We start from the raw sequence: 143,296 nt of genomic DNA, 5'->3' as shown, positions 1-143,296 counted from the left end.
CTCAGGCTCTCAGCCATGACCTCGAGCTCTGCTATCCCTGCTGGCTTCCTTATCAGTTTCACTCGGACCCCACATCTTGTCTTCCATCCTTCCCACTGCATTTTTTTAAAAGAATTATTCATTTATTTTATGTATATGAGTGCACTGTCGCTGTCTTCAGACACACCGAAGAGGGCATCAGATCTCTTTACAGATGGTTGTGAGCCACCACGTGGTTGCTAGGAATTGACCTCAGGACCTCTGGAAGAGCAGTCAGTGCTCTTAACTGCTGAGCCATCTCTCCAGCCCTGAAAGTCCCTTTGCCCTCCCATTTCTCAGCACTCGTCTAAGCCCTCTTCTGGCTCTTCCTGTATCCATCCACAGAGGCAGCCTGCCTTCTGTGTAGTTCAATAGTAGACTGCGTGCCTAGCAGGGGCTCACATTTGACTCCTGCCACCGTAAAAGAAACAAAAGTATTTAAACATGCCCTAGGATTGGGGCTTCTTCAAATAATAATTTCCAGATTTAGTTTTACAACACATGGATCTCACCATAATGAAAACCACTTGAGGAGATGTATTTATCCTGAATTAAACAGTACACAATGCATAGGTGAACTGAAACATGACAGACCACTGATCAAAGCAATAAATACCCAGTTCCTTTAAGTTACTAGCAAGAGCTCACCCACAAAGAACAAAACAAAACCCTGCAGGTAACACATGGTAATAGTGAAGGGATTCTCAGTTTTTCTTGAAGGAAGTAGAAAGAATGATGATGCCTATGTAACATTTAAGTTTTGTCTTTTAGAGAATAAGGGGATGATTGTTTGACACACTGCAAGAAGAGTAGTGTACTCACATACATAAAATAAAACAATATGCTGACAGAAATATGTTAAAAACGGTATGTTAATACATAGAATTTTTGTGGTATGTGTACCAGTTAAAAACTATATTTAAAGGGGCAGGAGACTAGGTGTGTTTGCTCGCCTGGTAATCCCCCATCGCTCAGGAGGTGAAGGCAGGAGGATCAGAAATTCAAGGTCATCCCCAACTACACAGTAAGTTCAAGGCCAGCCTGAGCTACCAGAGACCTTGTCTAAAAGCAGAAGCATTGGGTGGGGAGTAGACTGGAGATATGGCTCAGAGGTAGAACTTTGGTTTGTCTAGTATGTATGAAACCCTGGGTTTGAAAGCAGAATGAATACATACATACATGCATACCACAGTCAGAGTCAGCCTATGGTGGATTGAATGAAAATGGCCCCCATAGGCTCATATGTTTGAGTACCCAGTCACCTTGTTGGAGGAGGTATGTCAGTGGTAGTGGGCTTTGAGGTTTCAGAAGATTTATGCCATTCCCAGTATTCTCTCTCTTTCTCCCTCCCTCTGTCTCTGTCTGTCTCTCTACCTTGTAAGATGTAAGGTCTCCAATGTTCCTGCCACCGTGACTTTATTCTGCCAGCATGGACTCTGACCCTCTGAAATGGATGGCCCTAAATTAAACATTGTTCTTCTCCATGTTGCCTCCATTGTGATATATTGTCACAGTCATAGAAAAGGTGACCGAGACGATGCCCTGGACTGACAGCTCCGTTTCCACTTGCACGAGACTGTCTTACTTTCTTGTGTGCAGGCTCTCTAGAGATTTATACTAAGGCCACAGTACAGGGCACTGAACATGTACTGCTCTTTCAAAGCACTGGAATTCGGTTCCCAGCATTAATGTTGGGCATCTCAAAATTGCCTGTCACTCAAGATCCAAGGGAGTTGAGACTCCTCTGGCCTCTGAAGGCACCTACATGCACATGCATGTACACATACACAGACACATACGCACACTCTTTTAAAAATTGCTATCAGAGACAGAATGACTCTTCTGGCAACATGACTTCATTCCCACTAGTAGTCTATTTAATGGAATAGCTTTTTAAAGTGCAGCAACTAGAAATCTCCCATGTACTGAGTACAAAACACTTTTGACTTACTTGAACTCAAATGGGCTACTATTTATAAACAAGAGGGTTTCTACAGGATGCTAAGAAAGAAGACAGAATTTACATGAAATGGTCTAAAGCAGAAGTCAACAAAAACAGTAGAGGGAGGGAAGGAGGAAATGGGGGAGGGAAGAGAGGCAGACAGACAGAAAAAGAAAAACAGAGATAGACAACTCACCTAGAGATGCTAAATACACTTCTGAATCATGCAAGGGAGCCCACGGCTTTCCAGCTGGCTGGACAGCAGAGTCTGGGGCTGCTGTATGGCCTTCCCCTGCAGGATGGGAGTCCATGAAGGAGTCCGAGAAGGCATTGTCGGAAACATCTTCTTGGGCAGGACTTGGCAGACAAGAACAAATTTCAGCCCAGAGATCCCTGCCAGACTTTGCAGCCGAAGAGTCAAGGCTCTCAAACATTTTCATCTGGAGCTGGAAAATGAAACTCAAGTGAGTAAAGCCAAGTTCAACACTGAACCATGCTGGGTGCAGTACCATGCTGGGTGCGGTGGTGAACACCTTTAAACCCGAATCTTGGGAGGCAAAAGCAGGCAGATCGCTGTGAGTTCCAGACCAGTCAGGAATATACAGTGAGACTTTGTCTCAAAATAAATACATAAAGAATAAATGAAAGAAAGAGAAAAGAATGCAGTATAGTAGATGGAGAGATGACTCAGAGGTTAACAGCATTTATTGCTCTTGGAGAGGGTGAGAGTTTGGTTCTCAGCACCCACATAGCAGCTCACAACCATCTTTGACAAAAGTTCCAGGGCATTCAGTGCCCTGTGGACACTAGGCACGCATGTGGTGCATAAACATTCATGCAGGAGAAACACACATAAAATAAAAATAAGTAAGTCTTTATACATATAGTGGAGACAGCTGTGGTGGTACACACCTTTAATCCCAGCGCCGCAGAGGCAAAGCAAAGGCAAGAGGATATCTGTGAATTTGAGGCTAGCCTAGACTACGTAAGTGTCAGGTCAGGGCTACATAATGAGACTCTATCTCAAAAAAAAAAAAAATATATATATATATATACACACACACACACACACACACACAGGAAACATGAATACATAAAGCAGTTTGAGATGTCCATAAAGGAGCCCAGGACTTTACCATTGGGTGGACAGTGGAGTCTGCTAACTCACAACAGCCTTCACCTACAGGATGAGACTCCACAAATGAATCTGAGAAGCTACAGCCCCAGCCCTTGCATTTTACATATTCAATGAACACAAGACTCTCTATGTTCCCATGGTGCATCAGTGGCTAACTACTGTGCTGTCTGCAGACCTCCCTCATACAGCTGTTCTATCATGGTCAGTTAGGGCGTCTTCAGTGGGACACAGACTGACAGTCTTACATTGTCCCTCACATGTGAAAACAGCAAAAATGGTGCTTGGTGAAAAGTCATCATAGGGCAAGGGTAAGTGTGTATTACGGTAGCAGCAGGGCTGTGTACTTCAAGTTCCCCCACACCCCTATTCATACTTTTTTCCACTTTATTTTTTTATTATTACTATTTTAATTGCCCATATTTTTGCTGTAAAGTGCGATAATTGAATAAGCGTATGCAATGTGTATTCAACCAGATAATTAGCACTGAATGCAAATAATGAAAGAGAGGCATTGTCATCATTTTAGAGACACAGTTAGGGATGGTGGAGCACATCTGTACTCCTGCACTAAGGAGTCTGAGGCAGAAAGAGCATGAATTCCAGGAGCTGGTGAGGAAGAAGGAAGTGGAGCCGGAAAAGGGCGAGGAAGAAGCAGGAAGAGGAAATAACAAGATCAAATGAGCAGTTTGCTCAAAGCTGCATTGCTGGTATGTGATGTTTTGCTTCCAGATCCTTATTTTCACCCAGCACCGACACTATGCCTGCTTGGGAAACACACTGAAAGTCGCCCACGCCGAGATGGGAGAAGGGCTATGCATAGAGTCTAGGGCTTCCATAACCATCTAGGTTTATGGACTCGGTCGACGCCTTCTTTTAAGAGGGCTTTTAAAGATCAGGAAAGCTGACAAGGGCAAAGTCTGAATTCCAGCCAAGTTCAGCCAGCGCGAGGGCCCAAAGTAAGAAGGTCAGATATGTCACGAAGTCCTTAGAATCTCCGTGGAAGTCCTCTACACACCCAAACCCCAAGTCTGCACTCACTCGGGGTGTGGGGGGATGAGGCATGTCCCTGACCCCGGGAACCTTCAGAACGGTAGAGGAAAACGTGTGTCCAGATCCCAGGCCTCAATCACCCCGGCCTAAACAAATCACTGGCCTTGATGATCCGGTCCCTGATACCCTCAGTTGTGTTTCGGGGTCAGGTCATAGTAGGAGATGCTAAACATGAGACACCGCGGCCCCTCACCTACCACAATCACCTTCCCAGCAGTTTCCAAACGCCCGGCTCAGGTTTGTCGCTGGCAGTCAGGAAGAATCGGGGGAGGGGCGGAGTCTCTGAGTGACGGAGCTGAGGAGCCCTCCAATTGATGTCTGATTTTCTGTCGTTCTATGAGTTGATTGGTAAAATAGTTAATGACGCCCAAAGGCGGGCAATCGGTGGGCGGAACTAGTGGTTGCCAGGAAACGATGGAATCGCTTATCCAGAGTTTAGTACCTTAACTCTCCAGGATTGGATTGATTCTTTGCAGGCTCCAGAGTTCCAGCTTTTCACCACCCATCCCAGACTCGGCTAGGGAAGCAGTTTTCTAGACTTTTCTTGGTCCCCAGAGATCTTGATTTCTAAAGTCCTTCTGAAATAAGGTCCCTGCTTATTTTACAAAACTAGATGGTCCTCAAAGCCCCAAGGCTCTAGGCGCATCCCCTTCCAACTGCCCTTGCTTGGATTGTTTTCAGTGTGTATCCCAAAATTAGGTGAAAATACAGATTTGGTGTCAGTAAATCGTGTATCAATTATCTCCCAAACAATTCTCTGAATATTTGTGTTACCTTTACCTCTTGACTATCTCGTTAGAGCACGTCAGTGTCTTAGGATATCGGGGCCTCGATTCACTGAATCCTGAGACTTCATTTAGTTGAAAAAAATATACTAAGCTCCTACTCTGCTATAGGTATTGTGAGTGTGAATTCAGAACATAGAAGACTTGTTAGGGGGGCTGGAGAGATGGCTCAGTGGTTAAGAGCACTGAATGCTCTTTCATTGGTCCTGAGTTCAATTCTGAGCAACCACATGGTGACTCACAATCATCTGTAATGGGGTCCAATGTCCTCTTCTGGTGTCTGAAGACAGCTACAGTGTACTCATATACATAAAATAAATATATATTTTAAAAAAAGACGTCTTATGGGCCCCAGCTTAGTGAAGGAGGAGGTCCACCAGACAGACAGACAAATGTACAAAGGGCACCAAAGACTTATGGAAGATGATGGTAGTGTGGGAAGGGAGAGAGAGAGAGAGAGAGAGAGAGTTTATAACACCTTCAATAGCCAGATGTAGTAGTGCCTGTAACCCTAGCATTCTAAAGCTGAGAGCATGAGGCTGTGGAGTTCCAGGTCAATCCGAACTGCAAGTGAAGATCCTATCTAAAATTAAAACTCTCTTACACAGCCTCCAATGATTGTCAACATGTTTCATTGGTTATTCCTTGTTCCCAATGATTAAAAAAAAATGTTGGGGTAACTTAAAAAAAAAAAACTTATATGTATGTCTTCCATTTGGTGATTTGGTGTCTGTAGAAGGTTGTGAGACTCTTGGTGTGGGTGCTGGGAACTGAATCTGGTCCTTTGGAAGAGCAGCAAGCACTCTTAACACCTGAGCCCCATGATTCCCAGTTTCTAGAGCTGTTACTCCGTCACAAAGAAAGCTGTGATGAAAGATATCAGCCAATCACCCGTACCAGTAACTCAGCTGAGTAGATGTGTTCAAGTTCCATCAGTGTGGCAAAGGTTGTAGCAAACCCACTGTCACAGGCAAGTGTCACCGCAGAATGCTCTGCTGCTCACAGCTATAAGCATTCTTAGACCATGAATTGAAAGGAGTGGAAAGCAGAGAGACTAGAGAACAACAAAAATAACAGCAAGGTTGCAGCAATGCTTACTCGTAGGATAAAAGAAAGACGTTCAGTGTTACCTGGCTCACAGAGTGGAGCGTGGGAATGAGGGTCCCAATGTTTCAGGAAGGTGCACCAAGGCTTTCTGTGTCACATACACTCTTTATACTCGTTTTTTCGAGACAAGATTTCTCTGTGTATTCCTGGCTGTCTCGGAACTCACTCTGAAGACTACGCTGGCCTCAAACTCAGAAATTCACCTGCCTCTGCCTCCCAATGACTGGGATTAAAGGTGTGCGCCACCACTGACCTGCTCACATCCTTGATTTCTAATTTAGTCTCTCAGATATCTGGATACCACAAGAAGATGCCTTTAAACTGTAGCTGTGAATGACCCAGTTGCTGAAGAAGTACACTTTCTTACATTTAAAATCATAAATTAACAACTTGGAACACTACCAGTTAATTTAAGTCCTCCAAATCCGATCCAAGTGCTGGAGTCTGGTGTCCATCCATGGTGGTTCAGGCTTTACTCTTTCTGCTTTTATTCCATCTTGAGTGGGTGTGTCTTTCCCTCTCAGTTTCTGTACCACATATCAACCTCCCTCCCAGAAATGCTCAGGAGCGTGCTAGATGAATACACACTGATCTCCTGGCTGTCTCTCAATCTCATGAGGTTTCTGTCAGAACAAACCATCAGAACCAGTTTGTGGTTTTCACTTCTTGAAGGCAATAATGCAGTGTCAGACGTTCTCTACTCAAAGGAAGGAGACAGGATCTGGGGCTATAGCTTAGTGGGAGAGCATTTGCCCAGTATGTGCAAGGCCCTGGGTTTGACCTCCAATACCACAAAAACTCAATGATATTTTAAATTTTTAAATGTGTTCAGAAGATGCTTGATGCCCACAGAGTACACAGTAAAGGTGTATGTTAGTGCTTCTCAAGCCTGGCAGACAAACCACTGACAACCTGGCCGGAGAGCAAACCAAACTTCCATTCAAAAGTCAAGAAGAGTCGGGAAATAAGATTTTTGACTTGTTTTTACACCCAGCAACTTTACTAAGCACTATAATTAATTAATTGAGTTAATTTATTAATTGTATCAACTCTGTTCCAGAACAGTCCGTGGGAAAAACGGGCTCGGGTCACATGAAGAGAGAAAGAGGCAGAAAGACCTCAGATTGTATACAGTGCAACTTATTAGGAACTTGGGGGTGCAAGTGTGGTCCTTTCTGGAAATAAGGCCATGGATACCTGTAATTTCAGCCAGAAAAAAGAAAATGTATATTCTGGTACACAGCAAAAGTGCGCAGGTGGAAAATACCTGGTTTACCTAACTCAGTATCAATGTCATCTGACATTGACTGCACTGGGATTAGTTACAAAGCCCCACATATGGCCTAGTCTACGTACAGTTACTAGGAAACTATGTGGTGAAAATCAACTGAAGTTACTCAGGGGCAATCGTGGCTATGACTCATGGTGTCTGTGATTAGGTCAAGCTGAGTTTGTACAAACTCTATGAAGCAGAAACCCTGCTGATGTATAATTTTCTCTGCATAAAATGCTACCCTCGTTGTAAGTTTCTTCTTTTTCTCTCCCTGACTTTGTCTCTATTTGTCTTTCTGTCTGTCTCTGTGTGTCTCTGTCTCTGAGTCTCTCTCTCTCTCTCTCTCTCTCTCTCTCTCTCTCTCTCTCTCTCTCTCTCTCTCTCTCATATCTCCAGTTAAAAGGTGCAAACCACCACGACCAGCCCTCAATGTAAATTTCTTAATATGGCAATTTGCTCAAGAGATAGTGTTTTCTTTTTTAAGCACTTCTGCTCTATGGTATCCACGACCAGTGTAAAATCCAACCTCTTTTTTTTAAAGTAGGTAATTAGAATCTGGCATTCAGCATAAAGATTTCTACAGCTTCAGATATCTCAGTCTGATCTGTAGTAAAACCACAAGGACATCTTCTGTCCTTCACTTCATTTGGTGAGACTTTTGTTTATAACTTTGAACTCACTGTTTAGTCAAAGATGACCTAACAATTATGATCCTCCTATGTCCACCTCCCTTTGTGGGACTTTTGATATATAGAAGCATTTAGATAAAAATCATCTCTTGATCTTCTCCAGAAGGCTAATGCATAAGAATAGTTTAAGCCAACATTAACATTTTGTATAATAAATGCCCATGGGAAAGTTCATGCTCACATTCTTGAACTGGACTAGACACTTGTCCTGTTTTTAGACACTAGCAATCAAATATCTACATTTTTGGAGAAATCCCACTGTGAGGAATAATGGGATTATTGACTATTATCAGGCAGTCTGTAAAATAAAGACAGACTTAGTCCCTCTTAGCAGGATGGCTCCCTTGTAGAATTCCAGATCTTGAGATAGGATCACAAAGAGGCTGATATATTTAGTGATTTTCAAGGGACAGAGGGTTGTGGGGGCAAAGAGTAATTGGCACAACAGCAAGTCTCACAGTGGCAGCATCCCAAGTGGGGTTCTTCTCCAGCAACAGCTAGTTTTCAGAGGCCTTGCTTGCCTTGATTTGGTCTCTTTACTGAGTCTATACTTCAACTCTTTTATGAATCCTATGAAGTACTAACATCCTCCCAGTAATCCCCTCTCTGATGAAGTTAGCCAGTGCGGTTTTCAGCATTTTGCATTTAAGAACCCTAGCAGACTAGGGAGATAAAGGAAAGGCTAGGCTCAGTTGGTAAAGCGCTTGTCATGCAACACAGACCTCAGTTCGATCCCCAGAACCGACATTAAAAAGGTGGGCATTGCAGTACATGTTTGTGAGAGACCCTGTCTCATTAAACAAAATGGACGGCACCAGAGAAAGGTCATCTGAGGTTGACCTCTCACCTTTACACACACTCACACATCTAAGTGCATGCAACTGGCACACACATACACACAGAAGACCTTGGCAATACATTTTTGATCCATTTGAAGTTCTAATGTGCAAGTGGTTCTGGATAAGAGTTCATGGAAGTCAAATAGGCAGTCTCTAGTTCTTTTCATGCTGTTAGCAGGAAGGGCAGGTGTGAAAAAATTGTTTCTGAGGAGTGTGTCTATAATACATATGTACATATATAATTATATATAATATGTAATATATAATATATATAATAATAGCTTTATCAAGGTATGTAACATACTATAATATGCAGCCTTTTAAGTCATACAATAGCAGTACTGGGTATACTTAAATGAATGAGTGCTTGAGACTCTAGGATTCTCCAACACTGTCCCTCAAAAGTAAAAGCGAAGTAGACAAATTGGTACTACTACAGTCATAGCTGTAGCAACTTTCATTCTGATTGGTACTTTTTTCCTGCTTGTTTGCCTTGTATTCGTTTTTTAAAACAATAATAATTACTATTCTTTTTGCTTGTCTGCCTTTATTTTGAGACACGCTCTTGAATAACCATAGAACTGAAACTCCTTGATGTTCCTTCTGAGCGCCAAGACTACAGGTGTGCGATGCCTTGCCGGCTCTGCCTGTTTTAAGTACACTTTTAGGCGTTTTTTACAGACCCAGGGAAATAGCGCTTATCTATTTGAAATGTGTTGAAAGACCCACAACGTGAGGACTCCCCCACGTTCTGACTCAGGAGAGGCGACACCCCAAAATCACCCACAAGAAACGGTCTTGCTGCAACTGCAAGAGGATTTTTATTCGAGAGCGTTCTCGGGCCCATGGTCATACACCACGCAGGGGTAGAGGACCATGGCGCGCCGAGTAGCTGAGTAAGGGGGTATTTAAAGGAAGAAACCACAACTCAAGGAAGTGGGGAGGGCGTTGTTGGAAAAATACCAAAGATACCAGTTAAGAGTCATAAGGAAGTGTAAAGTCACAAGAGTCACAGAGAATACCTGGTAATTGTTTTGGTTAACTCTCAGTTTCTAAGAGCCCCTAACAATAGCACATTTGCATGGCAGTTTCCGATGTTGGTCAGGGTGACTTTCTTTGAATGAACACTCTTTGAACTCAGGAAGCAGGTAGGTGGAGGAAGGAATGTCGCTATCAAGGTATGATTAGCATACCTTGGAGCAAAGAGTCACAAAGGTTACATTCCCAAGCCTCGACCTAAAGGCCTAGAATTTTGTTACTTCTTCATTCCCCCCTTTTTTTTTTTTTTGTTAATAGTTTTAATCTTAGAACTAGACACTATCTTTTTTCTGACATATTTGATCCTTTAGGGCATAGTACTGTTGTCTCAAAACTAAAAGCCGCACTGCACTAATTCTTGTTCTAATAAAGGTGACTTGTCTATTTAACACACATGCACCTATAATTAAAAGCAGAAGCAAAATCAAAAGGGGTATTATAAAGGTAGAAAGTAGGGTGGTCAAGAGTACAAGATAAGGGCCTTTCCACCGGAGTCTCAAGGTTTTCTGTGCAGAGACGTCTAATGTAGCAGGTCTTCTTCTCTTGAGTAGGCCTTCTGGAGCTGCTTTTTTGCTCGCTGTCTCACTCACTGGAGCACCTTGAGCCTAGAGAACAAAGGCTGGGATAGCAGCATGTCAGCACTATGTACAGAGGCTATTTTTACCAGTGGAGGGGGCCCCCTGTAGAGTAATTCATAAGGGGGTCAGTCTAAACTGTCCAGGGGTGTTTCTAACCCTGAAGAGCAAAGGGTAGGAGAGCTATCCAATCATTAGCGCCAGTCTCTGTTGTCAATTTGGTAAGGGTCTCTTAATGGTTCTATTTATTTTCTCTACCTGTTCTGAGCTTTGGGCCTGTATGCACAATGTAACTTTTAACCGATCTCTAATATCTTGGCCAGTCCCTGATTTACCTGGGCAACAAAGGCAGATCTATTACCTTGGGAAGATTTCTTTTAGGATCTTCAGTCCTGGTAGGAAAAGCTTTTATCCATCTTGAAACGGTGTCTATAAACACTAACAAGTACTTGTTGCAATATCTAGCTGGCTTAATTTCTGTAAATTTTACCTCGTCATAGCACAGGCCTTGCAGCTTTTGACTATTTCTTCTGCCAAGTCAGAGAGTCCTGTAACATAGTAGTCTAAGGACCTAACCACACCTTTGAATTTTTTGGCCCCCAGGTGGGTCAAATACTGTCCAAACTTGATAGTGCTTAGGGGTGTATCTAAAGCTGGTCTCTCTGATGTCATAATAATCTTTAGTCTCCTTGACTGCCAGGATCATTGCTCCTTGAGTCACCTGTTTAGCAGTTAGATCTGCTATCTGATTTTTTTTAGCCACAGTATCTTAGGTCTTTTTTTGCAGATGTCAACAGCCCTCTTTGTCTGTATATTGCTCCGTACAGTGGCAAAAGCATACCTGCTGTCATTGTTGACTTTCCTTTTGCCATTTATGGACCTTGTCTCAAAGTCACAAGTTCAGCTTTCTGGGCCGACGTCCCTTCAGGGAGGCTGCTGGCCTAGATCACTTGCTTTCTGTCCACCACCATACTGCTGTCCCCGCCTTCTGCTTACCTTTAACCTTGAGGCTGCTGTCATCAGTGTACCAGCTCGAACCCTCAGGCCAAGGCTGATCTGATCCTTCAGATCATTTTAGCGCAGTGGTGAGTAGGTGCAGTCTCTCGTTTAGTCAACAAAAAGTTCTGATGTGTCACAGGAGCATTGGTAGTCATCCATCAGTCAGGGGGCTTTCAGATAATGCTTTCAAGAGCGTGGGATGCCATTACAGCCAGTTGCTGTCCCAGAGTGAGCTTATCAGCATCCTTGACAAGCAGATTATGGCAGTAATAGCTTACAGGCAAGAAAACCACCCGCTGGCAACAGGGTGTAACTTTTTGGTTAGGTAAGCCACTGGTCTTTTTCAAAGTCCCAAAGTCTGAGCAAGAACTCCTCTGGCGACCCCTGATCTCTCTTTCACATAAAGAGTGAAAGGCTTGGTTAGGTCAGGCAAAGGCTGGCTATCAAGAGGGCCTTTTTAATTTTTTAAAGGCTTTCTGGCAATCCGGGATCCACAAAACACCTCCCCTTTCTTGGTTAGGGGGTACAACAAGGCAGCTAAGGTCGCCAACCCAGGTGTCTAGAGTCTGTAGAAGCCAGCAGTACCCAAGAATTTTCTTACTTGTCTTGGTGTAGTTAGCCACTACTTCCCGTCTCGAAGGGTGTCTCTCAAATAAGTAACTTCAGTTTGACACAGCTGAGCCTTTTTAGCTGAGGCTCGGTCTTCAGTTGCCCAGGTTTCCTGTCTAGATCCTGTCTTTTTTTTTCTCTCCTATCACTGTGGCCAAGATTCTAGTCAAATTTTTTTCTTGTCTATGATCCCTCCTGTTTTTTCTTTCTTCTGCCTCCCGCCTCTCTCTCTCTTTCACACACACACTTTTTCTGCCTCTTTTACTAGATTGCCTAACTGTCTCCCTCTTTTTTCTGAAGCTTCTTTCTGATATCGGGGGCCAACTGCCTTATGAAGGCCAGCCAGGCCACTGAGGCTTTCTGGGCTTCCGAGGTAAGATTAAAGGGAGTGAACTGCCTGAAGGCTTCTATAAGTCTTTCAAGGAACATTGAGGGAGGTTCGATCGGCCCCTGCATTACCTCTTACCTTAGCCAAATTAGTGGGCCCATCTTGAGGCACCTTGGAGACCAGAGCCTGGCGTTAGATTTTCAAGCTCTCCTTACCTTCAGCCATGTCGCAGTCGCAACTGGGGCGAGTCAAAAGGAATCTCATGTCGATCTCATTTTGTAGCTGTGTAGACCTCCGTTGGCTTCCGGGCCATTTTTCTAGCTTCTAACAGAATTCTCTCTCGCTCTTCGGTTGTTAAGAGCATCTGCAACAGCTGTTGATAATCATCTCAAGTAGGCTGATGAGAAAACATAAGGAACTCTACCAACCCTGTGAGGCGTTGGGGATCCTGAGAAAGGGGGTGGTTAGTTTTTCAGTTATAAATACCAACAGAGGAAAATGACCAGTACTGAAGGGTTTAAAGTTTGGGCGGGTCCACCAGAGTCCGCCCGGACTCTGTGCTCTGCAGTTCCATGTACTCGCAGCGGTCCGCCTCTCGACACCCCGAGGGGTTTAGGGTTCCCTCGGCAGCTGGGGTTGAGGCTGTGGATAAGGGGAAGGTTGTGGACTAGGCCACTCAGGAGGCTTCATAGATTTTGGAGGAGCCGAATTGGCTGGTGGCTGCGATTTGGGAGAAACCTTTAATTTTTCTTGTAACATAAGAGTACAACCACAATTTTGAGAAGCAAAACCCAATTTTAACAGTGAAAACAATCTAGTTTTTTTTTTTTAATGAACTCTAAAAACATTACTTGCTATAAATTTTGGCTGCCTGTTCCTGCACACAAACACAAGAAGGTGTAGCTGCCAATACTTCAAAAAGACACTACCCTAAATCTTATCTTTTATAAATCGGATTTTTAGGATAAGAATTACATAGAATATTACTCAATTTAGGCGTATCTTTAGAGACCTGTTCCCATGGATTGTCTCATGCTGCATGTTGTAGTTCTAAATTACTCTAACCCAGAGTTACCAGTTTTAAGTCAACTTTTTGTTACCAATGTTACAAATTTTTAATCATAACTAATAACTTATGAGCCACTAATCTATAACCAAGACATATAAAAACATATTTATACTTTTGAAACTATTTAGAAACAAAAATGAAATGGCCGCATACATTTGCTCATTTAAACCAAACAAAATTCTTAATTTTTCTAGCTGTAATTTCAAGAGAGGAGCACCTTGTCACCTGATGAATCTAATTATCACAAGCACAGAGATTTTTGTAGAACTTGAGAAGCTGCTGGTCCTTATAAGAGCAGCGTTTATAATCAGCTCCTAGCAGGGCTTCTCTAGCCACACTAGATTCCTAACTACAGGTGCAGGGCCCCAAAGACCAATTAATACTGTTTATTTTATTTTATTTTTTACTAAATTATCCCCAGATAGTCGGAGAGTACTGCTTTTCTCAAAACCCATTCTCTCACATCTCAGGTGTAAACTATCTCTAGTCAGGGTATAAAGCACCTATGAGAATTACCTTTGCTTTTCTAGATTTTTACATAGCTCTAAACACATACACAAAAACACATAAAACAGAAACCAACAGATCCAGACACATTCGACCCTTTTTTGTCCTCTACAAGCAGGCAAGAGAATTAGACGATTTTGGAGGGGGAAGCTTCCGCTTCAACAGAACTCGGTCCCTCTGACCGATCCGGAGACGGCCAGGCGTCCCTGGCTCTCCTTACCTCCCAGGGCGTCCCCCAGGGCCACAGCCTGTGGTCCTCCTAGCACGTCTGCCGACCACAGTCCTCCGGTCCTTACGGCCCAAAAGGACAGCTGCAAATACCGACCGCGCGCGCATTTCAGACCCCATCACCCCATCGTCTACAAACACTAGCATCCATTTTTACCTAGACGACCAAAACCAGAGAAGCACACTTGTTCCTCACTCTGCCAGGTGTAAAACCAAGGCACGAGGTGGGACTCGAACCCACGATCTCGCAACCCGAAAACCAAGACACAAATTTCACTCTGCCAGGTGTAAAACCAAGGCACGAGGTGGGACTCGAACCCACGATCTCGCAACCCGAAAACCAAGACACAAATTTAATAAACTCAGATGGATCCGAACTCAGACTTCGCCATGCTTCAGAAACATAGGACAAGACACAAACAACCCAACACAACAAGCACATGTTCCAATGTTCGTTTCAGAAAACAGACACTCAAAACAGAGACACCGGCCGGCACACACACAAGAGGGGATCCCCATACCTCCAAGTCGGTTCTCGGGTGTGAGGGGTGGTCGCGTTTCCCGGCCCATGCACCAAATGAAAGACCCACAACGTGAGGACTCCCCCACGTTCTGACTCAGGAGAGGCGACACCCCAAAATCACCCACAAGAAACGGTCTTGCTGCAACTGCAAGAGGATTTTTATTCGAGAGCGTTCTCGGGCCCATGGTCATACACCACGCAGGGGTAGAGGACCATGGCGCGCCGAGTAGCTGAGTAAGGGGGTATTTAAAGGAAGAAACCACAACTCAAGGAAGTGGGGAGGGCGTTGTTGGAAAAATACCAAAGATACCAGTTAAGAGTCATAAGGAAGTGTAAAGTCACAAGAGTCACAGAGAATACCTGGTAATTGTTTTGGTTAACTCTCAGTTTCTAAGAGCCCCTAACAATAGCACATTTGCATGGCAGTTTCCGATGTTGGTCAGGGTGACTTTCTTTGAATGAACACTCTTTGAACTCAGGAAGCAGGTAGGTGGAGGAAGGAATGTCGCTATCAAGGTATGATTAGCATACCTTGGAGCAAAGAGTCACAAAGGTTACATTCCCAAGCCTCGACCTAAAGGCCTAGAATTTTGTTACTTCTTCAGTGTACCATCATCTCCATTCAAGTCTTTTATGTGGAGCACTCCCGAAGATTTCCTTTAGGGAATACCATCTGATCTCTTCAATGAGTCTATCTAGGACCTTGGGCATAAGGGTACTCCAAGCAAGGACTTCCTCAGACACCTAACTCTGGAAACAACTCACCTTTTCCCTTCTTGCAAACCCGCCTCTGTACTGGGGTCTTCCTGATTGGTTGTTACCTTGTGACGCCATCAGATTGCGACCCTGAAGCGGCTAGCCGTGCTGTCATGTGGCGGGGTGTCCCGGGCTGCCTACGGGATATTGTGCAGTGGCAGGTGGCGCTCTGTTCCCACAGCTTTGTCCGGACTTGGGGTAGCTGTGGGAAGGCGATGACTGAGGCACTGTCTGCGCAAGCCGAGGCAGCGGGCGGGCTGAAGGCTTTGGTTCAGCCAAATGGAGATGCTGGTAGCAACACGAGCGGAGAGCCGCTCCTGGAGCGCCTGGAGCCGGCGGCGGTAGGGAAGCAGGTCCCGGAGAGCGGGGACCAGGCCCAGGGTGGCGAAGGGCAGCTCCCGAGCAACGGAGAGCCGGCCCCAGCTCCAGTCGCCGACTCAGGCAAGAGGAAAAAGCGGAGGGGCGCCACTGGGGAACGGGTCGTGCCGCCTCCGAAGAAACGGCGCACCGGGGTGAGCTTTAGCGATGAGCACTTCGCAGAGACTACCTACTACTTCGAGGGCGGCCTGCGCAAGGTGCGGCCCTATTACTTTGACTTCCAAACCTACTGTAAAGGTCGCTGGGTGGGCCGCAGCTTGTTGCACGTCTTCAGCACCGAGTTCCGATCCCAGCCACTGTCTTACTACGAGGCCGCTGTCAGGGCAGGACGCCTGCATCTCAACGAGGAACCAGTCCAGGACCTCAGCATCGTGCTCAAGGTGGTGTCCGATGGAACTAGCTTTGAGAAAAGGAGGGAAGGTTTTGGGATTTTTTGTTTGTTTTCTCAGACACACCTTATAAGTATGGGAGTAAAATGATGGTAATCCAGAAACAATCTCATTTCCTCTTGGTGCTCTTTTAGTCCCCGCTTCCCACAGCCCCAAGTAGGTTAGATGGCCTTCCCACGCTCCAGAACTTAACCTGTTCATCCTCGCCAGCAAGGCTGTTTGTTTCCAACAAACAAATTGGAAATTCTCGTGTTCCTTTAATATCTGCCTCGTGGCAAGGGCACTGCCTAATTTCTACCCTACGTGATATATCTCTGTACAAATAATAATAGAGACCTCATTTATGTGTTCTTAACTGTATCAGGAACAAAGTTAAGCGTTTTGTGCACTCTAACATTAAACTCAAGTGGCAACTTTGGGGAGTTTGTATTGCTTCTTCTCCCTTTTGTGACCAAGCTGAACCTCAAAGTAAGGCAACAGCACGATTTCCAAAGTGTGTGCTCATATTAACACTGACACTAGTTTCCCATGTGTATGGAATTAGGAAGTCAGGTGTTTTGTTTTGATTGATTTATTTTATTTTAGTATACTGCAGCTGTCTTCAGACACACCAGAAGAGGGCATCAGATCCCATTATAGATAGTTGGGAGCCACCATGTGGTTGCTGGGAATTGAACTCAGGACCGCTGGAAGAGCAGTCAGTGCTCTTAACCACCAAGCCATCTCTCCAGCCTTTTTTTAAAATTCAGTGAGACTACTGTCATTAACACTGGCTCACAGAGATTGTAAGGAGAAAAGGAGAATTTCAGGATTTGGGACACACATAAATGAATGTAATGAAAAATTTTAAAATACAACTTTATTGTAAAGATTATACAAAGAAGCAAAAATACTCATACTCTCACCACCAAGAAATTCAATCAACCTTGTATATTTTTCAAAACTAGCTGTATGCCTGTGTATATTTTTACAAAATGAGATCTTACTACACCCACTTCTTTTTCTATTGAAGGCTTTACTGTGACCATTCCTCTGTGTCAGTAAGGAACTAGGAGCCGGGTGTCTGACTGACTATAGGTTGCTGGTCCCAGGCTGAATGTTGCGTATGTTTTTGACAGGACAATGATTTCTTGCGGAACACAGTGCACAGACATGAGCCACCAGTCACAGCAGAGCCTATCCGCCTGCTAGCTGAGAACAACGATGTGGTTGTTATAGACAAGCCGTCCTCCATTCCTGTGCACCCCTGTGGCCGCTTCCGACACAACACGGTCATCTTCATCCTAGGCAAGGAGCACCAACTGAAAGAGCTACACCCACTGCATCGGCTGGACCGCCTCACCTCAGGAGTGCTCATGTTTGCGAAGACAGCTGCAGTCTCGGAGAAGATCCATGAGCAGGTTCGGGATCGGCAGGTGAGCTAGGCTGTTGCCTGCTGTACACTGCTTCCTGGGTACACAGAGGAATCATAAAGTAGATTGAGGGGCATCTACAACCTTCCTCCTTTGAGGAGGCTCAGCACCTGAAGTTCCAAAGACAGCTATCCTGTATGTTTCAGAAGGGCTTTGGAGATGGCACATACTGCTTCCTGGTAGTTTGCTGTTCTGGAAACATTAAACATTGTTAAGATTTTGAAGAGAGCTCACTTAGTAGGAAGACTGGATAAAGTTGAAAGAGGTGCAAGTAAGATTCTTACTGGTGATGATTATGCTCTGCATCTGGATCATAATTCACTCATTGAGCACACGCCAGACTTCATCCCCAACACATTAGAACCCAATTTATGAAACGCTTATGGTAGCCCCGTGAGGTAAATGTTTTCTGAGTTCATATTTTCTTTTTAAAAGAATTTCTATTAAGTATTCATTTTAGTTTTTATGAGTGTTCTGTGTGTATGTGTGTGTGTTGGTGCACACGCGTGCATACGTGCCCCTGCAGAGGTTAGAATGAGAACAGCTCTCCTGGAACTGGAGTTAGGGATGGTTGTGAACCACCATGTAGATGCTAGGAACTGAACCCAGGTCCTCTGGGAGAGCAGCAGGTGATCCTAACTGCGGAGCCATTGCCCTGACTTCATACTTTCTGGATGAGGTATGGGATGTATAGAGTTTAAGTAACTTACCCAGAGTGGTGAAACTGACAACGCTGGTGTTAGAATTTGAATCATCCTCTCTCAGATACACTGGTGTACCTGAAGAGAGGATCTAGACTCTGTATTCACTTTGGACTGACCTTTTCCCCTTTCCTCCTGTGCAGCTGGAGAAGGAGTATGTATGCCGGGTTGCAGGGGAGTTCCCTGACAAGGAGGTAATTTGTAAGGAACCCATCTTAGTGGTGTCTTACAAGGTAGGAGTGTGCCGTGTGGATCCCCAGGGCAAGCCTTGTGAGACTGTGTTCCAGAGGCTGAGCTACAATGGCCGCTCCAGTGTGGTACAGTGTCGACCACTTACAGGTCGCACTCACCAGATCCGAGTCCACCTCCAATTCCTGGGCCACCCCATTCTCAATGACCCCATCTACAATTCAACTGCCTGGGGTCCTTCTCGAGGCCAGGGTGGCCACATTCCAAAGACAGACGAGGAACTGCTCCGAGACCTGGTTGCAGAACATCAGGCCAAAGAAAGCCTGAGTATGCTAGATCTCTGTGAGGGTGACCTGACCCCAGGGCTCATAGACTCGACAGCTCCCTCTTCAGAGTTGGCTAAAGACAGCCTGGAAGGGTCAGCAGCCCAGAAGATAGATGGGATAGCTGAGGCAGCCCCTCAGCATCTGGACACACCAGAGAAGGCAGCTAAAGCAGATGTGACTCAGGAAACAGACCCGCTCTGTGCCGAGTGCCGAGTGTTGCGACAGGATCCCTTGCCCCAGGATCTTGTAATGTTCCTGCATGCCCTCCGCTATAAAGGGCCAGACTTTGAGTACGTCTCACCCATCCCAGCCTGGGCACAGGATGACTGGCAAGAAGACTGAGGAGTGTGACCATTGGAAGAATGGCTTCTTGGATTAGAACAAGGATGGGCCTTGAGACAGGGACTGCTCCCATTGGTTGATACTCAGGTTTGGAGAAGAGCAAGGTTTCACAGTAAGGAACCTGCTTGTACCTGCTGCTACCTCCTTCCTTCTGGCTTGTTGGGGCTTTCAGATCTGTACATATATCATTTTTTTCTAACACCTTGTATGTCCATTTTTACTGGTTTCTTACAATCCCTTCCCTCTTCCCCCAGTGCTTAGGATAGAATCTAGGTCCATTAGAAAGCAAGTGCTCTACAACTGAACTCCAAGCCCCTTAGTATTTCTGAGTTTCTCTAGCTCAGGCCGATCTTGAACCCTGAATCCTCCTACATTGCCCCCAGAGCGGGAATACAGGTATGAAACACCATGCCTTGCTTTTTTTTTTTTTTAATTGAGATAAAATTCACATAGCATAGAATTAACCGCTTTAAGATAAACACTATTGGCATTTTCTATGTTCACAATCTAGAGCAACCTTACCTCAAGATTTCAAAACATATTTCTCACTCCTACAGGAAATCTGTACAGCACATGCCTCCCTCTCTCTCTCAACTCCTGGTAACAGTTTATTCTTTATTCCACAGGCATGGGCACATGCCTCCCTTTCTCTCTCAACTCCTGTAAACAGTTTATTCTTTATTCCACAGGCATGGGCACATGCCTCCCTTTCTCTCTCAACTCCTGTAAACAGTTTATTCTTTATTCCACAGGCATGGGCACATGCCTCCCTTTCTCAACTCCTGTAAACAGTTTATTCTTTATTCCACAGGCATGGGCACATGCCTCCCTTTCTCTCTCAACTCCTGTAAACAGTTTATTCTTTATTCCACAGGCATGGGCACATGCCTCCCTCTCTCTCTCAACTCCTGTAAACAGTTTATTCTTTATTCCACAGGCATGGACTCAGACAATCTGTGTCTTTTTCTTTTTTCTTTTGTTTTTTGTTGTTGTATGTTTGTTTTCTGAGACATGGTTTTGGTGTAGCCCTGGCTGTCCTGGATCTTGCTCTGTAGACCAGACTGGTCTTGAATTCACAGAGATCCACCTGCCTCTGCCTTCTGAGTTCTGGGATTCAAGGAGTGTGCCATGCCCCCCAAGCCACCCAACACTTATTCTTTTCTGTTTGTTCTATTGATCATATCTCTCCTAGTGCATGTGATGTAATTTCTCACAGTGGAATATACTCTTTTTGTTGTGTTGTTTATTATTTATTCTGGACATAAAATCTTAACAAAAGAATTAACAGCCCAATTATAAAATGTCCAAAACGATTCTGGTTAACACACACACACACACACACACACACACACACACACACACGGTCTGGTTAAGAGCACTCATTGCTCTTTGAGTGGCTCACAACCACCTGACACCCCAGCATTAGGGGACCCTTCCCCTCTTCTGGCCTCTGCCAGGGCTACATGGTGAGACTCATGTCTCAACAAAGACAGAAGCAGTGCAGTTAACAAAATTGACATGTCTTAGAATGGCAGATTCCCTGGAGTCAGGACTATTACCACCAGAACACTGATTCTGTTCTGATGCCCTGCCTTCCACAGGTAAGCACTGTGCATGATCACGGCTGTCTTTCCACTCCAAATTAGCTCTTCACTCATGTGAAACACGTTCTTATTTTCAAAACCACATTTTATCAGCCATTAGCCACATCAAAACAATTGGAAAATGTCTTTCTATTGCTAAAGCTGCCTCTGTGTGTGTATGTGGGGTGGGGGAGGGGAGTGTACTGAGACCCTGTGTCAAACAAATAAAATCTCACACACACACACACAAAGCCAATTTTTGTAAGTCTTGAATCTGGGGTAACTCCTCCCCTCCTCCATCTTTCCTGCTCTCTTTCTCTGTTTTTCTTGAGAGGGTCTTGTTATGTAGCCAGGATAGCCTCAGAATCACTGAGTATCCCAGCTGGCTTCACACCCAGTTTCTCCTTTCTTAAGCTTTCCAATTGCTTGAGTTATAGACAGCCATGTACAAGCTTGGCTTGAAGTTTTTGTTTTTGTTTTTAAATCCCAGATGGCAGAATTAAACACATGTACTGCCACTCAGGATTTTGAAGATTTCTTATGTATAATAAAACATAGACTACAAGCAAACAAACATACAACCATCCATTGCAATTCTTTCAGCGCTACGTCTTAAAAGAGTTGTTGATGTATAATCATCCAGGACTGGCGCATCACAGCTGACAATTCTTCTCTGATAGGTTCATAATCAACAGAGGGAATGAGTCTTCCTGAAGCTAAATCCAGAGGACTAAGACCCATTTCTTGGCACTTAAGCAGTAAATGCTGTTAGTCTTTTATTTATTATATGTAAGTACACTGTAGCTGTCTTCAGACACTCCAGAAGAGGGAGTCAGATCTCATTATGGATGGTTGTGAGCCACCATGTGGTTGCTGGGATTTGAACTTCAGACCTTCGGAAGAGCAGTCGGGTGCTCTTACCCACTGAGCCATCTCACCAGACCTTTTAGATTTATTTATTGATTATATGTAAGTACACAGTAGCTGTCTTCAGACACACCAGAAGAGGGAGTCAGATCTCATTACAGATGGTTGTGAGCCACCATGTGGTTGCTGGGATTTGAACTCGGGACCTTCAGAAGAGCAGTCGGGTGCTCTTACCCACTGAGCCATCTCACCAGCCCCCGCTGTTAGTCTTAATTAGGTATTTTTGTATCAATCCTTTCTCATGGTCTTCCAGGGACTCGGGGTTGGAATATCCTGTAATAGTTCAGGATAGTGTGAAGTAACCTTGCTGTTGATTTGAGTACTTTGAGCAGGCCTGTTGATGGGATTTAAAGGGTAAAACATGAAACCTCCTTCTCACCCAAAGCTGGAAGTAGCCACTGATCCAGTAGATGGCGCCTCTCACTCTTTTATCAGTCTCTTCTCTTTCTGTTACTAATTCAAGTAATTTCCTCCTCCCGTTCTTTAAAATAAAGTGGTATTGTTGATTATTTTCACTCCCTTAGAAAATGGGAGCCAAGTACTGGTAGTTATGAATCAGGAAATCATCAGGAGAGAAAACCCTGGTATTCTCATAACAAGCCTCACGGTAATTTCATGTGAGAGTAAGAACTAAACACCCTGACTTACAAAGGCATGGCAGCAAGAGGTTCAGGAGTGAGCCTCTTGAAACTGGATACCTGCATCACACCTGCCAGGCTCAGAACACCTGGGAGAAGACTGGGAAAGAACAGAAGAGCCAGAGGATAAGGAGGGGTGCCTTAAAAAGTCTGTGGGGAGTGGCTGGGTTGTTGCACCCGTGCAGCAGTAGTTACCTCTGTAAGCCAAGCACAATTCTGAGTCCACTGTCATTTAAATATGGGTGGGGGAGGGGCTACTGGCAGTTAATGGTTACTGGGAGATTGGATGTCATTTTCTTCAGTGGTCTAACAAATGAAAAGTTGCACAGCAGAAGCTGTGCAAACTGAGGCTGAATCAGAGATGGATATCCATTGGATAAAGTTTTAACCATTTTTTCTTTTCAACATGAAACATAGAATGACAGTCATTCAGACAAAACAAAAACAGACACAAACTGACACATGGTCAGATTGGTGCACCAAGGACAGACAATGCAGAGAAGGAAGGAACTTGATGTAACCAGAACTAAGGATGCCTACTGTAGGGGCCAGAGCAGAAGCAAGATGTCTCCCGATTTCCTTTTGTCCCTAGGAGAGCTCTGAAATCCATTTTCCTTCGCTCTTGATCTCTCTCATGTCATTTGTATATCTAGCGCCTCCCTTTTGTTGTTTTTGTTTTTTATTCTTTTTATTTTATTTATTTTAAGCCCTACTCCTTTCATCTGATAAAGTTCTTGACTACAGACAAATGCTTGTTTAGAATTTTCCAGTCCCATTTTCCACTGTCAACCCCTAGCTGATATCAGCATTGGGCTGACACTGACTCAGTCTAGCCTGTATCCTTTTTGCACCATTAAAATCAGCCTTCAAAAGATGAAATTTATAGCACTAACATTAATGCTGTATGTTGCTTACCGTATAGGATACCATCCTCTTCCGTTTTCTGTGGAGCTTCACCAAGACTGTCCCTCAGTTGGTCTTTCCATAATCAGGTCCCTCATTTGGGCGCCACCTGTAGCTGCCAGTGGCCATGGGTTACTGAGTTCCTGAAAGGAAAGCTGGGGATGGATGGGAAGGACGGCGAGAGAAATAACGAGCCAAGACAAAGTTCTCTGATCAAGGCTCAATGTTTAATTCTAAGATCTGAAATTTACAGGGGGGAAAAGTCATTCCTCACTTTGCCAGGATCTTGTCAGGAAGACAAGCTCAGCTGCTCAACAGGTAGTGCCTTCCTGCAGGAAGCTGCAGATGGTAGGATAATACACTTCACCTATGTGGAAGAGTCTACCTGAGGTGGGCTAGCCGATTGTTGCAAAACAAGGTCTGAACTAGCCCACTCAAGGCTGGGGGAAGGGTGCAAGGGGACTGGAGAGATGGCTCAGTGATTAAGAGCACTGACTGCTCTTCTGAAGGTCCTGAGTTCAAATCCCAGCGACCACATGATGGCTCATAACCATCAGTAATGAGAACTGACGCGCTCTTCTGATCTATCTGAAGACAGCTACAATTACTTATTTATAATAATAAATACATTTAAAAGAAAAGAATAACTAACAGGGCTGGAGAGATGGCTCAGTGGTTAAGAGCACTGACTGCACTTCCAGAGGTCCTGGGTTCAATTCCCAGCAACCACATGGTGGCTCACAACCATCTATAATGGGATGTGATGCCCACTTCTGGTGTGTCTGACAGCTACAGTGTATTCATATAAATAAAATAAATGAAAAAAAAGAACAACAACAATACAATACCTACTTGCTTTTTTTCATTGTGGTTGATGAGACTCTCCACTATATAGCCCGGGCTTGTATTCCTCCTATTTCAACATCCTTAAATGCTTAGGTTACAAGTCTGCAGCTGCTCCTCCTCCAGCTTCAACTATCTTTTATTTGTAGAAACTAGACCCAAAGCAAGCCATCAATCCTAGAAGCTGGTAATACTCAGGAGATGGGCTGGGCGTGGTGGCGCATGCCTTTAATCCCAGCACTTGGGAGGCAGATTTCTGAGTTCGAGCCAGCCTGGTCTACAAAGTGAGTTCCAGGACAGCCAGGGCTATACAGAGAAACCCTGTCTCGAAAAAAACAAAACAAAACCCTGTCTCGAAAAACAAAAACAAACAAAAAAACCTCAGGAGATGAGTGAGAGCAGACTGATGGATGCGGATGGGGATGTACAGCACGCAGGGGTAGGGATGCTTGTTGATGAAAATGACTTCTGTCCTAGTTTGTTTTCAGTTATGATAAAGCACTCTCACCAAAATCAACTTATGGAAGGAAAGGGTGTATTTCAGATCATAGGTTACAGTCCAAGCTCCAGAGAAGGAAGCGCAGGAACTTGAAGAAGAAACTATGGAGAAATGCTACTTGCAAACCAATCAACCAATCAAAAAAACATACATATTTATGTTCAACAAAAATATTTTTTTTAATTGTGGAACCATAATTCATTCATTCATTCATTTTTTTTGGTTTTTCAAGACAGGGTTTCTCTGTAGCCCTGGCTGTTCTGGAACTCACTCTGTAGACCAGGCTGGCCTCGAACTCAGAAATTCACCTGCCTCTGCCTCTCGAGTGCTGGGATTAAAGGCATGCGCCACCACGCCCGGCTTCATTTATTTATTTTGGTTATCAGATAGAAATATGAAATATTTTCTTGTTGCTTCTTAATTAGCTGGGCACTCTACTGCACTACTGTTGATGCCATCTATGATGTCATGAGGGTGGCGGCCATCCACATTACAGCCACAGACTGCAGTACCCAAGATCTCCTTGCTAGTTTTAGAAAGTTTCATCTGCCAGGCAATGGTGACAGTCTCATCAAATGTGATGTCACACTGTGTTTAATGTTCTTCTGCTTCTTCCTGTCTCTTGGTGGCGCCTTGAGGGCTTTGATGATCAGGTCTTGGGACTGAATTTGGGCGGCATGGTGGAGGCGGCTGGTGTCGGATGAACCCGGATTCGGAACCGAAGAAAGTTGCACCGTAGCCTCCTCCGAGCCGAAAGCCGAAAAGCCATGTATTTATTTTTGGATTTTTTTTTTGGGGGGGGGGGGTTTCGAGGCAGGGTTTCTCTGTGTAGCCTTGGCTGTCCTCACTCTGTAGACCAGGCTGGCCTCAAACTCAGAAATCCGCCTGCCTCTGCCACCCGAGTGCTGGGATTAAAGGCGTGCGCCACCACGCCTTGGACTTTATTTTTTTTTTTTTAAAGTCAGAGTCTTATATAGCTCTACTTCTTAGGAAACGGTGGGCTGAACACCACTGCACCAACTAATAATTAAGAAAACCCACCCCAAAAAAATCGACTTTAGGCAATCCCTCAGTTGAGGCTCCCTTTCAGGTGATTCTAGGCTGTACTGAGTTAATAGTTAATGCTAACTAGGACAACATCTAAGCTGAGATGGGAAGGAGAGGCAGTAACAGTTACAGGTTAAGGAGTGGGAGAGTAGAGGCCTGTTTCAGGGAGAGGGTAGAGCCAGGTCTGATGGTACAGGCCCTTAAGTCAAGCTACTCTGGAAGTTGAAGCAAGAGGATCAAAAGTTGAAGGCCATCCAGGTGGCCATTGATTCCACTCTGGAGGCAGTTGGATCTCTGTGAGTTCAAGGCCAGTCTGGTCTACAGAGCAAGTTCTAGGGCAGCCAGGGTTACACGAGAAACTTGTCTCAAAAAACAAAACCAACCAACCAACCAACCAACCCCAACCTACCAACCAAAAATTCACATATATACTTATACAAACTTATGCTCGACTTTCTTTTTAAGGCAGAGTCTCACATAGCCCAGGCTGACCTCAAACTGACTGGATAGTTGAGGATATCTTTGAACTGATCTCCAAGGGCTGAGATTACAGATGTGCCACCACACCCAGATCCTTTTTTTATCAAGGTCTAATGGCAGGTCTAATAATGACCATAGTGTTTGTTTGTTTGTTTTGTTTTGTTTTTTTCGAAACAGGGTTTCTCTGTATAGCCCTGGCTGTCCTGGAACTCACTTTGTAGACCAGGCTGGACTCGAACTCAGAAATCCCCCTGCCTCTGGCTCCCGAGTACTGGGATTAAAGGTGTGCGCCACCACGCCCGGCATGACCATAGTTTTGAAGTAGTGAATACTGTAATAGGCTGCTTTCTGTTACTACAATAGAATACATGAAACTGAATGATTTATATAGAATATAAATTTCGCTGGCCATGGGCATGGTGGCACACTCCTGTACTTTTAGGACTAAAGAGGCTGAAGCAGGATGTATGATTAGCCTGAGCTAAAGAGTGAGTCTCAGGCTGCTCATAAACAGAGGCATCTGTGGGAGGCACTTGCTCTCAGTTCTGGAGGCTGGAAAATCTGAGAGATGAATGCTCTGTCTGCTGCTCTAGATCAAATTTCTTTTTGCTTTGTTTTGATTCTCCAGTCGGGGCTTCCCTGTGATGCCTCTGGCTCTGTAGACCAGGCTAGCCTGGAGCTCAGCAATCTGCCTACCACTGCCTCTTGAGTGCCAAGATTAAAGGCTTGTGCCACTACCCAGTTTGGATCAAATTTCTGACACACAAAATTTGACAGACACTCTCAAACCATAGGAATTCTAAAGCAGTCCAAGTAATATAAAATACATGATTTCAACCAGAGGCAAAGTCACAGGCAATATCACTGAAGCTCATTGCCTTATTTAAAAGTGTTTTTGATGAGAGATTATGAAAATGATTGTCGCTGCCCCCTCCTCACCCACAAAAAATTGGCTACTAAACAGTCTGCAAGGACCCTGACGGAATGTATGTCCCACCAGGACAGAAAATGGACAGTAATACATGGCTGAAGAGAACTGACCAAAAGTGCCCAGATTGTGAAGGTATCAACATTCCCAAGGGATTTGGACCTAAAATGGAGGAACCAGGAGAGAGGCGACTGACTGCCTTCCAACCATCAGTGCCACAAATCTTGCTGAAGCATCTGCCACGGGTGCTAGGCTCTTGAACACTGAGCATGCCCAGTGAGAGGAATGTAAAATCACCACTCCAGGGGATCACTAAGAAGTCTTCATGATCTGGTACCATACAGGGTGAGGGTTAAACATCATGGAGTCAATAGATTGGGGTTACACTGTCCTGTCTGCAACTTAGAAGCTGTATAGCCTTGGACAAATTAAGCTTTCAGTGTAACACAACACTAATAGAATATGAAGATATCTATCATGATCACAGGGCTCTGCAGAGTGGAAGACACATAATCCATGCAAAATGTATGGTGCTTTTAGTTATGTACAAAAACATGAAGGGTTTTTAAGGGTGAGTTGAATGAATTTGCCTGATGATGTCACAAGAGGAAAATCTCTGTTCTTTTTTCTATTCCTAATCCTTTTGTCTGGTTAAATCCAGAAGATTCAGCTTCTTGTCTTTTGAAAAGGTAGTCATGTTCCTGTTCTTCAGTAGTTTCTGGATCATAGCAAGATTTCAAATGTCATGGGCTTTTTTGTTGTTTGTTTGTTTGTTTTGTTTTGGGGTGGGGGTAGGGGATCGAGACAGTGTTTCTGTGTAGCCCAGGCTGTCCTGGAACTCACTCTGTAGACCAGGCTGGCCTTGAACTCAGAAATCCGACTGCCTCTGCCTCCCAACTGCTGGGATTAAAGGCATGTGCCACCACTGCCAGGCAAAGGGTTCACTTGGGTTACCCTCCACCCCCACCCCCATGGGCGCCTTTTTAATGTATACATTGAAAACAAATCTCATAGCTTGCTTAAGGGCTGGAAGAGGTGGCATTTGTAATACAATATGGTACTTCACGATCAGAACAGGTATTAAACCCCCAAAATAGCGATTATGGTGGTATAGCTTTGGGAAGGCGAGACAGGATGGTTTTTAACTTGGAGGCCAGACTGCTACACAGTAAAACTGTGTCTCAAAATAACAACAACAACAACAAAAACACCAAGCCCTGAGTAAGAGCTCATTAAAGACTGAAAGCATTCATCTCAGAGCTAGGTCATTTCATGTTCCAGACCACCACTGAACATGTCCTGTTATTTTACTTTGTAAGAAATTAAATTCCTAGAAAAAAGTCTCTTTATCTGCTTTTTCTTCATCTGTGAGTCATAACATTCCAAAAGCAGCCTTTCAAATATCTCAATTCCTACAGCTGATTTCAAATACCAAATTCCTTCAAATTACAATATCACCAATGAAAACACCTCGATGCCGAGACTAATTGTGTGAGATAAAACCTGATCGGAATTAAAACCCGAAGCAATATTTAATCACTTCCATCCTGTGGATTATAAAATGACATTACACTAGTAAGCAAAAGACACTACCGACGAGGATGGGATTCGAACCCATGCGTGCAGAGCACAATGGATTAGCAGTCCATCGCCTTAACCACTCGGCCACCTCGTCCCAGAAGCTCTTTTTCTCCTGGTAGCTATAGGGAGTAGACACAGAGCGCTGTGACGCAATACCATGGAAGTCGCCATTTTGTACGGAAGCCAACAGTGCGATTGTCTACTCTGCAAACACTCGAAAGAAGATGGCCGTTCTCAGAATAACAGAGACGAAGAAAATTCTGTAGAAAAGGAGAAAAACCCGAGGGAACTTAAGTCAGCGCAGAGGAGGACAGAGAAGTTTAATTATGTCTTAGGGGCGGGCCCGGTCTGGAGCCGAAGGGGTGGGGTCTGCGCGGCGCGCAGCACTGAGCATGCGCATCACTCGGGCGGTTAGATTTGAATAAATTCAGGGACTGTGGCGGGACGTTGAGAGGTGACGTCCGACTCCGAGGAGCGCGAGGACCCCAGACAAGTCAAGCAGGTGGTCGGTGGCGGGTCCGAATGCTCCTTTCCGTTCTGGGCTCCTGAGAGGGCTCGGGTTCTGTCTGAGTGCTGAAGGGCGGGCGCGGGGTTGCTGAGGTCGCTCGGTCGGCCGGGCGATCTCGGAAAGGCCCTGCAGCCGACGGGACCGCGCGAGCGCCAACGGCCGGCTCTCCTCCTGGACCGCCGCGTTTCGCTTCTCCTTTCCCAAAGCCGCTCCATTCCCGACTCGGGCGGGGTCGTGTGGTCTGCGCGGTGCGCCGTGGGCCTCCGGGCTCGCCCCGCCCACCATCTTTGGTCAGGGCTCCGGGATCCGGTTCCACCGTCTCTCTCCATCTCCCCGTGGTATGTGTTTCTGACCGACGTTCCCTGCTTCCCTGGTCTGAAGGCGATGAGTGAAATTTAAATTGTAGGCTCCGTCCGAGCACAATAATAGAGTTTCGGGTTTCTGCAGGTCCAACATTATTAATAAAGACAACATCGGTGTGTTAGATTACATGAAATTCCTTTCCCATCCAAAAGGCTTTGGATTCCCTTTGGGAAGAAAAATATTGCCTACTGTAATTTTTAAAATGTACTAGACGTTGTGGTTTGATTTAAGCTCATATATTTGAATGCCGACTCAACAGAGAGTGGCACTGTTTGAAAGGATTAGGAGGAGGGGTGGCCTTGTTGGAGGAGACGTGGGAACGAGGGATGAGCTTTGAGATTTCCAAAGCTCTGCCTGCTGTTTGTGGACGTTCTCGGCTACTCCTTCAGCATTGTGTTTGCTTGCAGGTTCCCCATGATGACTACTATATAAGTCTCTGAAACTGTAAGCAAGACCCCCAATTAACTGCTTCCTGTTATAAGAGTTGTGGTCATGGTGTCCCTTCACAGCAATAAAACTGTGACTAAGACAGAAGTTAACAGAGATAAAGCATGTGGCTAAAACCCAAAGCAGCAGTTTATTCTAGACACCAAGGTTGACCGTTAGTTTTCATTTCAGTTAAAGTGGTTCCGTTGAGTCCCTTGTATGTCTCATAGTTTCATTGTCTTGTGCTAAAGTAGACTTCATGGAGATGGCATTTCATTGGTCAGATTGTTGGAGAGATGATTTATAAATATGGAAGGAAATATATCGTAAGGTATTTGGTCATTAAAGGTTAGGTTCAAGCAGTGTACTTCTTGACTATAAGAATGGCTGGAAACCTTTACAAGTTGATAGATGTCAATGGAGTAAAATGTTTGGAATGGTGATATAAATGATGTGTTTGATGCTGAGAATATGAGAAGATACCGATTCTAGATACTGGATGGAACTAGCGTTTCCAATAGAATTTTCTGTGATAATATTCTATATCTGCACTGTCCAACATGGTATCCATTAGCAATCATTTTTGGCGCACTTAAAATATGGTTATCAAAGAAATGTAGTATGATTACCAAAAACTTGAGTTTTAATTTGTTTCATCTTAATTTCATTGTATATTATCATTCAGTTTGACAGCATAGGTCTAGAGTCTGATTCAGTGGAGTCTGAATCAGTGAAAATGTTTGCTGTATATTTTGGTTGTATAAATTCAGGAATGGACAAAGAGCCAGATAGTATTTAGGCTCTGCTTATTGCAGGTCAGTATGATGGTCTCTGCTACATGATGTTTTGGTGGTGGTGTTTATTTTCTTCAGTTAAAAGAAAGTTCTCAAAGGCTGTTTTGGCCCACTGTTGGTCTGCAGACCCCTGGATTATTTAGACTGGTGGTTCTCAAACTTTTTGGTTCAAACAGTCCAAAAGAAATACTTCATAGCCTCCTGTTTATATAGCTTGCTTCAATAAATTTAATGAGTATGTCCTAACAACTTGGTAGCCATTTGATAAGTGTAAATTGAAGGAAAAGATAATAAACTTTTTTTTCTTAAGTAATCAAGTTGCTAATTAAGCCCACTAGCTTTTATTCATACCAGTTGCCAAAGCTCTTACTTCACAATGGCACATTATTATTGATGGCAATGTAGATAGATACCATTTTGAATTAGTTCATGCAGTGCCTGATAAATTTCAAGAATGGCTGTTTAAAAAACTAGTAGTATCCAAAAACCTGTAAGTATATAAGTAAAAGCCTGTAACTATGTGCTGTAAGAACGCCCTAAATGCCAAATGCAGTTTTCTAGACAATCAATAATTAGTATGAATGTGATAAGTAAGGTTTATTACAGTGGTCTAGGGGATTGACCTGTTTTGTTAAAGGTGTAACACATGGGTTATATAATAAAATACACACTTAGTGAAATTAGAGACTTCCAGAAAGTTTTGAATCTCATTGGTTAAGTGGTAACTAGGCCACAAGTTGGAGAGGAATGGCTCTCAAAGACTTTCAAACAACAATGTTTTAGGTTACCTTGGATTAATATTTCCTAGTATTTACCTGTTTTGAGTACAGAACTTGAAACTCTTTCTGTAAAAGATAAGCTGAGCTTGAAATTATTTCTGGAGAGCAGTGGTTCTTCAACCTCATTAATGCTGTAGCCTGCTAATACAATTCCTCTGGTTGTCATGACCCTCAAACTCAAAACTATTTTGTTGCAGCTGGGTGTGGTTGGCACACACCTTTAATCCCAGGATTTGGTAGGCAGAGGCAAGTTCTAGGCCAGCCTGGGCTATAGAACTAGTTCTAAGACAGTCAAGCCTACACAGGGAAACCCTGTGCTGAAAAACAAAAACAAACACAAATTTGTTGCTACTTTATAACTAATTTTGCTACTGTTATGAGTTGTAATATAAATATGTGATATGCAGGGTATCTGATATGGGACTTTTGTGAAAGGGGTTTTTGGTCCCCAAAGAGGTCACAATCCACAGGTTGAGAAACACTTCTATAGAAGAGACAAATGTACTAGTTAATAGTTGTAAGTGTTACATGTTTACTTGTGAAGGGGACTCATTCAGGAAATAGCCATTGAGCTCCTACCATTTAAAAGTACTGCTAGACCCTAACAGGAAACTCAAGACACACCACTTTAGTTTGGTAACTTTCTGCTGTGGCAAAGGTAGGTGAGTGAAGTGATAGAAACACCCGTTACTATAGAACAAGTTATATAACAAGATTCTAAAGTACAGTTCTAATGCTACCAAGAAGACTGTCTTGCTTGCCAAGAGAGAATAGCACTTTATTAGTACACTAATTTGGGAAGAACTCTGTATAGGACTAGAACAGCGAGTGTGGCTACTAAAATCAGGAAGTAGTCAAGAGTAATGAAGTCTGAGAGGCAGCCAGAGACCGTCTCTTCTAAGCCTTATAGGTCCCAGTGAAGAAGGTCAATACAGTAGCAAGCAATTGCTTTAAATACATACATTTATGAGCTGAAGAGATGGTTCACTAATTAAGAGCACTGGCTCATCTTGAGAGGAAGGACCTGGATTCAGTTTCTTTTTTTGTTTTTTTGTTTTTTGTTTTTAGGTTTTTATTGATTCTTTGAGTTTCACATCATGTACCCCCATCATGTTCTGCTCCTCTCCCCGTCCCCTCATATCAGCCTTTTGCCCTTGCATCCTCCCTCCAAAATAAAACACACACACACACACACAAACAACAACAGTCAAAAACCAAAACAAAGCATAGAAAACATCTCATTGTAGAAACTGTAGTAGTATGTTATAGTGTGACCCACAGTATATCCCCCTGTCCACACATTTCACTTGAAATGTTCATTGCAATCAGTCATTGGTCTGGTACAAGATCTCTGGCTTCTGTGACACCATCAGTATTGAATCCTCATTGGGACTTCTCCCAGTGATTCTGTTGGTGTCCTGTATCATGGAGATCCTGCAGCTTTGGATTCTGGGGTGGGCCATCTCAGAGCCCTGGATCTGGGTCTAAGTGGTAACAGCTGATCAGCTCATTAGTTCTCCCTTATCTACATCACCAGTGCAAGCTTTCTACCACTGCTCTGGCTAGGCCGGCCAATGCCACCATCAGCAGGAGGCAGGGTCAGCTCACCTGTGCCCCTTCCACCAGAGCCAGCTCCACTGTGCTGCCCAGTCAAGGCATAGGGCCCACTCTCCCAAGTGCTGCAGCCTATGAGGGGCTGGGACAGCTCTCCTGCTCTCACACCCTTGGGGCTGGCTCATCTGTGCCCCTTCTATCAGGGCCAACTTCACTGTGCTGCCCAGGTGCCCTGTTCTCCTGAGTGCTATAGCCAATGAGGGACAGGGCTAGCGCTCCTGCTCTTATGCCCTCAGGGCCAACTCTACCAATTACAGCAAGTGGCAAGGAGGAGGACATCACCCGACACTAACACACACCACCTCACAGCATAGGCGTGGGCCCAGCTCTCCTGTGATCTCGTCCTTAGGATTGGCTCATCCTTGTCCCCTCAACTAAGATCAGCTTTACTCTGTGGCCCAGAAGAAGTGCAGGGATTGCTCTCCCTATTGCAGCAGTCTGCAAGGGACAGGACCTGCATATCCACTCTTATGACCCTAGGGCCAGCTATTCTGACTGCCAAAGGTGGGGAGGGGTGAGAGCATCACTCTTGTACCCATACCACTGCACCCACACCACCTCATAGTAGATGAGTGAGTGGTGGGGCCAACACTCCCTGGATCTCATCCTCAAGGCTGGTGGTTCACCTGTGCTTCACCACCGGGGTCAGCTCTGTGTGCTATCCAGGTGAGGTTCAGGGCCCATTCTCCTGATGCTGCAGCTGGTGAGGGGAGGGGCAGAGCTATATCTCTGGGAAACTTTTATGACTGCTGGAGGTGGTGGCAAAGGGTGGGGGCATCAGCTCTGCACCTGTGCCACCCATGGCAGATGAATGGCAGGGTCAGCTCTCTTACACTCATGCTCTTGGGGCCTGCTCACCCATACCTCCACCATCAGGACCAGCTTTATTCTGCTGCCCCAGCAAGGCTCAGGGCCCACTCCACTGAGTGCTGCCAGCTGTGAGAGATGGAGCCGGCTCTCTAGAGTACTGCAGCCACCTCACAGCATAGGCGTGGGCCCAATTCTCCCACAATCTCGTCCTTAGGATTGGCTCATCTTTGTCCCCTCAACTAGGACCAGCTTTACTCTGGGGTGGGCCATCTCAGTGAGGGGCGGGGCCAGTTTGGCACAGCCCCTGGACATCCAAGTGGTCCCCAGTGCTGCTCCGACCAAGGACTTCCTCATGTTCTGTAGTGGAAATATGAGCCACAGACATGGTACATGACCCCTGCCACTGAGTAGGCACAAAGTCAGAAATGGCACCAGTGGCAGGGCTGGTCACTCAAAACAGGCTACTCTCTCCTCAAATGTCTAGTTCCATCTTTCTTCCTGATGTTCAAGCTGTTCCACTTCTCTTTCTCTCCCATCTGACCACCAAATACTTGTACATTGTGGTGGCTCCAGCTGCAGGCTGGCCACATGGCTGGCGGGTCCCTGGGTGACATCTTCCATCTATACTGCATGGCCTGTCTGCAAGCAGATGTCTATGTCCTCCCTGTGCCTTGGAGGGCACTGGAGGGCAGGTCTATGGATGTCATCATGATCCACAGGTCTCTGTCTTCCTTCTTCCTCCCTGCACTGTCTGGATTTGATTTTATTTGATTTTTTTTTTTTTTTTTTTTTTTTTTGGTTTTTCGAGACAGGGTTTCTCTGTGTAGTCCTGGCTGTCCTGGCACTCACTTTGTAGACCAGGCTGGCCTCGAACTCAGAAATCCGCCTGCCTGTGCCTCCCGAGTGCTGGGATTAAAGGCGTGCGCCACCACGCCCGGCCTATTTTATTTGATTTTTATGAGTCCTAGGCATAAAACAACTTTTGACTATCAAGCCAGAATGAACAAAGGGTTGCCACCTACTCTGCCGCTGCTTAGTATAAAAACAATACCACCAACAAGGCATCTCTCTGCCCCTTGTCAGGGGGTTTGATTCAATTTCCAGTGCTTATGTGGCATCTCACAACTGTCCCTAACTCCAGTTCTAGGGGACTCAGTTTCCTTTTCTGGCCTCCACAGATAACTAGGTTAAAATGTGGTGCACAGACATACAAGCAAACAAAACACTCACGTACATTTTGTTTAAAGCAGTCAAGCCAGTTGTGGTGATCCTTGCTTTAAACCTCAACATTCAGGAGGCAAAGGCAGAAAGATCATCTGTGAGTTCCGGGCCAGTATGGTCTGTATGTATATATTGAATTCCAGGCCAGGTAGGGCTACATAGTGAGACTATATTAAGAACCAAAAACAGGGGCTGCAGAGATGACTCAGTGGTTAAGAGCACTGGGTGCTCTTTCAAAGGTCCTGGGTTCACTTCCCAGCACCTTCAGGGCAGCTCATAATTGTCTGTAATTATAGTTCAAGGAGATCTGATACCCTCACACCAATGCACATAAAACTAAATAAATTAAAAAAAAAAACAAATAACAACAAAACTCCAAACCCAAATACTTATTTCAGACTTAAATTCAGACTTATGAAAGTCTGTTCCCTAAATTTGGCTTTTATTTTATGTGAAAAATATTATCTTTTAGGTATCTTATTTTTTCCTTATTGTTAAAAGTAAGAACATTGATACAGAGAAACCCTGTCTTGAACCCCCTCCCCGCAAAAAACAAAAGTAAGAACTTTGACTGTTAGTAGTGTATATGGTATTAATTTAATGTTATGATAGAAATAGCTAGTAGTAGTTGTCAAACTTTATAGCTATGATTTTTAAACCTGAGATATCTTTTCTTATCTGAAAATAAGGTTCTAGTTAATGCATGCAGTGAGAAAAATCTTATATGTATTTATTTTGTGTGAATTATACTGCAGATATGGAGGTCAGAGGCTAATTTAATGGGAGTCTATTCAGGTTCTCTCCTACCATGTGGATTCCAGCGATTGACCTTGGGTAGTTAAGCCTAGTGACAAGTGCCTTTACCTGCTGAGCTATCTTAATTGAGTAGATTTCTATTTCCAATCCCACTCAACACGTATTGAGAAAATTCCAATTTGAATACTTGACTATAGTATATAAAACATGAATATTGTTGGATCTAGTTGTACTTTCCTGTAATCAAGGTCGCTTAGGAGACTGAGATAGGAGAAATAAAAGTTCAAGGACAGCCTTGTACACAATGAGTTCAAGGCTACCCGGGCAGCTTAGAGAATATGAATTGTGCTGTTGCACACTTGGGTTTTCAAGAAAGACTGAAAACCTAATTATTTTATGAAATGAAAAAAAATCTTGAGATTTTTGCAATTTGGGCAATTAACTAAAAAATTAAGCATCATTGCTGGGGATGGAGACAGGGTGAGGGGGCGGGGGGTTGAGGGGTGAGCGGGTGTCAGCCCTGGCAGGTCCTCTTTCTTGTGCTTGGTTCTTCTTGAGGCAGCAGCAGAGCGGGAAGAGCATCCTTCTGTGGGGGTAAGATTTGTTCTTACAGGGTATTTAGGATTGCTGTATCATAATAAAACATTTTCCTATCCTAAGTCCAAGTCACTTAGCCACAGTAGCTGACCTCCTTTGAACTCCTCTGAGGCTTGAAACTGGTAGCAGCTCATCCTAAAGCCGCAGAGTAAATAAAGCAGCCTGTGCTCTATCTCTGCGGGAACCGAGCAGCTCTCACTTCCAGCTTGTTGGTCGAAGTCCCAGGAAGAGAAAGCGACACTTTGAAAAGTGGTTTTAGGGTTTATTTCTAAATTGTAAAAAGTTTCCTAAGAAAGCTCTTTAAGAAAAATGGGAATGGGGCTTGTAAAAAAGGGGGGGCGGTAAGTGGGACAAGGAGCACTAAAAGAGGGGATAAGGAGAATAATGTCAAGAAAAGTGGGACAAGGAGAATTGCTCTCCTCTTTGTCCTCAGCACTTATACATCTTTCAGAATACATGATCACGTAATAAAAAGTTCATCACAAAATCCATAAATTCAAATCATAAATAAGTTTACAACAGAGAATGTTTACATGCATAGCCATTAGGCATGACTATCTGGCTAAACATTCATCACCTGTCACAACTCCACAAGTTCATGGAGAGTTAAAACCATAATTAAGTTATTAGTGAAGTTTCGAATAGATAAATCCAGTCAGTATTTTTTTATCTTCTGTCGTAGCACCTATAATAAATTGTTAGTTCTCTTTTTATGACCTTTGGTCAGTGGTTTGACAACCTCTTGGAATGTGCTCTGGGTAGTAGAATACCTACTTACTATCTCTGAAGCCAGATTGACAGCGTTCTCATTGCAGTTTTGACTACCGAAAGGACCTAATACCAGTCCCACTATAAAAGAGCTTAATAAATACTGATATAACTTTAGGAATTCTTATAGGATTGTCATTAAGAATTAAGTCGTCTATTTGTCTATATAGCATCACTATAAGACTGTACATCTTTGTTCTGCAAAGATTTGCTCAAAGGAGTGGGCTAAGACCTAGTGTTATATTATTATTTATTTATTTATTTATTTATTTATTTATTATATGTAAGCACACTGTAGCTGTCTTCAGCTACTCCAGAAGAGAGCATCAGATTTTGTTATGGGATGGTTGTGAGCCACCATGTGGTTGCTGGAATTTGAACTCAGGACCTTTGTAAGACCAGTCGGTGCTCTTAACAGCTGAGCCATCTCACCAGCCCCCATAATCTAGGCAGCTTGCTGGCCTGTATGGGAACAAACCCGTGAATTTGGCGTTATCAACACCATGCTCTAACCAATTGAGCTAACTGGCTAGGTTAATATCTATAGATATAGATATACTGGGAAAAGCATATTAATAGCAGGAGTCTTTCCTAAAATGAATTTCTCCTTGTCCTTGCCTACTGGAGCAAATCCATCATAGATTTTTTTTGGGGGTTGGGGGAGGTTCAAGACAGGGTTTCTCTGTGTAGCCCTGGCTGTCCTGGAACTCACTCTGTAGACCAGGCTGGCCTCGAACTCAGAAATCCACCTGCTTCTGCCTCCTGAGTGCTGGGATTAAAGGCGTGTGCCACCACGCCCGGCAGATTATTATTATTATTTTTAATCCAAGATGGACCATCTCAGAAACATCACTTGCTAGTTATTAGCTTGTTGGCTTCTGACACGCCGTGTATATGTTAAAAATTAGGGCCAGGTATGGTGGCACATGCCTTTAATCCTAGTACTTGTAGCAGTTCTCCTTGCCTCTTACCTCCTGAGTTCTGGGATTATAGTTATGTGCTATCATATCCAGCATAATTCAACTTTCCTAAGATATATCCACTATTTTAGGTATCCGATTGACTTCCATTTAGAGGTTGAATTATTATGTAATCCAAGTATTATATTATTGAATTATCATGCCAACTGGCCAGATTTTTATTGGAAAGTCCATGCCATCGTGCTCAGAGTTAGTCTACAAATTTTATCTTGATTTGGGGGGGCTAGAGATGTAGGACAATAGGGATGGCTTCCCTCTTGCTACAGCCCAGGCTGACTTGGAACTTGCTATGTAACTGAGACTAGCTTTGAACTCTTGCTCCTCCTGCCTCCACCTCCCAAGTACTAGGATTATAAGGATGACCATAATACCTGGCTTAGATTTTTACTCTGAGTATAAAAATTCCAGTATTAAGTATAACATGGTACTGTCCTAAATTTCTCATGTTTTAGAGCTCACAATGTAGTCTTTGCTTCTTATTTTTAGTCTTCTTTACAAAATAACTCTAAAGTCACATCCATGCTCCTAATCTACCATAGATTATATTTTTCATCTTTTTTACTTGTTAATACTATGTGCTTTTTTTTTTTTTTACAGAAAAAAAAGTTTTCAAAAATGGATGGGGTATATTCAGAAGCTAATGAAGAGAAGTAAGTTGATTCAGTGCTGCTGAAATGTTATTTTCTATTACAGAAAGGTCACTTCAAATTAGTTAAGAACTATCAGTAATGTCTGAAATTGTTTTCTATTTTGTTCCAAGTAAAAGAAGTCGGTATTACAAAGTGATAGCTTTCCTGCCATGTCTGTATAAGTTCATTAGAGTAAGAACTTAAGACTTGAAGGACTTTCATAGAGACCACCTCCCATCTCATTAAGGTCTTATGAGATGAATCGATTTCTCCAAAATTGGTACCATAAACTAGTGATCAGTTTGCAGCCTAAAAAACAGTGTTGTTTGAGACAGTCTTACTATGAGGCCCTTGGCTGGCTTGAAACTCATAAGTAAACCAGGCTAGCCTCAAACTCAGAGAATCACCTGCCTCCACCTTCAGAGTACTAGGATTAAAGGCATGTGCCACCACATCTGTTCCTAATTTTTAATATATATGACTCTTAATTTTTCAGATAATTACCAAAATTGAAAAAAATCTCAAGATTTCATACAATAATTAGGTTTTCAGTTTTTCTTGAAAAATCATGTTGGCAACAAATCTCATATTCTCCCTTGGAACAGGTAACTAGTAGAATGTAATGGCAGTGATCTTTAGACTAGGCAAGAACTAACACTAAACTATACTCTCAACTTCTACACCCACCTCTTTGGTACTAGAAATTGAATTTCAGATTTCATACCTGCTAGGTGAGCGTTCTGCCACTGAACCTCGACCCTCAGTCTTCTTCTATGTTTTGGTGTGAGACAGGGTCTCACTAAATTGCTAAGACTGGTCTTGAACTTACTTGGTATCTGAGGCAGGCCCAAATTTGTGACCCTTCTGCGTTAGCCTCTAAAGAGCTGTGATTACAGGCTGTACCACCAGGCTTGACCACAATGTGCCTTTAAAACATTGTATTCTTAAATGCAGAGTTTGATGTCTTATAACACATAAGGGATGAATTGATGACAGCTTTTAGAAATTCAGTTGTTTATCTACATATACAATAATTTTTCCTCTTTTCTTTTAGTGACAATACACAGAGGCCTGTTAGAAGACAGCATTCCTCAGTAAGAAATATTTTTATTTACATTAATAGATGTTACTTTTTACTGAATACAATTACAGGAATTTTGATTGTGGCTTTACCTTGGCATCCCAGCTACTTTTTGTTTGTTTGTTTGTTTGTTTGTTTGTTTGTTTGTTTTTTGAGACAGGGTTTCTCTGTGTAGCCCTGGCTGTCCTGGAACTCACTTTGTAGACCAGGCTGGCCTGGAACTCAGAAATTCATCTCCCTCTGCCTCCCAAGTGCTGGTACTAAAGGCGTGCGCCACCACCGCCCGGCTCCCAGCTACCTTCTTATTGCTTTCTGTGTAAAGACTCAAATAGTCTGGTTATACATTTCAAAAGTGTACTAAAATTCATATTTTTGCACTTTTTTTGTAATTTAATAAACTTTTGGTTAGCATATTTCTACAGCATTGTGATATTTTAAGTGTTTATATAATAAATTACATTTCAATATGTAAGTGCTTAAAATGTATACATTTCTTTCTTTTAAAAATATATATATTTAACCTGGCATTCAAACTATTGCAAGACAAAAGTTCACCCAAGTTGATTCACATAGTAAATTTATGTTAGATTATGAAACTGAAAAACACAATGGTATAGGATGCCTGTGTGTAGAAGTTACCCATAAGGGATTCTGACATAACTCTGCTGGGATTTTCTTTCCTTTTTTCCTATTTCAACTGCTTTGGGGTAGGTTTTGCTAACAGGCATAATTTATGTAATTATTTCTGATTGCTATGATATATCTAGTGCTTCTTATTTCTACGTTTAATTTCTGTGTAAAGAGTTTGATGTATTTTCTCAAGGTAGGGAAATAGGACTTAATACTGAATTGTGTTAGTGTGATTATCCTATTATAGGGCATGCCCTCATTATTGAACTGCACATTATGAAAAAACAAACTGCAGACTGTTAGATGGTCTCAGTACCCTTGAGTTGGTGTGGAGTGTTATCCAGAATGCTTAGATCGTTTTGTGCAAAAGAATTTGGGTGAGTGGGTCAGGAGAAGGCATAAATGTCAGACATTTAAGTCAGAAACGTAACAGTGAATAATATGACTTTGAAGAATCTCAGGGATTTTAATTGAAATGTTAGCTCTCTACTCATATAACTTAAATTGACTAGTAGCTACATTAAATTTTCTTGACTAATTCTAATTGTTGCCTTTAGATTTTGAAACCCCCAAGGAGTCCTCTTCAGGACCTCAAATGTGGAAATCAAACAAATCAGGTAAGTCTCTAGTGCAAATGCTCTGCCATTTCAGTGACTTTATTTTGGAGGGCTTGGTTTGCTAAGAGTAGGTTTCGCTCACATAGACTAGAGAGAATTTGAACCTGTGGCACTTCTCCACCTGAGCTTCCCAAGAGCTTGGATTATAGATTTCTGTCATCATGCCTGGCTTCAGAGATCATCACAAAGTTTATTAGTTATGTGAAGAGATAATACTATAAATGTTTCCCATTTAAATGGATACAGGAGGGGGCTGGTGAGATGGCTCAGCGGTTAAGAGCACCGACTGCTCTTCCAAAGGTCCTGAGTTAAAATCCCAGCAACCACATGGTGGTTCACAACCATCCGTAATGGGACCTGATGCCCTCTTCTGGAGTGTCTGAAGACAGCTACAGTGTACACACATATAATAAATAAATAAATAAATAAATCTTTAAAAAAAATGTATACAGGTAAGTATCGCATTGCTTCCATTTTCTTTTTCAATAACTCAATGATGGAATGCTTACCTACTGTGCATGAGGTTGTGGGGCACAGTGTTTAAAAAGTCCAAATTATTGAATAAGTTGGCATTTATAATTTTAAAATTCCGTAGGATTAGAATAGGGAATAGTATTTTGACTCTCTAACCTAGAACAGGATCTAGTACATGCTTTTAGCTATCTGGCCTCCGTGTATAACTTTTTACATGGATGTTAGGGATTGGCAATTGAGTTCTCTCAGTTATGTGGCAAGCACTTTATCTACTCTGTCCTGCCTACTGTGACTGATTAGACCTTTGACCATAGAGACTGCTTAATACAGATAGCATAATATTCTTGGTTCTTTTTAAGTTGTATTTTTAACTTATGTGTATATGTGAATGCTTGCACATGGGTATGTATTCTATATCCCTGAAGCCCACAGAAGCCAGAAGAGATAACCAGATCCTTTGGAGATGTAAATACAGATAATTATGAGCTTCCCAATTGGGGTGCTGGAAACCAGACCTGAGTTCTCTGCAAGAGCTGTACATATTTTTAACTACTGAGCCATCTCTCCAGCCCCTTCAAAGAGACACATAGTCATAGCAGCATTAATCACAGTAGTCAAGAGGTAGGAAAAAAATCAAGTGCCCATCTATTTAAATAAACAAAATTTGCTATTTATAAATAATGAAATTCAGTATTAAAAATCTGACACAATAGCATGCAAGTGTCTTAAAGAAATAAATGAAAAGAAAAAGTCTCAAAAAGACAAATTCTACTCATACAACTGATAATACCAAATACCAAAATAGAATGCTGGTTGACAAGGATTTGGAGGAAGGATCTAAATGTGTATTTTACTTATTTGTTTGTTTTAATTTTGTGTATGTGTCATATGCACCCTTGTGTGAAAGTGTCCATGGAGGTCACAAAGGCATCGGATACCCTTCTGGACCTGGAGTTGGAGGTGGTTGTGAATCTCCTAACATGGGAAATGAGCTATGATACTCTGTAAGAGTTGTATGTGCTCTTAACTACTAAGCCATCTCTCCAATGGCTCAATATGTATAGTTATCGTTTGTAAGATGAAGATCTTGAGAGTGGTTACACAACAAGATGTTTTCAACACTATTGAACTGTGTACTTTTAAAGTGGTAATAAAGATGAGGGTGCTGAGATGACACAGTGGTTAAGAACACTTTTTGCCCTTGCAGAGGACACAGATTTAGTTGCAGCTGAGTAGCTCACAACTACCTGTAACTGTAGTTCCAAATGATCTGATGCCCTTTTCTGACTTCCATGGCACCTGCATGTATATGGTATACATAAACTCACACAAGCACACATAAACACATTTTTTTAAATGGTAAAGATGGTAAATTTAACTTTATGTAGTTTTTACCACTAACAAAGAAGTGTAAGTACTTGTCAAGGCAGAGTGGTTAAGTTGATAAATTATGTTATAGCTGGGTGTGATGGCACAGGCCTGTAATTTCAGCACTAGGAAAATGAAATTTCAAATTCATCCTTGGGCTTTATAGCAAATTTGAATATAGCCTGGACTATAGACTACAATAATTACAACAATCACAAAAGATAGTAACTTACTTGGATTTTACTATAATGAAAGGTTTTTTAGATGAACATGGTGCTGCATGCTTTTAATCCCAGCACTAGGGAGCAGAGGCAGGCTGATCTCTATGAGTTCTATCTAACATGGTCTACATAGAGTTCCAGGCTAGTCATAGCTACATAGTAAGACTCTATGTTACAAACAAACAAAAAGCTGTTTATTTGTAATTTTAGAATACATTGTAATAAGATCAGTACAGCTGGCCACATAGCTCCTGTTCTGTGCCCAGTCTTTCTTGTTATATATTGTTTGTGTTAGTATGCTTATTTCTACTTGATTTTAGCCAAAAGGTCAAAAACCAATAATATGCTTATTTTAATTCTTACTGAAAAATCATGCTCTAGGAGTGGTGACACATACCTAAAGTCCCAGCAATCAGAAAACTGAAGTACGAGGATTATGAATTTGAGGTCAACATGGGTTATGTATTGAGGTCTTGTCTGAAAACAAACAAAGCAATGACAAAAGAAAATACATATTTACATGAACCACCGGTTCAATCCTGAGTACTACAGCCATCCAAAAAGTATTTGGAAAATCATATTCATGTTCATTAAGTGCTTTTATATCGGGCTGTTTGGAAATCTATTATTAACTCAAAATAAGAATTGATCCCGAGACGATGCCGGGGCCTAGCAAACACAGGAGTGGATGTTCACAGTCAGCTATTGGATGTATCACAGGGCTCCCAATGGAGAAGCTAGAGAAAGTACCCAAAGAGCTAAAGGGATCTGCAACCCTATTGTTGGAACAACATGATGTACTAACCAGAACCCCGGAGCTCTTGTCTCTAGCTGCATATGTATCGAAAGATGACCTAGTCGGCCATCAATGGAAAGAGAGGCCCATTGGACTTGCAAACTTTATATGCCCCAATATAGGGGAATGCCAGGGCCAAAAGAATGGGAATGGGTGGGTAGGGAAGTGGGGGGCGCTATGGGGGACTTTTGGGATAGCATTGGAAATGTAATTGAGGAAAATATGTAATAAAAATATTAAAAATTAAAAAAAAAAAAGAATTGATCCCTGCTTCTAATAGTCTGGAGATCTAGTTCACCATGATTTATATTAAGAATTGTATCCTTTACTGTTTTCTCTTAGGAACCTAATCCTCCAAGAAAAAGGAAAAGCTCTCGTCGAGTCAGCTTTGCAGATACTATAAAGTAAGTTGAAAAGAAAGTACATTGTTATAGGTTTTTCCCCCTATCAAATACATGGGTGGGAACTTAATTGGATAGTCTGTTTGCTTAAATAAATATTAGAGTGCATGCATGTGTGTGTGTGTTCCTGTGTAAGTATCTTCTTCACTCTCTCTTCACCTTACTTTTTGAGACTGGGTCTCTCTGGTCTGGAGAGACCGCTCAGCAGTTAAGAGCACTTCCAGAGGTCCTGAGTTCAATTCCTAGCAACCACATGGTGGCTCACAATCGTCTGTAATGGGATCTGATGCCCTCTTCTGGTGTGTCTGAAGACAGCGACTCACATACATACAATAAATAAATGTGTTTTTTTTTTTGTTTGTTTTTTTTTTTTGGTTTTTTTGAGACAGGGTTTCTCTGTATAGCCCTGGCTGTCCTGGGACTCACTTTGTAGACCAGGCTGGCTTCGAACTCAGAAACCCACCTGCCTCTGCCTCCCAAGTGGTGGGAGTAAAGGCGTGCATCACCACACCCAGCATAAATAAATCTTAAAGAGAGAGACAGAGACAGAGACACAGACATGGTCTTTCTATCAACATGGAACTTATTGACACAGCTAGACTGGCTTCTTTATGGGACTCAGGGAGCCTCCAGTCTCTTATTTCCCAGCACTGGAAGATTTATTACGTGCATGCTGGGAGTCTAAACTCAGATCTTCATGTTTACATAGCAAGCACTTTACTGACGGAGTTATCCTCTCACAGCCAGAGTATTGCTTTATTTTGAAAAATACTTTTTACTTAAAATGTATTCGTGTGTGCATGTATCCTGCCCTGGCATGTGTCTAGAGGTCAGGGGGTAACTTTTGGGCAGTTACTTCTCTCCTACTTTGGGGGATTGAACTCAGGCTGTTGTCTTTCACATCAAGTATTTTAAGAGACATCTTGCTGGCATTTTTTTTGTATTTTTTCAAGACAGGGTTTCTCTGTATAGCTCTGGCTGTCCTAGAACTCACTCTTTAGACCAGGCTGGCCTCGAACTCAGAAATCCGCCTGCCTCTGCCTCCCAAGTGCTGGGATTAAAGGCATGCGCCACCATCGCCCAGCTATATATTTTTAAAATTCCTTTCAAAATATATATTTATGGGACTGAAGACATGGCTCAGCAGTTAAGAGCACTGGCTGCTCTTGAGAGGACCTGAGTTTGATTCCTAGCTCTCACATGGCAGCTCAGAACCATCTGTGACTCTTGCTCCAGGAGACTGTGCTCTCTCTTCTTGCCTCTGTGGGCATGGCATACATGTGGTGCACAAACACCAACATACATAAAATTAAAAATGGAAATGTATTTCTTATTAGTGGGAGTGCTGTGTATGAGTGTGTGTGATTTGTGTGTGAGTGTGGGTGCAAAATTGTTTTTCAAATGTTATTATTCAGTATTATCTATATAAGAGAAGCAGAATGAGTCCTGAAAGGCAGTAACAAAACAATGATAACTACTAATATTTCTACTATTTACCATTGTAGTAGAGGTTCCAGCCAACAAAAGTAAAGGAAGAGATTTTAAAAATTAGAAATACAGAGGCACTTTATGCTGTCAATAATAAAACAATAGGAAATTCTTTAAAAATAAAGGCTTTTCAGTATTCTTTATTTTTTTCTGTTCTAGAGTATTCCAGACAGAGTCTCATATGAAAACAGAGAGAAATTCAGAAATCTCAGGTAAATATGTAATTTCAGTCCCTGCTAATCTGTTTTCTTTACAACTTTTCTGTGGTTATGTACTCATAACCCCCCCTCTCTTGTGTGTGTGTGTGTGTGTGTGTGTGAAGAAAGCATACATCTTAAGACGTGTAGAGTCAAGAGACAGTTGAGATTCTGTTTTCTTTCTACCATGTGGTCTTCGAGATTGAGTTTGGGTTCTACTTGGCAGTAAATGCCTTTGCCCCCTAAGTTATTTTGCTAGCTCTATCATACTATTTAATATTTAAGTACTTTATCTTAAGAAGTCGTTCTATTGTAAGGCGATTGCCATACCTACATGAGGCCCTGAGTTTGGATCTCCAGTACCTATTTAAAAGCCCAGTGTAGGCTAGTTGTGGTGAAGTGGTGGAGGGTGGCAGGTGTGGTAGTACATACCTTGTATTGGTTACTTTTCTGTTGCTGTGATAAAGCACCATGACCAAGGCAGTTTATAAAAGAAATAGGTTACAAGAGTCTATCATGAAGCCGGGCATGGTGACGCACGCCTTTAATCCCAGCACTTGGGAGGCAGAGGCAGGTGGATATCTGAGTTCGAGGCCATCCTGGTCTACAGAGTGAGTTCCAGGACAGCCAGGGCTACACAGAGAAACCCTGTCTCAAAAAACCAAAACCAAAAAGAAAACCAAAAAACACATACACAAACATGTGGTATACAGTTGTAATCCTGACACCCTGGAGGTGAATGCAAGAGAATCAGAACTTTAAGGTCATCCTTGGTTACATAGCAAGTTTAAGTCCAACCTGCGATACATGAGATGAAATATAAAAAATAATGCCAGCTGTGGTGGCACATACCTTTAATTCTAGCACTTGAAAGGCAGAGGTAGTTGGATCTCTGAGTTTGAGGTCGGTCTGATCTAGATAGTGAGTTCCAGATACATAGACTTTGTCTCAAAAAGCAAGCAGATAAATTAAATTGCTAGCACAGATAAGATTTATTTTTTTTCCAAAGCAGATATAATAATCACTGTTTTCTATCATTATAAAAGGCTCTCAGGGACTACAGTATAACTCAGTAATAGAATGGTTGCTTGCCATGTCTTGGGTTTGATCTTCAGCATTGGAGAAGGAGGAAAATATGAGCTCAGAATCTTTTTATTTATTTATTTATTTATTTATTTATTTATTTATTTATTTTGGTTTTCTAAGACAGGGTTTCTCTTTGTATCCCTAGCTCTACTGGAACTCAATCTATAGGTCAGGCTGGCCTTGAACTCAGAGATCTACCTACCTTTGCCACCTGAGTGCTGGATTAAAGCGTATGCCACCACTGCCAGTCTTTTTTTTTTTTTTTCCGAGACAGGGTTTCTCTGTGTAGCCCTGGCTGTCCCGGAACTGGGAGTGCTGGGAGTAAAGGCATGTGCCACCACGCCCGGCTCACCACTGCCAATCTTAAAGATATTTAATTCATAAGTCCTTATGAAGACCTTAATAACTATTGTCTTAGTTATTATGTTTTTATTGTTCTGTTAAGCACCATGACCAAAAACAACTTGGCAAGGAAAGGGTTTATTTTTGTTTGTAGTTATAGTTCATTTTGATGGGAAGTCAGGACAGGAACTCAAGACAGGAACAACATGGAGGCAGGAACTGAAGCAGAGACCAAGGATGAACACTGCTTACTGGTTTGCTCAACATGGCTTGCCCATCTTGCTTTCTTATACAAGGCATGTCCATCTGGTAAGGAGTGCCACAAACCACAACAAGCTGGGCCTTTTCACAGCAATCATTAGTCTAGGAAAGGCACTACAGACTTGCATATTCTCAACTGAGGTTCTCCTTTCCAGATGACTCTAGCTGTGTCAAGTTCACAGCCAAACAACCAGGACACTGGTAAATACTTCTAACTGATGACAGTCCTAAGAAAGAAAAAAAAGACTTATGGTATGATGTTTTTCTTACTGTAATCTTTTTCTTACTGTTCTATAGGTATGAACACTTTGCTTTGTGCTCCAATTCAGACTCAGATGCAACAAAAGGAGGTATGAAATCATGCAAATATCTTCATAATTTAATCTCACATAGTTAACAAAATTTTATTGTAGTGGTATAATTTTGAGATAACTTACCAAAGTGAATTATCATAACCTATTAAAACTTCCTATATTTTCAGTTAATTGAGGTAAATTAAGTCATTGCCAATTTAAATAATAGAAAGACCTTTCAAACTTCAATGATCACATGAAATATCTCAGAATTTTATTAAAATATAGAGGGTTTTTTGGGGGGGATTGAAGATATAGCTCAGTGGTATTTTGTCTAGCATATGCAAATGTCTATATTCAATACCCAGTATCACACACATGGAAAATATGTATTGTGTGTAGGTAGGTAGACAGACAAATATGTGTCCAGTTGAAAATGGTAAACTCTTCAGAGATTATATATATTTTTTAAATATTTATTTTGTTACAGGATGTATGAGTGCTCCACTTTATGTATGCATGCATTGTGTGCAAGAGGATACTAGATCCCCTTGAACTGGAGTTAGAGACAGTTGCTAGCTGCTGTGTAGGTGCTAGGAACTGAACCTTGGTCCTCTGAAAGAGTAGAGAATGCTCTTAACTGCTGAGGCATTTTTCTATGCCTCAAGAATCTACATTTCTAACCATCTCTTGAATGACACTGACATGCAGGTGCACAGACTGTACTTTGAATAACAAGAAATTAGAGACTGTATGTTTGAAAACAAGACTCCCCAAACTATAGAATATAATATGAACTAGCCATCATGTACCTGTGCCTTTCTAAGATTTTACTTAGGGTTGGAATTCAATACAGATGCCTTTCTAAGGCTTTTTATTTAGGGTTGAAGTGACTATTCAATACAGAATTTTCATTATAGTTTCATTTCATACATTCAGTGCTTTTTATTTTTTTAGTGCAGGAGGCATGTAATTAACTTTGAATTTAAATTTTTCCTAAACTAAAAGGAATTTATTTATAGATTTTAGCTTTAAAAAAAATGTTTGATGCCTGGAGAGATGGCTCAGTGGTTAAGAGCACTGACTGTTCCTCCAGAGGTCCTGGGTTCAAATCCCAGCAACAACATGGTGGCTCACAGCCATCTGTAATGGGATCTGATCCCCTCTTCTGGAGTGTCTGAAGACAGCTAAAATGTACTCACATATATAAGAATAAATAAAACTTTTTAAAAAAAAAATGTTTGAGACAAGTTTTCACCCCAGTCTGGCTTGAAACTTACTATGTAACTAAGGATGAATTTGAACTTTTTTTGTTGTTTGAGACAAGGTCTCACTCTGTTGTGCAGCCTTGGCTATATTGGAGAACACTGTATAAACTTGGTTAGTCTCAAAATCACAGAGATCTCCTACCTCAGCCTCCCAGAGTGCTGAGATGAAAGGCATGCACCACTCTGCCCAGCTCCCTTGAACTGCTTGCTGATCCTCTTGCCTCCATTATAGATGTGAATTAACTTATCTGGTCTATGCTGTGCTGAGGATTGATCATAGGGCTTTATAATAACATGGTAAGTAAGCATTCTAACAAATGAATTATATCCCTAGACCTAGGGAAAAAATGTAATAAGAAAGTACATATAATAAACTATATCAAGGAAAGCAATATAGCTTGGAACCATTACTAACTGTGCTTACATAATACATGTTAGGGGCTGGAGAGATGGCACAGTAGTTAAGAACACTGTCAGCTTTTCCAGAGTTCAATCTCCTGCAACCACATGGTGGCTCACAATCATCTATAATGGGATCTGATGCTTTCTTCTGGCATGCAGGTGTCCATGCAGATTGAGCCCTCATATTAATAAAATAAATAAATCTTTAAAAAATATATAATACATGTTATAAAATCCTTTTTTCAAAATGTATTTGGAGCTAGAGAATTGGCTTAGTTGGTAAGTGTTTTGGATGCTTTTCCAGAGGACCTGGGTTAATTCCTAACTCCTACATGGCAACTTGTAATCATGTGTGACTATAGTTCTAGGCAATCTGACACCTTCTTCTGGCCTCCACAGGCACCAGGCAAGCAAGTGGTTCATAGGCACACATTCAGGTAGAACACCCTTATACATAAAATAATAAAATAAAATAATAAATTATAAAAAATTATATTTGATCTAATATTTCTATTTTTTCATTATAGTTTTCAATTACAGACTGCAACTATGAAAGGAAACATGCAAATGATCAGACAGTCATCTTTTCAGATGAAAACCAGATGGATCTGACAGCAAGTCACACTATAATGATTACCAAAGGTCTTTCAGATTGTACCAAAAATGAAAATTCTACAAAAATAGATACCACATCCTTTCTGGAGAATTTAAAGCTTCATGCTGCAAATTCAAGAATTAAAAAGGATTTAGCATGTTCCACAATTTCCTTAAGTCAAAACATTTTCTCAGAAAAGATCAATTCTGACAACTTCATAAAAAGATTGAAAACAGGAAAACATATTTCATCTTCTACAGAGCTTGATAAGGAAAATGCTGAGATACCTGTTTATTCCAAAGACTCAAACAGTGCCTCTTCAACGTATCAAATGCATGAATCTCTTAGTGTAGATGAAAATAATAGTAATAGGACTAGAATCTTTAGAGAACAAGATGATGGTATGAATTTGACCCAATGTCATACAGCCTGTATTAAGACTTGGATTCCTCCATCCATGGAGGCCAACTTAGGAGAATTCAAAGGTGATAAAACAATTTATGGCAATGAGTGTATGGAGTTGACAACTAACTATACGATACAGGTTTTGTCATCAGAAAATAATTTATCTGAAAGAGAAACTCAAACTCAAAATGGTATGAATGTTACAACAGTTGATGGAGCTCCAGCTCCAGCTCCAGAGAAGGAAACAGCCCTTAAGGATAAACTAAATGCTGCTTTTCAAGGCTCTTTCCCAAATCCTGAAAATAAAATTCATATTACCAAATATCATCCTATAGAGTCAGAAACTCATACAGTCACACAGATTTCTAATCAAAGTGCCAGCACATTGGCTGTAACTTCAAAATCAATATGTTCTAGTCCAGCTATTGAAGGGTATAAGACAATTTTTCTTTCTAGTAGCAATGATGCAATGGAACTGACTAAGTGTCTATCAGCTATGGAAGAGGAAAAAAAATTGCTGAAGGCTGATGATAAGTATTCTAAAATATGTACCAATCCAGATGCTGGCCCACTCAGAGAGAAAACTATTTATTTAGAAGAGGATAGCATGGACATTACCAAAAGTCACACAGTTGCAATAGATAATAAAATATTTAAACATGATCAAGAAAACATTAAAAAAGAAATAACAGCTATACCAATATTTGAAAAGGAAATGGTGCTCCGAAATCTTATGCCTATGTCAAAAGATGAGAAAAGGGATGTAAATTATATTTCAGTTCCTCAAGTATCTAAGGAAAGCTTACAATGGAGTCAGACAAACACTTTATCTGTTTCATTGGCTGACAAAAAGATGGAATTCTTGGCAGATGAAGATATGGATCTGACTAAAAGTCACACAACTAAGTTAAGTCAAGTTATTCCTACAACTGTTGACTTAGCATCAAAGAATGTCACCAAATCATACTCTCACAGCAAAAGCCCTTTAAATGAGTGGGAAAGCCTGGATAAACAAGTAGTGCTAGGCCAGCATTCTAAACTCCCTTTACCACAAAGGAAAGGTATAGATGATCCTGACTGTTCGCATCATAAGATAATGTATCCAGAGGAGTTACAAACTATGGATCTAACCAAGAGCCACACTATCGTAATTGGTTTTGGTCCTTCTGAAGTACAAGAACATAGTAAAATTAATTTAGAACACAAAAACAGCCAACTTACAGCAGAAAGCATACAAACAGCTGTGAACATTCCTGCAGCAAACTCTAGAATAGTAACAACTAATGATATGGACATGTTAAAGGACAGAAATATACATAAGCCAGAATTGCTGAAGGAAAAGCAAAACGTCAAAATCTATGGAAGAAAAAGTATTGGTGGACTGAAAATTGATAAAACTATATTATTTTCAGAGGGTAATGAGGGTGATATGGATATCACCAAGAGTTGCACAGTCAAAATAAACCATAGATCTTTATTAGATAAACATGATTCTCATTTAGTATCTTTGGCAGGAACTTCTAAAACCATTTTGCATGCACGTGGACAGGTTGAAATGGAAATCAATAGAAGTCACACAACTCCTTTAGAATGTAAAATTATCTCACCCAGTGATATAACTCCTGGTGATCTGAACAAGACTGTGATGTCTATAGATGATCATGAGGAACTAGAAATGACAAAGTCCCATACTGTTTTCATTGACTACCAAGCAGAGGCAAAAGGTGTACTTCCAGACAGACTTGACTTTCAATTATCCAAAAAGGAAAGCCTACAGAAGCCGAAAGTGACATCTACTCCTGCTGAAGAGATTTACATTTCAAAAAACAGCGAAAGCAACCATCTACCAGCGAAAGGCAGCCAGCTAACAATATTAGAGGAAGGGTCTAATAGCGGGCCTGGAGAGGGAACTAATGATGCACAAAAGCCTGGATTTCTGAATGAACTTCTGTCAGGCAAAACTCAGAGAAGAAAAAGCCTTAGTCTAAAAAACAAGAGCATTAAATTTCCAGAGAATGATAAAAGTCAGAGAGAGATCACTCAGAGTTCTGTAGTAGAAATAAGTAATGAAACTAGGCTGGAAGACAGAAAGGGCTTCAGTTTTGTGCCATTGGCAGGAACTTCCAAACTAGTTTTTTCTGCATATGGGCCTGAGGACATGGAGATTTCTACAGGTCAAACCACTGCTTCAGAATATAAAACTGTCCCACCAGATGAAATAACTACTACACCTATGGATAAAACTGTAATGTTTGTAGATAATCTCGGTGATCTGGATGTCACCAGATCCCATACGGTTTTCATCGATTGTCAAGCCAAAGAAAAGGTATTTCATGAATATACTAACTTGGGAATACAAAAAACAAAAAATTTGAGTGGTTCTGAAGGTGATACCCGCATTCAGGAAATCACAAAAAACCCAGCAGCTCAACACAAACACCATATGACAACTGTTATTCCTTCTAGTACAGTAGTTAGTGATCAAAGTTCAATGAAAATCAAGTTTCACAAAGCTGATAGAGATGAGGAGGTCAAAGGAAAGGAAGTGGAGGCCAATATGCTGAAACAAACTAAACCTGAAAGCTGTCTGTTAAATATAACAGATGGAAAAAATGTGGATTTTACAAGCAGTTATACAGCTGACGTTTGTAGATCCAGTGACAAGTATTCCTCTTTACCAAATATTTCTTCTTCTGATAATTCGGGTGGTAATACTATGTCCTTGTGTGATAAAAATAAGGAGAAAGCTTATAATTGCCAAGTGCCAAACGAATTTACTTCTGCGGCTATTTTACCAAGTACATATCACATGGATTCTGAAAAACTGTCTGTCTTTCCACCTTGTCCTTCAAAAGAAGTCACTCAAACTGAAAGTGCCATAGCGCTGCTTAAAGATGAAGATCTGGTAGAAGAGCCTCTGGGGGAGATGGCTACATTTAACTCAAAGCATGTATCTCTTAACCTTGCAAAGGATCAAACAGAGGCCTTTGTTGATGTTAGTGTTGCTTCTCAGCCTCATCTCTCAGCCCAACAAAGTCCATCAACTCAAAAAGGGCAGGATGTTGCCCATAGAGATGAAGGTATATTAGCTAAAGCTGGGAAGAAGATTTTACCTTTTCTTCTAGGAAATGTCGCTGCATCCACATGTGAAAATGAGTCCAAAATACCCACTAATGTGGAACACTTTGCTGTAACCTATGAAAAAGAACTGAATATAAGTATTCAAACAGATAAATGTAATACAAATGTACATAGTCCTAGTAACTCGGCCCTGACAACACAAGTCATTCGGACACATGCAAATGCTGAAGGAGCAGTGGACTTTTTAGTTGCACCTAATGTTTCATGTTTTAGTAGCACCAAACCAAGTCTCAGTAATTTGAATAGAAAAACCGAGGAGGTTTTAGACTTTCAGACTGCTAACTTATTACCTCCTGCCGAAGAGTTACTTGAAGAAGGAAGTCAGGCACATAGTATGAGTTTAGTACAAGCTACAGAAATATATAGACTAGGTTCCAGGAATGATAGAGATGAAGAAAGTAAAACTTTCTGTAATGAGGCTGAAACTACATCTGTACCACTAAAAACAGCTGTTAAAGACAAAACGAGAAGATGTTCATTGGGAATATTTTTACCCAAATTACCAAACAAGAGGAGTTGTAGTATCACTGGTGTCGATGACCTGGAACAGAGTCTAGCAGATGCAACTGACTTAACTCAGCCAGAAACTCAGCCAGTCCGTAGTAAAGATCCAGGCACTGGATCTGTTGCAGCCAAACTGAATTTGAGTCCATCTCAGTTTATAAATGAGGAAAACCTCCCTGTATATCCTGGTGAGATACTTTCATCAGATTCTGTTAGCCTGGACATTGAGGAAAGTGTTCTGATTGACACATCTCATAGAGAGATTTTACCGTCTGAAAACAAAACAGAAAACTGCAGGGCCCAAAAAAGAACCTGGGTTGAAGAAAATGATGTTACAAATGAGAAAAAAATCAGAACACATGACAGTGCACAAGATCAAGAGGTAAGCTGTCTCGAACCCAAAAATGTTCTTGAATTTTAAGTATCTGAGCAATAAAAACTATAACTGTGTAGAATTATTAGAGGTCAGTTGGTAAAGGATTTAACATGACACGATGGCCTATAACCTGTAATCCCAGCACTCTGAAAGCTAAGGAAAGAGGACTGCTATGACTTTGAGGCTAGCCAAGGCTACGTAACAAAATCTTTCTCAAAACAATAACTTGTTGGGGCAAATACCCACAAAAATGGAATTAAAATTATATAAATACCAAATATTATAATTGTGTCTTGACTTTTTGAGATGGCATCTAACTTTATTGCCCAGAATAGCCTCAAGCTTGTGAACCTCTTGCCTCTAACTCCCAAGTGCCGAAATTACAGATGTACTCTGTAATGCCAGATCAAACTTATGTATAATTCTAAGTGTCCAGTCACTTCCGCTGCTGATCTGTTAGTATTACTTTGTGTATAAGAACCTCGTGGGAGGGATGCATGGAGTTTGAATATTTTGTGTGAGTGCGGGGGAGAGAGGTCAGAGGACAACTGTGGAGTTGGTTCTCTCCTACTTTGGTGTAGATTCTAAAGATCAAGCTGAAGTCATCAGCGTCAAGTAAAGTGCTTTACTTACTGGGTCATCACACTGACACACTTGTTTCTTTTTTTATAGTATGGATGGATGGATGGATGGATATATTTATTATAGATGAGTACACTGTCACTCTCTTCAGACATACCAGAAGGGGACACTGGATCCTATTACACCTGGTTGTGACCCACCATGTGGTTTCTGGGAATTGAACTCAGGACCTTTGGATGAACAGCACTCAGATGAAAGCTGAGCCATCTTTCCAGCCCACACATTTGTTTCTTAAGATAATGTCTATATAATCGACACTGACTTCATCCTCTTAAGTGCGGGATTATAGGCATGTGCTATCATGTCTGCTTTGAAAAGAGTTCTTCCATGTTTTAAATATTTGGGGTTTAAAATTTGTCTACTATTCGTGTCAAAGAACCCATTTCTCTAGTGACTGGAAGAATGCCTAGGTTAAGTTTAATACTTGAAAATGAACCAAGATAGATTTATTTATTTATTTATTTATCTGTTTGTTTGTTTTGGTGGTTTTGAGACAGGGTTTCTCAGTGTGGCCCTGGGTGTCCTAGAACTCGCTCTGTAGACCAGGCTGCCCTTGAAAGCATAGCAACCCACCTGCTAATGCCTCCCAAGTGCTGGGACTAAAGGCATACACCACCACCAATGGTGATTTTTTTTTTTTAATCTATTGAAGGACTTTAAATTTTTTCTTTATTTACTTTATTTAATTGTATGAGTGTTCTGCTGCATGTACACCTCCATGTCAGAAGAGGGCATCTGATCCCCTTACAGATTGTCATGAGCCACCATGTGGTAGTGGGAATTGAACTCAGGACCTGTGGAAGAGCCACCAGTGCTCATAACCACTGAACCATCTTTCCAGCTCTGGATACCTTTTTTTTTTTTCCCCCAAAAAAGGAAAACCCTCATCTGGCTTTCCAAACAAAACTTCTCATTTAATTCCAGTTTTATATGTGGGAAAATGAAATCTAGAAATGCTCTAGGATTTGTAAACTCCTGTTCAGAACCACATAAAGGGGACTAGAGAGGTGGCTCAGTGATTAAGAACAAATTTGTAGAGTATTCAAGTTCAATTTTCAGCACCGACATCAGGTGCCTCATAATTGCTTGTAACTCCAGGAGACCCAGTATCCTCTCCTGTACTCTTCAGATACCTGCATTTACATGCATATACCTCCATACAGGTATAAACACTTGTACATAATTAAAAATGAAAATAAGTCCTTAGAAAAACAATCACATAAGTAGCCAGATATGATATAGCCTAATATTCCAGTACTCAGGAAATTCAAGTAGGAGGATCACAAGTTTGAAGTCAGCCTGGGTTATAGGCTGAAGTAAGGCTTGGGGTGTGTGTGTGTGTGTGTGTGTGTGTGTGTGTGTGTGTGTGTGTGTGTGTGAACAAAAACAATGTAAGTACAAAAAATGATTTCTGTGTTGCTGGTGTTTGCTTTGAGGTGAGGTGATGAGAAAATAGCCAAAGCTTTGAGAAACTAATACTAGTAATATAACAGTTAAATCTGACGAGATGCTATGAAAATTAGTATTTTGTTGAAATATTGTATATCTGACTAAATCAATGGTTGTTAACCTTCCTTGATGCTGTGACCCCTGTATTTATATATTTTGTGTATGAGTGTTTTATCTGCATGTACATTTACATAACAAAAAAGGGCAGCAGATTCCATGGGACTACAGTTATGGATGGTTGGTTGGGAATTGAACTCCGGACTTCTGAGTGAGCAACCAGTACTCTTAAACCCTGAGCCATACCTCCAGCTCCCAGCTTTGACCCTCTAATAGAGACATTCCTCATGATGTGCTCACCCCAACCATAGGATTATTTGCATTGCTACTTCATAACTCTAATTTTGCTACTGCTATGAATCACAATACAAATACCTGTATTTTCTGATGTTGTCAGGCAACCTCTGTGAAAGGGTTCATTCTAAACCCCCAAAGGGATGTAGTCCAGTTTTTAAGACTTTTAAAAATATTTTTTAAAGGTTATTAATCTTTTAAAGCTTAGGCCTTAGCTGAGCAGTCTCCCAGCTACTCTAAACCTACTAATCCTGGTTCTACATCCTGCCATGTGGCTACATCTATCTCTCTGCTCAGCTCTGTTCTGTCCCTTCACATCGTGTCCCTGGCTGAGTCTCCCACCTCTGATTCTTCTCCCAGAGTTCCTCTCTGCCCAGATGATCTGACCAGCTATCAGCTATCATATCTTTATTAAAGCCAATTAGATATAATTGATCTTGATTACCTTAGGCAGGTGAGAAAGGAACAAATATTTATAAAACATGAGACTGGTGATGGGCCATAGAAATAACAATACTAGGATCCGGCTATTTAACTCTGTGTAGGTGCCAAATTAAGAATTGAATATATAAGAGACAGGCGGATTTCTGAGTTCGAGGCCAGACTGGTCTACAAAGTGAGTTCCAGGACAGTCAGGGCTCTACAGAGAAACCCTGTCTCGAAAAAAAAAAAAAAAAAAAGAATTGAATATACCCCAACAAAATGAAGCCCTGGCTAACCTAGAATTTGCTATCTAGACCAAAGTAGCCTTGAACTCAAAGAGTCAAAACTGTCTTCTGAGTGCTGAGAGTAAAACACTGATACTTTCTGTGGTGGCTCACAAGTTTAATCCCAGCACTTTTGGAAGGCAGAGGCAGGTGGATCTCTGAGTTCGAGGCCAGCCTGGTCTACAAACATAGTTCTAGGACAGCCAAGGCTACACATAGAAACCCTGTCTTGAAAAACCAAAATAAATAAATAAAATTCTACTCTGCATTTCTTTAGTGTATGGTGAGAGATACATTTTTGTATGGGTATATTTGCTTGTTAGCGTGTATGCCTGTGTGTATAGGCAAGAAGTCAGTGTCAGCTGTCTCCCTTTATCATTCTCCACCTTATCCTGAAACCAGGACTCTCACTAAACCTGGAACTCACCACCAATTCAGCTAGGCTGGCTAGGCATTGAGCTGATCTCCACTTCCCTTCCTTCTCTGCCCTCCACTCCTGAGATGACAGGTGCATGCCCTGTGGACACTAGGGATCCAAACTCAAGTCCTCATTGGACCATCTCTTTAGACCCTAGTTTCCTCTTCTGAGGTAGCTCCACTATTGGTGACTAGCAGCTAAATAATTGCATAATTTGACTTATGGTATCTTTCTATAACTGAGGTACAACTAAGAAATAATTTGTTTATACTATATAGCACATTAACTACCATTAAAAGCCTAAATTGCCTGATATTCTACCTCCCTCTCTCTCTCTCTCTCTCTCTCTTTCTCTCTTTCTCTCTTTCTCTCTTTCTCTCTTTCTCTCTTTCTCTCTTTCTTTCTTTCTTTCTTTCTTTCTTTCTTTCTTTCTTTCTTTCTTTCTTTCTTTGTTTTGTTTTTTGAGACAGGGTTTTTCTGTGTAACCCTGACTATCATGGAACTTGCTTGCTTTGTAGACCAGGCTGACCTCAAACTCACAGAGATCCACCTGCCTCTGCCTTCCAAGTGGTCCCCAGGGCATCTGTCACCACTGCCCAGCGATATTCTACTTCTTTCATAAGTTATTGCATATGAATTATGTAGGTAAATTTTGTTAGAAACAGTATTTTTGGCTGGGTGGTGTAGGGTGTAGTGTGCCTTTAATCCCAGCACTCAGGAGTCAGAGGCAGGGGGATCTCTGACTTTAAGGCCAGCCTGTTCTAGGACGTAAAGAAACCTCGTTTCAGAAGACAAGCAAAAAAGTTTTTCTGGTGTTCAAAATTTATTCACTAAGTTCCAAGCTCATCACTTTATGCTGATGTTTTTAGATTATGTACTGTGTGCATGAGGACACTTTTGTGCATATGTATGATTTGGATGGAGGAACATGCCACAGCATGTATGTGGATGTCATGGCAACAAAGTTGATAGCTTAACTTTGTGGAGTCAATTATCTTCTTTTCCCTTCATATGGGTTCTGGGAATGGAACTCAGGCCACTAAGCTCACATAGCAAGTGTCTTTACTTCTAACTGGCTCTTATGCTGATGTTTCTCTGGTAATTTCAGATTTTTGATAATCATACTGAAGAGGATATCAATAAAAATGTCAACAGTGTATTGCTGAAAAGCCTGAGCAGGACACCGTCTAGTTGCAGCAGCTCTCTGGATTCAATCAAGTCTGATGGACTCTCTCTGGATGTCAGCAGTAAGATACTTATGAAGGCTAAATAATAAGTTATTTGAATCTATGATGAATGAGTATATTTCACTTAAGAAGTATTTGGATGTTATATAAATCCTTTCAGTGTTGAAGAGTTGATAGGTAATTTCACTTTTGATTTTTTAAAAATTTGTAGTGAAATGACAAGTGTTGTATTACAGAGAAATAGTTGATTTCCTCCAAAGGCTTATAAATAGTAGGGAAACATTGAATGGAACCTTAAAGCTATATTTCAGATACCTTGTTTTACTAAGTGAAAAGCTTCCCAGAAACATCCTAATGGGATGCATCAGGATCACGAACAGCACATAAATTTGAAAGATAATCAAAATTAACCTTACATTTTAGTGTTTGTTCATTTGTTTTTGGTACAAGGTCTCACCTGTAGTTTTGGCAGCCTAGAACTGTGATGTAGACCAGATTAGCCTTAAACTCAGAGATCTGCCTGCTTTTGCTTATCCATTGTTGGCACTAAAGGTGCGCGCCACCATTTCAAGCCTGTCAGTTTAGCTTTGACTTGCTTACCATTTACATAAATTTTGCTTTGTTTCTAGCACAGCGTAATAGCCAAATGGAATCACAGTTTCTTGGTGACACTATCTCTGAAGAGAGTTTGAAGGAGGTATGTTAATGTATTTCTCATTTTAATTATTTTTACATTTATTATTTATTTTGTGTGTATGTGTTTGAGTGCATGTATGCCATACTACATGTGTGACAGTCTGAGGACAACTTGTAGAAATTGACCTCTCTTTCCAGCTTATGGGTCTCAGGGATTGAACTCAGGCTGTCAGGCTTGGTGTTGAGCGCCCTTGCCTGCTGAGCCATCCCATGGGCTGTGATTTCTCACTGAGGTTTTATTTTGCTTGTTTCTTTGTGTTAAAACAGCATCTTCCTTTGTGGCCCTGGCTAGCTTGGAGCTCACCATGTAAATTAGGCTGACCTCAAACTCCCTGAGATCTGTCTTCATCTGCCTCCAAAGTCCTGGGATTAAAGCCATGTGTACTACCACAATGGCTTATGTCTTGCTGTTTTGTTTTTGTTTTTGTTGTTTTGTTTTGTTTTGTTTTGTTTTTTCTTCTTAGAATTTCTCTGTGTAGCCCTGACTGTCCTGGAACTCAGAGATGGACCTGCCTCTCTCTGCCTCTTGGAGTGCTGATGTCAGAGTCATGCACCTCCACTCTCAGCTTTATTTCTCACTTTATTTATTTATTTATTTTTTTGGTTTTTCGAGACAGGGTTTCTCTTTATAGCTCTGGCTGTCCTGGAGCTCACTCTGTAGACCAGGCTGGCCTCAAACTCAGAAATCCGCCTGCCTCTGCCTCCCGAGTGCTGGGATTAAAGGCGTGCGCCACCACGCCCGGCTTCACTTTATTTTTTTATTTTTTTATTTTTTATTTTTTATTTTTCTTTGGTTTTTCGAGACAGGGTTTCTCTGTGTAGCCCTGGCTGTCCTGGAACTCACTTTGTAGACCAGGCTGGCCTCAAACTCAGAAATCCACCTTGCCTCTGCCTCCCAAGTGCTGGAATTAAAGGCGTGCGACACCACGCCCGGCTTATTTCTCACTTTTAATACATTATTTTTAAGTGTCTTTTGTTGCTTTTTTTTTTCTATTTATTTATTTACTTATTTTTATGTATGTGAGTACACTGCCACTCTCTTTAGACACCAGAAGAGGGCATTGGATCCCATTGCAGATGGTTGTGAGCCACCATCTAATTGCTGGGAATTGAACTCAGGACCTCTGGAAGAAGTTTGGCTATTTCCAAACTTAGTAGATAAAGCTGTTTAGAAATGAATGATGTTGTTAGAGTCAAAGTGAATTCACTTTGAGTGTTCATGTAAAGTTCTTTTTTTATTTTTAGAAACTCAAGGAAGGACAAATTACAATAAAGGAGTTCTTCATACTTCTTCAGGTCCACATCTTAATACAGAAACCTAGGCAGAGCACTCTCCCAGCCAAAGTAAGTGTAATTTCTTGGCAAATATTCATCAAAATATCACCAGCCCACATTAATATGTCATTCTTTTTTATTGTCATTGTTGTTGCTAGTTAAGTTAGGTTGTACCAGTGCAAGCGTTTATTAAAAGATAATATCATGAACTAGGGATGTAGCTCAGTTGGTAGAGGCCTACCTGCTATGAGTGAAGCCTTGAGGCTGCCAAGCTTGAGGCTGCCATGGCGAATTTGTATGCTCTGGTGATGTTCCCTTTCCTCACACTGATATACTTGCAGTACCAGCTGGGATCTCCCTAAAACATTCCAGTGATGCCTTTTGAGGCAAGCTCTCAGATCCAGCTTGCAGCTCTCCCAGGTTGACATCCGTGAGTGTTTTTTTCTCCATCAGTGGTAAAACTAACAATATCTTGATGTCAATAGATCCAAGTCATACTCAAGAAGAAAAGAGACTTGAAAAATCTTAGATATCAAAAGAAATGGGTATTTGTAGATCATGGGAAATGAGGTTTATAGCTGTGGACATCATCTGTCCCAGGATTTGGATGACTGTGAGTCTCTGTAGAGTAGAAGTGGGAAACATGTTTTAGTGGGATTGGAGATGTTGCTAGCCTTCCTAAACAATGTCTGTAGCTCCCTTATATTTCTGTGTGTTGTAGGAGCTCAGCTGGCTGCACTAGTAGAGGGTGCTTTTATAGTTATCCTTGATCCTTGCATCTTTATGGAGAAGTTCAAGCTAAAATACTGTAACCCATAAAGTATAATTAGGTCAAAGATCTCCTTGGCCTGAAATACCCAAGTATTGTTTATATATAAGTTGTACATTTAATCAAAATGAATTAAAATGGCTTGTATACATAATGTCTAATTCAAGATGCAACAAATTAATTTACCAACTGAGTATAATAACTATCTAATATGTTCCACAGTGCATGAATCTTTTATCCACTGGCACTTCTGCTATTTTACTAGACACATAATTGTATGCTTTACTTTTTTAAAATTTATTTTTCTCTTATGTTTATTGATGTTTTATATGCATGCATGTTCTGTAGATCACATTTGTGCAATGCCTAAGGAGGACAGAAGAGGTCATTAGATCGCCTGGTACTGCAGTTTGCAAATAGTTGTAAGCTACCGTGTGGTACTTGGACCAAATCTCTGTCCTGTACAACAGCAACAAGTGCTCTTAACTGACAAGCAAACAAAAAAGAGATTGGCCTTGTATTGAATGGTGATGCCATGTAATATTTTCATAACTTTCTTTTCTTGTTCTTTTACAAAGAATCTTGATTTCATTTAGTATCAAACAGTGTTTAGAAAACACAATCTACATTTTCCTATTGCCATTTCATTTTGAGTCAGTACATATAGTTTTGATTTTTATGCCTTTAAAAATATTTTTTAAGAACTGGAGGACTGTAGCCAGGTATCTTCAACTCCAACACTTAGAGGCAAAGAAGTGCAGATCTCTGTGAGTTTAAGGCCAGCCAGGGCTTCACAGTGAAACCATTTCTAAAACAAACAAGAAGGTGATAATGGAGCCAGTGAGATGACATAGTGGGTAAAGGTGCCTTACACTCAGCTGACTGTGTAAGTTGATTCCGCAGGACCCATAGTGGAAGAAAACTGACTTTCACAGTCATGCTGTGACTTGCATGCCACATACATAATAAATAAATATAATATAAAATAAAAAATAATTTTGGCAGTATGCTGAATGTGGTAGCCCACATCTATAATCCAAGTTCCTAATAGATACAACCAGGAGGATCACAAGCTCAAGTCATTCTTGACTACATGTATATTTCAAGGGCCACCAAGTGTCTGTGAGACCTTGTCTGAAAATAAATGTTGGAGGGGCCCAAGGAGATGGCACAGTGATTAAAAGCAGTCTCTGCTGTTTTTAGATGATTTAGGTTTGAATCCCAGTACCCATGTGGCTGTTCACAACTGTATAACTCCATTCCCAGGAGATTTGACAGCTTCTTCTGACTAGCCAGGGCACTAGGCATGAATGATGTACATAAATACATGCAAACAAAATAGACACACCCAGGTCCTGGGATTAAACACAGTCCTCATGCTTATTTATCTTCCAGCAACTTAATAGATAAGTCCAAAGTTTAGAGTGTTGAAATAACATATTAGCCAGGACAGCCAGGGCTACACAGAGAAACCCTGTCTTGAAAAAACAAAACAATAACAAACAAACAAACAAACAAAAAAGAAATATCATATTATGTGCTATGCTGCTTGTAAGTAATGGATGAAGAGTTATTTGTTTTTGCTTTTTATAAGTAATGAAATTTAAAACCTTGTTTAGTTTTTTTTTTTCCTCCCAAAACGAGATTAAATACATTTATTTGTCTTTAAACTAGAGTTGCAAAACATAACAAACTATTCTTAATGAGTGAGTAGGTTGGTTGGTTGGTTGGTTGGTTGAGATAGGTCTCTAGTTCAAGGTAGCCTGGAATTTAGCAGAAGATGGCTTTGAACTCACAAAGGCAAGGCCATTTTGCCTCAGTCTCCTAAGTGCTGGGAATGGCAGCCATGAGCCACTACTGCCTTGATTTTTTTTTTTTTTCTCCTTTCTAGTTTAAGTAAAGTAGTTCCTGGTAAGCTTAATTTTTAGGTATTGATTTTTTTTTCAACTATACATATCTATTTATTGCGTGTATGTGTATATATGTACATGCCTGTATATGCTTTGAGGTGAGAGGACAATTTATGGGAGCCACCTTGCTAACCCTTGATTTTCTTAAAACAATTCATGGTCATTTTTAAACCCTTTCAGTCCTATAAGTCAATATTCTTAGCTCACCCGATCACCCATGGAAGAGTGGACTTTGAACCCAGAACATCATATTACTCTATACTGAACTACACACACAGCCCTGTTTGTTTGACTTTAAAAAATAGACTCTCTAAAACTTGTATTTGTTATCGTATCTGGTATTGTCCTTAAAGTGCCAGTTTTGAGCTAGGTATGATCATGCACCTCTGTAATTCCAGTACTTGGGGGGATCAGGAGGTCAGTGTGATCTTCAGTTACATAGGAGTTCCAGTCTAGCCTGGGCTACATGAGACCCTCTCTTAAAAAAAAAAAAAAAGGAAAAGAACAAAAATCCACACCTGGTTCTCCCAGACCTGGTGTCACAGCATGGCGAGAGGATAAGACAAGAGGATCCTAAGTTCCAGGCCAGCCTGAACTACATAGTAAGGTTCTAGCTTAGGTTTTAAAAGAAAAAGGTATCAATTCTGATTGATTGACTGATTGATTGATTACTTTATTTTAAAGTTTACTATAAACACATTACCTACCACAGAAGATCTGATGTTGAGACAATATGTTTATGGACCCAGGATACAGATTTATAAAGAAGACTGTGAGCTTCTTCGACAAAAGATTGACGAGTAAGAAAGTTTTATTTCCCCTGTGATTGTTTTTCGAGGGTTATAATAAACAAGTGATCTGTGTAGTATTTTAATTAGAAAAACAGCAGTATGGGAAAAAGAATGGAATTAACAGGCAGTATTATGAATAGAAACCCAATTCTGGGGGCTGGAGAGATGGCTTAGTGGTTAAGAGCACTGACTGCTCTTCCAGAGGTCCTGAGTTCAGTTCCCAGAAACCACATGGTGGCTCACAACCATCTGTAATGGGGTCCAATACACTCTTCTGGTGAATCTGAAGAGAGTGACAGTGTACTCATATACATAAAATAAGTAAATCTTTAAAAAAAAAAAAAAAGAAAAGAAAAGAAACCCAGTTCTGTCTACAATACTGTATAGCCTTGTATAAGCGATTTGCTTTCCTTTTCTACTTCATAAAGTAGTAATGATCCAGCACTTGGGAGGCAGAGGCAGGCGGATTTGTGAGTTCCAGGACAGTCAGGGGTACACGGAGAAACCCTGTATTAAAAATAAAATAAAATAAAGTAGTAGTGATATCTATTCAGTGGATACCACAAGGAATAGCCACTATTTGCACAAAATGTTTTATATCAGGATGAATAAAAAGATAAACTGAAATTATTATGTTATATTATAAATTAGTTGAAACAGAACATCTTCAAAATGATATAATACGCCCCCCCCACACACACAAACCAATAAGACAGGGTTTCTCTGTGTATCCCTGGCTGTGTTTCCCTGGTTAAGAGCACTTGCTTCAAAGTCATAAGGATAAGAGCTCTGATTCCAATATCCTATTCCAGGCCTATTTGGCCTCCAAGCCCAAAGATGTATTTATATGAATAAATAAATAAGCCTAAGAAACAAAACAGCCAGGCCACTCTGGTCTACATGATATCTTTTCTGGGAAAAATGATTGTATGTATTACTTGGTATGATGGCATAGGCCCTTTCATCCTTGTACTTAGGAAGCAGAGGCAGGCAGATCTCTGAATTCAAGGCCACCCAGGGTTGCAAAGTGAGATCTTGTCTCAAAATAGTGTAATAATAACAATTGTATAGTATTCAAAATCAAAGTTATTTTGGTGTTTCTAATTTTTGCTATATTTTCCCCTTAATTTACATACATAAAGTATAGTTTTACTTAGAATATAGCTCAATGCTTGGGTCTTTGTAAATATTACACCCAGATTTACAATTTATTTATAAAACTACTTTACCTAGAATTCAAAATAATGTTTATGTCATGCTATTTTAGTACTTACCTTTTGACCCAATCTAACAAAAATAAATAATCTTTACGTGTTGGGGTTTTTTGTTTTGTTTTGTTTTTTTCTTTGTGTGTGTGGTACAGGGGATTGACTTTAGGGCTTTGAGAGTACTAGGCATTTAATTTCTCTGCCACTGAGCTTTATCCTTAGCTGTACAGAGCAGATAGTTTTGAAGTTATTTTATGTGTGTGGGTGTTTTGTATGCATGTGTGTCTAGTGCCTGTGGAGGCCAGAAAGGGCTTCAAATCGCCTGAAATTGGAAATACATGGTGAGCTGCCATGTGGCTGGAGCTGTGGATTTGGAACTGGTCCTCTGGAAGAACTGTCAGTGTTCTTAACCACTGGGCCATCTCTCCAGCCTTACTTAGGTAGTTTTAAATTTAAAATTTAAAATAAAACTGTTAAGTATTTCATCTGGATATGGGGCATACACCCATAATCTCCATACTAAGGAAAAAAGATGGTAAATTCATAGCCATCCTGTGATAACTATATTCCAGGTCAGCTTGGGCTATGTAATCAGACCCTATCTTCAGAAGAACAAGCAAATGCAATAAGGACCTCTGTTGTATGGTTAAAAGGACCTGAGGTCAAACCTCTAGCACCAGTGTAAAAGATGGCAGCACAAGCATCTTCAATCTCAGCTCCTACCGGAAGATGGGAGGCAGAGACAAGAGACCTTAGCTGCTCAAGGGTCATGTAACCTGCTATACACAGCATTAGAAAAACAAAAAAGGGATTCGGGTCTTAAACAGGTGATATCAAGATTGTCCTCTGACCTCCACACACATGCCCATAGACACACACTAATGTGCACATATACACATTGTGTACTCAACAAACAAGGGGAAAAGAAGGAACAAACAAAAAATGATGGTAGACCAATTGTCTGATTCTACTTTGTTCATTCAACATATTTATTTAGCACCTGCTGTTTATCAGAATCTATATTAACTACTAGGGCTCATCACTGAATAAGACAGATAAGATTCTTAATATTGTTTTAGAAAGTGAAATGCAGGTGCCTGGACAGGTCGCTAGCGAGTATGAGTACAAGAAGCTCACTACTGCCTGTAACTCCAGTCAGGAGATTGATGCCCTCTCCTTAACTCTTTGGTTTCTTTCACGTACATAGTGTACATAAACTCCTTCAAGTACACACAAACACACACACACATACATACATACATACATACATAAATAAAGCTTTCAAAAAATGGAATCTAGCCTTAAAAAGTAGAAGCTTATTTAGATTTGTTTTGTTGTTTGTTATATTTTATAATTTTGTGTTGAGGATATATATAGTTCAGTGGAGCACTTGAATAAATTTGCATAAGGGTCTAGCCTAATTCTCAGTATCACAAGTGTCTTCTTTGTTTTAGAGATTTACTTCCTCTATTTATTAGTAAATATTGAAAGGATAACAGCTTTCTTATTGTTTTCTTTTTTGAACAATGTCTCATTGCCAGGCCAAGCCACAGCAGCCTTAATATTCATGGTGTGTGCCACTATGCCAGGTTAACTTTGCTGTGTTTTATAAATGCTATCTTGTACAGGTTACATAAACTTTGAGCTAAATTGAGAACTTTTACTTTAAAAACTAACTACAACTTCACATCAATTATACAATGATATCTTAAACTTGAAAGCACTGCTTTCACTCACAGTAAGCAAACAGAGTGTAGGAATCCTTTTTAGAAAGTTTTTGATTTGTACCACTCCTTTTTAATTTTTTTACTTTAAAATTTTATTTTTATTATTTTAAAGTGTGTGTGTGTGTGTGAGAGAGAGAGAGAGAGAGAGAGAGAGAGAGAGAGAGAGAGAGAGAGAGGTCCAAAGAAGCCAGGTGTTGGAGTTTCTAGAGCTGGAGTTAATAGCAATTCTAAGCCACCCAGTGTGGGTGCTGGAAACTGAACTCAGGTCCTCCAAATAACAAGCTCTTAACCACTAAAATTAGTACTTATATATAAGTTCTTTTTTGTTTGTTTGTTTTTTTGAGACAGTGCCTCAAAAGAGACTGAAGTCTAGGCTGGTTATTCTAGGCAATCCTCCTGCCCCAGTCTCTAAAGTGTTAGGAATACAGGTGTGTACCATCCCTTGATTGCAAATGCAGCCATCTTATACAATTCCATATGTACAGTATCTGCTTTGCATAAAACAATAAATAATATAGGCAATGTACAGGTAGTGGTAGGAAGGTATCATCCTGGAGGTAGTCAGATTTTTGTAAGGAAGGTACATTAGCCTTGATGTAGTGTAGGCTATGGAGAACTAGGGGCAGTCATTTCTGGAAAAGCCAAATGCCTGAACTGAGGAAGAAGTAAAAACAAACAACCCCAAGGAGCAGATGTACAGAGTACTACAGTCGCCATCCAGGTGTGGGCCTTCAAGGGTAGGAAGCTTGAATTTTCAGAATTATTGGCTTGAGTAATGGAGAGGAGGCCCTCAGGAGTGAGGGGTAATGTTAGCTGGCAAGGTCTCTAGAGGGTCTTGGTTAACTGCTGCCTGAATGAAGATTTTGGTGGTGGGCTGAAGTGATCCTGAACAGCCTCCAGAGGCTGCTGCACTTGCTGGGATTCTGACCTCCGGAGTTTAGAGCCTAAACTCTTAGTGGTCATGCAAGGAATGAATCCCAAAACATATTGGGAAGATAGAGCAAGCAGAGGGACACCATGATGGGCTGTGGGAGTAAGTCATTGGGGGAAGTTTGAGAATCCCAAGATGGGAGGACTAGAGTTTGGGACTCTTGGTCTAATCTACCATGCCCATGGAGGCTGAGAGTCTCAGGGACTCGGCCTAGATCTGTCCTAAGACTCAAAATCAAGTCTTTGCCCTTTTTTTGCTGAACACCCTGGAAGCTGGGATCTTAGTAATTCAGAAATTCAGGTGCTACCCTCTCCTACTGCCATCTCTACCCCCTCCAAGTCCTGCCATCACCTAAAGGTACCAATGACCAATGGACTCTGGCCTCTCTGACCCTGGGATCTATCCCACTTCCCAGCATCATTGAGACATTGTGTGTGTGTGTGTGTGTGTGTGTGTGTGTGTGTGTGTGTGTGTGTGTTTCAAGACAGGATTTGTCTTTGTAGCCCTGGCTGTCCTGGAACTCACTCTGTAGGCAAGGTTGTCCTTGAATTTACAGAGATCAGCCAGCCTCTGCCTTCTGAGTGCTGGGATGAAAAGTGTGCCCAACCACATTCTTTTTTTTTTAAAGATTTATTTATTGATTATATGTAAGTACACTGTAGCTGTCTTCAGACACTCCAGAAGAGGGCGCCAGATCTTGTTACGGATGGTTGTGAGCCACCATGTGGTTGCTGGGATTTGATCTCCGGACCTTTGGAAGAGCAATCGGGTGCTCTTACCCACTGAGCCATCTCACCAGTCCCGCCCAACCACATTCTTAATTTTTGTTCTTTAAATGTTGAATAATCATGCTAGCTGCGTACCCTGAGTGAATTACTCCTGTGTAGGGAAAAAAAAAAACTAGAAATAATTGTTTGGCTGTATGTTTAAGCTTGTTTATTCAAGCAGAATTCTAAATCCTGTATTAACATTGTTTGTTTTAGATTAAAGATATCTGCATTGAACCAAAATAAACTACTGGCGGATGTAAATAGGAACTTGTGGGAAAGGGTGAAAGACTACTCGGATGAAGAGGTATTGTATGCCGTTTTCTGGACAAGAATGACACATTTTGATACATTTGGAACTGTTGCTTAGCCTGCTGTGGTGATATTCCCAACCTTTACTTGTAGCACTTAGAAGGCAGAGGCAGGTGGATATCTGAGTTCAAGGCCAGCCTGAACTACAGAGCTAGTTCCAGTACAGCCAGGACTACACAAGGAAACCCTGTGTCAAAAAAACAAACAAAAAAGACCTGTTACTTGATAGTATGGAGTTTTAAAATTTAGTCTTAGATCTAATGTGTTACTGTGGTCTTATCTAATTATTACCAAGTAATTGTTAAATATAACCTTTCTAATGTATGATATCTAATTTAACCTGGAAAAATATATATGATGTTCTTTTTTTTTGCATTTTCCTTTGGTTTAAATGAAGGTTTCCTTTAACTGATTAGCTATTTTCCATGTACCCTAATATATAATCATGCTTTGTTAATTAAGAGCCAATCATTTTCTAGTTTATAAAATAAGTGAAAGAATCAAAACTGAAGTTTTTGATTATATTCTTAAATAGATATGCAGAGCCTAAGTGTGGTGGCTTATACCTGTGATCACAGCACTTCAGAGGCAGAAGCTGAAGGAGCACACATTTAAGACTAGCCTGATCTGTACAGTGACTTCCAGCTCGCCAATTTGCAAATGAAAAATTCTTGTCTTAGGAATCGGAATCTAGATTAGGCAAAACCCAGCACAGGCAACTGAACTCGCCTTCCCAGACCTTACTTACCTTCTCTGATTTGTTCTTAGTAACATGTACTCTTTAACTCTCTCATACAGCTGAAGAACTATGGAATTTACCTTAACAAAATCAAATCACGCTATACCAAGATGACAAAAGTCTTCACTCACCAAGGAAAAGTAGCTCTGTATAACAAATTGGTGCATTCAGCTGAGGTAACTTGAGATGGTGGATATATAGTAATGTATAGTAGATATAAAATACGACATGCTTCTTAGGAGACATGTAAATGAAGCTTGGATGAAAGTTTGTTTATAAAAAGTGAGGTTCTAGAAACCAGAAGCTTCAGGTTTTGGCACTGGGAGTTAAATAAAGTATAGTTACTAATATGGCCTATGTCTTGCATGTTGTCATCCATTTTACATATTGAGATAAAATACTTGTGATTCTGTGTCCCTATTCACACAGAAGGCAGTATTATCTTCTTTATATCCATATTCAGTTGCAAATGTATATGCATGTGTTTATCCTTTTTCTTTCAAAAAGGACTTACACACAAGGCTGAAACTGTAGCTCAGTGGTAGGACATTTGTTCGGTCTCTCATTTGAGAGACATAAGTGGGATGCTCGTGCCAGTGAGCACAAGCATTTATGCATGTACACAAGAGCAAGCACAGTAGCCTAGTGCTGCTTAGTAAGTACCAACAAACAAGTACATGAAGTGTTTTATACAGTTTCATCTTTTATAGAAATAAAAATTCAAAAATGGTTGTGCCTGTTGCACACACCTACAGGAAACTGAGGCGGGAGTATTGCTGTAAGTTCTGGATCACATAGCAAGAACCTGTCTCAATAATAACAGCAATACAAACAAACAAACTAAAACACACACTTAAAGGCTGTAGTTCTGTTTGGCCTGTGTCCATCTGATCACAGAAAAAAAAAATTAACCTTTTTTAAAGCAATAAATATCAATATCCATACAGAATAACTTCGTCTTTTTACATTAAAAAACAAATTAAGTCCAGACTAAAAGTCTTGACCTCAAAATTTGCCTGTTCATGCCAGTTTGGTGGCACGGGCCTGTAATCCTAGCTACTTGAAAGTCCAAGGCAGGAATATCACAAGTTCAGCATCAGCCTAGGCAATTGAATTGTAAGACCCTGACTTTAAATAAAAAGTGAAGGGGAAAAAAAAAGACAGGAATAAAGGGCAGTAGTGTAGATCATGTGACTAGCATGTTCAGTCACTGGTATTGCCAAATAAAAAAGGGAAACAAATTTACCCATTTATAATCACGACAGTAATTAAAAGTATTAAAGGATAGTTTGGAGTTTAAGGTTTACAATCTATAATATTTTGTGTTTAGAATGAGAAGAAGAAACTTCAGATAAAAATAAATGAGATGGACACTATGCTCAAGAAGATCAATAACTGTCTCGCTGAAGTGGAAACAGGTAAAGTCTTGCTTTCCTCTATGGCTGAGGATAGAGTGCAGTGAAAGAACACCTGCCTAGCATGCAGAAGGCCTTAGGCTCGACTCCCGCAACTACACAAACTTAAAGGATAGTTTTCTATAGAGGCTTCTATAAGTTAGAAAGTTTGGTCTTACTATGCTGTCTTAGCAGCTTGAGTACTTAAAGTGGAGCAAAATAAAACCCTTTTTTGGGCTAATGAGTTGGTTCAGTGCATAAAGGTGCTTGCCACCAAGCCTGATGACCTGAGTTTGATTCCTGGGGCCCACATGGTGGAAGAAAAGAACTGATTCCCATGTGTTTTCCTCTGATCTTCATAGGCATGCTGTGGTGCGTAACCCACCTTCCAAAATAAATAACCGTAATAAAAAATGATAATAAATTCTGGTTCGCTATAATCATCCATAACAGTAAAGAAGAAATGTCCAAAAAAAATTAAGTTCTTTTGCAAAGCTCTTCATAACCTATACCATAATCTTGTATGGCTTTGCTTATTTGGGGTACAGAGTCTGTATAGCCCAGGGTGGCCTAGAATTTGCCTGAGCTACTCTTGAACTTGTGATCTTCCTGCCTTGCCTACCAAGTGCTGTGTTATGAGTGTGTGTCTCCATGCCCAGTATTCTGGGGTTTTGTTTTTTAATCACACTTGTTTGTTTGTTTGTGTAATTTTAATGTTATTTGTTTATTTATGAGATTTTTCTTTTACTTTCTTGTTCCCTGGTCCTTAGTCTGTTTCCTTTTTTTGACACTGCTGATTATTCTTTTCTTCCTAAACTATTTATTTCATTTACCCTCTGAGGCATTACAACACCAAACTCTAATTCCGTTATTTCTGGGCTTTCCTTTTAGCTCCTATGTGGGCCTCTCTTACTCAAACTAACCCATCAGTACCCAGGCCAGGTGATTCATGACTGCCTATAACTCTAGATCCAGGGGATCCAACATCCTTTCCTGGCATCCTCAGGCATACACTCATACACACAGGCACATGCAAACTTATGTACATACACACACACACACACACACACACACACACTCAAACACACACACATAGAGCGAGAGGTAAAATTAGCATGCTTTAGTAAAAAAGCATGTTTTTTAAAACATCCCTAGCACTGTGAATTGCATAGAAAAAATATGTAATACATGCATCCTGCATTTAATTGAAAATGAATATATGAATATTATAGTTTTAAAATAACTTACATCATTACTTTACTTTCTACTTCATAATAAAAGAAATAGAAGCCTTTAGACTAGACCTTTCATTCTTTCTTCCTTCTTTTCTCTCCCCTAACACCAATCTTCCCATTTAAACTGATTTTGCCAGGTGTGGTAGTGCATACCCTGTAATACCAGTACTCAGGAGGCTGAGACAGAAGATTTGCTAATGAGGCCAGCCTGAACTCCATAGTGAGTACTAGGCTACCCAGCCCTATATAGCAAGATACTATCTCTTTTTAAAAAATCAAATAAATGATTTCTATTATATCTTCTCAGTAATCTTATATTGACTCCTCCCTTTATCATATCCATTTAATTTACATACCTCGATGTCATCTTTAAAGCGTCCGTAGGGGTGTGGTTTAGTTTCTTAAGTGTTGGCTTAGCATGCACAGAACCCTGGGATTCCATCCCCAACAGCATCTGATGAAGTCAGGTATGAATGTACATGCCTATGACCACAGCACTCGGAAGATTAAGGCCTCAAGTTACAGGTCATTTTCAGCTATATAACTAAGTTCAAGGTCATCCTGAGGTACTTAAGACTCTTAAAAAAAGAGGAAAAAAAATAATTGGGTAAATCTGGCTCAAAACTTGCAGTCCCAGCATTTGGAAGGCCAAGGTAAGAAGACTGCCTTAATCTCAAGACTGGTGTGGGTTACATTTTTGAGTTCTAGGCTAACCTGAATAGTAGGAGATCCTTCAGAAAGGGGGAGAAAAGAACTAGAGAGGTGACCCAACAGTTTGTGGGAACTGTCTGCTCTTCCAGAGGACCTCAAGTTCTATTCCCAGCACCCACATAGTGGTTGTAGCTGCATCCCCAGGGGACCTAATGGCCTCTTCTGACCTCAGAGGGCACTAGGCATGCATGTGGTACATAGACAAAACACCCATTTACAAATAATAAATTTGTTTAGAAGCCTTCTACACCCCATATAAAAAGCAAATATAAATAACAAGGCTGGAATGGAGTTTGTTGACAGAGTATTTTCAAGTCTCTGGATTTGATTTTCTCAGGACTGAAAGAAAAAAAAACCCACAGAAGGAAAAACACAGCAGCTATGCTTCCCTCCCCTCTTTAGGTAGCACTAAATGGCTACCCTTTTCTTCTTTCATTACTCATTTTTCAAATTTGCTTAGTTTGTAACTTTTTGTTTGTTTATTTGTTTGTTTTTGTTTTTCGAGGCAGGGTTTCTCTGTATAGCCCTGGCTGTCCTGGAACTCACTTTGTAGACCAGGCTGGCCTCGAACTCAGAAATCCACCTGCCTCTACCTCCAGAGTGCTGTGATTAAAGGCGTGCACCACCACACCTGGCAGTTTGTAACTTTTATATGATGGTACTCAGAAATAAGAACACATTAGTAGCCCAAACCAAATATGATTTGTGCCCTTGTGGAATTTTTTTTTCCTCCCATGTCCTATCATGTAGGATATACTGACCTCTAAAATGGTTGAGAGTGTCCTTAAACACCTGATGCTTCTTCCTCCACCTCCGCAGTACAGAGACTGTACATGTACTACCATCCCCGCTCCTTAAGCAACTTTTAATCCAGAAGCAACTGTAGACACTAAACAAATAAGCTGGGTATGCTATTACACACTTGATATCTCAGTCTGTAGGCGACAGAGTCTAGAGGATCAGGAGTCTGAGGCTAGCCTGTGTTACACAAGACCTTTGTTCAAAAACACAAAAACACCAAATCATCCTTCCCCCAAAAGTAATTTCATAGTAAATTCTGTGGATGATATTATAAGGTACTGGGATACTTCAATAGAAATCTGATCTAGTTAAGAGGTCAAAGCAGCCTTACCTATACAGAAGAGACTTTACAGCTAAAATATGAAAGATGAATAGGAGTAAAAAGAAAAAAGAGAAGCCAGGCATGGTTCACATCACTAATCCCATCACTTGAAAAGCTGAGGCAGGAGGATTACTGTATGAGGCCAGCCTGAACTACAGAGTAAAACAGTTTCTTTATAACACATACACAGATAAATGTGTGTTCATGCACACACATACAAAAAACAACAGACTATTCACAATTAACACATTTAGTAAACCCATACCAACTACATGTGTTTGAAGATAGAGATAAAGTAAAATAGAGAACAGGAGGGAATGTCTTCTAAAAGCTTGATTTGTTATTGGGACTAGGCATAGGACAGCCTCTCAAGGAACTCTAAATATGCTTATAAGAAGTGAACTATCACAGTCAGCTATTGGATGGATCACAGGACCCCCAATGGAGAAGCTAGAGAAAGTACCCAAGGAGCTAAAGGGGTCTGCAACCCTATAGGTGCAACAACAATATGAACTAACCAGTACCCCCCAGAGCTCGTGTCTCTAGCTGCATATGTATCAGAAGATGGTCTAGTCGGCCATGAGTGGAAAGAGAGGCCCATTGGTAGTGCAAACTTTATATGCCTCAGTACAGGGGAACGCCAGGGCCAAGAAGTGGGAGTGGGTGGGTAGGGGAGTGGGGGGGGGTATAGGGGACTTTTGGGATAGCATTTGAAATGTAAATGGAGAAAATACCTAATAAGAAAAAAGAGAGAGAGGGAGGGAGGAGGGAGGGAGGGAGAGAGAGAGAGAGAGAGAGAGAGAGAGAGAGAGAGAGAGAGAGAGAGAAAGAGAGAGAAAGAGAGAGAAAGGAAAAGAAAGGGAAAGGAAAGGAAAGGAAAGGAAAGGAAAGGAAAGGAAAGGAAAGGAAAGGAAAGGAAAGGAAAAGTGAACTAGCCGTGTGTTTATTAAGCACTAACAGCGCTAATGGCGCTATAGAGCTTGGGTTTGAATAGATAAGTAAATGCAAGCTGGTTGTCATGGTGCACATCTGTAATCTCAAGCACTGTGGAGGTTGAGTTAGTGTCTGCATGATGAATTCCAAACCAGCCCGAGCTACATAGTCAAACCCTATCTTAAAAAGGGGGGTAGGGGGGATATTTTTGAGGTAAAATGCAAGCTTGGAGTAGGCACTGTAATCCCAGTCCTTAGAAGGTAAGGGCAGGAAGATCAAGAGTTAGGTCAGCTTACTCAGTGGTCCAGCTGGTGCTTTATGAGACCCAGTTTCAAAAAGGAAAACATTTCAATGCTAACATGAGACAAACTGAGCATGGTGACACACCTGTTATCCTAGTTACTTGGGAGACTTTGGCAGGAAGATCACAGGTTTATGGCTGGCCTGAACAAGGCTGTCTCAAAGGTACTAGAAAGCATCAAGAGCACTAGATGCATAAGCTTGTTGATGAACCCACTTAGGAGGAAAGAAATGACTCCCAAAAGTTGTCTGCTGACCTCAAGTGCTCACCACACTCACATTACACACAATCATACACACACACACACACACACACACACACACACGTACATACATGAACACTAATAATAGTTTTAAGATGAGATCACTGTCATTAGCTCAGAGTTCACTTATATGATACCAAAAGTCTTTGAAATCATAGTTCAGGATTTTATTGGCAGAGGATGGGTATTTGGGAAAACAGTATAAATTCCTAATATTTCATTTGACCATCTATTTATCTGATATCTAATATATCTCTAATGCTTGATGTTTACCTTAGAAACTAAGAATTTGGAGAATGAAGAGAAAAATGATGCCATGGAAGAATGGGATTCTGAAATGAGAGATGCAGAGAAAGGTAACTAACTTAGTTAAGGTGACAAGGAGAACAGCACTGTTGAGTTCATTCACATGTTAGATGAGATTAGCTTAGGTCAGAATTTTTCAGTAAACTAAGTGAAAAAAATCTAAGTTTCACATTTCTCCTGGTGTCCTTTTTATGCTTGTTTTGTTTTGTTTTGTTTTTTATAGAACTGGAACAGCTGCAAACTGAAGAAGAGGAGCTTCAGAGGTCAGCTGACAGTTGGGTGTTAAAACATGTTAAGGCGCCAGATGTGCTCACTCATATGTTTTGATCCCTGTGCATTTTAGGTCCACCTGGTCTACATAGGGAGCTTCAGGCTAGCCCTAGCCAAGGCTACATAGTCTCTCTCTCTCTCTCTCTCTCTCTCTCTCTCTCACACACACACACACACACACACACACACACACACACACAGAGCAATGCACATAAAATAAAAATGAATACATTTAGGAAAAGAAAGAAATTACATGTAAATAATGACCAAGCCAATAAAATTTGAGTTGACAAATATTAATTTGACAGATAGTAATGTCAACTGAAATTAAGTTGGTATGGGTATGTTGGTACTTCCTTATAATCTTAGCAGACAGAAGGCTGAGACATAAAGATTGCTGTAATTCAAGGTTAATAGGTAGATGAGATAGGCTTTGAACCCATAAAGATCTGCCATCAATGCTGGGGTCAAAGGTGTGCAACATCATAGCCAACCTCTACCTCAGCTTTTAAGACAGAGTTTCTCATGAACCCAGAGCTCACCGATTAGCTAGACTGACTGGCCAGCAAGCACCAGGATTCATCTGTCTCTGAAGGATCTGTCCCAACACTATTAGAACACCTTGCTTTGTCTTTACTGGGTGCCAGGGATCCAAACTCGGCTCCTTCAGCTTTCACAGGGAAACCTCATCCACTGAGTCAACTCCCCATCCCCAAAACATTGTGTTACTATTCTGAACTCTAACAAATACTTTGTTTTTCTGTGAATACCTGATTTTATTTGCAGAAAATTCTTAGAAGTAGAGACACAGAAAACGCAGACCCTTGCTCAGATAGAATTTATAAAAGAACAAACAACTAAAACTGAAGAATTACTGGATCAACTGAGGTAAGCAAAAGTAGATAGCATTCAGTTTCTGGTCTATCCTGTACCTTATTTATTGCTATAGACCTTTGGAGGATTTGGGTGGGTTATTATTAATGTTGTTTAAAGTTAGGCTTTCTCTATGTTGTCCATCCTGGCCTAGAATTTCTGGATCCAAACAATTGCCGTGCCTCAGCTTCTTGAGAATACCCACATTCCAACATCCCAATACCCAGCCATTGCTATGGCCTTAAACACCCACAGCTGTGGCTCTCACCCTCCTTATTCTGCTGCGCTTCAATAAAGCTCCTCATGTCAGGTGACTCCCCCGACCATAAATTATGTTATTGCTACTTCATAAGTGTAATTTTGCTGCTGTTACTAATTGTAATGTAAATATGTGTGTTTTACAGTGGTCTTAGACAACCACTTTGAAAGGGTTGTTTGACTCTCAAAGGTTGAGAACCACTAACTGACCTTTTAAAAAAAAAAAGTCAGTGTATTTCAAACCTGAGGTAAAAACGTCTAGGAGAGTAAACTCATGAGCTTAAAATACTTTAAAATATTTTTGTGTCTGGAAAACTGGTTCAGTGGTTAAGTGTACTGATCTTGCAGAAGACCCAGTTCATTTCCCAGTACCCACATGGTCGCTCACAACTACCTATAATCAGTTTCTCAGGGATCCAATGCCACCTTCTTACCTCAGGAGCCTCCCTCCTATATACACTCAGGCACACACATATACACATAAAATAAGATGAATATTCTTTAAAATATATCTTTAACACTTCTTTTAATGATTACTTTTTTAAAGGATTATTTATTTTATATATGAGAGTATACTGTCTCTATCTTTAGACACACCAGAAGAGGGCATTGGATCCCATTGCCGAAGTTGTGAGCCACCATGTGGGTACTGGGAATTAGACTTAAGACCTGTGGAAGAGCAGTCTTTTTTAATTAGATGTTTTCTTCATTTACATTTCAAATGTTATCCTCTTTCCTAGTTTCCTCTCCAAAAATCCCATATACCCTCCCCCACTCCCCCTGCTCCCCAACCCACCCATTCCCACTTCCTGGCCCTGGCATTCCTCTCTACTGGGGCCTAGAATCTTTGCAAGACCAAGGGCCTCTCTTCCCACTGATGGCCAACTAGGCCATCCTCTGCTGCATATGCAGCTAGAGACACAAGGTCTGGGGGTACTGGTTAGTTCATAATGTTGTTCCACCTATACGGTTGCACACCCGTTCAGCTCCTTGGGTACTTTCTCTAGCTTCTCCACTGGGGACCCTGTGTTGCATCCAATAGATGACTGTGAGCATCCACTTCTGTGTTTGCCAGGAGACAGCTATATCAGGGTCCTGTCAGCAAAATCTTGTTGGTATATGCAAAAGTGTCTCTCCAGTCCCTCTTTAACACTTTTTATCAAATAGATCCCCTTCCCCTCCAATATATGATCTAAGTTTCAAATACATAAGATTGACCCAAGTGTTGTTGAACATACCTGTAATCACAGCACTTGGGAAGCAGAGGCAAGAGAATTATTATAAGTTCTTGATCAGCCTCATTTACATGGCAAGTTCTCAGCCAACCAGAGTACACAGTTAGACTTGACTCAAAAAAAAGACAACCCACAAACAAACAAAAAGCACAAGACTGTGTAATCATATTTTCTTTTCCAAGATTTTGTTTTAGGTTGTTTGTCCTCAAAAGGTGTCTATTAGTCATAAAGCTTCCACTGGTGATCAATCTGTGTGTGTGTGATGTTTCACAAATTTTTGAGTTATTTTTGTACAAGGGTTAATTTGTTCTTATTTTACTCTATGTGCCTATTTTAGTATATGTGCTGCCAAAGTTGTTGTATCGTGTTTTGAGATACCATCTCACTGTGTGACACAGGCCAGCCTAAACTCAAGGGGATCTGTCTGCTTCAGCCTCCCACGGGCTAGGATGGAAAATGTGTGTCGTTCTTCCAACTTGGCCATTCAAATTATTTAAATAGATAATTTCCCAATCCAGTGCTCCTATTGGTACTATATGAATGATATCACAAATTCTTCATTTGGGATTGTAATTTCTTGGCTTGAACCCCCAGCATTGGGAAGGAAGGAAGGAAGGAAGGGTAGACTTACTTGTTGTTCTTGTTTGTCCTTCTCTAGTTTGTCTGAGTGGGATGTCATTGAGTGGAGTGATGATCAAGCTGTATTTACCTTTGTCTATGATTCCATAGAACTCATCATCACCTTTGGAGAGCCACTAGGTAAGAAGCAAAGCTAAAATGATCTCTACAGAAAAATAAATGACTGTACTCTCTAAAGAGAAAAACCTACATTTTATTATAATAGTATCTTTTAACAAAATGACAATACTGCTGAGAATCTCAGAAGAATAAGGGACTTTAATAATAATAGTTTGGGGAAGTTTGCTAGAGATCAAACCCAGGAACTCCTACATGCTAAGTTTATGCTCTACTATCTCACTACGAAAGAATTGTATGTTGTAGAACAAAGAATATATGTAGAACAAAGAATATAGTAGAACATGGTGGCATGGCTAGACAGGATCATCTGCTACCTGGTGAGACCCTATCTCAGAAGACAACAAACAACAAGAATAAAAAGATAGTTGGTTTTGAGTTCTTTTAGATAATGAAATTATCTCTATCCAAATAATGTTTTTTCCCTGTGTGTGTGTGTGTGTATTCTGTTAGAGAATTTACTTGAATCGCTGTTCTTCTTCTTCTTTTTTTTTTAAAGATTTATTTATTTATTATATGTAAGTATCCTGTAGCTGTCTTCAAACACCCCAGAAGAGGGTGTCAGATCTCATTACCTCTGGTTGTGAGCCACCATGTGGGTGCTGGGATTTGAACTCAGGACCTCTGGAAGAGCAGTCGGCACCTTTAACTGCTGAGCCATCTCTCTAGCCCTTTTAAGTTTTACTCTTAATATGTATATGTTTTTCAGCATGTGTGTATATGTATGTATATGTGGACACCCACAGGGACAGGAGAACCTGTTGGATCCCTTGAAGCTGGGAATTGCAAGAGATTGTGAGCCTGATGTGCTGGGAACCAAACTAAAGCATCTCTCTCCACCTCACAGCTGTTTTCTTCATGCTATCTGTAGTACCTAGGACACACAAGAATTTAATAAAACGTCCATCAAAAAGACAAGACTTGGAATTTGAGAAGCAAGAAGTAACTTACACCTAGTAGATATGGAGACGTTGGTCCCACTGTCTTCATAAGGCTTTACTTGATGTTTTATTTGTTTGAGACAAGGTCTCAGAATGTATACTTAGCTGGCCCCAAATTCAGAGATCTACCTGCCTCTGCCTTCTGAATGCAGTTGATGTGCACCTTGTACCTGTTTGATTCTTGGGAAAAAAAATGTTTGCACTGAAATTAATTTAGTCAAGGGAGTTTGTGATATTTTTCAGTTATAAAATACATTCTCTGTGTACTGAGGTGACCCAGGAACCAGATAGTGTTGGCTTGGCTGTTTTTCTCTCTGTTTTGGTTGTTGACTTTATTTTCCATAATTTCCCCGAGTTTTTGTGGGGTTTTTTGTTTTTTTTGTTTTGTTTTGTTTTTGCTTTATGTTTTTGTTTTTTTGTTTGGTGGGTACAGGTTGTTGTGTTTTAGTTTATCAGGATAGGCTCTCTGTTTAACCATAGCTGTGCTAAAACTCATTCCATAGACCGGGCTAGCCTCAGACTTAGATTTGCCGAACTACATTCTAAGTGCTGGGATTAATGACATGTACCACCAAGCCTAGGTCACAAATTGGTTTTGATGTGACCCAAGCCTGAAGGCAGGCACAGTAGCATATGCCTTTAATTCTAGCACTCAACAGGCTGTAGCAGATGATCTCTGAGTTCAAGGCAGCCATAGTACATAGAAAAAACCGGCCTCAAAAAGAAGGAGGAGGCCGGGCGGTGGTGGCGCACGCCTTTAATCCCAGCACTTGGAGGCAGAGGCAGGCGGATTTCTGAGTTCTAGGCCAGCCTGGTCTACAAAGTGAGTTCCAGGACAGCCAGGGCTATAAAGAGAATCCCTGTCTTGAAAAAAAAAAAAAAAAAGGAGGACGATCAGGAGGAAGAAAGAAAGAAAGAGCTAAGATACACCCATAAAATTTCTTTTAAAATTAATAAAAAACAAAAAACAAACCTGAGCATGAGAATGCACATGCCTTCTTTAATCCCAGCACTCAGGAGGTAGTGACGGGTGGATCTCTGAGTTTTAGGCCAGCCTGGTCTACAGAGCTGTTCCAGGACAGAAGGGCTCTGTTATACAGAGAAACCCTGTCTCGAAAAAGAAAAATAAGTGTGTGTGTGTGTGGGGGGGGGGGGGGGGCGGAGGGGTTGTTAAATAAATAAATAAAGATATGTCTTACACTTTAATTTCTTTCAAGGGCCTACTAAACTAATATAATTGAATGATATCAGGGGATCTTTACCATATACAGAGAATAATGTGATTCAAGAATAAACCTTCGCCGGGCGTGGTGGCGCACGCCTTTAATCCCAGCACTCGGGAGGCAGAGGCAGGCGGATTTCTGAGTTCGAGGCCAGCCTGGTCTACAAAGTGAGTTCCAGGACAGCCAGGGCTACACAGAGAAACCCTGTCTCGAAAAACCAAAAAAAAAAAATAAATAAATAAACCTTCAATAGAATTCTCAAGTAGGAAAAAATATTTATGACCAGGAAGGATATAATTCAGTTAGTAGAATACATGCCTAGCATTCATGAACGTCTTGGGTTCAGTCCCCAGCACTGCATAAACCAGGTATGATAATATGTGCCTATAATTCAGGAGATGAAGTTAGGACAAGAGAATCTAAACTCCAGAGCTATCCCCAGCTACATATGATTTTAACGCCAGCAGGAGAAAAGAGAAAAATCTCCTTTTCTGTTTTTTTTTAGTTGGTCTCCCTTTTTTGGACAAGGCTTGCAGGAAGATTAATGCGCTCAGTTTTCAGTCTCTGTTAGATGGTAAGTTCTAAATATTTAAACCTCTAAATTTTGTTGGTAATTTATAGGTATAATAATGATCTTAAAATGTGTTTTAAAATAAAACTGCATGTATAGTATTCTAATTCTGAGTAGATTTTTTTAAAGATGTATTTGTTTTATATATGTGAATATATTGTCACTGTCTTCAGACACACCAGAAGAGGACATCAGATCCCATTACAGATGGTTGTGAGCCATCATGTGGTTGCTGGGAATTGAACTCAGGACCTTTGGAAGAGCAGTCAGTGCTCTTAACCACTGAGCCATCTCTCCAGTCCCTGAGTAGATTTTAAAAGAAATGATTATATTACTCCTAGATACTTAATAATGATTAATAATAGCTATGTTTATATTTGAAATTAGCACTATGGGTACTTAGTCTCTATACCATGTATGTATATTACTTATATCAGTACTATAAACAGATATTATTTTCTGTTTTACCAATTAGGAAACTATAGATCAGAAAAATTAAATGCTGTTCTTATAATTACATAGATAATAAAGAAAGCCTAACTTTGAACTCTGTTAAAATTTATGCTTTCACCAAAATCTGTTATATATGCTTAGGCTCAAAGTTTTATAGAATGGCTTATATAACTCCATATGTTATGGTCATGTTTAAAAATAAAAAAATCATAGCCAGGTGTGGTGGCGCACACCTTTAGTCCCAGCACTCGGGAGGCAGAGGCAGGCGGATTTCTGAGTTTGAGGCCAGCCTGGTCTACAGAGTGAGTTCCAGGACAGCCAGGGCTACACAGAGAAACCGTGTCTCGAAAAAAACAAAATAAATAAATAAATAAATAGATTAATTAATTAATTAATTAAAAATATGCATCTAGTTTGAAAATGTTTCTAGCTTATATAACATTATATTCACGCCTTATTTAAATGATTAATAAATAATACTCTTATTTTCATTTTTTTCCTTATTCAGAAGATAAAGCTCCTCCTTCCTCCCTTTTAGTTCATAAGCTTATTTTTCAGTACATTGAGGAACAGGAATCCTGGAAGAAGAAATGCACAGCACAGCATCAGGTGCCCCAGGTAAAGTCTAGTGAGGCTTTGCAAGGGAATCTTGCACTATTGTCACAAATAGCAGAATTGAAATTCTATATGTATAATATTCCCCTGAAATTATAAATATATTTGATTGTCCACATTTGGAGGATTATAATAGCTACTAAACCTCAAAAGGTTTTTTTGTGTGTGTGCGTGCATATGTGCGTGTGTCTTGAGCACTGGGATTAAAGGCATATGCCACCACCGCCCATTTTATTTAATTTTTAAGTTCCCATTCAAAATAATGTGATGTTGTTGTTCTTCTTCTTTAGTTTTGTTTCGTGACTGTCTCTGTAGCCTTGTTTGACTGATGTAGCCAAGGTTAACCATGAACTTTTGATCTACTTGCCTTCTGTATCCCAGTGCTGGATGGAAATCAAATCCTGGGCTTTGTGCATAGTAGGCCCAGACAGTTTTTTTGTTTGTTTTTAAAGAATTATTTATTTTATGAGTACACTGTAGCTGTCTTTAAGCAGTTTTTTTGTTAAGAGAGCATCAGCTGGGCGTGGTGGCGCACGCCTTTAATCCCAGCACTCAGGAGGCAGAGGCAGGCAGATTTCTGAGTTCAAGGCCAGCCTGGTCTACAGAGTGAGTTCCAGGACAGCCAGGAATACACAAGAGAAACCCTGTCTCGAAAAAAGTTAAAAATAAAAAAGAGCGCATCAGATCCCATTACAAATGGTTGTGAACCACTGTGTGGTTGCTGGGAATTGAACTCAGGACCTCTGGAAGAGCTCTTTCTTAATTGCTGAGCCATCCCTCTAGCCCCAACTTTTTTTTAAGTTTTATTTTTTATTTTATGTATATAGGTGTTTTTCCTGAATATATGTCTGGGCCAAATGTGTGCATTGCCTGAGGATGCCAGAAGAGGGCATCAGAGTCCTCTTAAACTGGAGTTACAGATGATTGTGGGCTATCATGTGAATATAGGATTGGAACCCAGATCCTCTGAAAATATAGCCAAGTGCCCTTAACTACTGAGCCATCTCTCCAGCCACTAGACCTGAACTAACTGAAGTACATCCCTAAACTCCAAAATAAACATTTCAGTATGATCTTTTCATACACACAAACACTTATACTTACAAAGTCTGTTTGTTTATTTTTTCTAGATGCTTCAAGAACTCTCCCTGGTAGTGAACCATTGTAGGCTTCTTGGAGAGGAGATCGAATTTTTAAAGCGGTGGGGGCCAAATTATAGCCTAATGCATATAAATGTGAATAATACTGAGTGAGTATCTTCAGTTTCCTGGAGCTGTTTTAGTAAGGTATTATAAGTTGAGTGGCTTGAATAGCAAAAACATAATTGACTTAATGTTCTGGAGGCTAGAAGTCTGCAGTCAATATTAGTAGGGGTGACGACATCACATTGAGAGACAGTCGCAAACAAAAGTCCGAAGGTGCCGGAGGCTCTGTACCCAGTATGCTTACCTCCACTCTACTGTGAATGTGCATTCTTGTGCAATCTCTCCCTCTCCTGAGCAAGTAACTATTATCATCAATGTCTTGCTCCAGATGTTTTACCTTCTTTTCTATTTGATAAGGATAAGAAATTATAGCCACCTAAGTTTCTTATGCAAGTATAAAAGAAAAATCTGTTTTTAATTGTGACTGTCTTTTATAGATTGAGGCTTTTATTCTCCAGTTGTGCAGCATTTGCAAAGTTTGAGATAACTTTGTCTCCCTCGGCCCATTATCCCTTGGTTCCATTACCGTTCACCATTCACAATCACATTGGGAAGACTAGGTAAGTACTCATACAGCCCGATAAGAGTTCCGGCTACCTTTGTATTCTTCTTTCATTCCAAAGACCTTGACAGTGTTAGCAAATACACTGCGAATGTATCACTTCCTTTTGACTTCCTTTTCCAGTATTTGTTCTTTTAAAGTCAGTGGTCTTATTACTGTCTCCAGTTTTGCTGGAGTCCCATCTTTTATGATGGCTTCAGTTTTCAACCCTTCTCTGTAAATGGAACTGGAGATGTAGCTCAGTTGGTAGCATGCAGAAAGGCTTGGGCTGCATTGTCACTACCATATAAATGGAGCATAGGGTGCTGCACATCTGTAAACCCAGCAGCTTTACAGGGGGAGGAGGAGGACAGAGCAGGATCAGAAGTTCAAGCTCATCCCCAGCAGACCATGATCTACTTTATACCTTTTCTGATGATACTGTGACATATTAGAAGCTGTCCTTCATTAATTCATTAGCAAACAACAGTTTAGGATTTTGTAGCTGGAGACCAGATGGCTCAGTTGGTAAAGAGCCTGCCACACAAGCATAAAGACCTGTGATCCCATCCCTAGCACACAGGTAAAATCAGGGTGAGGTGGTTCACACCCATAATCCCAGTTCCAGGAAGGGCAGAGATAGCAAGAACCCGAGAATCAGCAGCCAGTCAGTCAGTGAAAGACCTGTCTCAAAAAGTAAGTTGGAGAGCGAATGAGGAAAACTTAGTTTGTCTACCTCTGGTAGACACCCACATACACATAAACACACATGTGCATGCATGTACAAACACAAAAACAAAGTGGGGATTATGGAAGGGGTTGGAGAGAAGGCTCAGTAGTTGAGAGTGCTTGCTGTTCTTCCAGGAGTCCTGGGTTTAGTTCCAAGCACTCACCTAGTCCTGACACATTAGAACAGACAGCCTATTAGAAGAGTACAGCAGCCTACAACCACCTCTAACTGCAGGGGACTCACTGCCCTCTTCTGGATGGCTCCAACACGTGCCCTCACGTGTACCCATTCCTATAGACACATAATTAAAAGCAAAATCTTTTTTTTTTTTTAAGCAATTAGGGGTATTGGAGATATAGCAAAGTGGTAGAATGCTTGCGTAGCATGTACAAAGGCCTATGTTTAATCTCTAGCCCTATAGGCAAACAATAACAACAAAACAACATATCAGGATACTTTACAATATGTGTATATATACATATATATATATATATATATATATATATATATATGTATGTATGTATATATATATATATATAATTAGTTATTTAGCGTTATTTTAGAATACAGTTTCAAGTAAAGTTCTGCTTATTTCTAGAAATATACATTTGTGCTTCCTTAGAACTTAAGAGATAGTATCCAAGGACATGAGTAGCCCTGAAGGGGAGAGAGGTATAAGTTTTTCAGGGAAAGTAATAAAAAATACCCTTTTGTCTTTTCTAGCCATGATGAAATTGCTGCAATTATCTCTAAAGTGCCCTTAGAGGAGAACTACCTGAAGAATGTGGTCAAGCAAATCTACCAAGACCTACTTAAGGACTGAAAGCTTTCCCGTAAGACCCACAGACCACAGCTATAACAACAAAGGAATAGAGGCAAACACTTATAATCTCAGGATTCCAGTGAGAGAAGATCAAGGCTAGCCTGGGCCATCTAGGAGACCTGGTTGAAAAACAAAATACTCAAATGATATATCAGGGTCAATATTGATATTTATCTTTTGTCTTAACATTATATAAAAGTAGCAAAATTCTGCCGGGTGGTGGTGGTGCACACCTTTAATCCCAGCACTTGGGAGGCAGAGGCAGGCGAATTTCTGAGTTCGAGGCCAGCCTGGTCTACAAAGTGAGTTCCAGGCTATACAGAGAAACCCTGTCTCGAAAAAAAAAATAAATAAATAACAACAACAACAAAAAAGAACCAGCAAAAAAAAAAATTAGCAAAATTCCTCCTGATGATATCATAGTTAATTTGTATCATTAGTTTTAAAATACCTAGTTGAAAATGATGAGGTCTCAAATAGCATGTTATCTGCTTGCTATTATCCTTATACCCAAGATTAAATGATCAAACATGTGAGAAAATTTTCCTAACATAGCTTGTTGATGGACCACTTATCTTGTGTGTATAAAGCCCTGTTTTTTAAAAAGTCTAAAGTTGTGCTCTTGTCTTAATACAAGCTCTAAGGGGTAACATTTATAAGGAGGTAGCACACAAAGATTAAGCCTTTCCTCTTTTTGGGTTTTTTTGGGGGGGAGGGTGTTTGGTGTTGTTTTTGTTTTTGGTTTGGTTTGGTTTTTGTTTTTTTTCGAGACAGGATGTCTCTGTGTAGCCCTGGCTGTCCTGGAACTCACTTTCTAGACCAGGCTGGCCTCAAACTCTGAAATCTGCCTGCCTCTGCCTCTGCCTCTGCCTCTGCCTCTGCCTCTGCCTCTGCCTCCCAAGGGCTGGAATCAAAGGCGTGCATCACCACTGCCTAGCTAATCATTTCCTGTTATCTAGAGCTGTGTATTTATGGGTTTTGCCTAGCAGATATGTCTAGAGTAGAAACACTTCTATCAGGTTCTGGTAGTACATATCTATGGCTGCGGATACTCAGATGACCGAAAGAGGAAGACCACATGATCTCATGACTTCAAGATGAGCGCGGTCAACATAGTGAGGGAGATTTGTCTCAATAACACCAACAGAACATATCTATTCACGACTTATTCATTCTTCTCCAATTCAGAAATGCTGTTTTAAAAAAACACTCAACTTTTGGAATGGTTGCCATCTTTTCTTGCAAGTCTTAGTATTTTCTTTACAGTGTTTATTGTTTTCTCTTTCTAATGTATATCCTTTTTATTTCTAATGTATACTCTTTCTAGGAAAAGATCATTCATTTTGGCCTGATATATTATGTAAATATATGAATATTTTATATGTGTAACGTATGTGGTAATGAAATAATTTGCCTTCGGTAATAGGTCATTTCCTTATCTATAAAGAATGCCTTACAGGCCGGGCGTGGTGGTGCACGCCTTGGTTTTGTTTTGTGAGCCTAGCCTTTAAAGGCTGAGCCATCTCTCCAGCCCGGTTTTGTTTTGTTTTGTTTTGTTTTGTGTTTTTCGAGGCAGGGTTTCTCTCTATAGCCCTGGCTGTCCTGGAACTCACTCTGTAAACCAGGCTGGCCTCAAACTCAGAAATCTGCCTGCCTCTGCCTCTCGAGTGTTGGGATTAAAGGCATGCGCCACCACACCTGGCTTTCTGAAACCACACTTTTACTCATATACAAGAACAATATATAGATTGTTTAATAAATTAATAGTATTGTCTCTGAGGTAGACAAATGTGAACAGACTTTCCCCTACATGCTAGTCAATTCCTAATCATGGTAACTTTTGTTTCTTTTATATTTAATTCTAAACTGTGTTTACATCTTAAAATTAATTTATCTTAAATTTTTACTTTTTATATTATGGTAAAGTCCTTTTAGTCCCACAAATGTTTTTATCTTTTTTTTTTTTTTGAAAGTTTTTACTTATGGTCTATACATCAAAAGGTTACACACTCTTTTGACTTAGAAATTAAGCCAGATCACTTCTCGGCCTCAAGAAATTAAGCAAAGATACCTGTAAAAAACTTGTAAAGTCATCAGTATGGTTTGTTTCCTATGAAATTTAATTCATCCTTTTTCCTGTATAGCTAAAATTTAGAGGTTTTATTTTTTTCTTTAAACTTGAAAAAACTGCTCCAAGAATTTCTCTTATAATGATGGTGTCTGGTTTTTTTGGCTTTGGATAATGTAATTATGTTTATATGGGTGTTTGTATTTTTCAATATTTACAGTTTTGGCAAATTTTATATATTCTAAGTTTTTCTTTTTTTTCATTATTAAAGTACATTGATTACTTGTAATCCTTTATAATTAGTATCTCTATTAAGAGTACTCTGTAGTGGGGCTGGAGAGGTGGCTCAGCAATTAGTACCTACTGTGTCTAGCAGCTTTAATCCAGCTTTCATCTCAGGAAACAGATGCTGATGAATGCCCGAGTTCAAGGCTGGCCTGGTTTATAGAAGGAGTTCCAGGACAGCCAGGGCTACACAGAGAAACCCTGTCTCGGAGAGGAGAAGGAAAACAAACAAATAAACACTTGCTGGTCTTGTAGAGTTAGTTCCCAATATCCACGTGATAGCTCATAACTGTCTATAACTCCAGTTCTAGCTCATGCAATAACTCTTCCAGCCTCCATGAGCACTGGGCTCTAACAAGGCACACATGCCTACACTGGCTACAACACTCATACACATGAAATTAAAATGAGTCTTTTTTTGTTTTGTTTTTTGGTTTTTCAAGACAGGGTTTCTCTGTGTAGCCCTGGCTGTCCTGGAACTCACTTTGTAGACCAGGCTGGCCTCGAACTCAGAAATCTGCCTGCCTCTGCCTCCCAAGTGCTGGGATTAAAGGCGTGTGCCACCATGCCCGGCTGTTTTGTTTTGTTTTAAGGGTATTTTTGCCTGGTGTAGTGGTGCAGATCTTTAATCCTAGCATTCAGGAGGCAGAGGCAGGTGGATCTCTGAATTCAAGAGACCAGCCTGGTCTACAAGAGCCTAGTCCCAAGGATAACTAGAGCTATACAGAGAAACCCTGTCTCCACAAAATCAAACAAAAACATATATTTTGTAGAAGGTGGCTGGTGGTGCAGATCTGTAATTCTAATTATTTGGGATACTAAAGAAGATGTGTTAGCCGGGTGGTGGTGGCGCAGATCTTTAATCCCAGCACTTGGGAGGCAGAGGCAGGTGGATTTCTGAGTTCGAGGCCAGCCTGGTCTACAAAGTGAGTTGTAGGACAGTCAGGGATACACAGAAGAAATCCTGTCTCGAAAAAACAAAAAACAAACAAACAAAAAAAGATGTGTTGTATGTTTAAGGCTAATCTGAACTACAAAAGTAACTTTTGGACCAGCCTGGGCAACTTAGTGAGACTCAATCTTAAAAAGTAAAAGGAGGACTGCAGTGGAGCCTGGTGGTAGAGCATTACCTAGCAGGCACACACAGACAGACACACACACACACATATACACATGCTTAACCTTCAGTATTACCAAACAGAAAAGGGAAAATACATTAGCCTTTTGATGTGGCACAAGTCTGTAATGTCTGTCCTTGAAACCTCAAAAGGTCATCTTTAGCTACATGACAAGTTCGATGACAGCCTGGATACAAAAGTTGCTGTCTCAAAAATCAAATAATTAAGAATTAAAAGCTAGATGGAGCTAGTGATTTAACTTATTTGTTAGAATGCTTCTCTGGTATAGGAGATCTTAAATTTGATTCCAAACCCTATAAAATAAAAGCAAGACTTAGTTCATAGAGAGTTTTTCAGGGTCAACCTGGACTACATTAGAGCCTGTCTCAAATAACAAGAAAAAAGGAGGAAAGGGGGGAAGAATTAGGAGCTCAGCTGAGAATGGTCCCCCATTCCTATAATCCCAGACTCAGAAGCAGAAGCAATAGGGTCTTATAGTGAGATTATCTGACAAGAAGGACACATGAAAATGGCCCAGCAGGTAAAGGCATATGCTCCCAGGCCTAATGACTTAAGTTTGGTCTCTGAAATACACATGGTTCAAAGGAGGAACCAATACGAAGTAAACAAATAATTTTTTTAAATTAAAACAGGAGAGTGATGATTGGAGTTAAGAGTTACAATGGGGGGGATAAAATATGGATTGTAAAAATAAATTAGTTAATTAAAAAAAATTTTTTTAAAAGTTACAACTGACTGCCTTGTGCTGGAGAGATAGTTCAGCTATTAAGAGCATTAGCTGCTCTTGTAGACCTGGGTTCAATTCTCAGCACACTTCCTGTAACAACTGTTCCAAGGGATACGATGCCGTCTTCCAACCTTCACAGGGACCAGGCACACATTTGGCAAACAAATATAAAAGCCAGAAGAGGCTGGCAGAAGGATGATGGGGTCCAGTAGATGGAGGATTAGTGTCCAGGGGACAGGCGTGGGATTGGAGAGAGATGGATAAGGCAGTTGAGCCAGAGAAGATTGTTAGGAGACAGGAGGAGAAAGGACAATGCACTAAAAGAAAAATAAATAAAAGCTACAGAAACTTTTGTTTTTTATTTTTGTTGTTGTTTGTTTTTTGTTTTTCGAGACAGGGATTCTCTGGCCCTGGCTGTCCTGGAAATGACTCTGTAGACCAGGCTGGCTTCAAACTCAGAAATTCGCCTGCCTCTGCCTCCCAAGTGCTGGGATTAAAGGCGTGCGCCACCACACCCAGCTTACAGAACTTTATATGTAGACTATGCTGTCCACAAATTCAGAGACCCATCTCCCTCTACCTCCCAAAATGTTTCCTGCCTATAATCCCAGCACTTGAAATGTGGACACAGGTGATCAGGAGTTTAAAATCAGTATCTCCTGTAAGTGTTCCTTGGATGGAAGGATATCCTGGGAGGGAAGGGATGAATCCAGGAGTGGTTGCCTCTGTTCCTGGGAGAGGATAGGGGCACTAGACAAGGCGGTTGGGGGCAGTGTATATAGAATTTCATAGAGGGCGGGGCTTTTCAGGGCAGAGATTTTGATTTGAGAGTTGATAAGACTTCAAGTCCTGGGTTTGGGGAGCTCAGAGACTGGTCGGTTTACCTGTCCTTGGTTTGGTGGCTTTGGTGCAGAGATTGGTAGGTTTTCTGGCTCAAGGATTGGTGGCTTTTTTTCACCCTCTTTTTTTCTGCATCAGGTTCATGGGTTAGGAATGGAAGTCCTTCCCAGATGCAGGTGGCTTTGGCTAAGGTACCACCTCTGTGGAGCTACTCAGAAACACTGGCCGGGCGTGGTGGTGCACGCCTTTAATCCCAGCACTCGGGAGGCAGAGGCAGGCGGATTTCTGAGTTCGAGGCCAGCCTGGTCTACAGAGTGAGTTCCAGGACAACCAGAGCTATAAAGAGAAACCCTGTCTCAAAAAACCAAAAAAAAAAAAAAAAAAAAAAAAGAAGAAACACTGGAGAGGAGACATTGCCACCGTGGACAGCTCCTGTGGTGCTAATTCATGAAGTTCATAGGCTGAGGCAGGAAAGGTGTCACCACCATGGACAGCTCCTATGACTGCACCTCTAGCTAGTAGCAGGCAGAATTGGGAAAGGATGTGTTGCCACTGTGGAAAGCTACTCATGACAGTATCAGGGTGAGACATGGCTGTTTGGCAGGTACTGGCATTTTAACAGCTCATGTTGAGGCATCTTATGGGTAGCAGTAGGTTGGAGCAGGAAAAAGGAGCCAGCAACTGCTTTGACAGCTTGCCCAGAGTCTACATCTACTACACACCAAGTCGAAGGCCAGTCTGTGCTACAGGAGATCCTGTTTCAAAAACAAAGACTGAGGATTTCATTCAGGAGAGTGTTCCTCTAGCATGCGCAAAGCCCTGAGTTTGATCCTAAGCATCTGCCTAAACTTAATGTGGTGCAGCACAGTGGTTACACTTTTTATTGCCATTCAGACGTCTTGTCAAGTTCTTCCAGGCCATAGCCACCGCCAGCTCCCCCTGTTCACAAATTGTGATATGAGCAAACACAGTTGTACACAAGAGATCATCCTAACATCTCCCCTTTATAGTCCAATAAAAGTCTAATTTCTCTAATACCAATTAACTACATACAATAAGAACAATAATGAGAACTGTCAGGAATTACATTCAGTGTCTAATCATCTGTTTGGCAACTTTGGAAAAAGTACCCCACTATCCTAACTTGGTGAATCTAAAGTTCTGTATTTAAATCACTTTCTACCATAATTTGTATGAATCAACCTAAAAACATCATTATTATTCTCATTGTATGATAATATCAGTTGTGCTAAGGTCTGGGGCCCTGTTAACAGTAGCAATGAAAGGATGGCTAGCTATGCAGCTATCCTAGCACCATTTAATAAAATATTTTACCACTATTGATTGGTGATGCCTTGATTATCATATACTAAATTGTTAGTTTTTGTATCATTTCAGTTTGTAGGAGGCAGAACAATGAACCCTTAAGAATGTCTACATTTGGGCTGGTGAGATGGCTCAGTGGGTAAGAGCACCCGACTGCTCTTCCGAAGGTCCGGAGTTCAAATCCCAGCAACCACATGGTGGCTCACAACCATCCGTAATGAGATCTGACGTCCTCTTCTGGAGTGTCTGAAGACAGCTACAGTGTACTTACATATAATAAAAAAAAATAAAAAATAAATAAAAAAATAAAAAAAAAAAGAATGTCTACATTTGTAACCCCGGAAATGTAATAATGTTCCTCTGTTTAGCCATAGAGATTTTGTAGATATATTACATACCTGTTAATCCCAGCACTCAGGAGGCTAAGCAGAGAGGATTGTTCCCGAGGCTACATACTGAGACTGCCTTTAAAAAGCAAAATAAGGGGCTGGTGAGATGGCTCAGCAGGTAAGAGCACCCGACTGCTCTTTCGAAGGTCCTGAGTTCAAATCCCAGCAACCACATGGTGGCTCACAACCATCCATAATGAAATCTGATGCCCTCTTCTGGTGTGTCTGAAGACAGCTACAGTGTACTTACATATAATAAATAAATGAATCTTTAAAAAAAAAAAAGCAAAATAAAATAAAAATCAGAGAGAAGATTACATTCCTGCTGATTCAAATCTGATTGAGCTTGCTTCCCTGGGACTTCAGGTCATTGGGTTGCAGATGTGGGTCAGTTGAATACTTGCCTAGTTCATGAACTCAGAGTTTGATGCTCTGCTCAGTACTACATATACCAGTCATAGTGGTAAATTCCAGTAGTCCCAACACTCAGAAGGATCCAAGTTCCATGTATCTTCACCTACAATGCAAATTTGAGGTAAGCCTGGGCTACATATACCAACTAAAGAACAGACATGACTAAGATTGTATAGTTCAATATTTTTCCAATTTCAGTTATATTTTCAGGAATTGTTACCTCTCTGTTAGAAGTCTAGTTCGTCTTTTTTCTCAGTTCTTAGGGTTTGGGTTTTTTTGTTTTTGAAGAAAAGTACTCAGACTAGTTTAAGCATTTTGGAATGTATGGGTTGTGCTAAATGACCAAAAGCAACACCCATGCTGCTGGGCCTCTGAAGAAGTGGAAAGATCTGAAAAGCGATAAGAACGAAAAACAAGTTTTTGGGTTTTGGGGTGTTTGTTTCTTCTCCCCCTTTCTATCTCAATTTACCTGAGAATGAATAAACTTTTTCTTGTTTGACAGCCACTGGTGTCCTTTGCCTCTTACATTTCTAAGCTAAGATTTGCCCAGATTATAATTCTAATTTCCAGGAGGAGCAATTCATTATTTACCTGCTATCAGTTTGTTTGTTTCTACAACCAAAATGCTTCTTGAACTGGTCTGTCATTGTCAAATACTTAACTCAAACCTCTGTCTCACCTGAAATACTTTTAAGAGGGATTTAGCTCAGTGGTAGAGTGCTTGCGTAGCAAACACAAGGCACTGGGTTAGGTCCTCAGCTCCAAAAAAAAAAAAAAAAAAAAATGTTTCATGGAGGAGATGACAGCTGCCACCAACCCTGGCAACCTGAGTTGAATCTTGAACTTCCACACGTGGTGGAAGGAAATGACTGACCTTCAAGTTGTCTTCTGCCCTCTACTTGTGAAAACCCATATACACACACACAATGTATTTTTAAACCAAACCATGTTTTTGTTGTCCTTGTCCTTATCTCCAGAAATCTATCATTTGATGTAAGATAGTATAAGTATAAAATACAAATTTTATACACTTTAAAGCTCCTCACGACGGGCAGTAATGGCGCACGCCTTTAATCCCAGCACTTGAGAGGCAGAGGCAGGCAGATTTCTGAGTTCAAGGTTAGCCTGGTCTACAGAGTGAGTTCCAGGACAGCCAGGAATACACAAAGAAACCCTGTCTTGAAAGAAAAACCAAAACTACTCAGCCCTGTGGGTACACACCTGTAGGGGCGTGGGGAAAAAAAAACAAGCTACATGGGAGTCTGAGGCAGGAAGATTCAAAGTTTAAATGTCACTCTGGGAGATTTATCCAGAGAAACTTATCTAAGGTGTCTCTCAAAATACAAAGTAAATATACATCAAGAATGGTGGCAGCCGGGCTTGGTGGCGCACGCCTTTAATCCCAGCACTCGGGAGGCAGAGGCAGGCGGATTTCTGAGTGAGGCCAGCCTGGTCTACAGAGTGAGTTCCAGGACAGCCAAGGAAACAGAGAAACCCTGCCTCGAAAAACCAAAAAAAAAAAAAAAAAAAAAGAATGGTGGCTTTTTTTTTTTTTTTTTTTTTTTGTGCAACCCCAGACGTTGGGGAGCTGAGTTTAATCTGGGTTACAAAGAACCTGTCTCAAAAATAATTACCTGGGGCTAGCAAGATGGCTCAAGTGGTTAAGAGTGTGACAGCAGTCGAGCAGTGGTGGTGCACACCTTTAATCCCAGCACTTGGGAGGCAGAGGCAGGTGGATTTCTGAGTTCAAGGCCAGCCTGGTCTACGGAGTGAGTTCCAGGACAGCCAGGACTGCACAGAGAAACCCTGTCTCGAAAAACAAAAGAGTGCTGACAGCTCTTCCGAAGGTCCCGAGTTCAAATCCCAGCAACCACATGGTGGCTCACAACCATCAATAACGAAATCTGATGCCCTCTTCTGGAGTGTCTGAAGACAGCTACAGTGTACTTACATATAATAAATAAATAAATCTTTAAAAAATTATAATTACCTAGGGCTGAAGAGATGGCTCAGCAGGAGCACTGACTGCTCTTCCAGAGGTCCTGAGACCAGTTCCTAGTAACCACATGGTGGCTCACAAACATCTGTAATGGAATCTAATGCCCTCTGGATGTCTGAAGACAGCTACAGTGTACTCATTAAATATAAGTAATTTTCAGCTGAGCATGCAGCTACGTTGTTGAAGTGCTTGTGTGGCATGCATACAATCGGGATTCAATCCTCAACACAGAACATAGTAATGTCCCAGCACAGCAAACAAAGGTGGGAGAAGGATTGTCAGTCATTCTTGGCACAAAGAGTTCAAGGAGCCTGGCGGTGGTGGCGCCATGCCTTTAATCCCAGCACTTGGGGAGGCAGAGGCAGGCGGATTTCTAAATTCGAGGCCAGCCTGGTCTACAAAGTGTATAGCCAAGGCTATACAGAGAAACCCTGTCTCGAAAAACAAACAAAAAGAGTTCAAGGAGTATGAGATCTTGTCTGAAAACACCTAGATGTATAACAAGAAGAATACGAAGTTCCTGGCAAACTCCACAAACCTTTACTTTATTCAATTTTACGCCTACTTTTCTGGAGTCCCAATAACCACTACAAAGCGAGAGAAGAAAAAAAACAGTAGAGAGTGAGTTATTTCGCTTTAGTTTTTGGTAGTTTTATGAATGTATATATTTAGATTATATCCACCGGTCCCAACCCCCGCCCAATTGAAAGGTTTGGTTTTTTTTCCACCTCGCTGATTCCCACACTGGTTTTCTAATCGCTGGCTCCGTTCGCAGGTTTTATCTTTATTCCAGTTTCTTCACCTCTGCCGCCCACAGCGACCAAGAGAACACCTGGTTCCAAAGCAAACCATCGGAGCTGCCAAATATGCACACTCTGCCAGAGCTGGTCAACGCCTTTCTGACCAGAGTCCACAACCGCTGTGCAAGAAGTTTTGCAGAGGTGCTTCCGCAGCAGTGCATTCTGGGTTATGTAGTCCTGGGCTGATTACATCGTCTTTGCAGACTTGTAGTCCTCAGTCGGGTAACCAGAAAGGCCCGATCAGAACAGTCATAAAGGAAGGGACGAGTGACCCTACGAAATCACTCAGCTTCAAAGCCTTCCGGCCTGTCCGTCAGGTTCGCAGCAGAAGCGGAAGTAGGCATGAGGCGGGTCGGAGAAAGGCGTGATGACGTCGCAGCGATAGGAGCGTGAGGATTTGGCGGGATTTCCGAAAGTCGCGCGCCCAGCGCAGATCCGCGCCTGGGCAAAGCCGAGGCGCTCCTACAAGTGTGGCCAGGAGGACTGAAATTTTTCGTAGAAGACCTGACAGAGGAGCTGCGAAGCGCGTTTGAGCCGGGTGAAGTGGGGGGGAGCGTGGTGTGTGCAGAGCCGGCTGCCAGGAGGAGCGAGCGGCCCGCGGCCGCGGGACAGGTGAGTGTGCGGCGCCGGCGCACCCCTCCCATGGCCGCTCGGCTTCTTGAGCTAGCTCAGGCCGGTGCTCCCGTAGCCAGCTTTGTGGGTCCCCTCTACGCTGAGAAAACGGAGAAAGGCGGAGCAGGGCGACCAACCGACCGACGCTAACTGACCCATTGAATTCGTTGTGGAAAAAACCGACCCGTACTTCAAAGCATTTGTTTTGAGACCCGAGGTCCCGACCTAGGCTGGGCAGGGCTCGAACTGCTACCCTTAGTCTCCCAGTGCTGGGATTTACAAACTTTCAGGTTCACTTCTGTGGTCCCGACGCAGGAAGCTGAGATCAGAGAAAAGTGCTCACAGCTGTTACGTAGCCAGGGCTAAGAGATTCTTGGTTACTGAGGGTAGTGGCTGGCCTCTCTGGAGACTGAAGTAAGAGGCCCCAGAGTTCAAAGATTGTGTAAGAGTAACAAAGACTGAAAAATACAACAGATTTCTAAAGAGAATCTTGGCTAGATGACACACCTATATAATCGTAGCACTTGGGAGAGGCAGGAGAATGACAGTTTCAAGACCATCCTGCGCTACAAATGGAAGAGCTGTCTCAGAAAAAGGAAAAGTGAAGTACAGGGGCTGGAAGGGGGCTCAGCTGTTAAGAGCACTTGCTGCTCCTGCCAAGGAACTGAGTTCAGCTCCTGTACCCACATGGTGGCTTACAACCAACCATAACTCCAGTTCCAGGGGATTCAGTGCCACCTTCTGACCTCAGAAACCAGGCATGCTTGTGGTACACACACATGTAATGCAGGCAAAATTCTCATGAACAAAAAAGAAATCTAAAAGGAACTTTCAAGAAATAATAATAAAGTGAAGTATAAAATACAAAGATGTATAAAATACAAGTGTATACATGAGTTATTACAAAGTGAATATATTGGGGGCTGGTGAGAGGGCTCAGTGGTTAAGAGCACTGACTGCTCTTCCAAAGGTCCTGAGTTCAAATCCCAGTAACCACATGGTGGCTCACAGCCATCCTTAATGAGATCTGATGTCCCCTTCTAGTGCATCTGAAGACAGATACAGTGTACTTAACTATAATAAACAAATCTTTAGCCTGGAGGGAATGGGGCCAAAGGGATCGAGCAGAAGTCCTGAAATCAATTCCCAGCAACAACATGATGGCTCACAACTGCAGTGTACTCATATACATAAAATAAATAAATCTTTCAAAATCAAAACAACAAAGAATATATCTATATAATCAGTAATAGACTGCTGTTACCATGCTATAAACCTCTCCTTATCCTTCCTAGTTTTAGTATTTCCCCCTCACCCTGATGACTGAACAGTGATTTCTAAAACTGTTCACTAAGGTGACCTACCTTTAAAAGGCATTTTTTAGGCAGGATCTGATTTTGTAACCCAGAAGCTAGTTTGGAACTCGGGATCCTACTGTCTCTGCCTTGTAGGTACTGGGACTACAGGAGAGTACCACTGTGCCGGCCATATTTTTGGTTTTGTTTATTTTTTTGATCAATGATCTTGCATTTTAGCAAAAGCTGACCTTGAACTCCCCATCCTGACTCTGTTTCCCCAGCTCATCTTCCCCTGTTTTTCAATTTCATGTAAATATGCCAGTGGTATTGGATGTTTGTTACATATGCTTGCCAACACTTGATTTTTTTAATAATTTATTTTATATGCATTTATGTTTTGTCTGCATGTATGTCTGTGTGAGGATGTCAAATCTTGGTGTTGTAGACAGTTGTGAGCTGTCATGTGATGCTGGGAATTGAATCTGGGTCCTCTGGAAGAGCAGCCAGTGCTCTCAACCACTGAGCCAGTCCCAACACATATTTTATGAAGGTCATATTTTATGAACTTGGGAATGGGGGTAGGGGCTGCTTTTTGAGATAATCTAACTACGCAGCCCAGCCTGCCCTTGAATTTGTGGTAGTCTTCCTGACTCCCCTCCCAGGTGCTAGGGCAGTCATGGACTTCCATACCAGGCTGTCTCTTCTTGTGGTTTTAATTCTCCTGACTATGGATGAAATTGTATGTTTGCTCATGGTTTCGGTTGTAGAGATATCTCCCACTTGAATCTGACTTCTCTTGTCCTTTTATTTTCTTATTTGAATAATTTCTTTTTTTTTTTTTTGGTTTTTCGAGACAGGGTTTCTCTGTATAGCCCTGGCTGTCCTGGAACTCACTCTGTAGACCAGGCTGGCCTCGAACTCAGAAATCCGCCTGCCTCTGCCTCCCGAGTGCTGGGATTAAAGGCGTGCGCCACCACGCCCGGCTGAATAATTTCTTTTTTTTCTCTCTTTTTTTTTATTTTTTTATTTATTTATTTTTTTAGACAGGGTTTCTCTGTGTAGCCCTGGCTGTCCTGGAACTCACTCTGTAGACCAGGCTGGCCTCAAACTCAGAAATCCACCTGCCTCTGCCTCCCAAGTGCTGGGCGTGTGCCACCACTGCCCAGCTTGAATGATTTCTTTATGTTTGTGTTCTGATTTTCCACCTCTGATTATGCATCTAATTATGTATGTAGCAAATAATTTCTCTACAGTTTTGTGGTTGTTTGTTTGTTTGTTTGTTTGTTTTTGAGATAGGTAATCCATGCTAATCTCAAACTTGTTATACCCCAGAGGATGAATGGCCTTGAGTTTCTTTGTTTTTTTTTGTTTTTTTTTTTTTTTTTTTTTTTTTTTTTTTGGTTTTTCGAGACAGGGTTTCTCTGTGTAGCCCTGGCTGTCCTGGCACTCACTTTGTAGACCAGGCTGGCCTCGAACTCAGAAATCTGCCTGCCTCTGCCTCCCGAGTGCTGGGATTAATGGCGTGCGCCACCACGCCCGGCTGGCCTTGAGTTTCTAGTCTTCCTACCTACTTCCCAAATGCTGGGATTACAGGCATAACTACCATGCCTGGTTTTATGCACTGCATAGCTTCAAACTTGGGGCTTGGTGCATGGTAGGCAAATGCTACCAATTGATCTACATCCCAAAGCCCAAAGTTATGAGCGTAAATATTGTCAGAGCTAAGGGTTTATTTCAGTAGTTATTTAACCTGTCCTGGGACCGGAAGGTCCATCTTCATCGCTGACAGTAAGATAAATGCACTCAGTTTCTTGTCTTCTTGGTGGTGCTGAGGATTCCCCCTGGTGCCTCTTTTTCATCTGCCAGACAAAGACGGTTCCACAGGCTGCTATATGTATTTCCAGCCTGCGTTTTCAAGGCTGGAAATACTGTTCACTTTTAGATTGTTGTTGCTATACGTATCTAGTTCAAGAATTCCTCTGTTCCAAGAAGATGGAAATATTCTCTTTTGGAATTTTACTCATCCTGTAGTATAGGAAGAGCTTGGAACTTGCTGCTTTGTAAAAAAAAAAATTTTTTTTAAATATATTTTGAATGGGCTGTCAGACATGCCTGGGGTTTTTGGTTGTTTGTTTTAAGCTTATTTTTATTTTATGTGTTTGAATGTTTTGTTTCTATGCCTGAAAAGATAACACTCCTGTGTCGTGTCCGCATGGTCAGAAGGGGTGCTGAATCTCCTAGAACTGAAGTTATAAACACATGAATTTCCTTGTGGGTGCTGAGAACTGAACCTGGATGCTCTCTGTAGAGCAGCAGTTGCTCTTAACCTGTGGCTAGGGAGGGCCAGCTGCAGTTCTTCAGAGGTGTGTCGGGAACTAAACTTGCAGTTCTTACTTACCCCGAATGTTTCTCTAGTGTTCACTCATACTGGTGCCTGTCTGTGTTTCTTAGTCATGGCTATGCAAATGCAGCTTGAAGCAAGTGCAGATACTTCAGTGGAAGAAGAGAGTTTCGGGCCGCAGCCTATTTCACGGTTAGAGGTAGGTTCCTAGTTGCTAAGTGTTTTCTGACAATGCTGTAATGAATTGTTCTACCTAATGAAAAAAATTCACCTTTACAGAAATTAAATTAGAGTTTCAGGAGGTTGTCAAGGTTTCTACAGAAAAGCACAGGATTGTTGCTAAAGATGTCTGGTCAAGTCTCTCAACAATTCTCTTCCTACTCTGTTGTCTCCCTAAGAGCTGAACTTTAACGAAGGCCTAGGATCCTCTAGTGGAATCTCTGTGCTACTTATACTAAGTATTAAAATGCTAATGGGGGGCTGGAGAGATGGTTCAGCAGTTATGAGCACTGACTGCTCTTCCAGAGGTTCTGAGTTCAAATCTCAGCAACCACATGGTGGCTTACAACCATCTGTACTGAGATCTGATGCCCTCTTCTGATGTTTCTGAAGACCGCTTCAGTGTACTTATATGTAATAAATAAATAAATCTTTTTTAAAATTGCTAGTGGGGAATTAGTGGTGTAACCCAGGAATGCACATGGGAAAGGGGATCAGCCTCTCTCTCTCTCCACTGGTCCCGGCTGTCATTGGGCAGGCTGAATGGTGTGGGGTTGTTAAGGTGTAAGACTCACCTCTATTTTAGGACTCAACATTATATATAATATGAAGCATTAGCTGGGCATGGTGGCCCATACCTGTAATTCTAGCAGTTGGAAGGCTGACGCAGAATTCTTTTGGAGGCCAGCCTGGTCTACATAGCAAGTTCCAGGACAAGGCTGTGTATGTTAAACCTGTCTCCAACAAGCCACAACCAAGTAGCAGCAGCAGAACAAACGAGAGGCTTGGGGAGATGGCTCTGTGGGTAAAGTCCATGCCGTGCAAACAGTGAGGACCTCAATTTGGATCCCGACACGCATAGAATCCAGGCAGAGTAGTAAATGACTGGATTCTTAGAGGATCATTGGGGCTTTCTGGTGAGCCAGTCTAGCCAATCCATGAGAATCAGGTATAGTAAGAGACCCTGTCTCCCAAGATAAGTGACTGAGGCAGACACCCCTGGCCTCCAGGCATGTACACACAAACTTATAAATACGTGAGCACATACACCACACACACACACACGCAAAACAGTAGCACATGCTAAATCTGTACAATATTTCTGCCTGCTATAGGAAGGACCCTGTGGGAGGAAACGCTTTGACCTTCTGTTTTAACTGTCTAGTTTTCCAGTCTACCTGAGCCTCAACACTCTGGAGACTATGTAAGTGAGCTGAGCTTGGGGCACTTGCTTCCCAAACGGAGCAAAAAGAATCAGGAGTCCCAGCTGACACAGTTTTTGGCCTGGAGCTCACTGAGTAGACTAGGCTGCCACCCCAGTGAGTCTTAGGGATCTCCTTGTCTCCGCCACCTCACGACCACATCTCTCCGTCTCTCCAGCCCAAAACTATTAATTTTGATAATGAAAAAGTTGATAATTTGGTGTGTGTGTTTTTTTGTAGACATAATGATATTTTGCACTGTGTAATTCAAGTGCTGGTTTCTGGGTCCCCATATCTGGTTACAATCCTTATTCTATCTCCTGCCTCGATGTTGTGTGAGTGTTGCTCCCATTTCTTCTTTGAGTGGTCAATAAAGCTAGCCAGTGAGCCAATGACTGCGCAGGGGAGAAAACGGGACAGGACTTCCTCCCATCCAGGGGAGAGGGCAGCAGAGAGAGGAGGTAGGAATTAGCCTTGGAGGAACAGTCTAGGAGACACCATGAGAAAACAACTGGAGCAGAGAAAGCCAAAGAATGCAAGTATCTTGGAGATTCTGGCTCGGAAGTAGCCAGCTTAGCACAGAAGATTAAAATGGAGTAACAATTGCTCGGTTGCTGTGACCTTACAGACTATACAGTGCAGTCTTAATTATTTGGGATCTAGCTGGGTTGAGGAAAATTGTAACACAACTTATTAAAAAGCCATTAACAGGTTTTGGTTTTGTTGAGACAGGGATTTTTTTTTTTGGGTTAACAACCCTGGCTGTCCTGGAACTCACTCTATAGGCCAGGCTAGCCCCAAACTCAGAGCTCCACCTGCCTCTGCCTTCTAAGTGATGGTATTAAAGGCATATGCCTTTAATTTGTTATTTAATAATTCATGTGTAGTCAAAGTTTTCAGATGTTTTGCATATATTAGTGATCTTCAAACACCTCTCTGAGGTGTACGATCCATACTGGACAAGAAGCCTAACTTTATTCATTGTTTCTTAACAGCAATGTGGCATAAATGCCAATGATGTGAAGAAATTAGAAGAAGCCGGTTACCATACAGTGGAGGCTGTTGCTTATGCACCAAAGAAGGAACTAATAAATATTAAGGGAATTAGTGAAGCCAAAGCTGACAAAATTCTGGTAAGTGTACCCATGAGATGGAGGAGAGGGCAGAGGCATTAGTGAGAATAATTAGTATACAATGGTGTATAGTGACAGCCCTTAGCCCTCTTCCTTCCTCTTGTCACCTGGTTCCCATTCCAGAAGTGACTGTTGACAGTTTTTATCTTAAATTCTGATTTCCTGTGGAGAATTGCAGTATTGTGGGATTTGATATAAATACTGCCAGAAGCACCCCACAGTAAGGTTGTGCACTCTGTCATTTTGAAGAGATCTCACCTCAGAGTTCTATTTTAAATTATATGTATATGCTGTTTTGGCATGTGCACCACATCCTTGCCTTCGGAAGCTAGGAGAGGGTGTCAGATGCCCTGGAGCTGGACTTACAGATGTTCATTAGCCACCATGTGGGTGCCGGGTGTCAGACCTTGGTTCTCTGATAGAGCAACAAGTGCTCTCAAGCCATTTCTCCAGCCCCTAAAATAGGTTTATAATGTATACAACTAAATGCAGCCACTTACGCAGTTTAGAAAAAAATTTTGATGCTACATTGTAAGGTACAAGCCTGTAGTTCAAACTATTACGGGGTCTGGGACAGGAAGTTGGAAGCTAGTCTCTGCTTTGGAGTGAGTTCATCATGTAGGCCAATTTGGCCAACTTAATTGAGTGAGACCCTGTTTCAGAAATAAAATGTAAAAAGAGAAGCTGGGTACGTGTTTCAGTGGAAAGTACTTGCCTGGCATGTGCTAGGCTCCAGTTAACTATCAGTACCACCAGAGAAAGAGAGAGAATGATATTGGTAAAATGTTGATATACAAAGTCACATGGTAACCTCGAATGCTCAAAGTCACAGGTTCCATCCCAACTACAACTAAAATATCAAAGTAACAGTATACATCCATGCTATCTCTTAATGTTTTTATTAGCCTATATTAATATGTAATATTTCAAGGGGGGCAATAGTGTGGAGGGTCTGAAGGGATGCTCACGGTTAAAGAGTTTATTCTGACCTGAGCTTAGTTCCCAGCGCCTATGTCAGGTATCTTACAACTTCCTTTAAGCTTCTATACAGAGATTTGTTAGAGGGCTACCAGTGTGCCTTGTGGCCTCGGGACAGATGTGTGAGAAGATACTCAAACATGAGACAGTTCTCTGCCAAGTATAAATACTCTGCCAAAGGCACCAGCCCCACCCCCCAAAATCCTACTTTTTATTCACACAAGAATTGTGGAGCTTTGTTTTAAGGTTAATTTTTGTTTTATTGGACCAGTAAGCAAGCCGACTGATTCCTTTTCAGACTTAAGAAAGCCTGTAGGTATCTGAACAGAGGAAAAGTCTACAGAGGTGTTAGAAGAGAAGGAAAGGAGGAAATGGAAAGCAGGCCTGGTGGCGCACGCCTTTAATCCCAGCACTCGGGAGGCAGAGGCAGGCAGATTTCTGAGTTCGAGGCCAGCCAGGGCTACACAGAGAAACCCTGTCTCGAAAAACCAAAAAAAAAAAAAAAAAAAAAGAGCAGCACGTGCTTTTCTCCACCGAGCCGTTTCTCTAGACCCCTAGATGCTTAGTTTTATTGTCCCATTATATTAAGACTTTTTTCAACGTAAAGTACAGTTTTGTTGCTAAGGTAAGGTATAAATGTTACTTGTGTATACTTGGAAAATAATCAATGGGGAGAAAGGCTGTGGATGACATCCTTGGTTACAAGGCTGACAGGAAGTGAGGTGTGAAGACATGCTGAGTTGTCTTTGTAAGCTCCTGTGGTGGTGCACTCCTGTCATCCCTGCACAGGAGCGTTTCCTGTGTGCTCCTGGGCACATCTCCACTGCAGAAATAAGAGGGGAAATTCACAGAAGTCTGATTTTTTTTCCCCTTTATCAAAAAACTTACACTCAAAAAGGTTCAGATTTTGAGGTATTTGGAATTTTCAGTGAAGGATGTTCAACTGGTAGTCTGCCCAAGTACCCCAAGATATACAAAAAAATCACAGTCTAAAGCATTTTGGGTCCCAGCTTTCCCAGACAGTGGGAGCCCTTTACCTGCGTGACATTGCTAGTTTAACGTGTCTGGTTTTCCTAGACTGAGGCAGCGAAATTGGTTCCAATGGGTTTCACCACTGCAACTGAGTTTCACCAGCGCCGGTCAGAGATCATACAGATAACTACTGGCTCCAAAGAGCTGGACAAACTGCTTCAAGGTACAGTGATCCTTATCCTGCGTTATAAACCCTGGGTAATCAGCACGGCTGGCAGGTCAGAGCAAAGCCAGGCTATTATACAGAATTCATCTTAGGGGAGCGAGCTGCAGAGAAGTATGGACAGTCGGGTCTTCAGGGCCCTGGCTGCCTGATGCTCCAGTTTTGCTTTTGCAAGATTTCTTAGTTTAGGTTTTTGTTTATTTCTTTTGAGTGGGTTGGTTTTTTGTTTTGTTTTTGTTTCCCTGGCTTGTGTCAATGGATCTAAGATTCAGGCCGAATTGAATGTATTTTGGGTTATAGGAATGTCAGCTTCTCATAGACACTTCATTACAGTTGGGACGATGGTGACCCTGAGGAAGCGAGGAAGTGTTTCTAGAGCCCCCTTGTATATTTATTTCTGTGTAACATTCTACAAATGTAACATTTTTAAAAGAAAGACATTTTTATTTTTTAATTATTTTTTAGTGGTTTTAGAAATGGGTTCAGGAGCTAATGATATACTTAAATTCCCCATCTTCTGTCCCTGTACTCCACTGCCAGGATTTGAGATTATAGGCATTAGTCAGTCATTCTGGCTCTGATTTATAAAATAGGGAAATTGCCTGTAAATTAAATAACTTTTGGCTTTGTTTTATCTTGTTTTGTTGAAACAGTGCCTTGCTCTGACTATATATTAAAGAATAAGTTCCCTCTGTTTGAGGAGATAAGTATTATATGTATACTATATGTTATGTATTATTTGTTTGTTTGATTTATTTATTTTAAAATTCTAACACAAGATTGAATTTCAATGACTGGTTACAGAAAGTGGTTGTCTTACAACCCTGATGACCTGAATTCAATCCTGGAACCCATAGTAGAAGGAGATGACCCATTCTCCAGAGTTATCCTCTGCCCTCTACATGTGAGCTGTGGCTCATGCCTTGCCACGTTCACACATGCCATACGCACAGTACAACAATTACAGATTTAAAAACAAAAAGTATATGGGAAGGGATTGAGTCCAGAGACTCAGGTCCTCTGCCACTGAGCTGTGCTTTCTGCTACGAAACTCAGATCCCACTGCTTCGATTCTGTAAGTGCTGGGATTAGAGACAGCGCCACCTCGTCCGTCCGAGGGGTCTGAGCTTTGAAACATAGTTGTCTCATTGTTGAAAAGTTAAGTTTGGTTCTTGCTGGTTTTCTGGTTATTTGATTATTTACTTTTTCTTCCTTTTTGGGGTACAAATAGCATGGCTTCAGGAATCATACTAAAATGTGAGTGTTAACCTCTCCAAGACGATCCCCTTCCCTCCAGGACAGCAAGGGCTATATAGACAGAGCTCATGCCTGTAATCCTAGCACTTGGGATGTGGAGGGAAAGGGTTAGATGTTTAATGTTGTCTTCAGCGATAGAATGAGTTTGAGACTAGCCTGGATTACATAAACCCTGTCTCATAAAAAATAAATAAAGGAATTTTCATTTCTAGTATTTACTTACTGGATTAAATAATGTTCCTGGTGACAATTATGCCTGTTTTCTTCAAGATGAGGATGATCGAACAGCATAACAGCATGAATGTTACATTTAAGTACATTGAACAAGGAGTTCGCAAAGAATAGTAAATACTGGGTTATATTAAAACTGCTGAAGCTGTCGGCTTTTCTTAGTTGAGCTCTGTAACTTCATTATGGTAGCAATTACTTGAAGCTGTACATGCAATAAAATTGCCTAAAAAATATAGTAACACAAGTGAGTACATATAGAGAGATGTGACCATACTGAGAGCTGAAGGGATGTAAGGTTTACCCTAGGAAACTCAGGAATGAGTGCCCAGAACCTCCTATGTACAAGCAACCTATACTTATTTAAAAATAAGTAATGGCTTTTAATTATTTTTATTGTTTTATATTTTATTTTGGGTGATATGGGGAGTTGAGTCTAGGCCTTTTTATCTAAGTAGGATTCTACCATTGAGCTACATACCCAGGCCCAGAGACTTGCTATTTTGTGCAGACTGGTCTTGAACATCCTATGTTGCCCAGACAGGCTTTGAACCTTACATCCTTCTGCTTCATCTTCCCACATAACTGGCTTACAGGTGTGCACTAGTGAGCTCAGTCAGAAAGAAAAGAAATTTACAAATTACTGAATGTTGAAAATAGGAGTTTTAAGTTATGTAACATCTCATGTGCTCTATGAACATTTCAATGAATGTACTTTCTAAACAGTTATTTTATGTGATGTACTTTTTAATTTCATAGGTGGAATTGAGACTGGATCTATCACAGAGATGTTTGGAGAATTCCGAACTGGGAAGACACAGATCTGTCATACGTTGGCTGTTACATGCCAGGTGAGTTGCTAGGGTCCGGGCTGATCAGATCAGCAAGGAGCCATGAGCTTCCTTGTGGTTGTTAGGAATGAAACCCGGTCCTGTGGAAGAGTAGCCAGTGCACTTAACCGAGAAGCCATCTCTCTAGTCGCACAGTCTACACTTTATGTCTCAAAAGAATACATGTGTAATTAATAATAACCTAACCTGAATTCATTAAATACTGTATCTGGTGTTTTTGACTAAAAATGCTTTCTCTGTAACTTTTTACTTTATGTGTGTGGCACTCGCTCGTGTGTGTGAGGGGCGCATGCCTGTGGACACTTAGAGACCAGAAGGTACCTGGTCTCTTCCTCTATTACTCTCCACTTTGCTCCTGTAAGGCAGGGTCTCTCGCTGGACTTACAGCTCCTGTCTTTCGGCTAGACTGGCAGTCAGCAAGCCTGGGTTATCATTCTGTCTCTGTTTTTTATAGCACTAGGATTGCAGATTCCTTTGAGACTATACCTAGCTTGTTAAATTAGTCCTGAGATACAAATTCAGGTCTTCAAGATTGTGTAATGAGCACTCCTGACCACCTCTCCAGCCCCCTCCCCATGTCCTTTTAACAGAGATTCATGTAGAATGGATACAGTATAAATATCTATTGTTTCTATGGCAACCCTGCATACCATGCTAATTCATTAAAATACAAATAGAATCCTAGTCTGACAATGTTTATTAAGTAGTAAGATGGTCCTGTTAACAGTAAACAAAGTCTTAAATAACATTCTGAGGTGCCCAGCAGCTATAGACCTTTGTTACTTTCCCCAAAGAACGCTAGTTCATTAACAGTCAGGACAGTTGCATGTTAGTAGTCTAAGAACCAGAATACGAGGGAGTGTTAGATTGCTACTTAAATTCAAACATCTGTTGTCATTGTTCAGATTTTCCCAACTTAATGAAATGAAACTTCACTGCATTAGATCTCTAATAATTATTTAATCTAAGATAATCTAGAACATTTCACATTTGTCCAAGAATGATAAAATGTCTGAAGAATTTATGCCATCGCATTATTAAAAAAATTTTTTTAAGATTTATTTATTTTATGTATGTGAGTACATGGTGGCTGTACTGATTGTTGTGAGCCTTCATGTGGTTGTTGGGAATTGAATTTTAAGACCTCTGCTCGCTCTGGTCAACCCTGCTCCGGTCAACTCTGCTTGCTCAGTCCCTGCTTGCTCTGGCCCAAAGATTTATTTATTATTATACATAAGTACACTGTAGCTGACTTCAGACACACCAGAAGAGGGCATCAGATCTCATTACAAGTGGTTGTGAGCCACCATGTGATTGCTTGGATTTGAACTCAGGTCCTTTGGAAAAGTGGTCAGTGCTCTTACCTGCTCAGACATCTCGCCAGTCCTATTAAAATGTTAAGAGAGATAAAATAACATGTACATCTATAAAGTAGAGATAAATTACAGCACTAAATGTTTATGGAAAACTTCTAAATTAGCCAAGCATTATGGTGCAAACCTATAATCCTAGCGCTCAGGGGATCACGAGTTGGCAATCAGCGTAGCTACACAGTGATTTCTGTCAGAGCACCACTGAAAACAACCACTACCTGCTGACTTGACAGTGTCTGCATCTCCACCTTATTCCTTTGAGACAGTCGTTCTGTGAACCTGGAACTCACTCAGGTTTCTGTTGTTGCTGCAAAACTCAGCACACTCAAGTGATGCCCCTCCTCCTCTGCTTCTGACAGCTCTGGGTTCCAGTGCCTTAGAGCCACCACGCTCTGCACGGGTGACCTTGCTTATTGTGAGGCAGTGTCTCGTGTTGCCAGGGCTGACCTCAAATTTACTATATAGCGGACCTTGAACTCCTGATCCTCTTCATACGGACATTGCAAACATGGGTCATCATTGCCAGTTGTAAATGTTTGACCTTTGAACTGACTGGTCTTAACATGCAGTTTTATCTCATAGTTTAGACTGTTTCAAAGCAGTCCAGCTCGGACAAAACACTAACTTCCTGTGCTCCATGTCAGCTATTAACTTGTATTTCTATCAAAAGAGAATATGTCCTTTTGCCTCTAATTGTCATGTTTGTTTGTTTTACTATGTATATACGTCTGGTGTTTGTGAAAGCCAAAGTAGTATCTTGGACCCTGGAATTAATTACAGGGTTGTGAGTCACCAGGCATGTCCTGGGAATGAAACCTGGGTCCTCTGGAGTACAGGTAGTTCTTTTTTTGTTTGTTTGTTTGTTTTTGTTTTTGAGACAGGGTTTCTCTATGTGGCCCTGGCTGTCCTGGAACTCACTTTGTAGACCAGGCTGGCCTCAAACTCAGAGATCCGCTTGCCTCTGCCTCCCAAGTGCTGGGATTAAAGGTGTGTGCCACCACCGCCCGGCCAGCCAGTACTCTTAACCTCTGATCTCATACTATAATCCAGGCTGTCCTGGATCTTAATATGTGGTCCAAGCTGCCTTCAAAGTCATGGAGAGGCATCTGTCTCCTGTATGTGAGCTGCCATTCCAAATTTTAATTACTATATTTTTTAAAATTACTATAGTTTTTTTATTTTGTGAGATTATAGTATATGTTGATTTATCATGGGGAACTTGGCAACTGTATCAGAAGTGTGGATGTTTCCACTGTTTCTTTTCCCCCTCCCCAGCTCCCCATTGACCGTGGTGGAGGTGAAGGGAAGGCCATGTACATTGACACCGAGGGCACCTTTAGGCCGGAGCGGCTGCTAGCAGTAGCTGAGAGGTAGGTTTTGAGACTTGAATGTGTTTAGCAAGTTGAACTTGCCTGAAATGTGTCTCATTATGCTACACTCTAGTTGTATGTGTGGTTGAAAACAACAATCTTTAATGGGAAACATTCCTTACTCGGCAATCTGTAAGTATCTCAGGTGGAATCAAAGGCAAGATCCAACTACGTGTGTCTTCCAAAGAAACGCTTTAAAGACAGGTTGTGGGCTAGAGAGATGGCTCAGCGATCAAGGATACTGAAGGCTCTTCCGAAGGTCCTGAGTTCAAATCCCAGCGACCACATGGTGGCTCACAACCATCCGTAACGAAATCTGATGCCCTCTTCTGGAGTGTCTGAAGACAGCTACAGTGTACTTACATAAAATAAATAAATAAATCTTTTAAAAAAATCAGTTCACCAAAAAGGTAATTATAGACATAATTAAGATGTATTCTTATGTATCTGAGTGTCGCCCACGTGTATGATGCATACCAAGTGCAAGGACGCACATGGAGGCCATAAGAGGCAGCAGATTCTCCTGAACTGGAATCATAAATGGTTGTGAGACACAGTGTGGGCTGTGGAAAGTCAGCCCAGGTCCTCTGCTAGGGCAGTAAGCACCAGTATCTTAATAGCCAAGAGGACATCACAGAATTGAGATTGTTAAAAACTATAAGTCATGTCAAAATTCTAGCAAGTTTTTTTACAAATTGATAAACTCATAAGATTCATGCGGAAAAATCTAGAGCTCCATTTATTTATCTATTTATTGTTTATTTGTGAGGAGGGCATTGCCTGCACGTGTCCGTGCACCAGAGTGTGTATCTGGTGCCTTCAGAGGCCAGAAAGGGCCACTGGATATCAAATTGAAATTTTGGTGAATATTATAGTTGTGAGTTGATGTATGAGTGTTGGGAATTGTATCTAGGACCTCTGAAGAGCAGTCACTGATCTTAAACCACTGAGCCATCTCTCCAGCCCAAGTCCTTAACTGAAAACTCATTATAAAACTACAGTAGTCATTACAGATGGTTCTGACTTAAACGTAGATATGCAGCTAGGTATAGCACGGTGGTAAAGTACTTGTCTAGCATACATGAGACCCCAGGTTCAATTCTCAGTACTGGAAAAAAAAAAAAAAGGTAGAGTTACTCAGGTCAAGAGACAGAAGCAGGCAGATCTCTGTCAGCTGAAGGCTAGCTAGTCGGAAAGCTACATAATGAAACTCTCAAAACAAAATAAAACAAAAAAAACTAAATTAATAGACAACTAAGATATGGATCAATGGCACGGAATAAAAAGTTCACAATGATTTGTACGAACACCCCAGCCCCTTGGTTTTGTTTTTGAGACACAGTCTAACCATGTAGCTCAGGCTTGATCAAAACTCTGATGTATCCCAGGTTATCCTGAAACTCTTGGTACTTTCCTCTCTGCCTCTGGTGTGGTTAGATTATGATGCATTATCGTGCCTGCCTTGTTTGAGACAGTCTTAGACATAGGTGGCCATGAATGTACTGTATAGCTGAGGTTGACCTAGAACTCCTGATCTTCCTGCATCCACCTTCAAGTATTGGGAGTTATAGGCTTGTACCACCATGCAAGATCTGCATGCTCGCTCTGTCTCTCTCTCTCTCTCTCTCTCTCTCTCTCTCTCTCTCTCTCTCTCTCTCTCTCTCTCTCTCTCTCTCCCTCTCTCCCTCCTTCCCTCCCTCTCTCCCTCCTTCCCTCCCTCTCTCCCTCCACCTCCTGAGTGCGTGGGTTAAAGGTGTGCACCACTATGCTCAGCCTTTGAGTTTCTTGACAGTCTTACTGTGTAACTCTATCCTTATGAGAGGATCAGGAACACAAGCTCTAAAAGAATTAGAGCCCATTAGATTTCATTTAAATAACTTTTAAATTTAAAAAGAAAAAATTAAATTTGCTTGTGTGCATGTTGTTGCACACATTCCATAGCACATGTGTGGAGGTCAGAGAACAACCCACAGAGATCTGTTTTCTCACTCTACCACATGGGTCCTGGGGATTGAACTGAGGTAGCCAGGTTTGGCCTTTAACTACTAAACCATCTTGTCAGTCCTAACATTATCTTTTGAATTATTAAATAAGAGAATTGTAAACAGAACATTCCTTGGGTCAGAAGTGATTGCACGTGTTTCTCATTGGGGTGTGGATAAAAACAATCAGTGCTTGACTAATATACAAAACACACTGGCAAGATGTTTATAGTTTATAGCCTTGTAAAAGAAGAGCAGATGCCCCTCACAGCACTTGAGACACAGAGCCAGGAGGACCTGTGGTTTCCAGGCCAGCCCGGGATACAGAAACCAGGAATGATGGATTTCTCTGCCATGCTTCCCCCTGCAGTCTGCTCTGTGTCAGCCCATTTACCTCTGGGCCTCAGTGTCCTCATTTCAAGAAAGGAATAGTAAAAAAGTGTAGAATCATGTAAAAACTTCTGGAAAGCTTTTGCTCTCAGTGAAGAAACCCCTAATGTGCCAGCAAGATGTATAGCTAATTAGTATTTTAAAGAATTGAGAATTTTAAAGGCCTTGAACACGGGTGTGTCAAAAATGGGTTGGGCACCTGGCAAAGCAAATTTTATTTCTGCTTTTTCTTTCTTCTCCAGTGTTTAGACTCTAGCCAAGTTTTAAAAGGACAAAAGGAAGAGAATCAGATCTATTTTAGAGGTGAGAGGAAGCTGACAAAGTATGCTTTCTAGGCTCTTGTTAGCCAGCTACTGCGGAGGCTAAGTCTTGAGATTACCGTAGCCCAGGAACTTGGGGTTAGCCTAGAAAACATAGCCATTACCTGTGCGTGCCCCCATACCCCCCCACATCTCAGGAAAATTGACAGCAGTCATTTGGTTAATTCCTCAGTTGAATACATCAAACTTACTGCCATCAAAGAGGGAGTCCCTTCTGTTGTTACAGATTCAATAAGAATGAAATTGTTGGACCAGGCATATTGAAACACCTTTAATTCTACCACTCCAGACATGGCCAGGCAAATATATGAGTTCGAGGACAGCCAGGTGACAACTTAGTAAGAGATACAGAGCACATAGACTTAGAGAGAACAGAGAGAGAAAAAGAGAGTGCCATTCTTCAGGTATCTTGATCATTTATATCTTAGGTGGCAATTACAAAGTTAAGAAAATACAGATCATTCTATGAAAATACAAAATACATAGTATGCTCTTTAAATACAAAAGAAAATAATCACTGAGGCATAAGAAATACTAAGGTATCATTCATTTAACATAATCTTTGGCTTGTTATTTTTGTTTATGATAATTCTGACTGTAGTTCTTGGCTTTTCTGACTTGAAAGTTTCTCATATGGAGGCCTCAAAGAATAAATTTAATTTATCCTTAGGTCTCACTTTTAGTTTAAGATAATCGTTGCTATCATCTCTATTTGGCTTGCCCATACCTCTAATAGAGCAGGAATCGTATCTGCGGGGCTTAAAGCCGGGGGGGGGGGGGAGGGGTTGCTGCTACTTATTTTTGTGGGTGAGGGAAATGTTAGGTATTCATTTCTCACCTGACTGAGCTCTGTCTACAGCCTAAAAATCTCCTCTTTTCTAGATACGGTCTCTCTGGCAGTGATGTCCTAGATAATGTAGCATATGCGCGAGGGTTCAACACAGACCACCAGACCCAGCTCCTTTACCAAGCGTCAGCCATGATGGTAGAATCCAGGTATGTACTCAGTGAGACGCTGAATGTGTGCCCGTGGCCCTTTCCTTGAGTCTGGATGACAGTCTGAATAGAAATTCACATTTTAAGGGTTGTCTTTTAAACAGGATCTCTCTGTCTAGTCTTGGCTGTCTTAGACCAGGCTGGCCTCAAACTCACAGAGATCCTCCTGTCTCTGCCTTCCCAAGTAGTGGCATTAAAGGCATGCACCACTATGCCTGGAAGTGGAGTTGTTTATTTGTTTTGAATGTAGTGACAATTTGGTTTTTGGGTTTTTTTGTTTGTTTGGTTGGTTGGTTTTTGGTTTAATTAAAGATTTATCTTTACTTATATGTGTGTTTCTGTGAATGTGTGCCTAATGTATCAGGGTACCTATATAGGTTAGGACAGGGAATCAGATTTCCTGGAGCAGGAGTTAGAGATGGTTTTGAGCTTCCCGGGATGGGTGCTGGGAAACAAACTTGGGTTCTCTGAAAGAGCAGAAAGTATTTTTAACAGCCAAGCCATATCTCCACCCCCAAGTTCCTTTCTTTAAAAAATACTCTCTGTGTCTGTCTTATGTGTGATGTTTGTGTTTATGTGTACACACTCATTGCTATGTGAACGTGGGCATGCATAGGAAGTGGTTATGTGAGCAGCTTAGAGGACACGTTTGGGTGTCACTTCTCACTCTCCGAATCTTCATTGTCCACTCTTGTAGCTGGTCCACAGGCTTGTAGAAGCGCTGAGATTACAAGTACATGCTACCTTGACTGGCTTTACATGGGTTCTGGGGAGTCAAACACAAAACCTTCCACTTCTATGGCAAGTACTTTACCCACTGTATCATCTTCTCTGCCTCTTCAGTTCTTATTTTGACACACTTTATTTCGGTCACATTACCAGTGAAATATTCATTTCTATAATGCCCAAGGCCCTGTGTTTAGTCAAGTATACTGAAAAACAAAAACCCCAGAACTACTTTTGGTCAAGTCTACCAAAACCAAAACAGAAACTATCCACCAAAAGTCACCATGATCCACCATGACTGAACATTTTAAAAACATTTTAAGAAAAGCACGTGTGGTTACATACTAGGAAGTGTCAGTTACTCATGTTTTACCCTGGGGAGACTGAGGCAAGAGGATCATAAACTTCATGACAGCCTGGGCTATATAAGTAACAAGTCCCGGTCTCAAAAAGGAGAAAAGTGGAAAATACACACTACATATAAGAGCTTAGGGTGGTGTCGGGTGACCGTACACAACTTTGATCCCAGCACTTGGAAACAGAAGCAGGTAGATATCTGAGTTCTAGTGCCTCAGACCACCCCAGGCAGGTATGGGGGTTCCTGGAATAAGGATCCTCAAAGCTAAATTTAAACTATTTTAATTCTTTTTATTTAAGACTTTCTTTACCATATAACAATCTCACCTCCAATAACACACGTGTAGCCATATGAAATTATATTGTTGGGAAAGTTTTTATCTGTCATAATAATTTAGTAAATGATTTAAAAAGTAAAGAATTAGTTTTCCCGGGGATAAGGTCATGTTAGTGACCCCATCTCAAGGGATGGTTTCTTACCCATTATTCTCGCTTAAGAAGTTGGCCTAGGCTACCAGGAACATGTAAATAAGAAAAGGAATAAGAGAAAACAAAACATATATATTGCCATGAGAACTACAGCTCAATATTTTTTCTCTGCCGAAGAGTTCCACAACCGATTCCAGGAGGCCTCCTCCTTTTGAGGTCAATCTATGGAACTTGTCACACTGATCCTACTGGAGGTGGTGTGGCATTCTAAGGCAGTCAAAGCTACACAAAGAAACCCTGTTTCGGGGGTGGGAGGTGGGGTCTTTAATGGCCTAGAGAGAGTATTTAAGAGCATTGGCTGCTCTTCCTGAGGACCAGGGTTCAATTCCCAACATCAACATGGTAGCTCACAACTGTCTGGTATTTGATAGCCACGAATGCAGACAAAAACATAAATGCACATAAAATAAAGTAAGTTAAAAGAAAATGGGGGTGGGGGGCTAGAGAGATGGCTCAGCAGTCAAGAGCACTAACCGTTCTTCCGAAGGTCCTGAGTTCAAATCCCAGCAACCACATGGTGGCTCACAACCATCTGTAATGAGATCTGATGCCCTCTTCTGGTGTGTCAACTACAGTTTACTTACATATAATAAATGAGTAAATCTTTGGCCTGGAGTGAGCGGGGCCTGAAGGAAGAAAAAAATGAAAGAAAGAAAATCTACGATTGTAAGGGAAAAAAAATTGACCTTTTTTTTTTTTTTTAAGTTTTTCGAGACAGGGTTTTTCTGTGTAGCCCTGGCCGTCCTGGAACTCGATCTGTAGACCGGGCTTGCCTCGAACTCAGAAATCCGCCTGCCTCTGCCTCCTGAGTGCTGGGATTAAAGGCGTGCACCACCACGCCCGGCAAAATTGACAATTCTTGTTTCTTATAGGTATGCACTGCTTATTGTAGACAGTGCTACTGCCCTTTACAGAACAGACTACTCAGGGCGGGGAGAGCTTTCAGCCAGGCAAATGCATTTGGCCAGATTTCTGAGGATGCTGCTTCGACTTGCTGATGAGGTAAACCATAGGAAACAATGAAAAATGCTTACTTTCCGTGGCTCCAAATCCCAGGAGTCTTTGTATTATCAAAGACGAACATTAGTTGGCCATTTCTTTGTTGTGAGCATTAAGGTTCTTGGTATGTCTGTGGTCACAAAACTGACCTTCTTTTCCCTCATCAGTTTGGTGTCGCAGTGGTAATCACCAACCAGGTAGTAGCCCAAGTAGATGGAGCAGCCATGTTCGCTGCAGATCCCAAAAAACCCATTGGAGGAAACATCATCGCTCATGCGTCAACCACCAGGTAAGGTGATGGCAAAATGGAGGTCATACAACTGTGATAAAAACTTGCACTGAACCCTGCTAAAATTGCTACAATATTGACACTTAGGAAGCCTCACTGAATTTGTCAAGCTTTGGTTGATACTAGTGTTTGCAGTTGGAGATGGCTCAGTGGTTGCGAGCATATACCTGTGTTGTAGAGAACCTGAGAGCGGTTCCCAGCACTCTGTCAGGGGCTTCTCACCCTCTTCTAACTCCACCCAGTAGCTCTGGTCTCTGACAGACACACAGACCCACATACAAATACAAACACCTACATGTAACTAACTTTCTCCGTCATGAAAAAAGATACATGAATAGTTGATATGCCTCCCTAATTATAAAATGTTTATTTCGTAGAGCTTTTCAATAAGAGAGTCATGGCAGAAATGAATTCCTCCATTTTGGAGGTACATTAAAAGCCATCCTAAATCCTTTGAGGAAATTACATATGTCTGAAGCAATTAGTTCTATTATAGGAATAGAATTGTTTATAACTTGGTGTTCTTGTTTGTTTCTTTGGGTCAGGCTGTACCTGAGAAAAGGAAGAGGGGAGACCAGAATCTGCAAAATCTATGACTCTCCCTGTCTTCCTGAAGCTGAAGCTATGTTTGCCATTAATGCAGATGGAGTGGGCGATGCCAAAGACTGAATCGTTAGGCTTTCTTTCCTGTGATGCTATGTGGCTTTTCTAAATGCTATACGGCTAATGGAGAGGACTGTTTACTGGGCTTCTTCACAGGCTCATGTTGTGACTGCCCCACATGGCTTCTGGCATTGTATCAGCTCTCTGGTAGCAGAAACACATCTGATCTGAAAGGTTTATTTCCTGTAGAGTCTATTAATAACTGATTTCTTTGCTGTTTAGAGGAGAAGTATGAAATAGCAGGTGTGGGGCAGTCTTTTGTCTTCAAGAGAAATAAACTGGAAAGATCCAGAGTACTCTCATTTCTCAAGGATGGTAAACTAAATGCCTGAGGATCTGTAAGTGGGAGTGGGTGGTTACACATTCTTTTCTCTGTAAGACGGATGCAAATTTAAAGGTTATATGCCTGGACTGTCACATCACTTTAAAATTTATTTTTGATTAAGGAGTCTTACATGCAGCATGCTAGTCTAAGAGCCCTTCACTGCATGCTTGTTCTCTAGATTACTAAGACTTAAGGAAATTTGTTCTGCTGCTGCTAATAAAGTAGTTGTGTGCAGTGGATGTGTTATTTGCTGGAGATATTCTAGTGCAAACCAAATATTGCAAAACAGGGTTTCAGTAACAGCTTTCGGTACTGTGTGGTTATGGTCAGCTGCAGTTGTAAAGTGTGAACCTGAAAGAAAGCCCTGCATTCAGGTTACCGCATTGTATCCTTTGGCCGAAGAATAAGAATTCCAGGCTGATTTACTGTATCTTTCCTGTGGTCTTTGTTTTTATTGTGTAAGTTTTGTGTTGCAGAGGTCTGACATTACTCAAATAACTCTACATCAGGAGTATTTCCAAAAACTGTAGTCTCCTTTTCAGTCACTGAGTCTCATTAATAAAAGAATTTCAAAATAGATTTGGAAGAAAGCTCAAAAGCAATTTTATTCAAGCTTGGGAGAAAAGCAATAGAATAGGTAAGCTGAAAATGTTAGCAGCTGCTAGGAGTTGAAGAGATGGAGAATCCGTCCTAGTTCTTAAGTTAGGCATGGAGGCAAGAGAAACAGAAGGCCCAGAATGCCAGGGAAGCACTGGGACCTCCATGGATGTGGCTTGGCAGTTAAGATTGCTTGCTTGCTCTAAGAGCGTGTGTGTGTGTGTGTGTACACCATGTGTATGCTACTTGGAAATCAGAAGTCATCAAATATCCAGGAATTGGAGTTACAGATGGTCTGAGTCACCACATGGGTGCTCTGTAAGAGCAGCAAGTAACTATAACCACTGAGCCACTTCTTCAGCCTCTGGTAACAAATATTTATGGTGGAGAAGCTGGGTGTGCTGGGTGTATTCTTAATCTCAGCCCTCAGGAGACAGGTGGATCTCTGAGTTCCATGGCAGCTTGGCCTATATAGCAAGAAGAGGAGGTCACTCACTGCTCTAGGCCATCATTTGCAGTGGGGGACCTTTGTGTAAACAAAGGTTTTATTCTGTGAGGGAATTATGACATTTGCACAAAGGACTTATAAAGTAGTGAGATAAAGATTAGAATTTCTTGTCTCAAACCCAAGTTTTATAGAATTTGGTAGGAAACACTTTGTCCTGAAGCGAGAGCTCATCAGCTTGGAGCACTTGCTGCTCTTCCAGATAGCCTGAGTCTGAGGCCCAGTACCCATGAGAGGTGGCTGAGATGCCTCACCTGAGCTTCAGACCTGTGTCGGCCTCCTTCAGACACACATGACACACATTCACACACAGAGGACAGAGGACACAGAGGACCTTCAGACAGACATGACACACATTCACACACAGAGGGTCTCAGACTGTCTGATGTGCTGCTTTTCTGTCAACTTCCTCTGGAAGAAACTCTGACGTTGTCAAAGATAACAGAAACAGTCAGAACATTATCCTTCTAATCAACTTTAGTTTATTTCAGATTTGTACCAAAAATACTCCAGGCACCTCTCCAGATAGGTCACTTTCAAAATAGATTCATAGACCCTTTGCCAGCACTGTCATCCCAAAAGCTGCCAGGACTCTGGAGGTCCCATGGTCCAGCCCTCACCCAGGAATACAGGGAGCTTATTATATACATGATGGGTGGTAGGAGGGCAGTACCTGGGCTGTGCTGGCTCCTTTTGTCCTTGTAGGTAGGGTGTGACATTAAAGGACAATAAATACATGTTGAATATTAGCAAAAAAGATTACAAGTCCTATGCTCTGTTGTGTGGCTCTGAAGTCCATCTACCTCCCTGGCAGCTGGAAGACAGTTCTGCTACTTCATTCTCAGCTCTTGGCCTTCTGGGCTGGGTCCACACTAAATCCTATGGCTATACTGTCTTGATTTTTCAAGAATTCACTTACGAGGAAGAAAGCAGAAACCTTAGCTGCAAGTACTCCCCCAATTTAAATTAAGGTAGATTAGAATAAATTAACTGATAGCATAAAAAGCTGAGGGATGGTGGTGTTAGCAGTCAGATCTCCAGGGGCCAGGACATCTTGCTTGGTTTCCTGAACTCCATGGGGGAGTCCCAGGGGAAAAAAGCAACTTGATTTCTTTTCCACATTTAAGTAGTAGCCCCACGTCATTGAAATGTGATTATTATCCTAAAATTACTTCCAGTTCTTCCAGGTCTTTTTGGAAAGCTGAATCCTAGGATAAAAGAAAACAAATCTAGTAAGTCTATACTAGAATGAGAATTAAGTTTTTCCCAAATCACTAGACGTTGACAAGGGACCCTTTTCTGTTTTACTGAGCTGTTAGCAGCCTTCCCCCTCACTTTCCCCGTGATGGCTTAGAGTCTATGCACTCTGTCTCCTGCCCTGGCAGAGGTGCATGTAGGAGACCACACAAAAAGGCATCTGGGAAGATGTGAGTAAAGCATCTAGTTGTAGGGTGTGAGTGTGCTAAGCTCAGAACCCACATCCAAGCCAAAGGCAGTAACAGCCACTGTGGCCAGTGCTCTTAAGGGAGATAAGGAAACAAAATCCCCTGAAGATCTCTGGCCAGCTCACTCAGCATGCACAGTGGCCAATAACAAAGGAACCGTGTCTCGAGGTGGAAGGCGAGAGCTGACCCTATGAGTCCTGGCATATGCCGTGGCCTCCCCACACAAAGTATTACCACCTAGGTTGTAAATTGATGTGATCCTAGTACTTGGGAGGCTGTGGTCAGAAGCCAGCCTAAACTACATTTTGAAACACTGTCTTTAAAAAAAAATTTTTTTACCTCATTAGTGATGTCTGGCAGCTCCTGAGCCAGCTTCATCCACTTTCTAGCTTCAGAGTTTTTTCCTAATTCTCTATAGCACTAAGAAAGAAAGAACAGTTAAAACTTAACCAAGAGATCAGAAAGACCCATGTGTATGTATGTGCCCAGCAGCTGAGGATGACGGTGCACACCTTTAATTCAGGAAAGATAAGCAGGTGGGTCTCCTGCATTCTCAGCCAGCCTGGTCTACATATCAAGACCTTGACTCCAAAGTGAAAAAGGGAAGAAGAGTGGCTCACACCTGTAACCTCAGCATTAGAAAGCAGGGGGAGAAGATCGCTGTGAGGTGACAGTTGCCTGAGCTACTGGGACTCTTGTCACTAGCACAGCACTCAGTATTAGCTCTCAAAAAAAAAAAAAAAAAAGGAATTTAGTGGCATAGATGGCAGAGCATACATAGACTTTGTAATCCCCAGTGTTAAAAGATTCCATAAACCAGGCAGTGGTGGAGCATGCCTTTAATCCCAGCACTCGGGAGGCAGACGCAGGTGGATTTCTGAGTTCGAGGCCAGCCTGGTCTACAGGGTGAGTTCCAGGACAGCCAGGACTGCACAGAGAAACCCTGTCTCGAACTCCCCCCGCCCAAAAAAAATTCCCATAAATACAAGTATTTCCTTCTATGTTAAAGATGAATTTACCTTAGAAATATATACCCGTCCAGCTTTTGAAAATCCTGGCTGTAGTTCCTCAGCCTGGAAAAAAAAAAAATCACTTTTAAAGAGGTTCATAAATTCAAGCGGAAATACATGTACTAGAAAGCTCTATATAATAATCACAAGATTGATTTATTATGTCTGGGAATTGACATCTTTATAAACTCAAAGTAATTTTGATTTTCCCTCAAAATAAGGTAAATACAGAATTGTCCCCAACTAGGAAACACATCTTCCCCATCAAGGATCCCAGGAATAAGCCACTGTAGCTTCCACCCACCCTTCCCTTCATACCTTAAGGAAACTCTGCAGAGCATCCTGCACAGTGGCACTAAGGGGGCTTTCAAACAAGGCGGTAGCCGTTTTTTTTTCCAACCAGTTCAAGTGAGAAACCTGCCATCAAAAAAATGAAGGTGTGGGGCTGGTGAGATGGCTCAGTGGGTAAGAGCACCCAACTGCTCTTCCGAAGGTCCAGAGTTCAAATCCCAGCAACCACATGGTGGCTCACAACCATCCGTAACGAGATCTGGCGCCCTCTTCTGGAGTGTCTGAAGACAGCTACAGTGTACTCACATGCATAAAATAAATAAAAATAAATCTTTAAAAAAAAAAAATGAAGGTGTGAATTATCAGGTGCTTATAATCCTAACATTCTAAATGAAGACGAAATCAGTTCCTAGGTAGAATGGGGCTATATGAAAACCCATCTCCAAGAGGCCAGTTTCAGGCTGCTGGGATTGCTCAGCAATAAGGCTGCCAACCCTAGACCTGAGCAGTACTCATAGGTGAAGGACAGAACCAACTTCCTTAGGTTGTCCTCTGACTTCCACATGCACCCATGGTATGTGTACGCCCACACATACCCAAGCACATACATACACATACAAATGTATATTGTTTCTTGGCTTGGAACATGTAGCTTTAGTAGCAGAGGGCCTAGCACATGTGACTCCTTAGATGTAGTCACCAGTACTATTACAAAGTTTGTTTGGGAAGGGTAAATACAAAATGTTCTGCATTAAAAGCAATATCTAGACGTGGTATCATTCACAGCCCTTAGGCTAAGGCAGAAAGATTATGAGTTGAGGGCGCTGGGCTACATACAACAGGGTCATCTACCAACAGCATGGGCAGTTCAGAGGAAGTAAGAGTCAGACCAGGAAGGCCTTGCTGGAGATTGGTGTGACAGGAACATCTTGGGCTCACCTGGTAGCACCACCTGCCAAGAAGAAAGTGACCCCTGGGGTCTTCTGGCTGCAGTTGAATGGCTTTGTCCACATGTTCCTGAGGAGAAAATACAAACCAACATCAAACCTAGAGTCGTTGAGAAAAGAGCAGCAAAGCCCTGAGGCTGTGGGAAGCCAGCCTAAGGGCGCAAGGAACCGGGCTGGGCAGCACAAGGGAAGAGAAGCCTGTCCTCACCTTGAAGCTAAAGCCACTCTGGATGCGTTTCGAGATGCCCTCATGCTCAGCCAGCTGACCACAGAGCACTGCATACCTAGGGGGAAGCAGCAAGCTCAGGGACAAGGACTGGACCATCAGTGCTGAGAATGTGTGCCACCCAGGGCAGTTACACCTCCGCTCTACTTAAGCACAATAAAAATGTATCTTTCATCTGTAAAGAATTCTCTCTTCTTAGACTCATTGTCTCAGTTAATACTTAGGCTTACAATTCTCCAAAGTAATTATTCTAAGTATTTTTTTTAATTGCCCTTTTTCTCCCTGCCTGGACACCATCCACCCTGAGTAAATCTCTCCTTTATATTAGAACATTTAGTCGGGTGAGAGGGCACATTTCAGTAATCACACCACTCACAAAGGCTAAGGCAGAAGGCTTGCCTCATGTATAGCAAGGACTAGACTAGCAAGAGCTACCATAGCAAAACCCGTGTGTAAAACAAAAACAGACAAGGTCTTGACCTGGATCTTTAAATGTCCCTGTTTTCATAGAGCATAGTCACAAGTATTGTTACAACTTGGAAACAGAGATTACAGCTTAGTGATCTGCCACTGTGTGAGGCTCTGAGTTAGACTTCAACACCACAATCTGAAAAGTCAGCATCAAACTACAGGAGGTCTAAGTGCGTTCTTGTTACTACCTAATGACTGCATGTGCACTAAAAGGTCTCTAGCTTAAGAAACATACAGGTAGTGTATCATTAGGAAGAATTATGTTCTCAGCATGGTCAAATGAGATGTTCAAGGATTTTTGTTAAACTTGGGAACCAATGGAGAAGGGGAAGAAAGATCTATTTTAGCCCCTACATCCTCCCTGTCAGAACAAATCAGTCTTTGTCTCATTGTGGCTGGGAAATGTAGCTCCGGGTAAAGTACTTACTTGCCTAGCAAATGTAAGATCTCTGTTTAAAGACAAGTGCCATTTGAAAAGCCAGGAGTATCCAACCTTTTTTTTAAAGATTTTTTTTTATGTTTGTCTGTGTATGGCTATGTGCATATGAGCACATGTCCACTGAAGTATCAGACTGCTTGAGTTACAGACAGTCCTGAGCCACCATGATTGGGGAGCTGGGAACTGAAGTGGAATCTTTGGGAAGAGCACTATGTGCTTCTAACCACTGAACTACATCTCTAGCAGACCCATTCCACAAGGCACAACGTGGAGGTCATGACAACTCTAGTCAGTTCTCTCCTGACACAGTGACATGTATTCTGGGGATGAACAGGGCTCCAGCAGACTTGCCCTGCAAGTGCCTTTATCTACTTGAGCATCTCACAACCCCCAAAACAAACCTTCCAGGACAACTGAATTCAGTGGTAGGATGCACTCACTGTACAAGACCCTGACTTCAGTCCCCAGCACCACACGAACATAGACACCAGAAGACCTTACTACCTGAGCTCAGCCCACAATACCCAGTCCTAGAAGCAGTTGACAATGGATGACTTCCCATGCCCAAGTTTCTTCTGCATATACTTGCTAAGAATTTTGGGGGCATGGGGTGTACTGGACACTTGTAGGGGCTCATTTCCAAACTGCTGTTCCTTAGGACTAGCTTTTCATTCTTGAGAGCCCAGGGAAAGCAATGGTACCTAGAAAGTTACCTGGCTTCTGAGCAGAACCTTTGCACGGAAAGTTTCAGCCATAGATGGGAAAACACAGCCTCTCAGCTTACATCTGAGGGTAGAGATTTGAAAAGCAGAGGACAGCGGAAGAAGAATGAACCTTTTTTAAAAACCAAGACAGATGCTGGAATCAGGGAATCTACATGAGGCCTTGGCACATGCCTGTTGGCAGAATGTGTCTCCTAGAGACAACAAAAGGACTCACTATCAGAGTCTTTTGGGTTTATTTTTGTGTGGTACTGAGTATGGAACCCAGGGCCTTATGTGTGCTAGGCAAAGATCCTACCACTGCACCATACCCTCAGGCCAATAAGCTAGTAAGTCAACTGTTCAACTTCCTAGGTATAAGCTCACATCTTTTTCTCATGCAAACCAAGCAAAGAAGCCAATGTCTGCCACCAGCCAGGGATCACAGCTGGGGAAAGAGCTTTTGCAGGACAGGAAATGCAAGTTATCCCAGCTTCCCTGAAGAGGGAGAACCAAGTCTGTAGCGAGTGACTCTTGGAACGATATTCAATCCTCTTAGCCCCAGCAGAACACAGCTCGTCTTTTCCCTGCCTTGCCCTCCCTGCACACCTCCCTGACCCCTGCCTAGGGTTCCGTGAGGCCTGCAGAAATTCAGAATAGTGCTCCCCTTCCTGGTTCCTGAAGCAATTGCCTCTGGCCAGGGTAAAGAAAGGGTTTACTCTGGCTCTCCTAAAACTTCAGGATATTATTACCACAGGTGGCATGCAGCACTCTCATCTCCTTTCTTCAGAGCAGCCTCTGCTTCTTCTTTTCCTGGAAGACAGGTAGATCCAGAGTAAATACAGGCCCCAAGCACTGCCACAAGCAACAGTCCAGGAAAAATGAATGACCACTTTGGTTGCATACAGCCTCTCTATCAGCGTGAGCCTGAACTATCTCTGTTTATTTCTGTTTTGAGGATTGGGCTCCCCCATGTAACAGACTGCCCCTGAACTTGAGATTCTGCTTCCAAGTACTGAAATTACTACATGAGCTATGCCTGGCTCCAACCCACCATCTTTTTATACCTACTTGATGTTCTTTTGAAGTCAATTTTTCATTTCAAATATGAAAAAGGAAGCAACAGAAACTGTCTCCAACAGACCTTATTCTGAAAAGACTGTAAACAGGCTTAAAGATGTTTATGTATCACTAAGATTATATATATTATTTTATTTTATTCATAGAAGTATTTGTAATTTGATAAAATTCTTTGTTTTGTTATCAAGACAGAGTTTCTCTGTGTAGCCCTGGCTGTCCTGAAACTCACTCTGTAGACCAGGCTGGCCTCGAACTCAGATCTACTTGTCTCTGCCTCCCAAGTGCAGATTAAAGGTATGTGCTACCATCACCAGGCTAATAAAATTCTTTAAGCCGGGCGTGGTGGCGCACGCCTTTAATCCCAGCACTCTGGGAGGCAGAGGCAGGCGGATTTCGGAGTTCGAGGCCAGCCTGGTCTACAAAGTGAGGTCCAGGACAGCCAGGGCTACACAGAGAAACCCAGTCTCGAAAAACCAAAAAAAAAAAAAAAAAAAAAGCACCAACTGCTCTTCCGAAGGTCCTGAGTTCAAATCCCAGCAACCACATGGTGGCCCACAACCATCCGTAATGAGATCTGACGCCCTCTTCTGGAGTCTGAAGACAGCTACAGTGAACTTAGATATGATAAATAAATCTTTAAAAAAAAAAAAAGTTTGGGGGTGGCTAGAGATGGCTCAGCGACTAAAAGTACCAGCTGCTCTTCTGGAGGCCCCAAGTTCAATTCCTAGCACCCACATAGCAGCTCACAACAGTCTCTACTCTGGTTCCAGGGCATCCATCAGCCTCACATAGACACACATGTAGGCAAAACACCAATCGGTGCACATAAAAATAAGTCAACCATTTTTTTAAAAGATTTTTACGAACCAGAGCTGACGGCTAAGTGGATGACATGCTTGCTGTGGAAGTGTGAGGACTATAGTTTGAGTCCCCAGCATCCATGTCCTAGACGGACAGAGCAGCCTGCCTGTAATACCAGCACTTGGGGGACAGAGATGGAATCCCTGGGCTATGAGTGTACCCACACTCTCATGGAGAAAGAGAAAGAAAATTGGGAAGAAACACAAATATAAACTGGATGGTAGTGGTGGCGCACTCCTTAAATCTCAGCACTCAAGAGGCAGAGGCAGGTGAACCTCTGAGTTCAAGGCCAGCCTGATCTACAGAATAAGTTCCAGGGCAGCCAAGGCTACACAGAGAAACCCTATCTTGAAAAATCAAAAAGAAAAACAAATATAATTGTATGTAAGCTGAAGAAATTAAAATTACATCCAATGGTATCAATAGTCTTGTGTTAAAAGGAAGGCTTATAGAACAATAAAGCTGATTTAGAAAACTCAAGGCAAAAACTGTTCAACTTCCATAGCATGTTTTGGAACACATCTGTATATCCTATGAAAAACAGTGTTCCATGGGAAAAGATGTCAGACCATGAGGTTATACACCTTGATGACGTCACGACTCCCAAGTGAGGGACAAGATGGCTGAGTGGTTTAAGGCACTTGCTGCCAAGGTTAACAACTTGAGTTCTATTCCCTGAAGTTGTCTTCTGATCACCACATGTACACCACAGCACACCACAGCACACATGCCCATGCCTAAAAATACATTTCCCAGGGAGCAAATGCCTGTCATCCCAGATCTAGAAGGCTAAGGCAGGAGGATCTCAAGTTCCCTGGGCTATATCATAAGACGCTGTCAAAAAGAAAAAATGTTTTATAGGAAAGTGACTACCCATGGCTTGTATATTAAAAACTCAACTCTGGATACAGTAATGTGTACCTGTAATCTGGGCATTGAGAGGTAGAGGAGAGTGGATCAGGAGTTCAAGCCCAATGTAAGACAAAAATAAGCAAAAAACTTTCAGTTATTAAAAGCTATAGAGGCATCTTATGTTGATGAGCACAGGCAGGTCTGCCAAGGCCAGGAGATAATGGTACATATGTGTCAATAAATTCATTACAGGCATTAGAAAAGTCTAAAAAAGGCGTGGGGAGGCTTGTTAATCCACCCTCTCCATAAGATCTTCATGGAAGACTGAAAGATTGGGGCTGCCTAGCTGCCTGGAACTCACAATGTACACCAAGCTGATCTTACGCTTGCATGGGCCTCCCGGTGCTGAGATCACAGCAGTGTGTTACCACATCCAGCTCAGACTTTTCATAAGAATAAAGTCCAGTGGGGAGAGGGAGAGATGGTTAGAGGAAATCCTTTGGTCAAACTTCAGCACAAATGCTGATCAGAACCATCACCTGAAATCTAAGAAGTAAGACAATCTTTAAAATCTAGGCATATTTTGCCTACAGATATGTCTGTGCACCACATGTGTGTCATGCCCACAAAGGCCAGAAGAGGGCATCTGATCCCCTACAATGGGAGTTACAATCATTGAGCCACCATGTGAGTGCTGGAAACTGATCCCAGGTCACTGGAAGAGCAGCCAGTAGTCTTAACTGCTGAGTCATATCTTCAACACCCACAAACTTTTCCCTGAGTGTAGTGCTACAGCCCTAGGGGATAAGGGCAGAGGTACGGGATTGCTGATAAAGTTGGAGGCCAGCCCAGTCTGTGTAGCCAGTTCCAGGAATTTTAAGGCAGTGTCTCATATAGTTCAGACTGGCCTCAAATTCATGATCCTCCTTCTAGCTGAAAGCAAAAACTTTTGAAGAGAAAAACTAAGTAATAACTGAACCTGAAACTCACAGTGTAACTTAGGCTGCCTCCCACTCACAGACAGTCTCCTGCCTCAACCCCCAAGAATTAGGGTTATGGTGTGAGCTGCCACACCCAAGTCACCCTTTTTTTTTTTTTTTTTAGTTCTAGATTCTCTTACTTCATGACTGACAAGGCCAAGTCCTAAGACTGGCACAGTTCAATTGAATTCTAGCTTCCAAAACAGAGACTTAGGAAACAGACTTACTAAATGGATCCTGGAGGCTTACAGAAGCCAGCAATAATCTTCCAAACTGCTTCTCTAAATGGCTGCATAAACACTACACTCAGTCTCAGAATCTCTGCCTTGCTGACTCAAGATTCCTAAGGAGCAGGCGAACCTTTCCTTTGGTTAAGATATGGCGCCCTTTCTTTGTGGTTGGGAAGACAAAGCAAAGACTAGCGTGGCCACGGTATGGATATTAAACAGGACAAGCACTGTGCTACTCACTATCAAGAGCAGAAAAGCAGACCTGCTATCTCGGGGAAAGCACAGGGCCTTGGGAGGCAGTTTGTCCCTGCTGAGGAACTATACTATTCCTGTCCTGACAGATCTTGTGGTTCCCCTGGGCCTTGGGCAAATGGGCCAGCTGTATCTGCAACCAGCTGGTTACACTCCCATCGGGTCCCTGTCAGCACTTACCATTTAGGGCATATGACTTCTTCTCGCTCTCCTCCTCAGTAAGCTCAGACATGTCACTGTAGGCCCGGGCCAGGCGCCACAGAAAGTCTTGTCGGCTTCCATACTATAGACCAAACAGGAATGAGTCTCCTCAGCCATGAAGAATGGGGGCCCCGGTCTTCCCCCCATGCTGTAGGTTTGTTTCCAAGACAGTGGTATAATCACTGACATCAGGCAGTTAACTGAAGATATTATCTCTAATTGATAACTTACACAATCATGGGGTAAGAACGTATTGGTCTCCTAATAATGCCAGGAGGAAAGATCAACTCCAAGAAGATATGAGACACAGCAAAAGAAGTTTAGGCTGACATGAAATGTTTAATACAAAGGGGAATTCTGCTAGGCACGGTGGCACGCACCTTTAATCCCATCACTCAAGAGGCAGAGGAAGGTGGATCTGTAGTTTGAAGCCATCCAGGTCTACTTAGTTAAACCTGCCTCGAGGGGCGGGGTGGTATCTAATTTAGGGGGAATTTACATAATAAATTTGGCTCGTGAGCCTGAGGGAATTGTTGAATGACCTACACAGTGTCACTTATAATAGAAATTTCAAGTAGGGCATGCAGATTCAACTCTCTCAAGGAAAACTGAAAGAACAGGGTGTGGTGGAGTTGGGGGAGGCACAAGTATTCTAGTCCTTTGCACTTTCCCCCCCACCCACACGCACACCCCTCCACACGCACACCCCTCCACCCCGGTAGCAAGGCAGGGCTCCCTGGAATTGTACATGAGGCAGAAAACCAAGTGAGAAGCTACGATAAGCAGTACAGTAGCTTCAGGACCTCTCTGGGAAAGGATAAGCAACCTAGCCATACGTGTAGAAGCAGCCCTCCCACCCCTATCACCTTTCCCTTGTTGCTTTGTTGGGTTGGAAACCCCGTGGGTGTTTTCATTCCCCGGGAGTGTCAGATTCGGGAGAGGAGGCAGTCTCACCGCCAGCTTATTGTTGAGCAGCAGCTGGAAGCCTTCCCGCTTGTCCTGCTCGCTGCCCTGGTGCAGCTCATCAGCCTGCAGCAGGACCGGCTGCACATCCTCTCGGCCTGAGGAGTCATCCTCCTCCAAGGCGGCCGCCGCTGGACTGGACGCCGCCTCCACATCCAGGTCCAGAGAGTCCTTCCTCCCCATCCTCACGGTTTCGCAGCTCACTTCGTCCTCAGCATCTCCACTCTCCTTGTCGGAGTCCCGCTCATAGTCAGACTCCGCGTTGGCTGTTGTATAACTGGCAGAGAATTAAGGGACAGGGTTAAAGAAGGATTACTTAGCTCAAAACTAGGGTTTGTTCTCCAGCCACAGGAGGAGGACTATTCAGCACTGTCCACTGAGCCAGATCATTTCTTATATAAGGGCAGAAACTAGTCTTCAAGAGAAAACTTGGACTATAAGCTAGGGAAATGATCGGAGAAGAAGTTTACAGGCAGCTAGGTGCTGTGTGCTGGTCAGGGTCAAGTATAAAATCCCTGTTTAGCTACTACTCCAACTGCAGAAAACTAGGGAAGAAACTGTTTTAGAGCCAGGGGTTTGGTAGTCGTCATCTCAGTCACACACATCTGCCAGGAGCTGCCTGCGTGGGTGCAGCCTCTGAGGCGTGAGCCGCACCCACGCATTTCTCCAGTTTCTTTCTCAGATGTGTACCTGCGGCCAAGTTTACAATCAAACCTCAATGGCAGTAGAGGGAGCCTGGGGAACATGAAGTGGGTGCAAACACCCCTCTAGAATATCGTCTCCATGGCTGCTAAAGGCAAGGTGGTTTCTAGGAGCCAACACCGTGGAGGAAGCTAAGTGTCTTAGTTCTCTGTTCACCAGCAGCTAACCAACTACTAGTTAAATCATACAAGAAATGGGCCTGGGACAACAGAGGATCTCCAGGGGCCAGAAACAGATACCGGAGAACCCTCCAGAAGCACAAGAAAGATTTTACAGTTCATTTGGGAGCCAACCTTCTCCCCTGGAGTGAAGCATAAAGGCAGGTCCCCTGTGGCCAACAGAAATCAACCAAAGAGTCTCTGCCCACATGAGACAGCCTAACATCTGTCCGAATGCTGTAGGCAAAGCACTGTTATCCAGAGAGCCTCTCAGGGAGGCTCCCGAGGGCACCAGAGAGTAGATATTATTGGAGCCCCAGTCTAAGCATGTGGCTACTACTGTTTAGAGCAGCTTCTTTCTATCTGAAAAGCATCCAAAGCATCAATTACAAGAACCTGCAGGAGCCAGGCAGTGGTGGCTCATGCCTTTGATCCCAGTTCAAGGACAGCCTAGTCTACAGATCCGAGTTGCAGGACAGTCAGAGCTACACAGATAAACCCTGTCCTGAAAACACACACACACACACACACACACACATGCATGATATTTAAAGATCATCCTAGTGTCTTTCCTCCTTGGAGTTTGCAGTAAGAACTTGGAGATTAAAAGACCTAGGGAAAGTACCAGACTTCATAACCAATCTGAGTCCTGAGGAATGAGGGCAATGATGCCTGTGCCTGCTGCTGACTGACTGCTTTCTGTACTCTTAAAGCTCATTAGAGAGCTGAGCCTGGGACAGAGTCAGGAGCAAGCCTAGGTCCTAAGCCTAAATCTGAGTCCTGAGGAATGAGGGCAAGCTAGAGAAACTCCAGCTGAGCTCAGACAATAACCTGCCCAAGTGAGAAAACCAAGCCATGGTCTCCACCCTGCCTAGCCAGGGCCAAAGTAAAGTAGGTAAGTAATGCAACTGTGTGGAGAGCTTGTTTTTCTTTGCTACAAGAGGAGAGCTAGGCTGAGGGAGTTCAGATAGGAGATTGTGCCTCCAACACTCCCAGGATGCACTGCTCTGGCTCTGTTGCCTTTTCCCTGAGGCTCAAAGGCCAGAACTCTGAAAAGCCAAGCAGCTAAAGAGGTGAGAAGGGACCTCGCCACCACCTGGGTGAGAGCTAACAGAGCCCCATGGAGCAAGAAAGCTAACAGGGAGAGTTTTGCACCTCAGCCCCACCTATCACACCAAGCTTAAGCCCCACCTCATGGCTACAATCATGGCTTTTAAGGGCCTAAAAAGAGATCTGCTATGTGCCAGGGTTATTCATACTATTTACAACATTCCCATACCTTCTACCTCCAACCTTTGTGGAAATCTACCAGACAGGATTTCACTGGTTGCCATGCCCCAAGGCTTTTGAGATAAGCATGCAAGAGAAACAGTTCCCACAGAGAGCTGATAAATTAAAGACTTAGTTTCCCAAATGCCTGTGCCTGCTGCTGACTGACTGCTTTCTGTACTCTTAAAGCTCATTAGAGAGCTGAGCCTGGGACAGAGTCAGGAGCAAGCCTAGGTCCTAAGCCTGTGACTCTCAGCAGTAGAGATAAGCCACGTTAAGACCTGAAGGAAAGAAGACAAGAGGCCAAGGAGTAAAGATGAGAACTTGGCTGGGATTCAAAGGCGTGTCGGGTTCTTCAGGAGAAATATCAAGCCACGTTTGGTGCGATGCCCGGGGACTAAGTTCACACGCCTGCACAGTGACTCTGCTTTCGCCACTGACAGTCAGCATCTGGAAGGACAAATTTGTTACTGGAAGAAAGACAGAATCCAGGGTAAGAGACAGTTTGGCAAGAAAAGGCACATGGAACTAAGCATGGCAACCCGAGGTTGAGCTCAGGACCCACGTGACGAAAGGAGAGAATCCACTCTCAGTTTTCCTCCGTCCTCTGCTGCACAACTGTGGCACATACTTGTGAATGCACACAAAAAAGAAATTAAATCAGTGTAAAAAGATTTATAAATAAAAATAAACATTAAAAAGAGACTGTAGCTGGTGGTGATGGTGGTGGCATATCCTTTAATCCCTGTGCTTGGGAGGCAGAGGCAGGCAGATCCCTGAGTTTGAGGACAGCCAGGACTACACAAAAGAAACCAGTCTCGGAAAAGAAAAACAGAAATTTTAACTCTCCATAGACTAGCCTACCAAATCATCCCTCAAAGAAATTCCTACCTCCCTAAGGTACACATGCTTAAAGCCACTTCAGAGCGTGTGACCTCCTTTCAGAATTTCCCTTTGACCTATATGGCATGTACCATATAGGTTGTAAAGACCTATATTTATACGCATGTACTGTATAGACAAAAACTTACTCACTATGGCCACTGCCCCCGAGAGAAGCCAGCTAAGCTGCAGTTTGTACCACCAGCAGCTTTCCTATGCCACAGGATCAGTCATGGGGCTGAGCCCAGTGCAGTGTAGCTAAGAAAGCCATCCACCCCTCTGTTGCCCTACCTGCTCCTTGTGGCCAGGATGCTCCAGGGAACACTGCATGCAGTAAGGCACCTACTCTGACCCACTGACTCCAGGAGACTAATTTGTTTAGGTCACTTCTTGAGACACAGGGTCTTACTAAGTATTCTACACTAACCGCAAACTTGTAATTCTAGGCTGGCGTTGAACTTCCGATCCTCCTGCCTCAGATTCCTGAATGCTGAATTACCAGCATGTACAGCCACTCTTGGCTGGCCCTACAAATCTGTATCATTTCTTTAAATATCAATTAAGAGGACTGTTGGCGGTAGTCTTGTTACTGTCCAGTCTCTCTTCTGTATTAAGCTTTTCTTAAAACAAAAAATAGGCCGGGCGTGGTGGCGCACGCCTTTAATCCCAGCACTCGGGAGGCAGAGGCAGGCGGATGTCTGAGTTCGAGGCCAGCCTGGTCTACAAAGTGAGTTCCAGGACAGCCAGGGCTATACAGAGAAACCCTGTCTCGAAAAACCAAAAAAAAAAAAAAAAAAAAAAATAGTAAAAGCAAACAAGTGATCATGAACGGTATGAGGTTTACGTTTTGAGCTTGAGAACAGCTCTCCTCCTGCTTTTTGTTTTTTTTTTTAAGATTTATTTTTATTATTATACATAAGTACACTGTAGCTGTCTTCAGACACACCAGAAGAGGGCATCAGATCTCATTATGGGTAGTTGTGAGCCACCATGTGGTTGCTGGGATTTGAACTCAGGACTTTTCTAAGAGCAGTCAGTGCTCTTAACCTATGAGCCATCTCGCCAGCCCTCTCCTTCTGTTCTTCCCTCTTAAAAAGGTCAACCAGAGGCTGGAGAGATGGTTAAGAAAACTTGTTGCCCTTACAGAAAAACTAGGTTTGGTTCCCAGCACCCACAAGATGTCTCATAACTATCCATTAGCTCCAATTCCAGGAGATCTGATGCCCTCTTACCTCTGCAGGCACCAGGCACACAAACAGTGTACATAAACACATGCAAAGAAAACATTCATACACATAAAATAAATCTTTGGAGAGATGGCTCAGCAGTTAAAAATTCTTTTTTTTTGTTTGTTTGGTTTTGGGTTTGGTTTGTTTGTTTGTTTTTGTTTTGTTTTGTTTTGTTTTGTTTTGTTTTGTTTTGAGACAGGGTTTCTCTGTGTAGCTTGTAGACCAGGCTGGCCTCGAACTCAGCAATCTGCCTGCCTCTGCCTCCCAAGTGCTGGGATTAAAGGCGTGCACCACCATCGCCTGGCTCAGTTAAAAATTCTTAACTGTACTTGCAGAAGATCTTGGTTCAGTTCCCACATGGCACTCACATAGCAGCTCACAACTCCTGAAGTCCAGTTCTAAGGGATTCAGTGCCTTCCTTCTAATCTGCACCGGCTCCTATATGTGGTGCATTGAAATTTACACAGCCACAAACAAATACCCATAAATACCAATCCTTCAAAAAATGTTCAGTGGGGCTGAAGGACGGTTCAACTAGTAAGAGTGCTTGCTGCCCAATCATGAAGACCTCAGTTCAAATCCCCAGAAGCCAGATGACTTGAGTACCTGTAACCCATGCTACAGGAGGCAAAGACAGGAAGCTCACCGGGACTTGTCAGCCACCAGCCTAGCCAGTAGAGCTGTCTGGAGGGAATAAAGCAAAGGGTGATATAACAGAACGCCCTTAGTCCTCCTCTAACCCCCAGATACACACGCACATAGATCATACACATGGGAAATAACTCCACCGTCAGTCTCTCAGTCTCCATCCAAGTGACTGAGTTCCTCAGGCTTCACAAGCATGACCTTAGTCCCAGTGTGACTGAGTTCCTCAGGCTTCACAAGCAGGACCTTAGTCCCAGCACTATCAGTCTTTCTTTGCATCCCAAATGTGTCATTTTTGTCCCCTCCTCTAACATGGGTTAAGGAAGCTGCTGGCAGAGCACTGTTAGGTAAACTGACAGTTCTATCTCAGCACTCAGGAGGAAGACACAGGAGCAGCTCTGTGAGTTCGAGGCCAGCCTGCTCTATAGAGTGAGTTCCAGGACAGCTAGGACCACATAATAAGACCCTGTCTGGAAAAACAAAAAACAAAAAACAAATCTAGTTCTACTATCCATCAAATACACAACTAGAACTCAGACATCCAGACAATAGTAATTTGTCTGGAGGTCTACAGCCAGATTCTGCTGGTTTGGGCTGGGGTACTCATTAACAGCCTGGGCATAGCATATGTGAAGCCCTGAGTTCAATCCTTGGCACCAACAAATAAATACTTCACTTATTTCAAGAGACACCTAAACAGAAATCAAATCTGCCAGTAAGCCAAGCAGTGCTGGCATACATCGTGACTCGGGAGGCAGAGACAGGTGGATCTCAGAGGCCATCCTGGTGTACAGTCTGAGTTCCAGAATAGCCAGGGCTACATAGAGAAACCCTATCTCAGGGGAAAAAAAAATGTTTTCCATTAAAGACCAATGGCAGGGACATGAAAAGGGACAGTAAACGTATTCTTAATTTTTGTAGGAAAGCCAAATGAAGGGCTGGGGATGGAACCCCATGGCAGAGCACTTGCTTAGCATATGGGAGGTTCTGGGGTTGATCCCCAACATGAAGAGAAAAACAGGAAGAAGCAGGAGAAAACAACAGCCCCCTAAACACAGCCAAATGACTACTGCACTCAGGCCTTTCGCGGGCAGGGAGCTTGGGCATCCGGGTCACATATGTGCCTATGGAAGTCCTGTGTGCCCTGAAGACCATGCCACTCCTCAGATCACAGATAAGCCAGCTTGTTAGGACAGAGGAGATTTACAGAAGCCGGGCTAAGTCTGAGCCTGGACGTTGTATAACACTGCTCTGAGTGCCAAGGCTCAAGCTCTCCATCTGAGAAACAGAAGAGCAGAACCTGGGCCACAGGATTACCATGAGGATGAAGTAAGAAAATACCACTAAGGCGCTTAACACACTATCTGAGGAAGCAAAAAAATAAACGGTAGCTAGTGTTACAAGTGTTCAAGAGTGTAACTGGTAGCTGCCATAGGCACGCTCTGGTTAACTCAGCCACTTGGACCCAACACCTCCACTACTCTCTCACGTGTCTATTCCCTAAGGAGAAACAAAGGTCAGCAGAGGTCACCCAGTGGACCTGCTGGATGACTGGCACCAGCACCACATACATAGCTGCTGCCACCAGTGACATCAGACTGTCCTTGAGACCAGAGTTTCAGAATGGTGCTGTGGTTTAAAAGTAAAAAGCCCTGACCAAACTTAGAAGAGCCTGTCCTGCTTGCTGCTGTCCTACTTCACAGGAAATCCTCTTATCAGATCTGCTGAGCACTTGAGAGTCACCTCCCCGGCATCCAGAAGCCAGAGCGAGCGGGTCACACACCACAGGAGGAGAGCGGTGCCTGGGGAAAGGGAGCCCAGGACAGGCTCCCAGATCGGTGCACCCTGCAGGGAGCACAGGGCAGGCCTCCAGGTCAGGCGCACCCTGCTCAGCCACCAAGGAAGGAAGTGGAGCTCTAAGACAACGCTTGTTATGACACAGAAAAATGCCCTTAAAAATGGCGTGAAAGGCTGGAGAGATGGCTCAGCGGTTAAGAGCACTAGCTGCTCTTCCAGAGATCCTGAGTTCAATTCCCAGCAACCACATGGTGGCTCACAACCATCTGTAATGAGATCTGATGCCCTCTCCTGGTGTGTCTGAAGACAGCTACAGTGTACTCATATAAATATAATAAATAAATCTTTTTTAAAAATGGTGTGAAAAGAAGAGCCCCTAGGCTGAGGCAATGGCTGAGCGTGGGAGAGCACGTGCTGCTCTTGCAGAGGACCCAAGCTCAGTCCCCAGAACACACATGGATGTTTACAACAATCTGTAACTATGGTTCTCAGGGATCTGGTGCCCTCTTCTGGGCTCTGCAGGCATCAGGCACACAAGTAGTGCACTTAAATACACACAGGCAAAATATACACATAAAATAAAATGTGTTTTTAAAACAATGTTTAAAAAGTCACCTCATAAACCTAAGAGATGCACACAAACCCACCACTAACATCCCCATGTTACATTGGATGACACACACCAAGAAGCGCTTTCTGGGGGCTGGTGAGATGGCTCAGTGGGTAAGAGCACCCGACTGCTCTTCCAAAGGTCCAGAGATCAAATCCCAGCAACCACATGGTGGCTCACAACCATCCGTAACGAGATCTGACTCCCTCTTCTGGTGTGTCTGAAGACAGCTACAGTGTACTTACATATAATCAATAAATAAATCTTTAAAAAAAAAAAAAAAAAAAAAAAAAAAAAGAAGCGCTTTCTGCTCAGTCATACCCCAACTTTTTTTTTTTTTTTTTTTTAAGATTTATTTATTTTTATTATATATAAGTACACTGTAGCTGTCTTTAGACACTCCAGAAGAGAGAGTCAGATCTCATTACGGGTGGTTGTGAGCCACCATGTGGTTGCTGGGATTTGAACTTCGGACCTTCGGAAAAGCAGTCAGTCGGGTGCTCTTACCCACTGAGCCATCTCACCAGCCCCCCAACTTTTTTTTTTATTACATATTTTCCTCATTTACATTTCCAATGCTATCCTAAAAGTCCCCTATACCCTCCTCCCCCCTACTCCCCTACCCACCCATTCCCACTTTTTGGCCCTGGCGTTCCCCTGTACTGGGGCATATAAAGTTTGCGTGTCCAATGGGCCTCTCTTTCCAGTGATGGCCGACTAGGCCATCTTTTGATACATATGCAGCTAGAGTCATACCCTAACTTTTCAAAAACAATTTACGGCACCTTGCTTTGGATGTTGATAAACAGTGTTTTGACAAGTCCAGTGTCGCTGGACGCACACTTCCTCCATGCGAGACAACTCACCCCCCCTCGCTCTCGGCGTCTGTGAGTGCGGCCCCCGAGGAGGCGGTGAAGTAGACAGAGCTGGAGCCCGTGGAGTCACTCCTCTCTCTGGCAAAGGGGAGCCTGCGCCGCCGGGCCACTCTCTGGTTCTCTTCTATTTGAGAGCTGGAAAACAGGCACCACCCCAGCGTGCACATTAGGACTCACACAGCCTGTCTCCTCCTCCCTCATTAAAGCATCAAGAAAGGAGAAGGTTCTGAGTCTTTGCTCTCAGGAGAGTAAGGGCAGCGCCTCAGGCTACCTCCTGGCCGACTAAACTGGGAAGAAGAGAGGTTGGGCTGCTTCAATAGGCCAAAGGGCACAGCAGGAGCAACAGGATCAGGGAAAGGAAGGAACCAGACGCACAGCCTCCTCCACCCTGGGTCAGCAGCTATAGGATGGGCTTGTTTAGAACCACAAAGAGCAGAGCAGAACACATCCTAGCTGAAAAGCCATAGGAGCCAGGAAAAGTCAAGCAAGAGACCCAGCCACTCACCGGACCTCCCCGACAATCTCCCCAGCCAGTCCTTGCAGGCTTCTCTGAAGCTCCTCCACTTCGCGCCGCAGCGCCATAAGACTGGTCAGCACAAAGTCCAGGCGGTCCAGCACCTTCTCCTGCCCTTCCTGTGGGAGGCTGGGCAGCATGGCAGCATCTCCAGCTTCACCTGGGATAGCCCGCAACTGTGTCACTGAAGCAAGGCGAACAGAGATACCCATGAGATATAGTGAGGGAAAGAAACAAAACCATTCAAATCTAGACTTCTAGAGCACTTGCTTCTGTTGTTCTGTTTGTTTGTTTGTTTGTTTGTTTGTTTGCTTTTATGTACATTGGTGTTTTGCTCACATGGGTGAGGGAGTTGGATCCCCTGGTTACAGACAGTTGTGAGCTGCCATGTGGGGGCTGGGAATTGGACCCAGGTCCTCTGAAAGAGCATTTAGTGCCCCTAACCACTGAGCCATCTGTCCAGCTCTCTTGTTTTTTTGTTGTTGTTGGGTTTTGTTTTTGTTTTTTGAGACAGGGTCTATGTAACTCCAGCCGTCTGGGAACTATGTAGGGTTTAAAGGCATGAGACATGAGCTGGGCCATTTGCTTCTCCTGGAGTTCAACTCACAGAAGAGAATTTGAGCCTCTGGGAGCATACATTTCACAGCTAAGTAGTAGACAAGTCACTATTCAGAAAAAAGAAAGCAAACATAAAAATCTGGACCAACAAGATGGCTCAGTGGGTAAAAGTACTCGCTCGCTGCTGAGGCTAACAGCCTAAGTTCAAAACCCAAACCAACATGGTGGAGGGGGAGAATCAGCTCCTGCACACAGAAGTGCTGTGGCATGTTTATATACTGGTGTGTCTACACGTGTACACACATACACACAAGGAGAGACACACACAACCTCTAAGGTCACAGTCTCTAAAGAAACACTATCTACTTGAAGAACCTTTAGAACACAGCAGGTAGTGTAAAATGCCTGCAAAGGTGTGGTACTTACAAGGCAGGGCAGCCGCTCTGCTAGAGTCAAAGAAAACCTTTGGCCAGGAGTGATAGCCTCAGAGGTGGAGGCAGGAGGGTCAGGAGTTCAAGAATAGCTTCAGCTAGACAGTGTTCGAGGCTAATCTAAGCTATATGACCTAAGCCCTGTCTCAAAAATACAAAAAGGAAAAATAAAGTCTCTGGCCTTATAGTGCTAAATACCAGGTAGTCAACACCAACTACCAGTAAAACTGGGTTTGTTCAAATCCTGATCTCTGAGTGAATAGTAACTGCCTTTCTTGAGGCCATAATTAATCTCATCAGAGCAAAGCAAAAAGAAAATGAACAGTCACCAAGAAAAGGTCCATGGAAAAAACTGGCCAAGCTCCGTAAGAAAATAGTTACCAAGCTGCATCCTCTCATCCTGAACTGAGCGTGAATGAATTAGGAACTTGGTAGACATTTAAAGCAACTGAACTGGAATATACAATATGGAAGAACTCAAGAAGGCAGGCCCCACAGAGCAGACATGCATGCATCCCTTGTTAGAGGAAATCTAGGCCAGCAGTGCCAGGGTACACCAAGGAAGATAACTAGAATGCGTAGGCTTTCTCCCATTCTCAGGGGAGGCCAGACCACTGCTAAAACATTACAAATGAGCAAAGTACAAATGAGGAGAGAAAGCCAGGTCACTGGCCCTGCCACGTTACCACTAAGTTATCAGACGCTGACAGCTGCAACCTAGGGTGATAAGTGCACAGACATTCTTGCAGAACTCACATTCCCAGTTAGCACTGAATCAAAAGATATATGAGTGCAGTGGTCACAGAAAGCATTTCCAATCAGCACAGAACGAGGGGCTACAGGAGCTTCTGTCACCCAAATAAGGGGAGCGATTCAAAGCCCCAGCTGCTTTGCTTAAATGACTTAACCTGAAGACTTTTTACAAAACGAAATCCATTTCATCTGTCACTGCTGGCTTTCAACCATTTGGCTTGAGTTGCATGAGTGTGCTCTCTGCCTATGCTGTGGAAAGTCCACTGGACCAGACGACTGGGTCCAGCTTTACCTCTTACTCTGTAACAACCTCGAGTAAGTTACACAATCCCTGTGAATCTTTCTTCATAAAAGGGATTTTTCAAACTTGGATTACTCTCCAAACACGATTTCATATCTGGATACATATATTCACGCCACCAGAACTTTTAATTCCAATGAGATTATTTCTTTTTCCTTCTTTCAGACTCTTCCTCTGTCGAACACACCCCTCACCCAGCACTTCTCAAATGCCCTCCGTACACATTCATGGGTGCGACCAGAACTAAAAGTGAAAGCTACAGTCTTCTTGCACCAAGCTTTCCTGGAATCGGAGGAAAGGGCACAGCTTTCCTTTTTGATGAGTTTTCCTAAAACTGTGAAACTCAGCCTTTCCGCTGCCCCGCCAACCTGCTCTGCGAAAGACAGCCCGAGCCCCAGTGCCATCAGTAAGTAATGACCTGTGCTCTTACCCTGGCGTCCACGCTCTGAAGCCTGAGCATAGTCCAGGGAGTTGGGCAGACTGTGACTCCGGCCATGGCGCTGGGTCCGTTTCCATCGCTGGCTGTAGAGGACGCACAGGAATCCAAGGCCGGCGGCAGTACCAAGTAACAGTCCCAACCCGGCGCGGGAGCCGCCCAGGGCCCCCAGTCTAGACATAGTGTACCTGCAGCCCGCGTGAGAGACAGGAGCGAACCGAGAGAGAGTCATGAGGCCGGCCCTCCACCCCCGAGGCAGAACCCGTTAGCCATGGCCTCACCCAGGTCCAGCCGGCGAGTGCCGCAACCCCCGGCGCAGACGGACGCCCTGCCAAGGGGCAGCAGCGCCGGTCCAACGCGCCCCTGCCCAGTGCAGTCCGGCTTTCGCACCCCTGGCCTCCCAGCACCCTGTACGCGGCAACTTCGCAGCCGGCTGCACACTCTCGGCCTTCCGGCGCCCCCCGAAGCCACGCCAGGCCCGCAGGAGACCAACTCAGACCCTTACCCAGTCACCAGCCACCATGGCAGCAGCAGGTACCGCGGGTTTCACTGTCAATGATTTTGACGTCCTTAATCCGCGCCACCTGCTCCGCGCACGGTGAGACGCGCGTGGAGATGACGCACGAGGCTCTGCCTCCCACCCGGGTTCTGTGGGCGGGGCTACATCGGCGGATGGACGCTGGGCGGGTACCGGGGCTGGCGAAGGTGGGTTGGGCTGTCTAGTGTCCGAGCCTCTGGGTGGACTTTACCCGGTGCTGCGCCCAGAATGTGCTCCGCAAATCTCACGCTGCCTATACCTGGACGATGCCACCACCACCACCACCTCTTCTTAACACTGACTTTATTTCCAGCTGAGTCGTTTACTGATTTTTCCAGTCAAACCCCAAACAACAGCGCCACTGCTAGATGAAATTGGAGTAAGTTGTTGGTTATCGATAAGATGTCCCTACATCGCTGGGACTCCTACAAGCTTTCAAAAATCCGCTTCAAGCCAGGGCCGCTGGACTAGGAGGATCATTGCGAGTTCGAATCTAACC

The 143,296-nt window shown here is 42.2% G+C and overlaps 5 protein-coding genes and 1 non-coding gene across 9 annotated transcripts in view; 3 read left to right on the top strand and 3 right to left on the bottom strand.

Moving 5' to 3' along the window:
- Ccdc32 (coiled-coil domain containing 32) overlaps window positions 1-4,424 on the bottom strand; it is an 11,284-nt gene extending 6,860 nt beyond the window's left edge. Inside the window, exons 1-2 of one of the 2 annotated variants that reach the window (XM_021155814.2) lie at window positions 4,346-4,424; window positions 2,157-2,406 (exon numbers count right to left, since the gene is read on the bottom strand). In XM_021155814.2, coding sequence (XP_021011473.1) covers window positions 2,157-2,400 — 244 coding nt within the window. In that variant the 5' untranslated portion in view covers window positions 2,401-2,406; window positions 4,346-4,424. Of the gene's footprint in view, window positions 1-2,156; window positions 2,407-4,341 lie in introns of both variants that reach the window. The other variant, XM_021155815.2, reaches the window with a different exon arrangement.
- Window positions 4,425-15,547: 11,123 nt separating this feature from the next.
- On the top strand, window positions 15,548-19,409 carry Rpusd2 (RNA pseudouridine synthase domain containing 2). The gene is made up of 3 exons (XM_021156069.2): window positions 15,548-16,231; window positions 17,359-17,655; window positions 18,497-19,409. The coding sequence occupies exons 1-3, from the start codon at window positions 15,587-15,589 to the stop codon at window positions 19,208-19,210; spliced, it is 1,656 nt and encodes a 551-aa protein (XP_021011728.1). The 5' UTR covers window positions 15,548-15,586; the 3' UTR covers window positions 19,211-19,409.
- A 9,242-nt stretch (window positions 19,410-28,651) lies between these two features.
- Trnas-gcu (transfer RNA serine (anticodon GCU)) lies at window positions 28,652-28,733 on the bottom strand. Its single transcript has one exon. It is a non-coding gene; the product is annotated as a tRNA-Ser (tRNA).
- A 484-nt stretch (window positions 28,734-29,217) lies between these two features.
- On the top strand, window positions 29,218-94,103 carry Knl1 (kinetochore scaffold 1). Of its 3 annotated transcripts, XM_021156287.3 has the most exons (25): window positions 29,444-29,485; window positions 38,853-38,905; window positions 39,939-39,978; window positions 41,153-41,212; window positions 44,414-44,475; window positions 46,120-46,172; window positions 48,144-48,196; window positions 50,337-54,836; window positions 59,506-59,644; window positions 60,214-60,281; window positions 61,526-61,624; window positions 64,919-65,034; window positions 69,875-69,965; window positions 70,769-70,885; window positions 72,040-72,127; window positions 76,947-77,024; window positions 77,198-77,237; window positions 78,031-78,132; window positions 80,269-80,369; window positions 83,036-83,104; window positions 84,063-84,172; window positions 85,300-85,418; window positions 85,812-85,934; window positions 87,369-87,478; window positions 93,926-94,103. In XM_021156287.3, the coding sequence occupies exons 2-24, from the start codon at window positions 38,871-38,873 to the stop codon at window positions 87,466-87,468; spliced, it is 6,363 nt and encodes a 2,120-aa protein (XP_021011946.1). In that variant the 5' UTR covers window positions 29,444-29,485; window positions 38,853-38,870; the 3' UTR covers window positions 87,469-87,478; window positions 93,926-94,103. The 3 variants fall into 3 exon arrangements, with proteins under 3 accessions (XP_021011945.1, XP_021011946.1, XP_021011947.1); XM_021156286.3 differs by lacking the exon at window positions 93,926-94,103 and having other exon boundaries at window positions 29,218-29,485; window positions 87,369-88,105; XM_021156288.3 differs by lacking the exon at window positions 93,926-94,103 and having other exon boundaries at window positions 84,093-84,172; window positions 87,369-88,105.
- A 3,758-nt stretch (window positions 94,104-97,861) lies between these two features.
- On the top strand, window positions 97,862-119,282 carry Rad51 (RAD51 recombinase). The gene is made up of 10 exons (XM_021185496.2): window positions 97,862-98,067; window positions 101,817-101,905; window positions 104,123-104,260; window positions 106,316-106,433; window positions 108,678-108,769; window positions 111,418-111,512; window positions 115,087-115,200; window positions 117,645-117,774; window positions 117,939-118,060; window positions 118,606-119,282. Exons 2-10 carry the CDS (start codon window positions 101,819-101,821, stop codon window positions 118,727-118,729), a joined length of 1,020 nt encoding a protein of 339 aa, XP_021041155.1. The 5' UTR covers window positions 97,862-98,067; window positions 101,817-101,818; the 3' UTR covers window positions 118,730-119,282.
- Window positions 119,283-120,609: 1,327 nt separating this feature from the next.
- Rmdn3 (regulator of microtubule dynamics 3) lies at window positions 120,610-142,913 on the bottom strand. The gene is made up of 13 exons (XM_021185485.3): window positions 142,765-142,913; window positions 142,254-142,447; window positions 139,772-139,964; window positions 139,258-139,401; window positions 131,091-131,376; window positions 130,116-130,218; window positions 126,433-126,493; window positions 124,052-124,127; window positions 123,836-123,913; window positions 122,924-123,022; window positions 122,615-122,668; window positions 121,935-122,015; window positions 120,610-121,358 (listed from the first exon to the last, which is right to left on the bottom strand). The coding sequence occupies exons 2-13, from the start codon at window positions 142,438-142,440 to the stop codon at window positions 121,308-121,310; spliced, it is 1,413 nt and encodes a 470-aa protein (XP_021041144.1). The 5' UTR covers window positions 142,441-142,447; window positions 142,765-142,913; the 3' UTR covers window positions 120,610-121,307.
- Window positions 142,914-143,296: the final 383 nt, after the last annotated feature.

The sequence above is a fragment of the Mus caroli genome, unplaced genomic scaffold (assembly GCF_978045245.1).
Source record: "Mus caroli unplaced genomic scaffold, Mus_caroli_1 scaffold_2, whole genome shotgun sequence".
In the NCBI taxonomy this organism is placed as follows: domain Eukaryota; kingdom Metazoa; phylum Chordata; class Mammalia; order Rodentia; family Muridae; genus Mus; species Mus caroli.
The sequence above is the reverse complement of the archived record's forward strand: the minus strand, read 5'-3'. Positions and strand labels throughout refer to the sequence as shown.

Excerpts from the sequence above, each read along its gene's own strand:
- Rpusd2 (XM_021156069.2), top strand. The coding sequence starts at position 15,587 with ATGTGGCGGGGTGTCCCGGGCTGCCTACGGGATATTGTGCAGTGGCAG. Across the intron at positions 16,232-17,358 it reads ACCTCAGCATCGTGCTCAAG|GACAATGATTTCTTGCGGAA; the intron begins GTGGTGTCCGAT and ends TGTTTTTGACAG. Across the intron at positions 17,656-18,496 it reads AGCAGGTTCGGGATCGGCAG|CTGGAGAAGGAGTATGTATG; the intron begins GTGAGCTAGGCT and ends CCTCCTGTGCAG.
- Knl1 (XM_021156287.3), top strand. The coding sequence starts at position 38,871 with ATGGATGGGGTATATTCAGAAGCTAATGAAGAGAA. Across the intron at positions 44,476-46,119 it reads AGCTTTGCAGATACTATAAA|AGTATTCCAGACAGAGTCTC; the intron begins GTAAGTTGAAAA and ends TTTCTGTTCTAG. Across the intron at positions 77,238-78,030 it reads GAAGAAGAGGAGCTTCAGAG|AAAATTCTTAGAAGTAGAGA; the intron begins GTCAGCTGACAG and ends TTTTATTTGCAG.
- Rad51 (XM_021185496.2), top strand. The coding sequence starts at position 101,819 with ATGGCTATGCAAATGCAGCTTGAAGCAAGTGCAGATACTTCAGTGGAA. Across the intron at positions 101,906-104,122 it reads AGCCTATTTCACGGTTAGAG|CAATGTGGCATAAATGCCAA; the intron begins GTAGGTTCCTAG and ends GTTTCTTAACAG. Across the intron at positions 111,513-115,086 it reads CTGCTAGCAGTAGCTGAGAG|ATACGGTCTCTCTGGCAGTG; the intron begins GTAGGTTTTGAG and ends CCTCTTTTCTAG.
- Rmdn3 (XM_021185485.3), bottom strand. The coding sequence starts at position 142,440 with ATGTCTAGACTGGGGGCCCTGGGCGGCTCCCGCGCCGGGTTGGGACTG. Across the intron at positions 139,965-142,253 it reads TTCAGAGCGTGGACGCCAGG|TGACACAGTTGCGGGCTATC; the intron begins GTAAGAGCACAG and ends GCCTTGCTTCAG. Across the intron at positions 122,016-122,614 it reads GACGGGTATATATTTCTAAG|TGCTATAGAGAATTAGGAAA; the intron begins GTAAATTCATCT and ends TTTCTTTCTTAG.